General features: G+C 44.2%; 1 protein-coding gene and 1 long non-coding RNA gene across 2 annotated transcripts; both read left to right on the top strand.

Moving 5' to 3' along the window:
* Positions 1–19,177: 19,177 nt before the first annotated feature.
* Positions 19,178–25,391, top strand: LOC308507450. The gene is made up of 4 exons (XR_013994880.1): positions 19,178–19,332; positions 20,104–20,236; positions 20,683–20,771; positions 23,054–25,391. It is a non-coding gene; the product is annotated as an uncharacterized lncRNA (long non-coding RNA).
* Positions 25,392–65,489: 40,098 nt separating this feature from the next.
* Positions 65,490–104,967, top strand: ARL8B (ARF like GTPase 8B). The gene is made up of 7 exons (XM_081072307.1): positions 65,490–65,808; positions 93,693–93,773; positions 95,625–95,698; positions 96,088–96,181; positions 98,590–98,657; positions 98,936–99,006; positions 102,741–104,967. Exons 1-7 carry the CDS (start codon positions 65,686–65,688, stop codon positions 102,788–102,790), a joined length of 561 nt encoding a protein of 186 aa, XP_080928433.1. The 5' UTR covers positions 65,490–65,685; the 3' UTR covers positions 102,791–104,967.
* Positions 104,968–111,343: the final 6,376 nt, after the last annotated feature.

Raw genomic sequence — 111,343 nt, 5'->3', positions numbered from 1 at the left:
ATCCAGTGCCCAATGAGGTAAAATTCCCAATGTCTGCCATCCAATCAAGAATTCCCCGCGATGCATCTGGGAGTTGGATCACAGGGCTTTGCCTGTTTTATTCTCTGCTGTATCCCCAGGTCTTAGAAGAGTGCCTGACACATCGTAGGCACTCAGTAACCATTTGTTGAATAACAAACGCATGACAGGGACGTCAGACGTCAGGGAGGATAATGCAAAGTGCTATACTGGGCAGGGGTCTGTTCCAGAGCCCTAGGAACGCCCACATTCCTCAGAGCAGCCCACTCACGGGAGATGAGACCCTCTACGCAGTGACCGCCTCTAGGGGAGGGAGCCCTGTCATCACGCGGGGAGGAAAAGGAAAGCTTTTACTCAGTGATAACCATCTCTGTGAACTGCTCCTCCCCACAGCACCCCCTCCCTTCAAGCCCCGGCCTGTTTACTGGAAGACACGACCCTTTTCTACATCCTGAGCGCTGAGAGATTTCATCACTGGCTCAAGGCAAGAAAGAGACGGCTGGTGTCAAGGCCCAGTGATAACTCATGTCAGATCTGGGGTGGTTGGGGGTGAGGGGGCTCTCTAGATGTCACGCATAGCTTGAATGACTCTCCTTCTTCATTTGTTAGTTCTTCCATTCCCCACAGAGTGATCTGGGTCATGCCTTGTGCGTGGGGAGGTCCTGAGACAAACATGAAAACAAGGATGATTAAAATATAAAATTCACCATTTCCTGAATGATTGCTTCAAAAGGCAGTGTGCTGGAGTGGCCAGGATCTCGGGGTTCCTACCCTCCTCTCTGCTTCCTACCTGCAGTGTAACTCCGGACAAGTTTCCTGACCTCTCTGAGCTTCCACTTCCTCGTCTCTAAAATGAGGTTTTTGTAATTAAATGAGGTAACACATTTAAAGCACTTGGAAGAGTACTGATTATTTCTTTACCTGCTGTTAAACACCTTCCAACCTTTCGCTGAAGGGCGGGTGGTACTGTGGTTACGAGCTCTGAGTTGGAACTTGGGTACCCGTTAATCACTGTGTGTCCTTGAGCAGGTAACTTGCCTTCTCTGAACTTCCATTCCCTCGTCTGGCAAGTGACGCCACGTAAACTTCACGAGGTGGGGAAATCTGTTTTGTTCACTTTTATCTCCCCAGGGCCTTAAACACTGCCTGGATCATTAAACATTTCTTGAATATATAATAATCTGGACCATTTACATAATTTGCCTGGCCCAGTGCAAAATGAAAATGGGTGGGGGGGGCTCGTTGAAAAATTGTTAAGTATTCCAGAATAGCAATGGCTGAGCATAAAACCAAGTATGGGGCCCTTCAAATCTCAGGGCCCTACATGAGGGCACAGGCCATATGTCCACAAAGCTGGCTCTGATAACAGTCCCCGTGCCCTATTGTCGGTTTGGGAACAAAGTGAGTTAATGCACATAAGGCAATTGGCACGTGCTTGGCCCAGGGCAAGCTCTCAGTGTCAGCTGATATCATTCCTATCATGTTTCATGTTCACCCACAACCTTGTGAGAGAAGAAGGTGTTACCCATTGCACAGGTGAGGGAAGTGAGGTTCTGAGAGTTGATTAAAGTGGTTACAGGATTTGAACCCAGGTCAGGTGATGCTGGCTCTACTGTGAGGGCATAGAAGGTGGGGGAAGGGAGAAGCCTCGGGGAGCTGGGAAGGCAGAGTCCGGGGTTTGCACGGCTGCTCTTTCCTGTAGGGCTGATTGTCTGATTGCCTCAGACAGGCTCCTGAGCTGGAAAGCAGAAGTGGCTCTACGTGTCTTATGGCACTCTGTGAGCAGAGGTGGCTGCAGCCAGCAGGGAGCCAGGGGAGTCACCCCTGCCCAAGCCCAGCTCAGAGTCAGGACAGACCTGGGTCAAAGGGGCAGAGTCTAGGCTGGCCATGGAGGCCTGGATTTACAGATGAAAATTCAGCCTGTGACCCTGACAGCCCCTGACAACCCCACCCCTTCTCTGTGGTCCAGAAAAGGCTGTGACCCAGGCTGACCTGCTTTCCCACCTTCCCTGCTCCCTTCAGTCTGTCCTTGGACCTCCTGGAACACAGGTTCATTTCCACCCCAGGCCCTTTGCCCTCACTGTTGGTTCTGCTGGGACCAGCCTTTCTCAGGCACCTTCTCACCCATCCAACCCTAGCTCAAATGTCACCTCTGAAAACAAGCCTTCCGTATCACCCTTTCTAGGACACCACCACACTCACACCGTACACCTCCTCGCCCTGCTTGCTTCCTATCCCAATCTGTGATTACCTCCCTTTTCAATTTGCTTATTTGCTCCCGGTGGGATCTCTTCACTATTACAGACACAGAGAAACTTGAGAGCCGATACCACACTCAGGGTCTGTCCCTGTCATCTACAACAATGGCCACATATGGCAGTGACTCGATAAATATTTGTTGAATCAGTGGACAAATACATAGCTGTATGACATCAGGAAAACAATTTATGCTCTTTGAGCCTCAGTTTCCCTGTCTGTAAAATGGGATTAATACCTATTTAAGATTAGTCTCAATGTGGATGTATGGATTAATGACAACTATTACTTATATTATTATCATTGCTACTATTACTAAACTTCATAGGTTAGGGTCCTTGAATTGAGGGTCTGAACCCTGGATCCTGAGATGTCCTCCAAGAGACACCATGGCAACTCAAGGCAGGGAGACAGTCCTGGGGCCAGAAGCAAACACAACACTCTGGGAAAGAAAGCTAGTCTGAAATTCAGAGGGTTCCTTCTTTCTGGATTTCTCTGTTTTCTCCTGACTATCCCATCCCACCCCATCCCACTCCACCCCTACTCGACCCCGCCCTTCCCGACCACACTCTAAGAATAAACCCCACACCCTGCATGCCTTGGGTGTCACAGTTTCCTGCTTCTATGGTCACGGTTGCTTGCGCCCTGAGGGATTTTCCAGCACAAGGCAATGCTGGTGGGACCAGCGGCAACGTGACCTAAGAAGAGCTGTGATGCATACCCAGAATCAGGAAAACCCCAGGCAGGCACCAACAGAGAGCTGGAGTGGGGCCCTCAGAGGGTACCTGGGACAGAGGTCCCTGGGAAGGGGAACAGGCCTTCTCTTGGACTTCACCCAGGGCCCAGGCCGGCAGTGGCTTGCTGTCGGCACAGGCCGTCCTGGTTATTGGCCAAGGGCCTCGAGACCGACCAGGCCCAGAACAAGAAATTCCACTTAGTGTCTGGAAAAGTCTATGGCCAGGTTAGATCCAAAGGGATTCCAGTTTAGGGACCCACCCATCCCCTGAGGAAGTCCTGTTTTCTCTGCCTTTTCTTCCTTCCCCTTCAAACAGTCACCGCAGGCTCTCTGGTGCCCTACCCTAACCCCTGGCAGCCTCCCTGACACCTTCACAGTCAGATACCTTCCCCAGGGAGCTGTTCCCCCTCCGGCTCTCTCTTCTAATCTCCACTCCTGATCTCTATCTCAAGGGACCTGGTCTCTAGTCCTTTTCTGGTTCTGACTTACCCAGTGACTTGGAGCTATTTCCAACCCTTCACTGGGCCTCGGTTTCCATCTGTAAAATGAGGCCTCCTTTCAGCGCTGACATTCTAGGATTCAAAGTTTAAAGAGGCATGCACAAAAATCCTTCCCATACAGTATGCACCCTCCACACTCATGTCCCTAGAACTTGACAGATTCACACATGGCAGGACCCAGCTGGCAAGGATGGGAAAGGTCCCTGCCTGCCATTCTAGCTATGTGACTGGGGCCCAGTCTCTGTGAAATGGACAGGGGATAAGGTGTTTGGAGAATAAAAGGGCAAAATATCTAATACGGTGCTTCATAACATTGAAGTGTACATTAAAAGGAAGCCATTATGAATTTAGAAGAAAAGAATGAGAAGACAGCAAATCTAAAGAAAAAGGAAAAACATCCAAAGAATAATGCATTGAGCAAACATTTGCAGCATCTCCTATATGCACTGAGCTTACAAACATGAATATGGACCTCAAGAACTCAGAATGCAAGGAGGCAGATTAACAAATGTTCTACGGTCTTCTGAGTTCTCTGTTCCCCAGAATCCCATGGCCATCATGTACAGTTGTATACGTAGTTCACTGCACAAAGATACTGGCTCAGAGTTAGTGGGGGTTGAAATTCAGGCCAGACTCCATTCCCTAAGCATGGATCTACGGGGCTGTGTCTCCCCAGAGGGGTGTCTTCTGCTAATTCTCATAAATGTGCCATATGGGCTAGCCCAAGCCCTGCAGAAGCTGCCTGTGCCCTGCTCTGCTCCACTCGGACCCCCAGCAACCAGAGTGTTCGTTTTAAGTTTAAGAGGATAGCATCACCCCACACACAGAGACACACACACACACACACCCCTACCTTGGCCTTCAAGCTCCTTTGTTTTCTGCCACCAGCTCCTTCTCTCCCAGCTCCATCCCCCTCGGACTCCTCACTCTGTACAGACCACACTGTAGTCCTTTATCCCCTTCAATAAGCCAGGCACCCCCTGGCCTTTGCACGTGCTACGTCTTTTGTCTGGAATAATCCCATTTCCCTGTTTGACCAGTGAATGCCTCAAATCTCCAGCTCTCAGTTTGGACACGATTCTCTCCAAGAAGACTTTTTGAATCGTTGGCAAACCCCTCGCAACAGATCGCAGTGTTGCTTATATGCCCTCACAGTTCCTTCTCTGAAGCACTTGTAAGAATCATAATTAAATGATTAACAGTATTAATACTTGATTTGTCTGCTAGGAAATTAGAAGCTCCTGGAGCATGGAGACCACATCTGTTATGTGCTGTATGTTATCTATGCCAACTTCCATCTATCTATCTATCTATCTATCTATCTATCTATCTATCTATCTATCTATCTATCTATCTGCTTGCTATGTGCTATTTATTGAGTCATTGCTCAATAAATAATTATTGAATAAATGAATGATGGTAACTCAGCATTAGGAAGGCCAGTCGAGAGGTGATTCTTTGTCTGAGGAAGGAGCACTGCAGACGGGCACGGCTGTACATGACGGGTCTGGAAGGACAATGACACGCTGGATGAAGGCAGAAGCTCTGTGGCCTGGGCCCCCGGGGCCACTCCTGGACACTTGGCCGGCACGTGCAAGTCAGAGGTCTCGTCTTCCCCATTTTCTGGGTGTCCCGGCACGTGGGCAGCCACTGTGCTTTTGCTGATAACACTTATGAGAGATTCTCCAAATGTCCTGACCAGGCGAACATGAACCACGTCCCTGTCCACATGCCATCTCCGAACCACAGTGCGGCTTCGGGAAGCCTAACCCGCAGTCTGCCCTTGGCCGACAGTCTGGGGGCAGATTGTTCTCTTGGATGCAAAGAGAGCCCTTGTGTCCAGGGAGAGCAGAACCAGGAGGCTAGAATGAATGCCTTCTCCAGGTGACCTTAAAGTGCTGTCAGCTGGGGGGCGGGTGACGCACTGCCAATCCACGACAGGGCCTTCCCGAGGCCAATTCGTTTCGCCTGAATCCGTGACTTTCTAAATATAAAATTTAGATTACGGTTTTAAATGATCATGGCCATTTTCAAACAAGTTCACAGTGAGAGAGAACAGTATAAAGAAACTCATACCCAACTTCAAGAACGATCAATTCATGTACAATTTTGCTTTATTTATATTCCCCCCCAAAAAAACAGGATTAGTTTAAATCAGATTCCAGACAATATATCGTGTTATCTGCAAATGCTTTGGCTGGTTACTCCCTTTTAAAACGCAAGTAATCCATGTTAATTCTAAGGGGGAAATGTTTTAAATTAAAGTAGACAGAAAATTACCCATATTCCGATCACCCAGTGTTGACTTGAATGGATTGACTCTGTCAAAAGGAGTCACTCCAGTTGGGTTTGGGTGTCCGCTTTGTCACCTGCAGTTGCTCGACCCTGAGCAAGTTGCCGCTCTGAGCCTCAGCTTCCATGGATATTAAAACGACTATAACAGTGTGTGTGCCTGGCCTAGGGCTGTGGGGAGGAAAGCAATGGTCACTGCTGGCTGGTGCCTGGCCCACAGTAGCTGCTCAGTACAGGCAGGAACCATGACAACCAATGGAGTGCCCTGCCTGGTCTAAGCCTCCGACCCAATGACGTGCTTAGCCTCAGAGCTCTGCGGAAAGCCCAGCTGCTTCACCCACAGAACCGGTGCAGAATTGCTCAGGAAGGGAGGCGGCCAGTGTGGGAGGGAACACTTCTGCTTGCTTATGGAGGTTTGGAATCTCAGATCCCTGGGCTGCTTTAAATTGCTTCCAGAGGCTGACCTCAGCACTGGGTTATTGGCTAATCCACAGCATTTGATCAGGGTGACTTTTGCCTTAGAATTCCACACAGTTTGCTCTGGAGGGAAGGGAAGAAGAGGGACTAAAAGGAAGATGTAGCCTAAACACTTCCACTTTACAGATGGGAAAACTGAGGTCCAGTTGGGGAAACCACTGGGATCCCAGAGCCAGCTAATGACAGAGCTAGGACCAGAGGCCAGATTCCAGCCTCAGTTTCCTGTAAAATGGGTAGGCTGAAAGCATGAGCAATGCCAACTCTCGTGAGAGGCTGAAGGTTCACCCGGCAGAAGGCCAACCTTAGTGCTGGTCAACAAGCCGCAGAGAGGTTTATTCGATTAGGATGAAGGCAGTGTCTAAGAATGAGGGCCACGTGGTTTCTCCCTAAGGACTTTTGAAAACGAATCTTGCAGGGACCCCTCTCCATAGCGACAGGAGGTCACAGCTGAGGTATCTGGCCAGATGCAGACAACTTCCCTCTCTGTTCTTGTGAATGCTGATAAAGGGCTTCCTTCCTCATTCTCAGGACCAGCTTTCCACCCCTCGCCACCTCAGTCACCAGTCCCCCTCATGTCACACTATCCTCCCACCGCCTCCACCCTCTGCCGCCCTGGACTTGACCTTCCCCTAGACTGTCTTTGACAGGATTCAGGGGCCACTCGACTCTCCTCAGCTCAGCTGGCTCCTTCTCTTCTTTCTGACACGGATGGGTTTGAGTTTCACTTCTCCACCAGGCAAAAGGTGGGGGCAGGGGTGGCGATGCGTCCTTCCTTCTGGCAGCTGTGGTGGGCCCTGGGGCCGAGGTGTCTTGTTCTGGTTCTGCCACGAGCTACGCCTCTCCACCTGGCCAGCTCTGGTTTCCTCTTTTGCACCCTGGGGAGAATTATGTCTGCCTCACAGGGTTGGCTAACACGAACTGAGGATCTTCTACGTGCTGGGTCAGCACGAGATGGATCTCTTTCAAACCTCACCACCCCTCCATTTTACACAGAGGAAAACAAGCTCAGGGAGAGGAGGGGGCTTGCCCACGATTACACAGGGAGTGAGGGCTGGAGGCAAGATTCACGCCCAGGTGTTGGCACTCTTTGCCACGTCACCACACTGCCTTCCTAAAAAGTGACATCTGTACGACACACCTGGACCTTCCAGCGACAGAGGCTGCAGACTTTCCGAATCGGAAAATGTCTGCTCCACTCACATCCCCGCCATGTTTGAGTGACAGCCACAGACTGGGTGCCCCCCACCCCGCTATCTCATTTCCCTACGGAGTTGGGGCAAGGCATCTAGTCTACCCTTTTGCTGGCGCTATCCCATTGTACTGAGGAAGGAAGCAGGAGGTCAGAGGAGTTAAGGGACTAGGGCAGGTCACACCGCTCGTCAGGGGCAAGAGGGAGATTTGAATCCATGCTGATACATTCACTCAGTTATTAAGCCCCGACTGTATACCAGCCTGCATGCCAAGTGCTGGGTGTGTATGTACAGTGGGGTCCACAGTCCGGCTCCTGCCCTCTCAGGGCTTACGATGGCAGGGGGGTGGGTAATAAACTGTTGGGTGACAGGCCTTTGCAATGACTGATCCCACTCTGCAGGGCTGTTTGTGTTTCCCTTGCACTGCTGACACTGACATCACAAATGCTCAGCAGCCAGGTCACCTTTCATGGCCAGAACGGATGGAGCCACCAAGCAGCAGGGCTCTGGAGCTGGACCCTATGGCCACAGTTCAGTGGGAATGTATTCCAGGCCCCTGCTGCCTCACTGTGTTACATCGGTAACACCCAGCAGCTGCCACACCCATGGGTGACAGGCCCCCCTGGGAGGGGGGCGGTGCTGGGTGGGGCCCTGACTCACCACCACCAGCAGAGCTTTGTCTGAACACTTCCCCTCTGGCCTTGGGAACACCCATTTGGAAACCAAGGTGAAAAGAGGGCGGAGCCCAGCAGTCTGGGATTTGCGCGTGGGGACCTACCTTTCTGTGGTCTCTCTACTTGTCTCCTCCACCTTCCTCAGTGAGTGTGCTTTCACGTGGGCAGAGCCAAACAGGTAGCTGCCCTAGCCTGAAGCTGCAATCTCACCTCAAACGCTTAAAACTCTGTTACCCGCTTTCCTCCTTTCCCCTCTCTGCTCTCTCACCCACTCCTCCTCAGCCACCATACTCCTGTTTATTTCCCCTTCTCCTCTCTCTTTCCCCCTCTGGCCTGCCTTCCCTTCATTCTTTGGTGGGGTGGAGGAGAACCATTTCCCCTACCTATCACCTTTCTCCTTGTTTATCTGTTAAGGAGCAGTGGCCTTTGTCCTGGGCTACAGGATAACATTCCAAGGCTATCTTCTCCTTTCAAAACACATTTGTTTCACGTGCTTGGATCATATACATTGGAGGGTTTGCTTTTGTGGAAAATGTATTCTAGCTACTTTCCTCTCGCCAAACAGAAAGAGGCTCCATTAGTCCCACTTACCTGTCAGTCTCTGCAGGCCTGTCTGCTCAAAGCCCTCCACTGCCCAGCCAGTCATCCCCAGTAGGACAGTGGCACGGGCTGGGAGTGTGCAGGGAGTGTCCATCCCCTGGATCCAGAATCACCCAGCTGCAGGCTTCGTGCCTCTGTCCACAGGTGTGCCCAGCACAGTGTGTAGGAAGCACAGCGCCCAGCTCGTCCGAGTTCTGCAGGCCCAGACCCACCACGAGTTACTGCAAACATACTCGTCCACCACAGAAGTGTTTGTGTCGTCATGGTTGGTAAGAGCGCGCACAACAAGGAGAGAGAGAAGGAGGGAGAAGAAGAGAAGAAAAAGGAGGAGGAGGAGGAGAAAAAGGGAGAGCAGAGAGACGGTAAGAGAGAGCATGAGAAGTGCAGAGGCAGAAACAGAGAACACTCGAGAAGGAGCACGGTGAGAGACACAGGCGGGGGAGACAGACAGCAACGCGAGTGAGAAAAAGACAAGGAGGAGAGAGAGGCAGAGCAAAGGAGACATGAGGGTCCTCCACAGAAAGGGCAGCGCCACAGAATGGGCAGACTCAGGCAGAAAAGTGAAAACAACAGGAAAAAAATAGAGAGCCAGAGGGTCTCAGTTGGGAAGGATCTTAAAGCGAGTTCTTGGTTTCCCAAAACATGGTTTCTAGACCCAGACTGCCTTGGTTCCCACTCCCTACCTGTGCAGTTGGGACAGGTTACTGACATGTCATGCCTCAGCTTTCTCATCTGCAAAATGAAGACCATAGTCCCACTTCGTAGGGTTCTTGGGAGGACAGCATCAGTTAATACATCAAGCAAATGCTCAAAAAACGCCAGTGCAGTTATTATCACTTATTGAGCACTTCTGCGGCAGGAAGTGTGTGACCTGGGATGGAAAGATGCCCAAGACCCTGCCCTATAAGTAGGGGAGTGTGTGCCCCTGTTTTCCTGGGTCGTCCTGATGATTTGTCTTTATAAACTGCATTCTCCTTTCATTCTCAAAAGTGTCCCTATTTAGATGCTAGGCTTATATCGTCTCCTTATTTCTGGGGCAGAGGGTGTGAGTAAATGGGGTTGGGTTGGGCCTGCAGCAAGCTGCCTGCCTGAAAGTGACACTCCTGCAGGTGCCTGTGGTGATAGTGGTTTGTGTTAGCAGTTCCTGATTTTCCAAGAAAAGCTGGAAACCCAGGTTTTTGCATGAAATCATCCTATTGTTTCAATAGACTTTAGTTTTTAGTGAATCACGCTATTTCCAAAGTTCAGCATCCCATTAAAATGTTTCCCAATAGCCCTGTAGTCCAGCTAAAGCATACCTGTGGTTTGGCCCAGCAGGTGGTCTGTTTCCAACCTCTTGACCAGAGGAAGTGACAATCTACTGAGGGAGCAAGACAAGTAAACAGGCAGTTACCACACAAGTGATAAGGGTGGTAACAGAGGTTAGTCCCGGGTGAGTCAGAACCCAGAGGCGCAGCTACCTCTGCTGGCAGGTGGGAATCAGGGAAGGCTTCCTGGAAGAGGGCGACAACTGAGCTGGTTCCTGAGAGATGAGTGGGAATGGGTCCCAGAAATGTTAATAATGATGGCAGGACTTTTTTCCTGGTTGCTTTCCAGGTGTTGGGCACGGTTGTTAACAACTCTACAAGCATCATCTCATTTAAGCAGCACAGTAACCCTATAAATCAGGTAGCACTGTTATTCTTATTTTTCAGAAGCACGGAGAAGATAAGTAACTTGCCCAAGGGCACACAGTCAGCACGTGTCATGAAACCCACCACACATGTTCTTCAGCCCTGCTCTAGAAAACTCCACAGAAGAGCAGAATGGCATGTCCAGAGACTGCAAGGCCATGGAGAACAGGCACACTAACAAACCCGAAGGCAGGCCATTGCAGGGGAAGCTTGGGCGGTCCTCATGACACAGGGCAAGGAACTGGCTTGCAGGTCAGGAGGCAGAAAGGTGGCAGGAATACAACTGGGCCCTGCTAAGGAGCTTGGGCTTTTTCTTGAAGACTCAAGGGAAACACTGAAAGATTTAAAGATCTGCACAACTCAAACTCCTCTCTTTCCCCCACCCCCATTTTATAGAAGGGAAATTGAGGCCCAGAGCACTTCCCTCACTTACCCAAGGTCACACAGCCCAGCTCTGGGGCAAACACAAACTCCCATCAACACAGGGCCCCACCCCAGGCTGTGAAGGGTGGGAAAGGGAGAAGACCCAGAACCGTGGCTTTTAAGACTTCATACTGAAGATTAAAGAGTTATCTGAACAAGAGAAATTAATCTGCCCAATTCCTTTGCTTTGCACGCCCTGGGTGGACCCAAGTTGTTCTTTTGGCCTCACCCTCCCCACCCACCAGCCTCTTGCGAAGGGAGAGAGCTGAGAGATGACTCTTCCTTAGAAACCCTGGGTCTGGGTTTCCAGGGCCCAGCAACTGAGGAAAGGCAGCCCCTCAGATGGGTTGGAGCCAGCCCTTTGAAGCCACCACTGGGTGGTAAATGAAGGCAGTGGAAACCAAAGCAGTCTGGTCTGTGGAAGGCCTGCTGGGGCGGGGCGGGCTGGCTGCAGAGGTCTGAGGAGCCCTTCAGAGACAGTTCCCACCTCTGCTGCTGATGGATTGATTAGCGTGCAGCTGTGAGGACAATGCAGCCAAGATGTTTGGAGTCTGTCTTGTCCTAGCCTGTTGGCAGGGTGGAGTGGTCTCACCGCATTATTCTGCGGGGCCGTGGCAGGTGGCCTGTGCTAATTTGCATGGATGAATTCAAACCACCTTGGTGTTGGCTCAGCTGGTTAGAGATACTCAATGTAACTACGGAACGCTGCGCCTGCCTCGTATCAGGCACTGTTCTAGGAGCCACAGGCAGGTGACGTCCCTGGTCTCCTGGGACTCAGATTCTAGTAGGGGGACATGACAACAGACAAGTAATAAAATTGCTGCAGAGACAGTTGGTGTGATTCTAGACCAGCATTTTGCAACCTTGACACTCTTGGCATTTGGGGCTGGATGATTCCCGGCTGTGAGGGGCCGTCCTGTGCCCTGTAAGGTGTTTAGCAGCATGCCTGGCCTGTACCCACTAGACACCAGCAGCAATCCCCTTAGATACGACATCCAAAAACGTCTCCAGACATTGCCAAATATCCCCTGGGGAGCAATATCTCCTGTGCTTGTTTGATGTCATATTGCTCCAGTCCAGAGCTAGTTGATGAAAACATAATACAGGTCACATGCATAATTTTAAATTTTCTAGTACTCGCATAAAAAAAATGTAAAAAGAGGAGCGGCCAGATGGCTCAGTTGTTTAGAGCTCAAGCGAACAACAGAGTTGCCACTTCGATTCCCACATGGGCCAGTGAGCTGCACCCTCCACAACTAGACTGAGGACAACGAGCTGCAGCTGAGCTGCTGGAGGGGCGGCCGATGGCTCAGTGGGTTAGAGCACGAGCTCTCAACAACAAGGTTGCCGGTTCAATCCCCGCGTGGGGTGGTGGGCTGCGCCCCCTGCAACCGAGATTGAAAACAGCTATTGGACTTGGAGCTGAGCTGCGCCCTCCACCGCTAGATTGAAGGACAATGACTTGGAGCTGAGGGGCCCTGGAAAAACATACTGTTCCCCAATACAACTTTTTTTTAAAATGTAAAAAGATACAGACGAAATAAATTTTAAAATATATTTTATTTTACCCAGTATATCTAAAGTATTTTCATTTCTGTATGTAATTAATACAAAAGGTTATTAAAGAGATGTTTTACTTCATTTCATTCTTACTAGGTCTTCAAAATCTGGCGAGAATTTTATACCCACAGCACATGTCAACTCGGGCAGCGCAATGCGATGCCTCCCACCACTGCAGCCTGAGTGGTAATTTCCCCGGGCTCTGTTCCCAAGTCATCAGGACAGTCTGAAACTGGAACCTCTGTTCAAAGTGTGGTCCCAGTGGATAGCAACGCTGTCGCCTAGGAAAGGTCAGAAATGCGGGTTCAGCCCCTCCCAGACCTGCTGACTCGTTAAAGCTTGAGAAGCCCTGGACCAGGAAGTCACAGAGCCCAGGTGCCACGCAGCATCTCCAGTGGGGGTGGGGGTGACTGAGTCCATGAAATGAAATTCTAGTTCAGTTAGCAGACGTTGTATCTTCCTGCTAACTAACTCGTGAGTCCCAGCTTCCTGACAATGGAATAAGGATTATTAACGCTCTTTCTTGGGGTTGGAGTAGAACTTACTAAGTGCAAGCTTTACCGTGCCCTGTCTCCTCCTTGCCCAGACTCCCCTGGACTTACGGAGCCTCCCCCCAAGGTTGGGGAGGGGTGAGTGGGAAGCAGTGTCTGCTAGGTAGGGGACAAGTGGCCTGAGGGGCTTGGGTCCGTGGTGAGGCCCTCACTCCAAACCAGGAGGTGGGTGTGTACACGACACACACTCATGAGCTGTCGTGGGGAAGTGTGTGTGGTGGGGGCTACAGGGTGGAGGTGGGGGGGCAAAGCCCTCTTGGCTCTGTTACCTGTGTGGACTTCTGTCCCCAAGGCCAGAACATTATAAAATGGTTATTCAGGAGCTACGGGTTCCCTGTTTTCCTGCCCTCACCCCTGTCCTTCCTCAGGAGGGCCACCTTCTATGTCTCACTCTGTATCTGCCCAGGGCCCAGCCCCTTCCCCTGTCCCCTACCACCAGCCCAGAAAACACGTAAAGCACCTCAGCTCCTCTTCATTTCTAGTTACAACACGTCCAAATTAAAGATGCTTATCTCACAATCTGAAGGCAGTCTTCACCTGGGGCTCACTTCCTTTCCCTTTCATCAGGCCTGTGGGCCTGCTCCCCGGGCAGGCGGGAAGAGGTCAGGAGAGGGCTGAAGCCAAAACTGAAGCCACAGCTATCCCACCAGGCAGAGTGGAGTTCAGAGTAAACCACTGAGTACAACCTGCATGCAGACATCAGCAGGCTGGGGTGAAGGGAATCCCATTCTCCTTGGTTTCCCCTTCCCACCGAACAGCAAGAGGGCTGCATTGGGTCGGTCTCTCTAGGGTGACAGTCATATCTACATGACCATATCTATGAGGGTGAATAAAGCCGCAGTGGAGATTTGGAAATATCACCCTGTACCAGGTGAAGACTTTAAAAAGAGGCCAAAAAGGGAAAAAGGGGGAAAAGCACAGGAGGAAGAGAGGAAGGGAGGGATGGAGGGAGGAAAAGCCAGGGCCGCATAAGTGACCAAAAACTAAAAAAAGGAAAAGAAAAAAACTGAGAAAGAAGTAAGGCAAGAAAAGAGTGGAAGAACAGATGAAGAGAATTAGATTTATTGCATGCTTAGTATGTCATGGCCATTTCACTGTTATTTCTCCTTTTCCTTTTTGTCTTCGGCCACATAAAGGTAAAGGTATGTTTATGTAAAGATAAAGGTATGTTTTCTCCTTTATCTCATACCCATTTTGCAGGCAAGGAAAGTGAGGCCCAGAGAGGCCACTTTGAGTCAGAGGACCCTGGGCTGGAGTGCCCCTTGCTAGCTTTGATGATCTTAGGTCACTTAACCCCTCAGCTGCCCCATCTGTCCGATGGGTAATTTATAGATAACTTTTCAGAGCCGTCAAGTAATGGACGTAATACACACAGAATCCAGCACTTGTCTCCAAACCCGATTAGTTATTAGCATGATTACTTTTAAGTGAGTTGCTAGAGGCCATAGTGCTCTACAAGAGTGAGAGTTTCGAGTCAGGTCTGCTGAGTCTGGGCACACACATTTCACCACGCCAGGCTGACTCACTGGCGAGCCAGGCAAGTGGCACCTAAACTCTAAACCCTCTCTCCCGCAGGCATGCATTTACACACAGGGAGTGCACACTTATTGTTTTTGCCTGCCCTTTTATTCTGGAAACAGCATTTATCTCTTTCTCAGTCTGTGAGATATTTTTGTTGAGAAAGAAGAGTTCTTTCAACCCTATGATTTCACTGATATGTGGTGTATAAACCAAAAACAACAAAAGAACAAGACAAACAAATGAGAAAGAAAAACTCAGACATGGACAATAATTTAGTGGTTACCAGAGGGTAAGGGGGTGGGGGGTGGGTGATGAGGGTAAGGGGGATCAAATATATGGTGATGGAAGGAGAACTGACTCTGGGTGGTGAACACAATGGGATTTATAGATGATGTAATACAGAATTGTACACCTGAAATCTATGTAAATTTACTAACAATTGTCACCCCAATAAATTTAATTAAAAATATATATATTTATATATTATGTATATATAAATATATATAAAATATAAATATAAATTTAAATATATATAAATATATAAAAAATATATAAATATAAATATATATATATAAATATTCAGAAAAAAAAAAGAAGAGTTCCTTCAAGTGAGGTCCTCTGGGGTGACAGTCATATTTATGAGGGTGAGTACCATAAAAAATGAATAAAGTCCCCATTGTAATTCAAAGATATCAGCTATGGGCAGAGTTGAGAAATACAGAACAACAGGTTCCTAACACTGTCATCTGGGCATCTGGATACGGCTGTACCTGAAGCCGTCCCCTGGAGTTTTTTTCCCCTCTCTAGCCGATTTGAATTCAGTTTCTGTCCCTTGCAAGAGTACTTGACTGACTAATACAAGGCTTCTCTGCTTCTAAGGCTCATGTACCTTAAACCAGACCAGATTGACTCAACTGTGTAGAGACTAAACAGGAAAAAGGCAAAACAAATAAATCAAAAACTTTCTCTTTCTTGCTTTCTTTCACCTTATAAATACGGTACCTCGGTTAATGGTTGCTGGATGAGTGTACAAACATGTTCAAGAAAGTCCCTTCTGATTACCACTTATTAATAACCTGCTTACCTACATAAACATCCTGATTCTTTGTGTCAATACCAGCCTTGTCCACACGACAACTGTATCAGTTCCATGAAAATACATCAAGCTCCAATTCTGGTGTCTCTTTGAGAAAACCAGAGTTGGCGAAACCTAATTAGGAATATGTTATTCTATTCATAGTTGAGAATTGTTCTTGCCGTTCAACTCCTCCAAGGTAAGAATCATTCAGCAAATATTGACTGTCTCCTTCTGTGTGCCACTCTCCTAAGTTGTCTTACTCAGGATAATCAAGATAAGTCAAATCATTCCATTTCTTAGATATTTAACATTCCAACAAAAGAAGAAAGCTCCCTCCTCACCCTTCCTGAGGCTGTATGTCTTCCCTCTCCTGCTCATAGAACATGGCCTGGAAGTTCAGGGTCTCGACCTCAGAACGGGCTGTGGTTACCAGAAGCTTCATGAACCCATCTGCTGGGATGTTGAGTCACTGAGTCATAAAGTTGAATGTCTCCCACTGAACATCACACCAGAGCAGCTAGACTTCCAGCTAAGCTGGCTGGTGACCTGGTCACCCCTGACGGGAGAAGATGGGAGATGTGGGCGGTGGAGAGCCTGCTCCACGCAGACGGTCACCCCATGGTGACCTTACCTGCCAAACCAGTGACTCAGCCCCGATTCTCCCCACTCCTAGTCAGATCTTGCTCATGTGGAATACCTGAGGGGAATACCAGTCTCCTGTATTTAGCGAAAACACATGATTGTGAGCTATTTTTAAAAGTGTGACGTTTCCTTACTTTCAAATGGAGGCAGTGACCCTGCAAAGCCAAAAATGGGTCTTACGTTGAGAACTCCTCTCTAATAGAAAAAGTTAAATAAAAATGGAGAGGGCTAAGGCGGTTTCCTCTTTTTAAAAAATATTTTTCATCATAGTAAAATATACACAAAATTTATTTGAACCATCTTTAAATGTACAATTCAATGGCATTGAGCACATTCACAGTGTTGTGCAACCAGCACCGCCATCCATTTCTAGAAGTTGTTCACCATCCCAAACAGAAACTCTGTACCGATTAAACAATAACTCCCTCTCCCCTCTCTCCCAAGCCCCTGGTAATCTCTATTCTACTTTCAATTGCTATAAATTCATCTGTCCGAGGGACCACATATAAGTAGAATCAGACAAATTTTGTCTTTTTTGTGGCTGGCTTATCGCACTTAACAATGTCTTCAAGATTCCTTTATGTTGTAGTATGTGTCAAAATTTCATTCCGTTTTAAGGTTGAATAATATTCCATTGTGTGTATATGACATATTTTATTTATCCATTCACCTGTTGATAGATATTTAGGTTGTTTCTACTTTTGGCTATTGTGGGTGGTTAAAGACCTTTGTTTTTTTTTAGTAATTAAAAAGTCCTCTCTTCTTGGAGTTCACTTGTACATTGAGACTAAGATGACCAGTTTTTACAACCTCCCACAAGTGTTGTGAAGATGGCATTAGATCTTCGTAGAGAAGTGCTTTCAAAACTCTAAAATGTCCTGTAAAAATGTTCTCACCTTATTTATACTATTAGCTTAGCAACTTTTTCCCCAGGGAGATAAAAGAAACCCTAACCCTAGCCTGCTTCCAAATTATAATGCAGTTTAGATGGAAATGGTCCAAATAGGTGAGGTTTTCTGGGGGTGTTTGTATACAACTCCCTGTCTCCATTCTCTCCAAAGCAGAGTGCAGTTGTATGGAATGCCTACTATGACCAGGAAAGGCTTCTGTTGATGACTAATTATTCATCTGTTAGCTGTGGGGCATGGGCAACTACTTCGCCTCTTTGTGCCTCGGTTTCCTTATCTGCAAAGTGGGGACCAAAGTTAGAGAACCAACCTCATGGCATTGTTGTGAGCACGAAATGTGGTCATGATCCTAGGAGGTTTAGCACAGCACCTGGCATATGGCGGGCATTCGATCAATGTTAGCTGCGTTTATATTATTTATGCACTTCTTATTCCTTCTTTAGGAGTATTTTTGCCCTGACCTTCTCAATTGTTAACACATAATTAAAGATTAAATGGTCTCAGAGTAGTAAAAAGGCATCGATGTCAGAGACCAAGGGTCTCTGCCATTTTAACTGATGTGTTAAGCAGTTGCTTGGTAATGGTTAAGAACTCCAGTTTAGGAGTCAGATCTGATTTAACTTCGTGGCTGGTTTCAGATTAGCTAGATATTGAGTTCCCTTCTCTGTATAATAGGATAAGATCAACCTCCTAAACTTATAGTGAAGACTAAATGGGTTCATGTCTGCCCGATCTTGTAACTACCGTGTTTCCCTGAAAATAAGGCCATCAGCTTTAATGCATCTTTTGGAGCAAAAATGAATATAAGCCCTGGTTATATTATATTATATTATATTATATTATATTATATTATATTATATTATATTATATTATAGACCGGGTGTTATAGTAAAATAAGACCAGTCTTATATTAATTTTTGCTCCAAAGACACCTTAGAGCTGATGGTTGGACTAGGTCTTCCTTTGGGGGACACGCGGAAGGTGTTTAGCTCCGAGGGCTCTACTGTTACTCGCATCTCCTCTCTCCTGGCACAGTCCAGGTGCTCAATATAAGCCGGCCCAAGTGACTTAAACCAAACATTGCTCCACTAAAAGTGATGAAGCCCGCGAATCTTCTGAAGAGAATCATAAGTAAGTGCTCCATGGAAAGAAAGATAAGGGAAAAAAAATCTTAGCGGATTACACAGTCGGTTCTGACAGGCACCTGCTGTCTGTGGGCTTCCATATTTTTCAGGGTTGTTTCTGAGACCCTGGGGCCAGAGTGCTGAGACCTTGATACTCCGGTACCATAAGGCAGGTGGCCCGGCAGGGCGCCCCCAGGGGCGGATCGTGGACCCGCAGCCCGTTTCCTTGGGCCGCCGCCCTCGAGCCATTGGTTTCCTGAGTGGGCCGAGCTCCTCGTCACTGTGGGGGCGGGCTGGCCTCACCCAGGCTGCCAGGATGCTATCGTCCCCATGACAACAGAGGTGAACCAGAAGGTGTCATCCTCGGACACCGAGAGCCCCCGGCCCCGCCGGGCCCGGCGGTGGGATTCTCCTGGGAAGGCGGTGACGCTCCGCGCAGCGGGCGGGCGCCCCGGGGAGGCCAGGCGCAGGGCTCCGTGCTGTCGCCTTCCCGCCACCCGCCCGGCTTTCCCGGGAGGAGTCCTCCGCTCCTGGGGAGGTCCTCCCCGAAAGGCCGAGCGGGAAAAGGATGTTTTTACCCACACCCATTTTTTCCTCTACTTTTCCCAGACTTCGCAGGAGAGTCCGCTCGTTCCAACCAGACCACGTTAGGGTCAACGCGAAGGCCCGCGGGCTCCCAGTCGCTCCCCGGGCCGGCCTAGGTTGCCCGAGATACCTGGTGGCGGCCGGTGCCAAGGAAACCGCCCGGATCACGAGGGCACCGGGTGTCTGGTGGGGTGGCGGCGAGGGCCTCGGGGTGGAAGTGGTCCAGCCAGCGCCGGTCGCCATCGCCCTCTGCTGGGCAAGTGACAGAGTGGCTCCGACGTTCCGGCGGGCACCTCCCGGGGACTGGGGGGGGGGGGAGAGGGGGGCGGGGAGGGAGAGGGGGGCGGGGCTGGAATATGAGGGATCACCCTCCTGAGAAAGCACACCAGGCAACCGGCTCCGACAGGACAAGGGACCTGTCCGTAGTCCCGCAGCTGCCCCAGGACCACGTGGCGAGCGGAAGTTGCGTTGCGCAGTCTCCACGCTGTTGAGCGAGGTCTCCCCACCGCGGGTTCCTGCAGCAGGTTCGCATTCCACGCGCTCCCTGTGAGAACTTTGTCCATCACTGCGTCACACCACCACCAGTCCTGACTGGGATCGGGACCCTGGCCCTTTCAGGACGGACGCAAAGTCACAACGGTTTGCCTAACAATGCTCCATTTGTCACTACTTGTCTCTCCCGCGTGCAGTGGACGTTTCCGAAGACGCAGCACGTGTGGTGCTGCAGACCTGAGAGCCCACCTGTCTTCCGTTAACGCAGGCATTTAAAGAGATTTGCAAAAATGTAAAACAATGCCGCTCTTCCTGTGAATTAGTTTTGTTTTAGAAAATACGACCCCTTTCATAAAATGTGTTAATTTGTGTTGTTTATTATTTTAAAGTGAATTAACAATATTTTTAAAGTTCATTAGTTTTATTTCTAAGATGGCAAATACTGATAGCTATAACCCACATAAACAAGCTCGTCAGGGTCCTCAACAATCCTTAAGAATGTAAATGGTCCTGAAACCAAAAAACCGTGAGAACAGCTGCTGTACGTAAAGCAGCCGCTGCCTAGTCACTGTCGTATCACGCTCTTTTATTTACCTCACAGTCCTTTTCACTAAAGAAATTACCTTGTTTTATTTATATATGAGTCAACTGGGAATCTTGTTAAAATGCAAATTTGGGTTCAGTAGACCTGGGGTGGGGCTGAGAGTCTGCATTTAACAAGATCACACGTGCTACTCATGCTGCCTGGTCCAGGGGCCACACCTTGAGAACCGCTGCTCTAGGCTTTGCTCTGGCCCTTTCAGGTGGTGCTTGCCCGGGACCCCTCGGGTGAAAACAAACCAGATGGTGTTCAGTGTCAGCAGAGAGAGAGAAAGTCTTCACGGTGAGAACCAGCTCCTCCCTGCTTGGGGCTAAGGACCCCTGGAAAAAATTGAGGTCAGTCATTTGCATATCGGGAGAGGTAAAAAACAAACAGGTGTTGCTGGAGCTGCCTTTGAAAATATGCATTGAGCTTCAAACAGTAAAAAGCGATTGAATTAGTGATCATTAACTCAGATATGCTAGGGACTACGTTGCTGAAAGGTACTCATAATATAGAATTATGCTTCTTCGGCTGCAGTTCTGCCATCAGCAAGAATCATCCTCAAATCTCAAAGCACAGGGTAGAGAGTTGAACAATGGGAATTTTAGTTGTCTTGAAAAAAACTTCTCTTAGAAAGGGGGGAGGATTCTAAATATGCCATATAACATTTTTGCATTGGGGTGGAAAATATATTTAAAACCAAATTGCATGTAACTGCTTCTGCTGTCTAATTTGGGGCAGTAGTATAATTCACATCAGTGGAAAAATGAATCTCTGTACTGGGTCTTTCCACTTACAGAAGGGAAGAAAGAAGACTGACGTAAAACCTCTGCCAGTTGGGTATACCACCGAGAAGGGGTTACAAACTCAAAAGCTTCCAGAGGCCAGGTGAGTCACAGCAACCCAGAGCCTGAGGGGTTCTGGTGAATATTAGCAGCCCAGCCTCCTGAAGGGGCAGCCATTGTTCCACTCCAGCTGGTCACTGCCCTGTGTGTGATTGAGGACCCCTTGTTGTTGAATCTTCCCATTTTTTCTGAGAGAAGCATGAAACCAGGGTATTATGTGAAATGTATCTGGTTTTCTAAAATGTCAGAAATAAAATTAAACAATTAAACAGATTTTTGTGCTGGGCCAACCAGCACTGAGATAAACAAGGTAGGACCCAGGTTATGGGGGGCTTTCTTTGGCTGAGCTCAAAGCTAGACAGTGCGTGAGCAAAGGGAAAGGAGGGCGATGGTAAAATGCTTTGCCCCATCAAAGGAGATTTCCGTTTTCTTGTGGGGAAAGAGCAGCCCAGAGAGAGGTGAAACTGAGGAACAGAAAATGTGAGGGAGAGAAAGGGGAGTAACTGTGGGAGGGGGACAGGGGTGAGAGGAAGGGAGGGCTCTCCCCCTGTTAGGTCAGGGAGTTTGTGGAGGGGTTCAGGCAGGCACTCAAGGAAAGGAGGCTATGTCGTACCTGCTGTTGGAACTGAGCACACAGAAGCTATCAGCCGCCTGAGGGGAGGTGCAATTGAGATAAAATGGTGGGAACAGGACTCGCCTTTTGGCTCAGAGAACAGAGTCCCAGGAACCGCCAGAAAAACCTGGACTTGCCTGGGGAGGCAGGCAGGGGCCTTCAGTCACTTTGTTGTCTAAGGAGCAGGCAAGACCCCAATAGATCCCCTCCATCTGGTGCTGACCCTTTGCAGGATCTCCTCCTGGTACCACTGTTCCCTGTATCTGCCATTTGAGTGAAGTCATTTAGCTTCTCTGGTCCTCAGCTTGCCTTTAAAACGGGTAATAATAACATCTGTGTCACCTCCCTGCAAGGTTCCTACAAGGGGTGAGTGAGGTACTATGAGGAATGCTTTGTGAAAGAAGAGAACCAGATACGTGGGAGGTCTCGGTGACAGCTGATATTCAGTTGGTCTGAGGACGATGCTATTTACCTGATTAAAACGGCCTGACAATGACGGAATAGCACTGTCCCCATCATACAGAGAAGAAAACTTGGCAGGCAGTTGGTAAAACGATGTCTGAACGACTCTTAAGTATTCTATTCTCAACTGCTATGTGCCTTCTTATTTTAGTAATCATTCTTAACATCATGCTGGCTGCATATTGGAGAATATTGATCTTGTGTGCTTTTTTTTCATAATATGTTAGTTTTAGTGAGTAGTATTTATTAAGATTTTTAAATAGTGTTTCGGTCATTCATTGAAACACAGGTCTAGTGAAAACCTACTGTGTGCCAGGCTTGGTGTTACGTATTAAGAATCCTCCATGAACAAGAGACAAGAGGTCTCTCGCCTTCATGGAACTTACAAGGCAACAGTAGAGAAAAAGTATTAAACCATTACAGTACCACATGCCAAAGGGAAGGTTTAGTCTGAGGGAGGAAGGGACATTCTTAGTCTAAAGAGTCCAGGGGAGTGAACTGAGGAGAGATAGTGCACCGTGAGTTCTCGGCAGTGAGAATAAAGAGCAAGCGAGACCACCAGGAGAGAGAGGGCATTCAGCAATGAAGCAAGAGAAAGTGGTGCTCTGGCCCAGCAGGAAGGTTAAGGGGCCAGTGGTGAGAAAGGCTGGTGGGGAGGGGTCAGGGAGCAGGTCACACAGGGCCTTGTGAGTCATGTTAAGTCATGTACAAACAGGGCTCATATATCCATATCCATATCCATGCACATATGTATACAGGTTTTAATTTTTTTAAAGAAAAAAACAGAATCTTGCCGAATATTGTTCTTTAAGCTTTATTGGGCGTAATTGACATACAATACATTATGTGCATTTAAAGTTTACAGTCTGAAAGAAAAGAGTTTACAGTCTGATAAGTTTTGACATTCTTACATACCTGGGAAACCACCGAGAGGATGAATGCCATCACCCTTCAAGGTTACTCATGCTGTAAAAGCCCCACCCCCACCCCTCCCCACCACTGGCGGCCACTGAGCTGCTTTCTGTTACTATCGATCAGTTTGCATTTTCTAGAATTTTGTCAACTGAATGTATCATGTCGATGAAATCATACAGCGTGTACACTTTTATCTAGTTTCTTTCACGGCATAATTATTGTGAGATTCTTCCTTGTTGCATGTAACAATGGTTCCTTTCCATTGCTGAGTCATATCCTGTACTGTTTGGAAATCTGCTTTTTTTTTTTTTCTTTCACTTAATATATCAAAATAGCTGGGCTTGAGGTCAGATTGCCGGAGTTCAACTATCAGTCATGCTGCTTACAAGTGGATGACCTCGGGCAAGAAGCTTCACCATGATAGCAGTTTCCCCAGACCTCAACAGTCACATCTGCTAAAATGGGATGGTAGCAATGTCTGCTTGGGAGGCATGCTGCAGTGTGGACGAGATGTGTGTGTGCCTGTACTTAGAATTGCTCAATGAAAGTCATCAGGTACAGTATTGCTATTATTACTGTCACAGTTCCTACATGGCACATTGTAAAAAAACATAGAACACCTATGTGACACTGAAGCTGGGAACAGAGACCAAGTTGCCTGTCTGGTGACACATCAGGTTCCAAGGTGGACAAAGCAGTTTCCTCTGTCTCGCTGCTCCTCAGATTCTCTTCCTCGATCGAGCACAGTGGCAGCCAGAAGTGGGGTTCGGGCTGGGAAAGAGCTGAAAGAATCTCTATGGGCAGGAGGAAAGGGAAGCTGGGTTAACTGCAAGCGATTTGGTCCCACTTCCATCTCATCCTTCCAACCCCAGAGACCCACGCCTTCCTCGATTGCTCGCTCAAATAACAGATTAAATCATTTCTCACTCGCAATGACTGTGTGCTGTTTAACAAGAAGTTCCTCCGAGGCTTACCTTGTGTCTGCCTTGTGTCCTGACCACTGTGATATAAATTCTGCAACATATTATCTGCTTTGATGCTATCCTCCCTGTGCTCCATTTCATCCTCTTCCAGAGCAAGGAGAGCCACGTCTTCTGATAGAAATACACCTAAAAGCTCCAGCATTGGAGTCAGCTGAGCTCTGGGTTCAAATCCCCACCCATCCCACATGAGCTGTTGAACTTCAGCCAGTTCTGTTAACTCGTCTGGGCCTCATCTTTTAAATGGGGATAAAAATCATCCCTAAATTCATGGTGTGTTGTGAGGACTGAAAGACAAAGGCCAAGAGGCAGACCAGAGGTGTGCATAGCCCTGAGCGCAGTACCTGGCAGCAGGAAAAGGCCACACACAGGAAGTAACAGGGTCCCCATAAGCCTCTGTGTGTGTGTTGTAAGTAAACACTGTCGGTAAGTCTCCTGCTTTTTCTCCCTCCTTAAGTCACACCTGGTGCAGAAGTCTGCCTCTCTTAGGCATCTCGCCAGCTGGACATGAGGCCCCATAAGGAACTGTCAGAAGGAACTGAGGGCAAGCCAGGAACAAAGTGAGGCATGGAAATGGTCTTCAGGAAAGGCCTATTTAATTAGCTCTGTTCCACCCCAGAGGACTCGGGCCGTGGGTAGTGTTACCAGGAGGCAGATGAGGAACTACTACCAGCAGAGACGTCTGCAGACGGAAGCGGACGCCTCGGGGTTTGTCAGCCACCCCTTGTGGGCGTGTGCAACTGAGGTTCAATGAGCCCATGTCCAAGACGCAGGTCCAGGTGATTGTGACATAGGGAGCTGGACAAGCTGATTAACTTTCGGATGGATGCAGGGCAGGTGGAGACGCAGGAGGCCGTGGGCCAGGCTGAGGGTCTCCCACACGCTTGCGGCTGCAACAGTATTTCCTCTCTTATGTTTTATATGGTTGAGTTCCTGAAGATTTGCAAAAAAGATTTTGCTACTTAAAACCAAAGTGGTTTTTTGTTGTTGTTTTGTTTAAGTCACTGTCCTGGATGACCTTTTGAGCCTCTGAACTCTGAGGCTCTAAGTTGGTGACTCAGAATCACCTGTGACCCTGACACGTACAGTTTGTCCGAACTCTTTTGGTTCCAAGTGTCAAACCTCCACTCAGCTTGGCTAAAGCAAGACAGGCAGTTGGTCGCGTGAGAACGTTGCCCGGCTGTTGAGGTAATTCACAGAATTGAAAAACAGCTGTGCCACCCATGGCCCCAGGTCTCGGTGCTGCTCCCAAGCTCCCTCTGTCCCTGTGCCCCTCAGCTCTGTGTTGTCTCTCATTTCACCCACCTGCTGGCCTCTGGAGAACATAGAAGACAGCAGCCTCCACTGTGGCAAAGAGACGACTTCTGGCTCCCACCATCTGCATATGGACCCAGGCCAGGCTTACAATCGGCCTCCTTTGAATACATAACCCACCCCTTCACCAGGGGCAGCACCATGATTGTCAGGCTTGGGTTACACACTCCCTGTCCCAGAATACAGAAGGCTCGCAGGGGAAACGAAAAGCAAAGAGCAGTGGCTGCTTCCAGCCTGGGAGTCCTTAAGAAAATGTGTACAGAAAACGTCAGCAAAAACCTTTGACCATCCCCCCCACCCAGGAGTTCCAATGAAAAGACTTCCTATTGAGCATTGATTTGAGGTCAAACACATTACATGCGTTGTTCTTTTTAAATTGACATAACAATGATCGGAGGTGGACCTTTTTTTAAAATCATTTTGCACATGAGAAACCAAGGCGCAAAGATGTTAAATTAATTTCACCGAGACTCACAGCTAGAGATAAGAGAGCTGGGACTGGCACAGGCCCTCTGAGTGGGCCTGCCTGCGCTTTGAGATGTCCTTCCCTCTGACGATGCGGGAGATAGGGAAGGGGGTAAAGGGGTTTGGACACAAATGGAACAGGTTCCTCAAACACAGATGGTGCGACCACGCACATGCCCTGAGGCTGGTGAAAAGAGCACTGGACAGGGAGACAGAAACCTGAGTTGGAGGCCTAGCTCTGCCTCTGCCCCTGATTAGAGGTCCATTAGAAGAGTCAAAAACAAAAAACAAAAAACCCTCATAGACACAGACAAGTTTAGTGGTTACCAGAAGGGAAGGGAGGTGCAGGGACAACAAAGAAGGTAAAGGGGGTCAAATATATGGTGATGGAAGGAAACTAGACTTTGGGTGGTGAGCACATAATAGAGTGTACAGGTGTTATACTACAAAGTGGCACACCTGAAATTTAAATAGTGTCAGTCACCACTATTAGCCCAATACATTTAATTTTTTAAAATGCAGCTCCGGCTGTGTCATTCCGCTGCTCACAATGTTTCTGCATCCTCAGGAGCACCTCCTGATCTCTCACCACGGGCAGGAGTTCCAGCACGTCTGTCTCTCTCTGTAGCTGCTGTGTACCTCTGTTCCCCCCAAGACACTGATAGTCTGACAGGTTTCAGGCTTTTTTTGCAAATGCTGCCCCCTGTGTTTGTAGTAGCTGTTCTCTTTCTCCATTTGGAGACAGCACCTACTTTTCCTTCCCGTTGCGGCTTTGATGCATCACCTCTTGCGTGAAGTCCTCCCTGATTGCCTATGATAAAACCCTCCATCACGCTTATTCCTCCTTCAGAGCACCTCTCAGTGAAAAGGAATGATCCTATGTTGACTGTAAGCTCCTGAGGGGGCAGGGGCCCCTGCTGCCAAATCCACAAACCTAGCGTGATGCTAGGGAGAGCCCAGTAAGTGTTTATCAAAAGGTTCAGTGAAAGCCTGCGCACCCACTCGGGGCCCCCTCCTCCCAGTCGGAGATGTCAGATTGTGTAGGTGTCAAATTCTGTGACTTCCAGAGCACCTGGGTAAAGAGAGAGTTGTGTCAGTGGGTGGAATTTAGTTACATCTCAGAGGGTTTTGCATTTTATTTGAAGCCTGTGAAAGAAAAGGCTAGCTGGGGCCATCTGGTCTGGTAGCAGGTGGAGTCAAAAATGAAGAGGAGAAGTTCACTGGAAAAGCAGCCCTGCCTGTGAAAACACTCTCCCTCCCCAAAGAAGGCTGTCACTCGGTTCCTTTCTTCGGCTCTGACATATGCTTCCATCCCTCGCTCCTAAGTGTGGTTGGTATTCAGAGTCTGCTGCCACTGCTGCCACGTGAGGGGAGCTGTTGTGAGAACTGCCAATGGCTTCTCTGAGGGAAATTAGAGCAGGAAGAATCCAGTGTTGCCTGCAGGCCTGGGCCCTTGTGTGCCATGTCACTGGCTCAGTCTGGACCCTGCGGGCTGAGAGCAAGGCAGTGGCTCCAGCTGTGTTGCAGAGACAGGCTCCTTGGAGGCTTTGCTGTCACAAAGAACCTAGGTCTGCAGTGCGTGAGTGCTTGCCTGGACTCACCTGTACATCAGACTCTGGCGTGAGCTGTGCTCGCGTTCCTCCCTGTGCCCTGCACTAGCCCTGCACCCCTGGGCACACTGCTGAACCTCTTTGGGCTCTGCCACTTAGAGACAGTTTCAGGCCGCAGCTAATCCTGGTCACATTAGAGAGTTGGCTTTGATGTTCTACACATAGCATCTCTTTTTTTGCTAGAAGATGCTGTGATCCTGGGCATCGCAATGCCAAAACCAATTCTGCCTGAATTGCAAAGTAACTCTCATTTGCACAGGCCCTTATGTTCCCATACGATATGGACCTCGGTGAGTAACTTCACAGGCTGAGTTCTTAAGAAGCAAAGAGCATTGTTTATGGGTCACTCGCTGTGCCAAACACTGTCCTAACCCTAATAAGCATTTGGCTTTCGTGGCAATTCTGAGATGTAGTGTCGTGTGCAAGATAGCGAGCCTCCAATGATGTCCATATCCTGCTCCCTGGAACCGGGGAATGTGTTAAGTTATGTGGCAGACAGGAACTAAGGTTGCAATGGAAGTATGGTCACTAATCAGCTGACCTTGAGCTGCGAGATGATTCTGACTTATCCCACTATGATCACAAGGGTCCTTATACGTGGGTGTGAGACAGGAGTTTGGAGTGACGCAATTGCTGGATTTAAAGGTGGAAAGGAGCCGTGAACCAAGGAATGCACGTGGCCTCTAGAAGCAAGAAATGATTCTCCGCTAGAGCCCCCAGAAGGAACACAGCGCTGTAGACACCTTAATTTTATCCCAGTGAGACTAATTTTGAATTTCTGACCTCTAAAACCAGAAGGTAATAAGTGTGTGTGTGTGTGTGTTGGGGGGCGCTTACTGAGGTAGAATTGGCATATAACAGTGTGCGTTTCAGGTGTTCAATATGACTCCTATGTGTGCACTCTGCAAAATGATCAACATAATAAGTCCAGTTACTGTCATCACCATATAAAGTTACCAAATTTCATTTTCGTGTGTGATGAGAATATTTAAGATTTACTCTCTTGGGAGCTTTCAAATATGCAATGCGGTATTGTAACAGCCACCACGCTGTACATTCCACCTCCAGGACTGGAAGTTTGTACCTCTTGATGCCCTTCCCCAATTTTGCCCAACCCTCAACCCCCCTCCCCTCTGGCAACCACCTTTCTGTTCTCTGTGAGTTTTATGTTGTTTTTTAGATTCCACATATAAGTGAAACCATGTGGTATTTGTCTTTCTCTGTCTGACTTATTTCATTTAGCATAATGCCCTCAAGGCCCATCCATGTTGTTGCAAGTGACAAGATTTCATTCTTTTTATGGCTGAGTAATATTCCATTGTATGTATCTTTTCTAGACCACATCTTTTTTATTGATGGACGCTTAGGTTGTTTCCATATCTTGGCTATTGTAAATAATGTTTCAATGAACAGAAATGTGCATATATCTTTTGTGTTACTCCACTAAATTTGTGGTAATTTGTTGCAACAGCAATAGGAAACTAATGTAGGTAGGCATTACAAACCAAATTTACTGAGGAGGACACAGCCATAGAAAATTTCAGTGACTTGCCCAAGCTATCGTTTATTTTATTTATTTTTTTGAATTTTATGTTTTAAAAGATTTTTATGAAAAATATAGCTAACCTACAATATTATATTAGTTTCAGGGGTATAACACAGTTATTCAGCATTTACATCCTTAAAGAGGTGCTCACCATCGAAAGTCTAGCAACCATCTGACACTCTGCTATGCTATCACAATATTATTGACTATATTCTCCATGCTGTACATTACATCCCATGACTTATTTGTTTTATCCCTGGAAATTTAGCCCTCTTAGCCCCCTTCATCTTCCCTTCTTTTAAAAATTTTTAATTACAGTTTACATTAAATATTATTTTATATTACAGATGTACAGCATAGTGGTTAGACATTTACATAATTTAAGACTTGAACCGCCCCCCCCCGACTAGTCTAGTCCCCACCTGGCACTATACATAGTTATTACCATATCATTGACTATATTCCCTATGCTTTACATCCCCATGACCATTTTGTAACTACCAATTTGCACTTCTTCATCCCTTCATGTTTTCACCCTGCCCGCCCATTCCCCTCCCATCTATCACCCCAACAAATCTAGTACCCATCTGACACCTACATATTTATTACAATATTATTGACTATCTTCCTTATGCTATACCCTACATCCCCATGACTACTTTGTAACAACCAATCCGTACTTCTTAATTTCTTCTCCTTTTTTCACCCACACCTCCAACCCCCTTCCCATCTGGCAACCATAAAAATGTCCTCTGTATCTATGAGTCTGTTTCTGTTTTGTTTGTTCATTCATTTTGTTCTTTAGATTCCACATAAAAGGGAAATCTCATTGCATCTGTCTTTCTTTGATATATTCCACTCAGCACAATACCCTCCAGGTCCATCCACGCCTCTGAAGATGGCAAGAACCCATTCCCTTCCCTGGCCGAGCACTATTCCACTGTACATATGTACCACCTCCTCTTTATCCATTCATCCATCGACAGACACCCAGGCTGCCTCCACATCTTGGCCATTGTAAACAAGGCTGCAGTGAACGTGTGGACGCACAGGTCCCCTCAAAGTAGCGTTTTGGGTTTCTTCGGATAAATACCCTGAAGTGGGATTACTGGGTCCTTTTTTGTCTCTTGTTACAGCCTTTGTTTTAAAGTCCATTTTGTCTGGTATAAGTATTGCTACCCCACCTTTTTTGGTTTTTGTTTTGTTTCCATTTTCATGAAATATTTTTTTCTATCCCCTTACTTTCCATCTGTGTGTGTCTTTCAATCTGAAGTGAGTCTCTTGTAGGCAGAATATGTAAGGGTCTTGTTTTCTTATCCATTCAGCCTTTTTATGTCTTTTGATTGTGGTATTTAGTCCATTTAGATTGAAAGTAATTGTTGATACATATGTAGCTATTGCCATTTTATTATTCATAATTTGATCTTTCTCCCCATCTTAAAGAAGTACTTCTAACATTCCTTGTAATATTGGCTTGGTGGTGATGAACTCCTTTAACTTTTTCTTGTCCTGGAAGCTCTTTATCTGTCCTTCGATTTCAAATGATAGCCTTGCTGGGTAGAGTACCCTTGGTTGTAGGTCCTTGTTTTTCATCACATTGAATATTTTGTGCCAATCCCTCCTGGTCTGCAAAATTTCTGTTGCAAAATCAGCTGACAGTCTTATGGGAGCTGCCTTACAAGTCTAGTTGTAACTACTCCCTTACAAGTTACTAGTTGCCTTTTTCTTGCTGCTTTTAAGATTCTTTCTTTATCTTTAACCTTTGCCATTTTAATTATAATGTGTCTCGGTGTGGGACTCTGAGTTCATCTTGTTTGAGACTCTCTGCACTTCCTGGACTTGTATGTCTATTTCCTTTACTGGGTTAGGAAAGTTTTCAGTCATTGTTTCATCAAATAGGTTCTCAATCCTTTTCTTTGTCTCTTCTCTTTCTGTAACCCCTATGATGTGAATGTTGTTACACTTGATGTTGTCCCAGAGGCCTCTTAAACTTTCCTCATGTTTTTGGATTCTTTTTTTCTTTTTGCTGTTCTGATTGGGTGTTTTCTACTACCTTGTCTTCCAAGTTGCTGATTCAATCCTCTGCTTCCTCTAGTCTGCTGGTGATTCCTACTAGGGCATTCTTCATTTCAGTTATTGTATTCTCCACTTCTGACTGGTTCTTTTTTTATGGTTTTGATGTCCTTTTTCATGCTTGCTATCTCTCTGTTGAAGTTCTCACTCAGTTCCTTGAGCATTCTTATAACCAGTGTTTTAAACTCTGTCTCTGGTAGGTCGCTTACGTCCATTTTGTTTAGTTCTTTTTCTGAAGTTTTCTCCTGTTCTTTCATTGGGGATGTATTTCTTTGTTTCCCCATTTTGGCTGCCTCTCTGTGTTTGTTTCTATGTATTAGGTAGATCTGCTATGTCTCCTAGTATTGGCCGTGTGGCTTTATGTAGATCTCCCTTTCTGTCACCTGAATCTTTTCTTTCCTTCTCTCCATATTCCAAGCTCCCTTAGTACCTTCACTCTCATTACTCTCTTCCTTCCACCCAGGGTCTGGCCTCTTTTTTCATTTAATCTCTAGTGTGGCTTCTCTGTCTAGTTCTATTGACTGATGGGACCTGGATCTTAAAGGCAACGTGGGGAAGAGATAGGAATTCTGTACAGTAGGCTGGCCTTAGAGTGAATTATCTAGAAAGGAATCTGACTTTTCACACCACAAAGATAAATCTTCTCTGGAAAATCTCTTATACCTCCCATCTCCTTCTCCGCTAAAGTTTCTATTCTATTAGTTGAATGTATCAGTTCAGATGTGTATCAGTGAGGAAAGGCTAGGCTGTGCTGCAGTAACAAACAGCCCCTACAGCTCATTGGTTTGACACAACCAAGTTTATTTCTCACTCACGCCATGTGTGTGATGTTAGCTGCAGGAGCCTGTTAGTCCCTGGGGAACCCAAGTTGATGGAGGCTCCATCCGTGTTTCCTTGATGGTTCAGGCAGGGAAAGAGTGTGTGGAAAACGGCACTGGCACAAACTAGCTTTTGCCTGTAAGTGACACACAGCAGTTCTACTTACATTTCACTGGCTGAAGCAAGCCAAATACTTGTACCTTATGTCCAAGAAGGTAGGGAAGTACAACCCTATCATATACCCAGAAAAAGAAAAAGCAAATAATTGCAAACAGCCCTGATCACCACCATGGGGGTACTTTTGGCTGTGTATCGCAAAACATCTGACTAGACATGGCCAAAACAATGAGGAAATTTATTATCGTGCATAACAAGGGGCCTAAATATCAGAGTTGCAGGCTTGGTTCATTCATTGGCTGAGTGTCAGCATCCAACACCCAGGTTCCTTCCGTTTTCTGCCCTGCCAGCTTTGGTTTGCTGCCCTAACCTCACAGGATGGCTCTCTCCTTGGTCTGAAGATGGTTGCCTTCCCTGGGGAACAGCATACAGATGACAACACTCAGAGATAGAAAAGGAAATCTGTCTGTCTCATATCCCATTTTTAAAACAATGAAAACCTTCCCAGAGGCTCCCCCGCCCCGCCCCCCCCCCAGCAGATTTCTCCCATCTCATTGGCCAGAACTGTATCATGTCCTCTTGTGCAACTGCCTACTTGGCAGGAGGATTGGGACTGCCAGGACTGGCTTAAATGAAACAAGATTTATTCCCTAGGATTGCCTACGGGCCAGTTCTTCTGCCCCCAAAATAAAGGACATGGTCACTTAGAGTGAACCAAGCTGGGGTTCTGTTTCTAAGATAGAAGGGGTATGGAATCACAGTTGGGTAGAAAACTAACCGTGTCTGCCGACCCCGGCTCCAGGAAGGGAGAGGTCAGTGTGGGGAGATGAGAGAGGAAACCCTTTTGCCTTAGACATCTGATCTTATTGAACCTTCTCATTGAGCTTATAAGGTAGGTTTTCTAGTCCTGTTTCACAGATAAGAAATGTGGCATTAGACACACAGAGGTCTGCCTGACTCCAAAATCATGCTTCTTACACTTGGCCTGGTTATTTAGCCATCAAGTACAATTACAGAGTAGAATGCCAGAATTCATTTTTTTAAAGATTTTATTGGGGAGAGGGAACAGGACTTTATTGGGGAACAGTGTGTACTCCCAGGACTTTTTTCCAAGTCAAGTTGTTGTCCTTTCAATATTAGTTGTGGAGGGTGCCATTCAGCTTCAAGTTGTTGTCCTTTCTGTCTTAGTTGTGGAGGGCGCAGCTCAGCTCCCGGTCCAGTTGCTGTTGCTAGTTGCAGGGGGCACAGCCCACCACCCCTTGCAGGAGTCAATCAGCAACCTTGTGGTTGAGAGGACGTGCTCCAACCAACTGAGCCATCCAGGAGCTCAGCGGCAGCTCAGCTCAAGGTGCCCTGTTCAATCTTCAGTTGCAAGGGGCATTGCCCACCATCCCTTGTGGGACTCGAGAAATTGAACTGGCAACCTTGTAGCTGAGAGCCCACTGGCCCATGTGGGAATCGAACTGGCAACCTTCGGAGTTAGGAGCATGGAGCTCCAACCGCCTGAGCCGCCGGGCCGGCCCCAGAATTCATTTTTTAACAAGGCCTTTGGGAAAAGCAGAGGAGGAAGAGGTAAATCCCGGCTTTCGGTTCATCAGCCGAAAGGATTTCCGTGATCACACTGGCTCATCGCTGAATTCCCTTATTGACGTCAACCCGAGATCCCTTTTTAACTAGGGGCAGTGCCTGCTTTGGGCAAGGCAAAAAGAGCAGGTGTGTTCATCAGCAACTTTATCCATGACTAAATTTACCGAGGAAAGGAATGTGGCCCAGTTGTCTTTGAGGCACCTCTCCATGGTTCCAGGACAGAGGCAAAAATCTATTGTGACTCTCCACCCACCAACTTTTTGATTAGCCTCGTCTCGATATAAGAAAAATTGGCATTGATTTAAAATTCAGCCATTCCCCCAGCCTTTGCTGATAGACATGTAGATTATGTCCTAAGAACCCAAATCTAAGAATCTAGTTGGTGGGGGAGAGAGATGGGGCAAGCAGCTCTTTGGGGGGTCGGGGGGAGAGCTGTGAAATGCCACGTGACATGACCTCCACGTTGGACCCGCAGCCCTCCCTGAGTGGCTTGCTATCAGACTCCAGGCTGGGCACTCGACTTCAGACCTCTGGCCACATCATAAAGAAGCCTGGTCCTGACCACACCTGACAGGTGGCACGACCCTTTTTGGCAGCCTGCTAAGGGCCAGACACTCAGTGAAGCACTTGCTTATGTCATCACACATATTCTTACTCCAGCCCTCAGAGGTGGGTGAGTAAACAGCTCAAGGAAGCTAAATGACCTGTCCGAAGTGGGATGTTATCTCAGGTCTGGTTGCAAAGTTAATGCTCCTAACTGCTATACCCTATTTCCTCTGTCCACCTAAAGATCTTGATTTCATTTTAAAATCCGATGAAAAGTCTACAAGGTGGATGTGGACATGGCTCTCCCATATCGGTTCAGAGAAGCTACATAAACTTTGCCCCACGTCACACAGCTAGTAAGTGGTGGAACCAGAATTTGAACCCAGGTCTAAATGGCCCCACAACAGAGCTCCCTCCATCCATGAACTGCCTCCCGCTCTACATGAACTGCTGATCCTAGCATGCCCCCTTCTCAACTGACCTCTCACCCGGGCAACAGCTTCTTGATAATAAGGAATTGCCACATTTAAAAAAAAATCACACACAAAGGATTATGTTTGACATGACAAGCCCATTTTGAGATATGTCCGTGTATAATTTCCCCCCTCTTTGAAACAGCTCCAGGTATTCTAAAGGAGTCTTCTGCTGTTAAAAATGCACCATCCATTCTCCCGAGGTCCCTTCAGGTCAGCATATTTAAAACAAGAAGACTTGAACTTGTCACTTGGCTCTCACTTTGTGTGAATCATGACAGGGCTCTACGTGGGGGCACAGCCTAGTTCTAGGAAGCCGTAATAGAAGCTGGGTTTGTCACCTTCACGGGTGCATCTCAAATCTACTGGGTGCTCGTTTGGGGCCTATATTATGGTGCAACCTTGACCCGGGGGGAACTGAGCACTTCGGCTACAGGCCACCTCAGCTGACAGACGCCTGAGTCATACACGCTTTGTGACCAGACCCCAGGCAGAGGGCAAAGAGCAGAGAAGACTCTTCTGAGGGATAGTCTTTCCCCGCTTCGAGATACTACTAAATCAGGGATAATAAAATAACGGCGATGGTGATAGCTAACATTCATTGAACATTTTGCTCTGGTGAGTCTCACTGGTGTTGCTATTGTTACTCCATTCCTTAATTACTACAACTTGCCAGGCCTCAGTTTTCCTTATCTGTAAAATGAAGTCCATAATAGCATCTGCTCCATAGAGCTGTCAGGAGGATTAAACAGAGTCGTGTGTGTAAACCGTTTAATAGCTTAGTTGTCGCTCAGAGTGATGGCTTTGTGATTGGAGGTGATTAACTATTAGACAGGAAATCCTGCGAAACAGCCATTTCCATGCTTTCAAGAAGAGCTGGACTTCTGGGGCCAACTGTTCTCTGCCTGTACCCCGTAAGCATCTAATGGGATCTGCACTTCCCACTAGGGAGGATGCAGAAGGAAAAACACAGAATGAAATGATCTCTACAAACGAAGTGTGATTTCTTGCCCAAGAACCAGAAAATGGTGCTGGGTGTCTTGCTTGGCAGACTTTAGCTTGGCGGGGGTTTGCGAGGTGGCGATAGGATGGTGGAGGACGCAGGAGGGAGGGAGGGATCTATTTTCCAGTTTAAATTTCTGTCTGGGATTTGGTACCGAACACCTCTCACCAGTAGAATCGAAGGGATTGCACACCTGACATGGCTGGATAGCAGGGAGGATGGGGAAATCAATCAAAGAAGTTGCTCCTACAACCCCTGGGCTGGAGAGGAGAGGAGGACAGAAATGTTTGCTGGGAGGCAGTACTTGGAATAGGGTGAGAAATAGCTGCAAAATGCATATTCAACCAGGAATGCCCATGGCCTGGTTTCCTTAAGAGTTGAATTTGTCTATGGATCTGATTCTCTTTTAGGACAAACACAGTCACACCACTCTGTGCATAGGGCCCCTTTCCCTTCTCATCCATTTCCTTTCCACTGCCATCTACTGAAGTCTGGCCCTGCTCCTGACACTAGGCCACACACCAGACCTAATGTCTGCCCCTGGGAGTGTCCAGCCTAGTGGGAGAGAGAAACACGAATGGACAATCATCGTAATTGCAGTAGATGCTAAGAAGGCAAGGCTGGAGCCGATGAGGGTAAAAGAGAGCACCATATTTGGCCAGGGTTCAGGGACAGTCTCTCTGAGGAAGTGATATTTGAACCGAGGCCTGAAGGGTGAGCAGAAATTAGCCAGGCAGAGTGGCTGGTGGGGACGTGGGTGGTGGGAATGTGGCTGGGGAAGCTTCAGGTTTTTGAGAAACAAGGAAATGGCCAGTGTGGCTGGAGCTCAGAACGCAAAGGGGAAAGTGACATGACGTGGAGCTGGTGAGGGGAAGGAGCCAGGGCTGGCCTACTTTTCTCTCACTTTGCACACTCCTAATGTTTAGCTGTGGTGTGTCCGGTTCCTAGAGGGGACAGAGCTGGCCTGTCCTACGTGTCGTGCGGCCACAGGTCTGCGGGCCAGCGGGGCATTCCTCTGGGTCCAGCTGAGGCCTCCTCCCTGTGCATTGTAGTGCCCGTGGCTGTCTGGCCCCTCAGCTCTCTTTTCTCCATGGTGGGGCTGCACGGCCTTTCCTGGGCGCTCAGCAGCCCCCAAGCACCGAGACCAGTGCTGTCCACCCTCAGAGACTTCAGGCATCTTCACTCAGTTACTCAGGTGATCTGTTAGTTCTTCTTATGACCGGTGCTGCCTGGGATCTTGTGTCCCAGTAAAGAAACCAAGTCGCCACTTCCAACGCAGCTCCATTATCTGGTTCCTTCTCTCATTATCATTCATAATAGTGAGAATGGCAAATTTCCACAGCCCTTCCTAGTCAGTTCATTCAACTAGGGTTGAGTTGTGACTGATTGGGTCAAGTATACCAGATTCCAAAGGGGAGAAGATAGGGTCCTGCTCCTGAGCAGCTTACAGGCCCCCCACACACCATGCTAAGCACTTTACCTGCCATCCCATCTCCTCCCCAGAACAACCCAAGCGGTGGGGACTATCATTAGTGCCCATTTTATAGATGAGTAGACTGAGTCACAGAGAAGTTAAGCAACTGGCCCAAGGCCACACTTCTCCGCACTTGGCAAGTGTGGGATTTGAACCTGTCTGATCCCAAAGCCCAAGTTCTTAACTAGTACCCTCCATTCCCTTCACTCCTCCCGCCCCCTCTCTTTCTCTTTCTGAATTTCTGGAGCTCGCCTTTGACGTCTATGACCAGGGCCTTATCCTGTGGGTGGACTGCTCTTTCTACACCCCATGCTCTGCTGTGGCTACAGCTCACCTTCCTGTTCTTACATTCCCTGTCATCTGGTGGCCTAGTTTCCCCCTGTCACAGCACTGTGTGATCTTTGGAGCTGGAGTTTCACCTACTGCCTGAGGTCCAGCCTGTCTGTCACTCAAAGGGGCAGGCTTTGTCTTTTCTAGAACTATCACCATTTCTTCTCAGTCTACTCCACTTGCCTGCCGCTGACCCTTGGATTCCCAGCGGGGTGACAGGGTGCAGAGTAGGCGCTGCGGTGACACAAAGAGTGACTGAAAAACCTGAAGTTCTCCTAAGAGTTGTGACTTTAAGGAAGTGTTTGTCCAAGGGGGTGGTACCACCCTTAGGGGATGTTTCCTTGTGATGGTGCTTTTGATTCTCACAAGGATTGCAGGGTGCGAGGGTAGAGACCGGGAAATCTTGTGTCTTGTTGTTTTGGGGGCCAGTGTGAGACAGGCTTGCAGGGCAAAGAGTTATCTTGTGTCCCCTCAAGATTTGAAATGTCCCACCAGACATTTACACAAACTCAGTTTATTTTTTATTACTGAGCATAGATCCTAAATGTTTTTTAAGTATAAATACAAACACCAGCATGGTTTTGATAGCCACCAAGCTTCCCAGAAATGCCACTACTGTGATGAATGGAAGGAAAACTCTAGCAATTGACCAAGAGTTGTTCTCCATTTTGGAAAATGACATTGTTAATAGCAGGATCACACATGGGATCTTAGCGCCACACAATTGCGTCCGTGTTTACTGAGCTCCTTCATTCATGAAGGTTTTATGTATGCCTCTTTAGCCTTTATTGGAAATAGCAAACGTAAAGCAAAAAGGGCCACTATGTTCAGCAGAATATTGTCTCACTCCTCTGAAGTCCAGGTGCAGTCATGAAAAGTAGGGGCAGACCTTTGACTACTCACTGTCTTCTTGAATCATCTGAGAGCTTTCATATTGAAACACATATTGTACTATAAACTATATCTTTTATTTCTTGCAAATATGGCATTTAGAGCAATATATTGGTTTTTAGAAATTATTTGTCAGTAGATTGCACTATCTATGAATTTCAATTCAGCATAGGAAAGGTAATGTTACAAACATATTTTTTTAAAAAGGGATTGTGCTGGAACTAAGAACTACAGTTTTAAGGAAACAAGAGACTCTTTTTTTTCATGCCAGAATTTATACACCAAATAAATAATAATCCTATCTAAGCCTCCTTGATGACCAAGGAGTTATTTTGTTGGCCATTTTTGCTCCAAAGACTTTTGATTTTCTTCTCATGGAACTATCCTCAGAGGCAACAGAGAATTTTATTTGTTCTCCTCCCGAGAATTTTCTAGAGTTCTGCTCATTGAGGGGAAAATTTGATTTTTGAAAAGAACCAACAGTTTTTCAGAGCCAATCGCCACGACTCAGGTGGCTGATCAAGCTGGATGAGGATATCCTTGGTGACAGATTGTGAGACAGGTGACAGGATTGTTTCGTCCATCTTTGCATCTCTTCCCCCACACAGTACGTAGCACACAGTAGACGCTCGGTGTTGAGCCAGATTGGATCAAATGTGCGGCATGAGCTTGGAGTAAGATTACTGAATCAATGTGTGTGTGTGTCAGACTGCATTTGAGTAATATAGAAGCAGGCTCTATAGCAGAAAATGAAGCCTCCTCCTTGGGTATCAGTGAAAACATCTAAAAGCTGGTACAGTGGGGGTACATACACTCCAACAGGAGTAGACGCTGTGGTGACCAGCGGGAAGCCCGCGTTGGTGCGTTCCAGTTGAAAATTGGCACCGCTCCTCCCTGTCCATCCAGCTGCCAGAGGGAACTGTTGGGAGCAATGGCGGGTTTTGAAAGTTCTCTCCTTACAGGAAACACCGTTAACAACTTCGTGAGCATCCTTCCAGACTTCAAACGTGTCCACCGAAGGTGTGCGCAGCCCATTTAGAACCACTGTGTGATCAAGTGTTTTGAGTAGTTTGGCTCAGAAGGGAATTTCAAAGCAAGAATGCCAAAGGTGTTTTTGAAGATGGGAAAACAAGAGGACAATTTTAATGGAAAGTGTGCTTTCTGATGTATGAGTTCTCATGAATGCATTTCTCCTCCTCTTTCGAAAGGCACTGGAACTTTGGAGTTGGTAGATTTGAGTTCAAATTTCAGTGGGGAACAAGAGCTTATATTCCAGGGCAGGAGACCAACACTACACAGGTGAGCAAATAAGGAAACAACGTCAACATCATTTACAATTGGGGTAAATGTTTCGAAGGATAGAAATAGTGCAATGGTTTAGACTGCAGGGATGTCAAAACTGCAGCCCGTGGGCCAACTGTGGTCCACAATCCATTGTTAATTGGCCCGTAGTAAATTCCAAAAATATATTTAGTTTACTTAAATAAACCAGGAAAGGCAATACGTACTTCACCTCGAATGAGTGGCCCGGCTGTTTGTGTATTTTACCACATATGGCCCTTGGTAAAAAAACATTGAAAAAAGTTTGGACACCCCTGATATAGAGACTAGAAGAAGAAGGTCACTTTCGGTAGCATCATCGGGGAAGGCCTCTCTGAGGAGGTGACCCCTGAATCGAGACCACATACCGTGCAAAGGTCCTGTGGTAGGAGAGGGTTTTGTGTGCTTGAGGAACTACAGGAGACACAAAAGATAGTGACCAACCAAGAGAGTCCTGGGAGGTGAGATCAGAGCAGCAGGCAGGGACCAGACCTTGTAGGATCCTGTAGGCCTACAAGGACTCCATGGTAAGGAGTTTGAATTTTATTGTAAAGGGAGTGACTTGTTCTGATTTGGTTTTAAATGGCCATCTAGACAATGAGTGAGAGAAAGACAAGGGTCAAAGCATGGAGACCAGTGAGGAGCCATTGTCGTTGTCCAGGCAAGAAAGGAGGACCGCTTGGAAGAGAGTGGTGCTGTGGAGAGGGGAAGAAGTAAGTGTATTCAAGATCTCTTTCTGAGATAGATCCAACAGGATTTGCTGATGAAGTGACGCAGGTGTGAGTGTGTGTGTGTGTGTGTGTGTGTGTGTGTGTGTGTAAGAAAGGGACCAGTAAAGGACCAATGCCTAGCATTTGGACCTGGGTAACTGTGCAGATGGTGGTACTACGTATAGAAACAGGGAAGATAGGTGAAGAACAAGTTAGGAAAGCAAAGGGGTCAGGAAAACGAGGATTTGTTTTATGGTCAAATCCATTTTGAAATGCGTCTTTGACACCCAAGTGAGATACCAAGTAGGTAGCTAGATAAATACATTTAGAGTTTCAGGGACACGTCTGTCTGGAGATATAAATTTCAGAGTAATCCACGTATATTTAAAGCCTAAGGAGTTGACATTGAAAGGTTCCTGTGTTTTCCAGTTTTTAAACATCATTATTGCAAAGTCTGTGAGTGATAATAAAAAGACCTTTGAGAGGGAGAGGGGAAGGAGAGAGAGAGAAAATGACAGAGAGCCCAATTCCAATTTTATCTCTAGGCTCCATCTTCCAACAAAACAAGCTCTAGCTTTTGCAAATACTTGAGAGGGGGCGCTTCTGTGAGACCTGGGACACACACACCACCTGCTGGTCATTTCGTAGCATTTTCCAACACACCCTTCTGGGCAGCAAGAAGTTTTTAGTTCAAGAGTGTGAACTGCCATGGGAATACCAAATAAATCAGGGTCAAGCTAGCTGCCCCACTAACTAACAGTCTCTCACTGAGAAGATCGCAAGCGCCATGGATGTGGTGGGATAGTGGGGACCCTGGGTTTGGAGCAGAGAGCGCGGACTTGAAGCTGGCCTTGGCTTAAGCAAATGGCAAGTTTCTACCTCTGGACTCTAGAGCAGTGTGTCCAATGAACCTTTCTGTGGTGACAGAAATGTCCTATATCGTCCCTGTTCAGTGTGTGAGCCACTGGCCACATGTGGTTGTCAAACCCTTGAAATGTGGCTGGTGTCACTGAGCAACGGACGTTTTACATTTCAATGACTTCAAATTTAAGTTTAAATAACCACGCATGGCTAGTGATTGCCATACTGGACAAGGTAGTTCAAAAGACTCAGTTTCCTCCTCTGTACAATGGGGGTGACAACACCTACCTATGCGTTTTGTGCAAGCTAAATGAGATAATTTGGGAAAACATCTAGGATGGTGCATGGCTCATGACAGGCACTTATGATGTGGGTTTGGATATACACCCCCATAGAATCAGTAGAACCTTGCACCCACAAGCCTCCACCCATCACTAAATTCATCTCTACATTTTTCTTTAATCTCCTGCCGTGAATTCAAAAGGAAAAACCTGGGATATTCATTAGCACGACAGGTCTGCCGCTCTTAAAAACCTTCTGTTGGAAATGAATCAATCAGTGTGGTGTTTGATATTCTCCCCATCATTTCTGAGACAGGAGTCTGCATCAGCTTATGGTGAGAAAGTCATTCCAGTCAATGAATAATCAAAGGCAAAGCCAAGCAGATATGCTCTTGGCCCGCATCCTGTGAAGCCACCCACCAGGCACATTGAAGAAATCTGTTGCGGCTTAGCATATTTTCCAAAGGAATTGGTTGTAGTTTTCTCAGACTCTTGGATTGGCTAACCTTCTCTTGGGCCTGTTCCAAGTGAATGAAACAGGGAATGAAGGAAGTTCTGATTTTGGCCTAAGTTTCAGGGAGAGGACCGTGGCATGAGCCTTGACACTGCTGGGAGCAGGACAGATGTTTGCTCACGCCTCTCTGTCCTGAGTGCTGCCAACATCGGGGCTTCTGTTGTTTTCCCACGGGGTTCCCTTCTTCTCGGAGAGGGCTACTGGTGACTAAGGAAAACACCACAAAATACCATGTAATTAAACTAATCATGGATCTGTCGATGGAGGAGGTTAATATTTTAAACCATGGGGTTACGATGCTGTGAAGATAAACAGGAGGCATTCTCTTGAAATGGTTCACTGTGTCGGCTTAGAGACAGGACATCTGGGTTTAAGCTCTAGCTTCTCCAGTTGCCCGCTGTGTGGCCTTGAGCTAGTACTTAAGATCTCTGAGCCTCTGTCTTCTTGTCCGTAAAGACAGCATGACGCTGCCGCCTCAGCAGATGGTTGTGAGGAGAAAGGAGTGTGGTCTTGTAAAGCTCCAGGCCTCGTATGACGTAGGGACTCAAAAACCGTGGGCTAGTGTTATGTCACCCTTCTGTAGTGTGAAAAACCCATGACGTAGTGTTGTTGTGTCCCCCACTGTGTGGGTTACTGGGTGTTACCCCCAACAAAGCCCACCTTTTCCCCCTGCCCTTGCCTGACAAGGAGAGGACCAGGGATGGGAAATAGAGGCAGAGAGATTTTTGTCTCACTATGAAGTTTATGTTCAATAGTGTCATCCAGAGCTGAAATGGGCCGCTCAGGTGGAGAGACGGTCACTTATGCACTAACTCGGCCTCATTTTCTTCAAGCTCAGCGGTTTCGGGAGTGCTGAAAACCAGAGTCCTAGCTAAGCACACCATTATTACTCTGAAGGGCTCCTTCTCATTCTTTTCCTTCCCCCCACCCCCTTTCTTCTTCCTTCCTTCATTTCCTCTTTCTTCCTTCCTTTGTTTCAGCATCAATATTTTATTTTGGTGTAAAGACAAGAATCTGGAAAATACATTGTATTTGAAATTGTCTTGGCTCTCCCTCACTTTGTGGAAACCCATCCCCCACCGTCCGCTAATCTGTTCAAATTCAAGCACTTAAAATCATGGCAGCAAAACAAAAGCCCCCCAAAAAGGAAAGTGGCCTGGGCCCGTAGTGTCAGCCGGTGGGGACCCCCGAGGTGCTGAACAGGAGTTTCTGCTTGTGTGTTCTTCTTTTCTTTCCTCCTTTCTCTTCAGAGAGGCCTGAAGTCGCTGCTTACAGGAACACTGTATGAGTTTCCACTCCTCCCATCGCTGCCCACAGTGGTGGCAGGAATTAGGCTGTTTTATCTTTCTTTGAAGCAGTTCTGGGCTAAACATCTGCTTTTGCTTTTGCCACCATCAGCCTCTGGCCAAAGGAAGGAAAGGGAAAATCTTCTTTTAGACTCCTGACACCAAATAAGGACCGCTTTCACAAACGGTAGGTGACAGAGGGGTCATCAGAAGGTCGACCTGGGGCCCTGGATTTCTGCTGAAGACACAGGGAGAGAGCCCCATGGCCTAAAGCATAACTGGAGGCGCAGGTATAGGGATGGCAGCCAGGGGACCACTGATTCCCTTGGGGAGAGTGGACCTCTGGCTACTTGCCCTGCCCTTGCCCGCTTCCATCTCACTCGTCCTTTCAGCAGCGTTCCTCCCATACCTCCTGGTGCTACCGCTTCCTCTCCTCAAAGTCACCTGAAAGCATCTCTGGGGTTTCTTTAGGGACCATAGGAGAGGACCCCGTTTCCTGCAACCCAGTCAGAGAGGACCCCTGTGCTGACAGGTTTTGCCTCACTCAATCCCACACAACCCCACCTGGTGTCTTGTAAACAGCTCCCATCTCCTCCCCACCAAAGGGCCCTGGGCATTGCTAAGGTGTGCTGGTACCCAGAGACTCTGATGCATTTTCTCTCTGGGCTCCTGGTACCCGGTTTACTAGGACCTGTTTCCAATCCACCACCCCACCCAGTTTTCTATGGTTCTGGTATCTAGTTAGGGAAGCCACCTGTATCCCTGTTCCTCTGACCCTCTGGAAAGTGACTAATTACAACCAAAACCTGCACATCGATCTCTAATATTACCACCAGCACAGGTTGAATGACCTGTTGTAGGATGCTGCCGATAAGAACAGAAGCCTCCAGGTCTTGAATATTATTAGTGCTTTCCGTGGACGGGCTCCTTTACTTCTCTGAACAGCAAGCAGTGTGACATGAATACTATTATTATGCCCACTTTACACATGAGGAAACCAAGGCCCAGGGAAGTTCATCAGCTTGCCCAAAAGCACACAGCTAGTTTAGTTTTGGAATGAACTTCAAATCCTAGTCTGCCTGACACCAATGTCCATGACTTTACCCTTAGACAGACTGCTTCTGGTTACTCCTACTAATCTTTCTAAGAGAAACTGTAAAGAGAATTAAAATATTAGATGGAGCTGAGAAGATGGAAATTGGCCTCTGTATTAACTAGGGAAGTGTTAGCTGCTATAATGATTTAACCCCTAATTTCAGTGGCTTAATACAGTAAAAATGTGTTTGTTACTCATATAACAATCTAATGAATGTGTTCCTGGTGGCTTTCCTCCATGATTCAGGTGATTCAGGGACCCAGGCTTGTCTCATCTCATGGCTCTGCCTTCCCCTTGGAGACCTCTGCATCCAGGAGCAAGGAGACAGAGAAGAAATGGCACACCCTCTCCTTAACTGCCCTGGCCCAGAAGTGACGCACACAACTTCTGCTCACTTTCTACTGGCTAGTACTCGTCGTGTAGCCTGGCACAAATGAAGGGGTGTTAGGAAATATAGTACTTCCCTAGCAGCCACTTCTCAGCTTCAACTCTGCACCATGGGACGGGGCATAAAATGTTGGGTAAAAAGTTAGCTACTTCTGCCCCGCCTTGACGATCTTTCATCTCACAGAAGTTCCTTCTATCCCCAAATTCCCTCTTTGTCGTAGGTGCTATGATTTCACAATTCAGTTTGTCTGGAATGCATGGGGATTTGATGAAGCCTTGACAGTCCTTTTAGTATGGTAATACTCTTGTGAGAAATGACCAAGACAGACCGTGTCTGTGGCCAGTGCACTCTGTGGCCCGATGTTTTCAGCATCTGAGGAGTGAGTGTCTGGATCTTTCCATGGTTCAGTCAGGGGGCTCCACTGCAGCATTCCAACAGGAGGGGCAGACGGACTGCAGAGGCAGCAGACGCGCTTGGGCTCTGTGGCTCATTGGAGACAGAGGCACTCTAAGACATGGTTTTTATATAATGTTTAGAAATAAGCATCTGAGAAGTGTGGAAACATGCCGTCCTGATTTACTTAGCTCTATCGCTAAGCACTGGCATTATCACCATCTGCCGAATGTGGAAGTTGTTTGAAAATGAGTCACCTGGCACCAAAAGCCGTTTCTGCGCGGAACCTTCCAACACACACACAAAACCCTTCCCTTAGTATCAGCGAAAAGTTTCCACTGCTTATGAATTCTAAGAAGGCTAAGAGAGCTTGAGTTCCCCCAAGCGGCATTTGGTGATTTATCCTCCAGCACACAGATGTCAAATGCCCTCAACCTTGCTGGAGCTCTTGCTCTTCAAGGGTACTGAATTATGTCACATGTACAAATGCAATGTTCTGTCTCAACTCATGTGAGTGCTGGCTGAATTAGACTGCTTCGACTCTCTTTCCCATCTGACAGTATTTCTGTGATTGTTGGCACCTTAACGAATGAGAAATGCTACAGGTTGAAACATAATAAAAGCATCTCTTATACATCCAAAAACATGCTAAACTTCTCCCCAGTGAAGGACTCAAAGTCCCTTTACCCATTTTAGGGTGATGTTCATTTTTTGTCTAACTGAGTCATACTGTCCCTGTGATATCCTGTAATGTAAATAACTGAAATATTCTGTAACTTAAATACTAAAATATATCCTGTGACTTAAATACTGAAAAAATACTTAAAGCTGAAATATAAAATAATAGAATTACTATTGTTACATCTTATGTTATGTATTAACGATGGTAGGGAAGAGGGGAAGAAAATTATTGATTTGTACATGAGTAAGTACGAGTATATTCGTGTTAAAATAAGGAAGACACTCCTATTACAGTCCTGGTTTCTGCAGCTGCACGGCTGCATGGTCATAGCTGACGTTTAGAATTGCCTTCTTCCACTCTGCCGTCCATATTCCACTTCCCCTTAGCAAGCACACGGTAGCGGCTCCTTGCCAGAGTCCAAACCTTCATTCCTAACCCACTTACCGCGTAACCCACAAAGCCGTCAGTTTTATGCGGGGTCTGGAACAGGCTGCAGACCAAATAGTGTTTGAAGTGTCTGCAGCAGAGAGCTGCTGTGTGAAGCCACTGGTGGGACCCTTCTCGGTGAATCACAGCGTGGAACCTTAGGATTTATGGGCGAAGCGGCATCATCCTATGCAGGTAAACCTTCCTTTTAAGAGGCCATGGGGTTGGCTGCTGGGCCTCTGTGGAGACGGGACACTTGCCCCTGCCCGGTCCACTGAGTTACTACGCGGCCTGAGCTGACCGTAAGAACCGGGTGTGTGCTGGCCAACACCAGAGCACGTGTCAACCTTTGAGAGTCCAGCCAATTTCATCACAAGGACTTTCCGTAAAAGTTACTAGGAGACCTGAGTCATTTATGCTCCAGCCAGCTGGGTGACTGGAGCATACACCTTCCTCGTCTGTAAAGTAAGGACCCTGTTCTCACTGAAGAAGGATCCAGCAAACCCGGTGGAGGGCAGGAGCCAAGCAACTGTGTGTACAGAGCAGTAGGTTTCTCGGTAGGAATTTCTGCCCAAAGATGCCATGGCCAGTTTGTTTAGCCTGTTTATGCCAATTGCTCTCTTGCCCGACTTCTTATCATTCTTAATATTTTAACGTGCGTGTGTTGGGCATGTGAGGGGAATATCTGTGAGGAGAGCATCTGTATTATTGCCAAAAGTTGTCGTAAATATATATAGTACATACACTCTAACTATAAATATAAAAACATGGAAAACCCCTTTTCATTGCAGATACTTGCTAATGTAACACCTGGAACCAGGTTTCCATGGAAGTCAGGTTGGGAGACTGTGTTATGATATACTCTCCCAGTGAGAAGCAGTTGTGAAAATTGGTGAGTCCAATGTCTGGATTTATGCATGAGAATTTTTATAGAAAAAAAAGTGTTTAAATTAAAACTCTAACTCTAGTTTTAACTTCACTTTAAGTTAAAAGGAGCCAAAGATGAAATTCCTTGTGTGTATTGCGACTCAAATCAGTTAAGTGTCTCACACCGGTGAGCGCTCGGTTAGACGCTTGCAGGACCTAGCCGTATTTCCCTAAAGTTATTTTTAAATGCCTATTGTCTACTTTAAATGATGAGCACATTAGCTCCTGCCCCGCTAACCCAGCCTCCATCTTCCAGTGTGATAAATGAAGCATCTGATAGATGGCTGGGGCCTGGGCGCTGGGGGTGGGGGCTGAGTGCCGGAGTGGAGGGGCTCTGATGGGATGAGTGAGAAGTCCTTGGCTGTCAGCCTGACCAGCCACCTCCCTAGTGCCCTCGCCACCTCCTCACCCGGGATGCAGAAGCAGTGAAGAGACTGAGCTTAAACCTGAAATGACTGAGAAAAGCTGGACTTGAGGTTTTATTTTCTGCCATGCCACAGAACAAGAGTGCAACAGAGATTACATGAAACTGTGAACCCATAAAGAAAGGTCCCCTTGAGGCTTGCGGGCTCCTGTGTCTGTGAGAATTTATACTCCCCATCTTGTATGAGTGTTTGGGAATAACTGTAATGTGAGCTGAGACTCGCTGAACTCAGGTGCCAGACCCTAAGCGAAGCGAGTTTCTCACGTGAGGGCGTTCATCTAATGCTCACTAGGGTCCCGGCAGGCAAACACCGTGACTCACATTTTGCAGAGCAGCAGAACTAGTGGCTTCACGGAAGTGAACTCACAGAATCGAAGTCACTGCACTGGGGCTAAGTTCAGGACGCTGGACAATGAGGAGCTGGTTTCAGATCCAAGACCCCCTGCGGTGGAAGTCAGCAGCCCTAACCTCTGAGCCCTCCTGTCCCCAAACCCATCGCTTTTAACACATCTTGCCTTCGGTTGTAGTTTCAGGATACCCTACTTTTCCAACTAGATAATAACATTCTTATGGGCACGACTGAGTCTGATTTATCTTTTAAATTTTTCACTGAGGTATAACTTACTACCACAAACACAAATTGCCAGGTGTATGTCCGTGTGATCACCCAAATCAAGATATTTAGAACATTCCAGCACCAAAGAATTTTCTGAGCTCCATCGCAGTCCAAATGGTGACAAAGGTAACCACTCTTCTTATTTCTGCCACCATCAATTATGTTTGCTCGTTCTTGAATATCATCTAAATGAGATCATACAACTATATTAGTGTTTTATTACCTTATGTAACTTCACACAGTCATTTGTGTTTACTTGCTAAGAAATGCTGACTGAATGTTTAAGGAATGCATGAAGCGCCCTTACTCCTGGTGGCACACAAAAATTTTCATAAAGATAAGCCTAGATAAACCTGTGCCTATATAACATATTGTTAATATGTAATATATATTGTATATGCCTGTGGATGTGTGGATGTATGCATACATGAAAAGCTGTGCAGTAGTTCATCTCCAAAACAGCACCCGGAACGCTGTTTTTGGAGTCTGTTCAATGGCCTCCCCCACTACCGGTGAGGCCCTCGGAAGCACAGTTGGTATTCACCTAGCACATATTTCATGTTCAGTGAATGTTTGTAGAACGAATGAATAAACCATTCACTGTTTCCAGGTACTTATCGTCTATTCTTATGTACTGTTTTAAGTGTTGCTTTTGCCCTTTTAAAATTGGGTTACTAGGGCCAGCCCGGTGGCGCAGGTGGTTGGAGCTCCATGCTCCTAACTCCAAAGGCTGCCGGTTTGATTCCCACATGGGCCAGTGGGCTCTCAACAACCAAAAAAAAAAAAAATTGGATTACTAGTCTTCTATTACTGAATTGTAGGAATTCTTTGCAAACCCTCCATAGAAGTCCTTTGTCTGGCAGATGTTTTGCAAACGTAACTCCCAGTCTATAGCCTGCTTATACCTTTTTCTTAATTGCGTCTTTGATGAGCAGAAGTTTTTAATTTTAAAGCAGTCCAACTTATCAAATTTTTTTTTGTGATTTTGCTTTCTGTGACCTAAGAAACTTCTGCTTTCTAAACTTTTCTAAAAGGTTTACACTTTTACCTTTCATTTACCAAAGGTAATGCTAAAGGTATATGATGAATATTCTTTTAATTTAGTTGTAACTTTCAAAAATAAATGTTTTATGGTTACTTTCAATTCATGGCAAGTAATCCTTGTTTTCTACTTAGGGAAGCAGTGTACAGTTTCTTTTTCAAATAAACTTATTAAAGCTAAAGACAGTGAGAATGAAAGTCTTAATATCGAAATGGAAATTGACAAAAATCATGGATCTGATACTTGTATGAATGAAACTTGGTAAATGTTGAATATTGGGGAAAACAAGAAGCTTTAGCTTTTGACGATTTTGTCATCTGTCATCGTTTTGACGACAACAATCAATTTTTTTAAATTGATAGTTGAAAGTAACTCCTCTGTTAACCTTCTTCTTAAAGCTTTGGCATGGTCCTTTTTTTACTGAATTCTTTAGTCGTATGTAGTCCAAGTCCCAGAGCAGAAAGAGGGAGACACATCGCACAGGCCACGACAGTGCCAGCAAGAATGACAGCGGCCCCCCAGCAGCGATGGAGCTTACTCCATACTCCTTAGGGACCCAGAGGATTTTGAAATGGTGCACAGAAGTGTCCAGTACAACAGATGAACCCCAAAAAATGCCTTTTCAACTCCTAATCATGGTGGAACTGAGTGCCTCCCACACGACCCTGCCATTTGGCCATTTGAATCCTGAGTGAGGGAAAACTTTCTCCTTCCTACCTTCCTTTCTTCCTTTTTTTCTTCTTTCTTTCCTTCCTTCCTTCCTTCCTTCCTTCCTTCCTTCCTTCCTTCCTTCCTTCCTTCCTTCCTTCTTTCCTTCTTTCCTTTTCTTTCCTGACTCAATATAAACAGAAGTTATAATGACTATTGTCTCGCCTCAGGGGAGATTCTTCCACGTCATTGCCCGTGGGGTGCATTCACACTGAAGATCAGAGAACACAGACTACCAAGAAAAAGATGCTGGAGGAAGCCAATCGTTACTGTTTACAAATATCCAAGCAGCATAACCCAAAGCCGAAATGCGTTTAGATTTCCTAGTGCTTTTTAATTAAATGGGGGGAAAAGCCCAAGATTTGGCATGACTTGTGTCCTTGCCTGGATGATGGGGCATGGGCTGTACAGAATTTGAATATTGGTCCTGTCCATGAGAAAATCACTGCTACTATTCAAAAATATTTAAAACTGGTAAAAACAGTCTGTCGCTTGTAAATTTGGGCATCAAGCCAGACAGTCAGAGGGCAGTTTTCTTGGATTGTCTTGGTCCCTGAAGGAGCTCTTTTATCAAATCGTGCTCTCATGTGATGCTCGTGGCTTGCATTGAAGGAAACCATATGAAACAGCTGAACATAATTCACTGTTACATTTTCTTTAGAGATGCTGTTGCATTTTCTTTAGAGATGCTGTTGGAGGTAGCTCCATTACGTCAGCCACCCTCCCCTTGTGTGTGTGTGTGTGTGTGTGTGTGTGTGTGTGTGTGTGTGTGTGGTCAGATAAAATCTATTTTAACCTTATATTCAATGGGCAAAATCAGTTTTGAAAATAATTGTGTTTTCTGTTTTGCTTTGGCTATCTGGAAGTTTACTGCTAACTTTGCTGCCTACCTTCAATTATGGCACAAGAATAGTGTGTATTTCATGGAATACTATTCGGCGTTAAGGAAAGATGATGTAGGAGCATTTGTGACAACATGGATGGATCTTGAGAGTATAATGCTAAGTGAAATAAGTCAGACAGAAATAGCAGAGAACCCTATGATTTCACTGATATGTGGTATATAAACCAAAAACAACAAAGGAACAAGACAAACAAATGAGAAAGAAAAACTCATAGACACAGACAATAATTTAGTGGTTACCAGAGGGTAAGGGGGGTGGGGGTGGGAGATGAGGGTAAGGGGGATCAAATATATGGTGATGGAAGGAGAACTGACTCTGGGTGGTGAACACACAATGGGATTTATAGATGATGTAATACAGAATTGTACACCTGAAATCTATGTAAATTTACTAACAATTGTCACCCCAATAAATTTAATTTTAAAAAAAGAATAGTGTGTATTTCTGTGTACTGACACTTTATTAGCTTATCTTGTTGTTGGGCCTTTACTTTCCCTACTCTAGTAGATTTTTAAGCAAGGAAGAAATCTAGTGGAATAGTATGCATTAAAAAAAAAAAAACAGCCTCCAGTCTGTTTTAGAGTTAGGTTAGGTATAATTTTAAAGATAAAAATAGCATTTCAATATTCTGAAATCCATATGAATAACATAAGTCATTCCAAGTGATGGAATTTTTTAAATTTAAAATCACTGGAAAATCTAAAGACTATTGACATTTACATCTCACAGTATTTTCTCTGAAGTCTCTCAAACTCTTTTTTTAAATCTTGGAGCCGTTAAACAGCATTCCTGATACCCTTCCCAGTTCAAAACAACTAGTAAATAAGACACAGGAGACAGACAAAGGGCGATGGAAATGTGATCTCTATTCCCGGTGAAGGTGACTGCAGATTGTGACTTGGGAACACTCCACTGGAACCGCCAGGTCCTCCCACCCAGGGTGTGGTGTGGACGAATTCCAGGTCTTCCACTGTCCAGGGAAGAGCAGGTCCAAATTCTGCCCCCTTTAGGATGGTGGGTCGAGAAGAGGACAGATTCTGCTCACTCCTTCTGCCAAAGCCACCAATCAGAGAAGTCACTCCTTCCCTGGAACTGGGAAGGAGGGGGACAGAGAGGCCAGAGCGTCACCCTGGTGGGGTGTTTCTTAACGGCTGCCAGTGGTATGCTGGGCACAACCGTTCTTGGTCAAACTGTCCCACACACCGTAAGATCTTAGCATCCTCGACTTGTGGGTCAGTTATTCAACAGCCCAAATAATGCCCCTGTATTTCCAAATGCACCCCCTTACCCACAGGATTAAGAACCTTGCTTTAGAGGAAGTTCCTTCACGGAAACAGGAAGCTGATGGGGGAAGGGGAGTAGAAAGTGGCAGAGATGGAAGTCTCTTGCTAACGTTAATGCTTTGGTTATTATTAACTTTCTATCAGCAGTGCATTCTTAAACTATTTCCTTAGAATGATACTGATGCAAGTGGTCCTCATCCTGATCCTCCCTGCAATCCCCGTCAAGGAACGTGGGGAGCAGCTTTATTAGGCAGCCAGCCAGCCTTCAGACTTGCTTCAAAGGCTCCTTACCCTCAGATGGGGACTTTTGTTGTGTGGTCACAGGGACCGTCACATGGGAACATTGGTGGTTTGAATCCTGACGAAGTTTAGAAAAGCTAAAGCGAAGGAAAAGGGCCGACTCAGGAGATATCAAGGGGAAGCCTGGGGGGCAGAGGGGTGAGGGGGCATTTTGCTGCTCCCATCAACCACTGCAAACAAAACATAAAGGTAATAGCCTTCCCCATCACGTTCCCAATTGTAGCACTCCAGAAGAGACTGAAAAGTTAACATTTCCAACTTCCACTCTGAATCCATCACTCACTCCTAGAGATTTTTAAAAATGATTTTTAAGTTCTACAAGTAGTTGACATTTATTTCAAATAGCACAAATTCTTATAATGGTGATCTTTATGACCTAAAATAATGTCATTAAACCTCAGTTTATTTTTTAAATTTCGACTGCTATCTGTTGACACTCCTCTGTGTAAGGGAGTGGAAATTAGTACATTAAATTTCTATCCAGTTCTCATCTCCAGCCCCCTTTAATTATTTTTATTGATTTTTTACTGGCAGGATTATAATTCCTTTCGTAGTCATCTAAAGACTGAGTCTAAAAGCTTAAACTTAAGAAAACTATTATAATACTACAATTATGTAATTACTGTTTACCACAGAGCCAGTTAGTTTGACTGGATCCAATAAGAAGGAAGTGTAACTTTGTGCCCTTAAACTTCAACCACTTGAGAAGAAGACGTCTTGAGCATTTTTCAAGTTTCTCTTCCTTCATTGCGTTCTGGCTTTCTTCTCTTCTTCTGGGTCATACTTAGACACCACTGCTTCTTTTTTTATCTGACCCTATCTTCTTTCTTGAATTTCTTTTTCATCTCACTAGACTGTCTCCCTTTTCACTTATTTTATTGTTCTGTACTTTGGTTTATTTTTTTGCACGGTAGCCAAAAAGATGTCTTATAAGCATGTGAGTGCTTTAATCTCTCCAGCAGGTCACTGTGCCATAGGTAAGCTGCAAATGATGCCATTCCTGTTTTTCTGGCTGAACTTCACCCCTTGATTTCCATCAGAGATCATACGTTGGAATGTAAGTGTGTTAGAATGACTTCATTAGAGGGATAATCTAAAACTTACACTTGCTGATTTAAAAATCTTAGACCATTCACAACTCGGGTCCCTCCAGTGGTAAGGCATTTCTTGCAACAAAGCCTACCCTTCCATCCTGTGCTTGGCTGAGAATTCCTGCGCTGAGGCTCTTGCTCACCGAGCTTCATTTCTCAGCCTCAGCTTATAACCCTGAAGAATCCTGAGAATCGTCTTGGAGTGTCCAACTCAGCTCTTCCATCTCTCCCCTTTTTACACCCAGTCACTGAAGCTGGTGAATTTTAGCTCTTGGTTTCTTCTTTTTTCTTTTAACAGTTCTTTATGGAAGTATAATTGACATATAGGGAAATGCACAAATCGCAAACATACAGCTTGATGACTTTTTATGCATGCACCACTGAGATCAAGATATACTGAACTATGTGGGTTTTTCTAAAAAAGGGAGGGTCTGAAAAAAAAAAAGATGTACTATGTTTCTGTCACTCTGGAAAGCTCCCTCTTGCTCCTCCGCCGGCCATTACCCTCCCTCCCTCCCAGCTAACCACTATTCTGACTTCTATCACCATTATTTATTTTGGCCTCTTCTAGAAGTTCATTTAAATGGATCAAGAACTATGTATTCTTTTTTTTTGTCTGGCTTCTTTAGCTCAACGTGTTTTCAAGATTTGTTCATGTTTTTTCGTGGGTATCAGTAGTTTGTTCTTTTCTACAGTTGAGTTCCATTTCATGACCATACCAAATTTGGCATCCCATTCCTCTATGAATGGGTGTTTGGATTCTTCCTAGATTTTGACTATTATGAATCAGGCTGCTATGAGCATTTGTGAGTCTCATTGTGTATGTCTGCTTTCATTTCTCTTGTGTACATGCCTAGGAGTGCCATTTGCTAGGTTGTAGAGTAAGTACATGTTGCGCTTTATGAAAAGGTGCCGTAGAGTTTTTCCACAGTGGTTGTTGCCTTTTCTGCTCACACCAGCAACATACAAGCATTCCAGGGGCTCCACATCTTCACCAACACTTGATAGTTCTAGTCTTTTTAATTTCAGTCATTTTGGTGTATGCATAGTAGTAGCTCATTGTAGTTGAGTATTTCTTTTAGAATTTTATTTTTAAATTGAGAGTACATTCATCCCAGCATGTATGAATACATCTGAGTGTTGCCTGATTCATGGTGGCTGTGTACAGAAACCTAGGATCAAAATTTTTTCATTCATAATTACATCACTGACTTCTAGAATCCATGTTTGCTGACAAGGCGTCCAGTGACCGTGTGGTTCTTTGTTTTTCAAGTAACCTGAAAGAGATATGAAGAGATATAAATATCTCTTGCAGAATTTTTCCTTTTCATGTTATCCTTAGAATTCTGAAAGTTTAACAGTGTGTTTCTACTCATGAGCCTCTTTTTACTCATCCTTTTGAGCACTCAGGGGCCTTTTAGACTTCCAAAGGGTCACACGTTTCTTCATCTTGAGAACATTTTCTTCTATTTGGGGAGATTATTTCCTCCTCGCTCTTGTCTCTGTTATCTGTTTCTGACAGTCCTAGTACAGAAGTTGGAACCCCATGGACTTATCTTCCATGTGTTTTAACTTTTCTTTTTAATAGCTTCCCTCATTATCAATACCAACCACCAGTGGTACTTTGGTTACGATTGATGAACCTGCATTGATTCATCATAATCACCCAGTCCTTAGTTCACCTGAGGGTTCGTGCTTGGACACATGTAGACTGACACATATCCATCCTTATACTGTCACACAGAGTATTTTCACGGCCCTAAAAATCCTCTCTTCTCTGCCTATTCATCCTTCCTTCTCCCCCAACCCCTGGAAACCACTGACTTTTTTTCTGTCTCCACAGTTTTGTCTTTTCCAGAATGTACTAGAGTTGGAATCATACAACATATAGCCTTTTCAGATTGCCTTCTTTCACTTAGTAATACACATTTACATTTCCTCTGTGTCTTTTCGTGGCTTGATATTTCATTTCTTTTTCACACTGAATAATATTTCAGTGTCTAGATGAACCACCGTTTGCTTATCCATTCACCTCCTGAAGGACATCTTTGTCGCTTCTAAGTTTGGGTAACTATGAATAAAGCCACTATAAATATCTGTGCAAGTTTTTGCGTGGACGTTAGGTTTTCAACTTCTTTGGGTAAATACCAAGTTTAACTTTTAAAAACAGTTGTTCTTTTTTTCTCTGTATTCTTTGCTTTTCGTCTACATCATGAGGGATTTATTCAAGATTATCTTCTAGCTTGTAGTGTCAGTCCTCACCTCCCTCTGTTCTATTATTCAGTCTATTCATTATTCTATTCATTATTGAATGAATAGAATTTGTTCTATTCATTATTGAATTTATTATTGAATTTTGGCTATTTTGGTCATATTCTTTATTCTGCTTATTCCTTTTTTACAGCAGCTTATATTAGTGAATGGATGTAAAATAATCTCAAAGGAATTGGATGATCCTAATTCGTTTTTATTTAAAAAAATTTAAATCTGTGTCCCCTGAATTTTTCTTTCTTTCTTCTTGGGTCAGTTGTTGTGTTTGTTCACCTTGATCCTTCTCCTCACTGTTTTCGGTTTTCCTTAATTATCTGGTCCAGCTGGTCTAAATGCAATTTGTGGCAGTTTGTGTTTTCCAGAGATGGCCCCACGAATATGTCCCACCTCACACACGCTCCTTATAATGTGATGCTGACACTGGTCCATCAAGAGGCAGAGTCCGTGTTCCCTCCCCTTGAATTGGGGAGGGTCTGTCTGCTGTGGAAGTGATGCTATACGACTTCGGAGCTTAGTCATAAAGACAATACAGTTTCTGCCGGCTGTCTCTCGGGACGTGTCCATTTGGAGCCCCAAGCTGCCCTGTAAGAAGCCCAGCTGCCCTGAAGCCACCACACTGGAGAGGCCATCTGGAGAAACCACATAGAGATGGAGCTGCCTGAGGATCCAGCCCTGCTTTTGAATTGCTCCAGTGCTGACAGCAATAGACATAAGTGGTCCCCACTGAATTCTGCCTAAATTGTAAGCAATGTGAATATTGTCATTGTTTTACATTTTTAATCATTTGTAGCACAGCAATAGATAACCAGAAGATCTCTCTTACCCCCAATCACGGCCTCCAAACAGCCCTTCCCTGTGGGCTCCCACTCCCAGGCTTCTCCCGGCCCCTTTGGGAAGGGCTGCTCTTTATTCCACTGCTTTCCCTCCACTCTTTTCTCCACTCAAGTTCCATTTCCCTTCCACCTTGTAGAATTTACCCCAATTTTTTACTCTGCTCCTGGTTCTCTTATTTTGTTTTCCTTTACAGTTATGGTTTCAGTATTAAAAAAATATCTTTTTATTGTCTTTTTCATAGGCCTTTGGAGCTGCCTGTGCTCAGTTGATGGGAAGCCTCATAAAACTAAAACACATACACAGACACACACACACACCCAGACCCACACACGTATGTTTTCAAAATGGAACAAAAAATCTGAGTGGAAGAAGAGGAATGAAATAATTTCACGAAGAGGATTTTTTGATCAATCACACACCATGAATTTTGAGGCCCTGGGCCGAGAATTAGAAAGGACATGAACATTCAACATAAAAGAAAGCAAGGTTCAAGTACGAAAAGCCTCCTTTAATTTATTTTGTTTTGGTAAGGACACTTAACACAAGGTCAATCCTCTTAGCAAATTTTAAGTGAACAATCATGGTTGTCGACCATGATTGCACATGGTCGACAGCACAATGTTGTCCAGCAGATTCATCTTACTTACCTGGAACTTTATGCCTGTCGAGTACTAACTACCCATTTCCTCTCCTTCTAGGCCCTGGTAACCACCACTCCACTCTTGGATTTTATGAATTGAACTGTTTTAGATATCTCATAGAAGTGGAATCATGCAGTAATTGTCTTTCTGTGACTGGCTTATTTCCCTTAGCAAAATGTCCTCAAGGTCCATCCATGTAGTCACAAATGGAAGAATTTCCTTTTTAAAGGCTAAATGGTATTCCATGGTGTGTATATACCACACACCCCCTAGTCAGGGGAGAAGTCAAGAGGTCTCCATGAAGCCTCAAGGGTCTACTTCGTTTTTCGCTCCCATGAAGGGCTTTTTCTAAGAGTTGTTTGTGTAACTGGAAAAAAATCAACTCACATCTCGGGCCATATCCCGTTGGATCAGAGATGGTGTCAAAACTGTCTGAACACGAGCAACTCCACCCTGGGAAGCTGCTGGGGCCATGAAACTGTTCAGAAGAGGCATTCCACTTTGCATGCTGAAGAGCTGAGCCAATCACCCTCTTTTGTGGGGACGATATATTCTAAATGAACAAACATAAAGGTGGGTCCCCGACTCAGGCTGTCTCCTGAACATCCACCAAGGAAGCACCAGGAGGCAGGGAGAGTGGACTGCCGGGGAGAAGTTCCGTGCGGCCTCTAATTCCTTGCATCCTTGCAATAATCGCCAATGTGGACAGCGATCTCTGGGCATGTTCCCTGTGGATGACTTAGGAAACAGACTAACAGAGCGAAATATAACAGCCAACGTTATAGTTTACAACTTCTCTGTTCAACACTGGAGCAGTGGTGAGGGCAGCACAGCTGTCACTGCTTTGCAAAACAAAGGGATTTACAAATGGAGCAGAAGTCCTTGCCATCTGACACCTGCATTGGATTCACCTGCTGAGAAGATACCTTTTTTAAAATGCAAATATCTGTTCCGCATGGGAACGGTTTCCTCAGGTGACCCTCGCCTCACGCACACGGAAATTTGAGAACGCTATCATGCAGGTAGCTTTCTTCAAAAAGGACGTGTATATGTGTAGGGCAGATGCCCAATCTGTGTGTCACAGGTGTTGGGGGAGCTGTGTTAGAAGAGGTGGGTCAATGCCATTGCCCAGAAAGGAGGGTGAGATCAGCCTTTTACATCCCAAATCTTAAAGGACACTCTGGAAAGGAGAGGGAGGCAACTGCTATCATTGCTACTAAACCAGGGATCATGAAGCAATTCATACTGCTTAACTAAGCACAAGGAATTTTTAATTTTATTAAGTTACCAGGATGCGATAGAAGGGATGTTGTGTTACTGAAAACAGATGATCAGAAACTGTGGTTTTCCTGGCCCCTTGAGAATTCTGACCACTAGAATGGACACTCCAAGAAGGTTTTCTTTTGTTGTTGTTTTGTTCACTGATATTGTTTTCAATGTCTAGGACAGTGCCTGGCACATAGTAGGTACTCAGTAAATGTTTGTTGACTAAAACCGCAATTTCAAACGATTCCCAGATTGTTGCTTTGCTTCAGCAGAGGCAAGAAGAAATTAACAGGGATATCAAATCTGTTTCCTACATGGAAGCATCCAGAATCCCTACCCTTTGCAATGGTGGGAACCTCCACTGGAATTTACAAATCAGTGGTTTCAATTTGCAACCTCTGCTCCTGAGGCCAACTTCAAGTTACTGTTTTATGAAGGAGCAATACCCTGAAGAATGGACAAAAAATAAGTGTGTCCACCTTATTCCAGGTTGCTCACTGAGCTCTGCTACAGAGGCCCTCATTAAAGACTCACGAGGTGATAGGCTGGGGGAGACCTCGCCTGATCTCGAGGGGCCAGAGGGATTTGCAGCTGAGGGGAAAGCCTTCAGGTTCGATGTCCCATTGTCAGGTTTCTTCCTGGGATTTCCCTTGTTTTGCATTTTTCTGTTTGCTTCTCTGAGCCTCATCTGACCTTAAAAATTCATTCTCATCTGTCCATTTCTTCCTTGTCTTTCTGAGCAACAGCCAAACCCTCAAAGCCCAACACCCAGAAAGAACGGGCAGGCTGTTTAAACTCAGTAGATTTTAGTTGCATTAGGACAATCACATTAAATTAAAACAAACAACAAAAAAGCACACCTCCTTTCCTGGTGGTTCACTTGCACATTAACTAGTAACGCTAATAGTGACATTAATGGTGTCATTTCTTGAGCGCCTACTAGGTACCAGCCAAGTACTTTACATACATAGCTTAACTTTCACGTTGATAATAACGGACATGAGGTTTAGAGAGACTGTCTTGCTCAGGGGAACAAGGCCAAATCATAAATCCTACCTGATATAAAGGCACCTACGATATTTTCAGGGAAATAAGGCAAATTTCACAGCAGTATGTTGTATTTAATCTCACTAACAGAAAATATACATAAACGTATGCATGTGCACTCACATAATACATGTTTGTAAACGTCTGAGAAAATTATGCAGAAAGTTGTGCAAACTCAGGCAAGTTACCTGCCCTCTCTGAGCCTTGGTTTTTACATCTGTAAAGCAAGAGGAGTAAAGTCTCCATCACAGAGAAAAGATCTGAGGATTAAACGAAATCGTCTGTATAAAGCATTTAGCACGATGTCTGATAGAAAAGTAAGTCCTGATCCATTTCTTGCTATTATCATTATTGCTAAAGAAAACTCACCAAACTGTCAACAATGATTGCCTCTTGGGAGTGCAACTGGGGGGGTCAGGAAGGAGATGGTGACTTGTAGTTTCTACGTTATACACATCTGAGTTGGTTGAAGTATTTATACCAGATGCTATAGTTATACATTTTGTATACACTGGTCTATTAAAAATCCTCTCCCACATTTATTTCCCCAAATGTGTTTCTCTTCTCCTACAAGCAACCGATGCAATAATAATGAACTCTGTTTTGAAGAAAACACCTGGGAGTCCTGTCGAGGCGCGTCTGTCCCGGGGCTCAGTCGGGCCGAAGCAGACCCCGGTGCTCGGGGCAGTTTCCTCGGACGTGGCTCGGCCTTTCCCAGCCCCCGCCGGCCTCCAGCCCCCCTAGGCGACGCCGGCATCCTTCGCGAGCCGGGCAGAAACGCACCTCCAGCGCGCTGTCCCGCGCCCGCCTCGCTATTCCGCCCACCGAGAGGCACCAGGACAGCGGCCGGGCTGTGACTCGGCTCGTTGGGACCCGTTCACAGACCCCCCCCCCCAGGTCAGACGCAGGGACGCGCGTGGAGGGACAATCCCTGCCTCCCGAGGGCCCGGCCTGGCCGGGAACAACAGGACCAAACTATGGTTACAGTGAAACCCGTTTGCTCTACTTTGGGCCGAAGCGCCACCGTCATGGATGTCCCGTGTCAACGTGAGGGTCACGCGGGACCTGCAAGAGGGGGCCTTTGAGATGCTGACCCTTCACTCCCACTGAGGACAGCAACCCCGAGGGGAAATCGAAGGCAACCACGGCGTTGGCAGAGGCGCTTCACCGGTGGGGTCCCCCCCACCCGGGAGGGGGGGTGTGAGGCGCCTCCTTCCCATCTTACGCCCCAGGAAAGAGGCTCTGAAGGGACCCCTTGGAGAGGCGGGGGGCACAGTGGACGCCTGCCCGAGAGGCCTAAACGTGTGGCGCAGGGGCGGCTGGCGTGGGGGCTGAGGCGCCAAAGGACCTCCCACTCTGAAGCACTCTGGTCCCCACGGGGAGGGGGAGCAGCATGGTGACCGTTTCCAGGGGACCGGTAGTGGCTCAGCTGCGGGAGAGAACTGGGGTCCGCTGTCTTCCCCGGGGGGCCTCCTGGTGGGCTGAGGAGACCTGGGCAAACAAAGAAACAAAAACCTCACCAGGTCAGTGTTGGTCACACTTCTCCTCCCAGAGGGGCCACTCCGGGGCTCCCGCCTGTTGGCACCCATTGCGCCCAGAGTGAGTTTACAGGACGGGGCAGTGGGAAACAGAATAAACGTTTTCAAATCCAGTTGTTTTCAACTGAGGGCAATTTGGCCCCCCAGGACCTTCTGGCAATGTCTGGGGACACTCTGGGCTGTCACAACTGGGGGCAGACTGGCATCTAGTGGGTCAGGAATGTTGCTGAAGATACAGAGAACTGCTGCCCACACACAGCACAAGTATGTGGTCCCAAAGGCCAATAGAGCAGAGCTGAGAAAGCCTGGCCTTGACATTGCAGCCACAGGATGTGTCTAAGCGCTGCTCAGTGCCCGAGAGGACAGCCCAGAGGCATGTGATGGCACTGTGAGCCCTCAGACGGAGGGGCTTGTGTCATCATTTTCTGGGGAGCGTGCCTGTCACAGGAACTCAGAATTGGGAATTTCCACAGGAGGTATTATCAGAAATAAGAGAAGTGCCGTTTAATGAGCACTGTCTGTGGGCAGAATGCTGGGCTAAGAGACTGATTATATTGTCCCATTTGACTCTCCTGAAACCCTGAGAGGTAGATGTCAACCCAATTTTAGGCTCCGAGAGGCGACGTAATGTGCCGAAAGTCAGAAGTGAGAGAATTGGTGTGCAAACCTACGCCCTCTGGACTCCAAAATGCCTGCTTTTGCCATCAAACCATGCGCTGACTGGTCCTCAAATCCCCCGAAAGCTGTGATGACCTGGGTGAAGCAGAGACACACTTATAAAAACCTGATGCTTCCGTCCCGTACTCTGTGTTCCTTTCTTTGGCTATCATCCCTTTTGCTTTGTTACGTTTTCTTTCCTTTCCCTAGCTTTCTTTGTTCCTATCATAGGTAGACTTTTTTGTTGTTGTGTTCATTTCTCAAATCGATTTTAGACAGGATTCTTGCAGAGTACTTGACAGAAACTGAGATCCAGCTGGCTGAAGGAGAGCGATTTGTTGTCTCAGAGAATTGAAACACTCAGAATAACAGCGTCAGGTCTGGCTGAATCAGGGGGCTCCCACAAACAGACAAAACCCTTTAGACACTTTTCTCCTCTGTCAAATGGTCATGCGGATGTTTCTGAGTTACACTGATGACTCTTAGGTTGTGTGTGTGTGTGTGTCTCAGTCATTCGATGTTTCTTTGTTTCTTTTAAATATATAAAATCATGGACTATTGAAGGTGAAAAAGTTATCTTGGGGATGAATAGTCAGAACGCAGGGAATTTTTAGGGCCTGCTGTATGGCCTATTCTGTATGATACAGTAAGGGTAGATACATGACATAATGCACTTGTCCAAACCCATGGCATGTACAACGCAGGAATAAACAGTAACGTAAACTATAGCCTTTAGTTAATAATAACGTAGCAATGTTGGTTCATGAATTGGAACAAATGGAACAAAGATCATTGGAGATATCTGCTTACTTTTCTGTAAAACTTAAACTCCCCTAAAAAAAAAAAAGGGCTGTTGAAAAAGAATGATTTCCTTTCCCATGCTGGAATCCACTCCTGAACATTTTAGTCAAGCTGTTATGAAATCATAAGGTTTCAGAGATAAGAGGTTCTTAACACCAAGGTTGCGGGTTTGATTCCCCCAGAGATAAGAGGTTCTTAAATTTTATCTTATCCAAACCCTTTACTTTATAGATAGGGAAACCAAAGCCAAAGAGAGGGGAAGTGACTTGCCCAAGATCACACAGCTATTTCATTTTTAAAGCCAGGATATGAACTTTTTATTCAAGATAAGGCTTTTCCTTCCAGGCAGTGCTCTTGGCACTCCCACACACTGCACTGAATATTTGTTTTCTACCTTCCAAAGAATGTTTAGTTTCTTAAATTTTTCTTAAAAATCCTTAATTTTTTTAAAAAATGGGATTGACTACCTCTGTTTTAGAATAAAGAGGCATGTTCCTTCTAAAGAGAACTCCCTAACTAGCCTTGCTTCTCTTTTCCTGAGGCCAACACTCCTTCCAAAAGACAGAGCTGACATTCTGCCCCTTGCAGATGTGGGCGGGTTATCTATATGACCTGGAGTGACATCCATGGCTAATGAAAAATTCCAGCCCCGTGACTGACTTGGCCAAAATGCAGAAGTGTCTCGTGGGTAAGGCCCAGGTGCTGGCATTTTAAGATGCTAGGAGGCTGATAATCAGGCCAGTGGGAACTTACAGAATGTGTCACACCCATTTTATTCTTTGTCCAAAAATGAAGCTAGCAAAACAAATGCCTAAGAGGTGAGATTTCAGGATCCCCATACAGACCGACTCATTTACTCAAAATAAGTTTATTGCCAAGTATAAATGGCCCCTGTCCTTAAGGAGATTACACTTAAAATCAGGTTCCTAATTGGGATATTTCCTTCTCTGGGCCTCAGTTTTCTGATAGCTAACTGAGAATGGTCTTCCAGGATGGGTCCAGCTCTGAAGCCATGGAATTTTATCTGTTTTGCACAGCCGTCATACAGCAAAATTAGTAGTAAAATAATAAGAAAATGAGGAGTTTTGAGTATTTATTGACTTTATTTTTAATAAAACATCTTTACAAGTTAAGTAAAGAAGGAAGCTAGAATAATTCCTACAACATATTCCTATTTTTGTATATATGCAAAAATTCCCCACTCCATATATGTGCATGTGTTTATTTGATCAAAAAAGAGTAAACTATTAAAACGGGTTACTTCAGAGATGAATATTGGGGGTGCCAAGAGATGGACGACCTTTTTCTTATCACACCTCTGTCCTGTTTGAATTTCTACAACCATCATATTGCGTGCTTTTATGATAAAAAAATAAATTTTAAATTTTTTAACTTGGGAAACTGGAATCTGGGGGTGAGAAGTCACTTTCCATTAACTAATGATTTTAGAGGTGAAGGCAATTACAGTGAGTGTAAAGGTTGAGGAATATTCATTTCTCACTTCGCACTTAGCTCATTTATTTGTTTACTCATAAATGGTCGAAGTGCTTTCAAAGTCCAGGTCCCAGATTCCATCATCCTCTAAAGCGATACAATAGTCTCCTCACCTATCACTGTCTCTGCTCATTCCCTCTGTGTAAGTTTGCTAGAGCTGCCGTAACAAAGGACCACAAGTGGGTGGTTTAAAACCACAGACATTTATCATCTAAGGTTCTGGAGGCTAGAAGTCCAAGACCAAGGTGTCGGCAAGATTGATTTTTTTGAGACTGTGAGAGTCTGTTCTATGCCTCGTCCCAGCTCCTGGTGGTTTGCTGGCCGTTCCCTGCTGTTCCCTAGCTGGCACCTGCAATACCTCCATCTCTGCCTCTGATGCCACATGGCCTTCTCCCCTCGTGTCTGGGTCTCTTCTCCTCTCATAAGGACACCACTCAACTTGGACTAAGGACCCACCCTACTCCAGTATGACCGTAACTGATAGCAATTGCCCACTTTCCAAACAAGATCCTGGGGTTAGGACTCCATCTCTTTTGGGGAAACACAGTTCAAACCTCAAAGCCTCCTAGCCTATTGCATGGAGCTGCCAGAGCGAACTTTTAAAAATATAAATTGGTTCACTCCCCTGGCTTCCTGTCACAGCATGAATAAAATCAATCTAGGGCCACCAGGCCCTCCTTGATTCGGTGCCTGCCTCTTTCTCCGTCCACATCCTGTCCCCGCCGTGGGTATTAATCTGAGCCAGCCACACTGACTGTACTTCTGTTTCTAGAGTGTCCCGTGCTCCTTCCCCCTCAGGGTCTTTGCTGTTCCTTCAGTCTGGAAGGTGCTTCCACCAGATGTGCACCTGACACTCTTTGTCACTTCTTCCCAAACCAGGACCACTCCCTGCCAGAGGCCTACTCTGCCCCGCACTAGAGCAGAGGCCACTGCTGTGTCCTATTGTTTGGTTCTCTTTATAAAGTTCAGTACTACCATATATATATAGGTATATATTACATGTCTCCTCACTAGAATGTAAGCTCCATGAGGGCAGAGACTTTTTTTTTTAAATCTGAAAACCTTGCAGATGTTTAACTTTTCAATTAAATGAAACTTTTGAACAGGCAACTCATTTACATGGTTGCGAGTCAAAAGGATATAAAAAGCTATCTAGAGGAGTCTCATTCCCATTCCTGCCTCCAGCTATACAGGTTCCTCGACCTCCATAGGCAAACATTTTTATTAGTCTTCCAGTGCACGCATTTGCATATATTTACATATCTATTCTTATGTTCCCAACTTACACCAAAAATATCATTATACACATAGTCTGCACTTTCCATATATGTTTCTTGAAAGTATTTCCCGGACTTCATTACAAATCGGTTTACAGATGAGAGACCATCCTCGTTGACACACTATATTCGATTGAATCAGCTCCCTGTGGCTTTCCATCCCTGGCTATGTAGGGCAGGGAGCTTTATGCTGAACGCCGCCCCCTGCCCCGCCCCCGTCTCGAACTCCTTCTGCACAGCGTAGGCCGTCAATAAACAACTGTAGAAAGAACGAATGATGAGTTCACTGACACCTTTAGGAGCGCAGGAGGGCGTGGGAGACAAAGGCACCCGAGGCCGGCCCGCGGTGCGCGGTGCGCGGTGCGCGGTGCGCGGGGCCGCGCGGAGGCCCCACCAGGGGGCGCTGCAGGCGGCGGGCGCGCCTGGCCCGGGCCGGCCTCGCCGCTCCTGCCGTGGGCGCCGCCGGCGGCGCGCGCACGGGCGTGGGGGGAGGGCGAGTCATATGACCCGCTCGGCTTCCTGGCTCCGGCCGCCGCCGCCCGCCCGCGTCCGCCAGTGTCGCGCCGGGGCCCCGAGCAGCCGTTGGGGGTCCGGGCCGAGGCCCGCTCGTGAGGAAGCCGCCGCCGCCGCCGCCGCGCGCCGCCCGGCCCCGCCGCCATCATGCTGGCGCTCATCTCCCGCCTGCTGGACTGGTTCCGCTCGCTCTTCTGGAAGGAGGAGATGGAGCTGACGCTCGTGGGGCTGCAGTACTCGGGCAAGACCACCTTCGTCAATGTCATCGCGGTGAGGACCGCCCGCGGCCCCGGCGCTTTGGGCCGAGCGGCGGGCGGGGCCGGGGGGCTGCGCGGGCCTCGCGACGGCAGGGTTCGGAGTTTCCCGCGTGGCGGGGGCCGAGGCGTGGCGCCGGCCGGGGGCTCACGAGGGCGCCCTGGGGCTCGGCGCGCGGGGGCGGCGCTGGGGGCGGGGGCGGGACTCGGCGGGACCCCCTGCCCGGCCCGGCGGGTCGCTGTCGTCCGAGGCGGGGGACGGCCGCGCGTTCGTGGGGGGCTCCGGGCGGGGCGGGGCGCGCGCGGGCGGGGTGGCGGGGCCGTGGCTGGTGGGTCCGCGGGTCTGTGCCAGGCAGGGGAGCAGAGCGCGCACCGCGGTGCCGTCCGTGTCCACTGGGAGCCGGGAGCGCGCGGGGCCGGGCCGCGTGGGGCGGTCCCCACCCTCCCCCGGAGCCGCCCGCCCGCCCGCCCGCCGGTCCGACCGGTCTGCCCACCGCCCGGGCCCAGCGCCGCCCCGTGTGCGAGCACGTGCGTGGCTGTGCCTGAGTCCTCGCACTGGTGGGGCAACACGCGTGATAAGACTCGCGGGGCAGGACGTGCAGCAGAAACGTAAATGTGAAGAGTGTGGCACGTGCGTGTAAGGGAAGCGTGTCTACTTGTTTGGCTCTGTTCGTAGGACGGTTTTATTGGGCTCGACGTGACTTCCTTTCCACAGGTACAGTGGAGTGGGATGTGCATCTGATGCTAAAATTAAGGAAAAGGTTTGGACTAAGTGTCCATATCAGAGTTTTTACGTGATACGGAAAAGATGGGCCCGAGTGCAGACGAGCTCAGTGAACTCTACTCCTCGGAAATAAGGATTGGAGTCTCCGTGTAAGGCCTGTCCTTTCCGCGGACGGCGTTACTTTGTAGCGTAGCAGGCGCTTGGCTACACTCAGCTGTGTTCGCTGCGGAGAATCGGTTACGCCTGGGAAACGCGGCGGGGGGTCCCCGAGGAACTCGGAGCGGCGGGCCCTGCCGCGGAGCAGCCGCGTGTCCTCTCGGCCTTCCTCTCTTGCTTGTCAAGTGGAGATAATAGCGTGTTTCTTACGGGCTTGCTCTGAGGAGTACAGGAAACGACAGGTGTGACGCGACTGGTGGCGCGGCGCCCGCCCGCGAGGGGCTGGGTGGCTGGTCGCTGTTGCTGTTGCCGTGGGTGTAACTCCTTCAGTGCAGCGCTGGTCTGAGAAACACTGCGGAGGGGATTCGCCGGGTCGTTTCTTCTGTAAATCTCTGTACGCGTCCACATGTGGCCTCCTGAACTGGACCTGTGGGTCGCAGCAAGCAACACGCCGCACACCCCCTTTTTTCTCATTTGCATTAGATTACTTTTAACAACAAAACCTCTGGAAAGCCATTGAATTTAAAGTGAAACAGGGGTTACACTGTTATTTTAACGTGAGACTTTTTTCTTTTTTTTTTTTTTAATTTTAATGACGGTGAGTAGCTACCTTTAAGAAAAAAATCTGGACTGTAGTTGCCTATTTGTTGACTAGGATGCTGGAAAAAAGAGACCAGTAAATTTCATACTTTTTAAAATTCAGAGTCGAACCTAATCTGTGATTCTCATAGACTATATTGAGGATGAGGAAAAGGTTAGTAATTAAAGGTTAGTAATTAAAGGTGATTTTTTACAGATTTTTAGATAGAAACGGTGTGTCCAAAACAGTAAAGTTAGCATTATCTTTTTAAAAAATCAATAGTGCAACTCTTTGTATTTTGTATAAAATGTTTGTTTTATAGATTAAATACAGTTGTGTTGAGCACTATGTGTCACTTTTATTAAAACTCAGCAAGTAACTTCCCAGGTATGAAAGTTTCAGGTGAAGCCAATTTTCTTTTGGGAAAAATCAACTCTTGTAAACATCAAATTGTGACTCTATCTTCTGCTTTAAAAGTTAAAAAAATAATAACATGTTATTTAATTTACTCAAATGGTTTGTGAAGCTGACATGTAACATTTGGTCCTTTCTGCAATTAAGCAGTTTACTTAAAGAGAGTTTCAGTTCTAAAATTCATGTTCTTATGGTTTTAAAACTGAAATGATGCTTCGTGTGGAAGCATGATACTTTATGTAGAAGCAGTATATAGATACAAATATAGATACAGTGTTCTTTTTGTTTTTGGACACTAAAAAAGAAACACCTCTAGTCTTTAACATTCTGATTCCTGTTAGGGAATGAAATTAGTGCCTGTTGCCATATTCTGGCAGTTAATTGCGTAATAAATCATGTGCCCTATATGTGTAATGTATGTTTGAGCAATGTTTATTTTTAACTCAGACTCTTAGATGGGTTATAGGATAGTTACTAAGAAATGTTTACTAGGATCTACCAAAATGTCAGAGGATACATTTTATAAACATTGTGTATTTTTGAAATGGGTAGTGGTATAAAAACTTGTCCACGTTTTTTGTGAAGTGATGATACCACAAAGATTAATCCAGTAATAAGTTTCTTACTCCTGAGAATTGGAAAAATAAGATATTTGGGGAGATTGTAGAAATCTGAACCTAGAGTTATTATTATTATTAACTTTTATTGGGGAACAGTGTGTTTTTCCAGGACCCATCAGCTCCAAGTCAAATCGTTGTTTTGTTTTTTCAATCTAGTTGTGGAGGGCACGGCCCACTGGCCTATGTGGGAATCTAACCCGCAACCTGGGTGTTATGAGCACTGTGCTCTAACCAACTGAGCCAACCCACCACCCTAGTATTATTTTTTAAGAATTTGTAGAAACCTTAATTTTGCCATCATTTTATAGATGTAGCTAGGATATCCAGAAGGGTTCAATGAAATTCCTAAGGCCACAAAGCTACACATTTTCAACTTTCCCAGTCTGCCTCTATAGATCCAGTGGAGGTTAGAACCATACAGCTGTGCATTAGGAGATTTTAATCCTTTAAAATCTTTTTTTTTTTTTTTTTGAAAAGTGGGGGTTTTTTTGTTTGTTTTTTTAAAGATTTTATTGGGGAAGGGGGAACAGGACTTTATTGGGGAACAGTGTGTACTTCCAGGAATTTTTTCCAAGTCAAGTTGTTGTCCTTTCAGTCTTAGTTGTGGAGGGCGCAGCTCAGCTCCAGGTCCAATTGCCGTTTTCTAGTTGCGGGGGGCACAGCCCACCATCCCTTGTGGGAATGGAACTGGCAACCTTGTGGTTGAGAGGACGCGCTCCAACCAATGGAGCCATCCGGGAGCTCAGCGGCAGCTCAGCTTAAGATGCTGCCGTGTTCAATCTTAGTTGCAGGGGGCGGATCCCACCATCCCTAGTGGGACTCGAGGAATTGAACTGGCAACCTTGTGGTTGAGAGCTCACTGGCCCATGTGGGAATCGAACTGGCAGCCTTCGGAGTTAGGAGCATGGAGCTCTAACCGCCTGAGCCACCGGGTTGGCCTCTAAAAATCTTTTTATATATAAATATGTTCTCTCCTCTTAAGACTGTGGATAGCATTTTAAATCCAAGCATTTTAAGCAGGTGAGAAACATTTGAGGAAAGAAAAATTTATATATATATATATATATATATATATATACATACACATATATATATATACACACACACACATATATATACAAAAAATGTATACACATTTTAAGAAAGGAAAAAAACTATTAAAATTGCAATAATCAATATATACTGATAACAAGAGATGAATACGTGTCATGTGTATACATTTTTTTGGCACCCACCACCACCCGGTATATATAATTTGAGGATAGAAATTAGAGGAAGGGCTGATAATCTACAAAGAATAGAAGTCATACAATATTACAATGTTATGTTGAGACATTTAAAGAACTGGCTAATGGGCATTGTTGGGTTATGGAACTACACTTAATATTGTTAAAAAGAAACATAGTTCTGTGTTTGATCAGAGTACTTATTTATTTGGGGGAGGAAATGGCAAAAACAGTTTTGAAAGAAAATTTGCTGTGACCTAAGTCTAAAGTTTAACAGACCTGGAACTTGACTGTAGGCGCGTCTTCCAGTGAGGAATTCTTCAAATACGGACGAGCTGTGGAACATGAGTCATCCTGCCTGAGGCCATCTCTTCAAAGCCCCTCCTCCCCAATCCCATCCCGCTCCCATGTTTTTCCCATGCAGACCTAGAATCTCAAAAGCCCAATGTTCTAGTTAAGAAGCTGTTAGAGTGCAGTAATGCATTTTAAATAACTGACCCAGGATATTTCACAACCTAAAGCACTTTTTTAAGTTTCTCAGAGATAAAGTGGATGGTCACTGAACACAGATACAAAAGGCGTTTTGCACCTATAAAAAAATAGTTAAATGTTATTTTTAGAAGATTTTCTTTTCTGATTACTAAAATAATACAGTCATTAGTAGAAATTTTAAAAGAATAGTATAAAGTAGAAGAAGCTCCTTATCTCCACCATTCAAGGTTAACTACTGTCAGCGTCTCAAAAGTTATTCCTTTCTTTAAATGTATATATACAAACACCTTTTTAAAAAGTTTTCAGATGGATGATACTATTTATTATATTTGCATCGTGATTTGTTTTCTTTTAGTTATGGTGTGCATTTTTCTACATCTAAAACCATTTTTTCTCATTTCTTAAGGCACTGTTTATTTTTTTCCAGTTTTATTGAGAAATAATTGATATACAGCACTGTATAAGTTGAAGGCGTGCAGCATGATGGTTTGATTCATATACGTTGTGAAATGATGACCACAATAGGTTCAAATAACACCCATCTTCTCATATAGATACAATAAAAAGAAAAAAAAAATTCTCCTTAGAGAATGCAAACTCTTAGGATTTACTCTCAACAACTTTACTAGTATTTATTTATCTTAAAAGTGCAAGTTTAGGGGGATCAAATATATGGTGATGGAAGGAGAACTGACTCTGGGTGGTGAACACACAATGGGATTTATAGATGATGTAATACAGAATTGTACACCTGAAATTTATGTAAATTTTCTAACAATTGTCACCCCAATAAATTTAATAAAAAAAAAAAGTGCAAGTTTTTACCTTTTGGCCACTTTCCTCCAGTTCCCCTCCCACACCCTCTGCCTCTGGTAACCACAAGTCTGATCTCTTTTTCTGAGTTTGGGGGTTTTTGTTTGTTTTGTTTTGTTTTTGAGATTCCACTTGTGAGATCATAACAGGATTTGTCTTTCTCCGTCTAATGTATTTCACTTAGCACAGTGCCTTCGACGCCGTCACGCATGGATTTGTAGCTGAGTAAATATTCCCTTGTGTGTATATACCACAGCTTCTTTATTCACTCATCCATCACTGGACACTTAGGCTGTTTCCGTGTCTTGACTGTGTCTATTCAGGTCTTTTACCAGTTTTTTTAATTGTCGTATTTGCTATTGGGTGTTTTGCTATTGAGTTGTATGCATTCTTTTTATATTTTGGATATTAACCTCTTATCAGATAAATGGTTTGCAAATTTTTTTATTATTATTCCATAGGTTATCTTTTCACTTTGTTGATAGTTTCTTTGGCTATGCAGAAGCTTTTTAGTTTGATCTAGTTACACTTGTTCATTTTTTATTTTGTTGCTTGTGTTTTAGGTATATCCAAAAAGTTATCAAGACCCACGTCAAGGAGCTTTATTTATTTCTACATTTTCTTATAGTAGTTTCATGGTTTCAGGTCTTACATTTAACTCTTTAATCCATATTAAGTTACTTTTTGTGAATGGTATAAGGTATGGGTCCAATTTCATTCTTTTACATGTGAATAGCCAGTTTTTTTCAGTATCATTTATCGAAGAGGCTGTCTTTTCTCTGTTGAGTGTTCTTGGCTCCCTTGTCAAATATTAGTTGACCATGTATGCTTGGGTTTAGTTCTGGTCTCTTGATTCTGTTTCATTGGTCTATTTGTCTGTTTTTATGTCAGTCTCATACTGTTTTGATGCCTATAGCTTTACAGTATAGCTTCAAATCAGGAAGTGTGATGCTTCCTCCTTTGTTCTTTCTCAGAATTTCTTTGGTTATTTGGGTCTTTTGTGGTTCTGTATAAATTTAGGAGTGTAAAACCATTTTAATGCCTTCTTAAGTTACTCTGTTCTGGCATATCTTGTGTATGTGTCACAATATATTTGATCATTTCCTCATTATTGGACATTGAGTGGTGTCCAGGGTTTGCTGTTCGGCATCAGTTTGAGCTGTGTTTATGAGGATGGGTTCCAGAGTTGGTATCACTGGGTCAAAGGATGTGAATGTGTTTCATATCAGATGGCCAGATTACGCCCAAAAAGTATGCGTTCCCACTAAGAACGTCTTCTGAACAGATTTCATATACGAAGTTGGACTTCCTTTACGTATTTCATTCTTTGGTATTTTTAGGGCAAAACATACTTGGTGTTGTTGATAAGGTAAAAGTACAGCAGCAGTATTTTTAAACTGTCCTATTAGATAGTTGCTCTTTGTTTAATGTTTTAATTAATGCTGTATTTATGTTTCAGCAACTGCTAAGACTGCGACTATAATTCCTTTTCCAGTTTTTTTTTAATTGAACTTTGCAGGCAAGCCATATAAAAACAACTCATTTCTAATTCTAATTCATTTTAAACTCATTGGTGGATTGCTTTAGGAGTTTATATTCCAAAACTCTGGCATATTTCCATGTGATCCTTACCATGTGGGGTGCTTTTTTAGGCACAAGGCGGAGGGCTTGTCAAAAAATATTTTTTTCTAAACCAGAGTCTAAGAAAGTCTGCCAAATAGACTTTTTGAGGATATAGTATATGAATTTTTAAAAAGTTTATAATTTGCTATCATTTATAATTATAAAAGTTAATTTGTGTCCTTTGAACTCATATATGAGAAAAACTAAGGAAAAAATACCTATTTGCTGAATAGGTCAAAATGAAATAATTTAAGGCATTTAGTTTTTCTAAGATGTGACAAACCAAAATTGAAATATCTGATGGAGTGACTTGAGTTAATTTTTTCCTTCAAAGTCAAAACTGCAGTCCTTACATTCTATTGTGCTACTTTTTTTAAGGTTACACTTTTCTTAAATTAGATAATGGATCTTGTATTTGGATCTAATTTCATAGTTTGCCCAGTTTTATACACTAGAATAACATTTATTTCATTTCCTGAAAGGAACTTTTTATTTTATTTTAAAAGTCTACAGCTTTAGGGTTCATTTAAAAATCATCTCTAAGAATTCTGTTGGTTTTTTTTTTAATTCTATTACTGACAAAATAATTTTAGATTTCAGGTATCCAAATAGTGACATTTCTGTGTTGAAATTGATGCCTTTCCTCCTAAACTGGATTAGAAAAGTAATCATTTGTTTAAAAAAAAATGATGATGATGATTGACAAAATGATACTAAAAATGTCTTTTGTGCCTATTGACTTGATAATTCCTTGAGCATTACTATAAGTATTACTATGAGAATATATTTTGAGCCTACATTGTTGTCATGTGAATGTGGTGTAAGGTTCAGTTTATTTGAAGTATTTTGAAATCAAGTGGCTACGTGAGTTAGAATGGCATAGAAGTTTAGAGCTGAGAGCCAGACTATTTAAGTTCAAATCCTGACTCCACCACTTGTGTTATTTTTGTCAAGTTATTTAACCCCTCAATGTCTGTTTCTTTATCTGTAAAATGGGAATAATAGTTCTTTCTACCTCAGAGTTGTTACGAGTTAATACTTGTAAAACACTTTGCATTGTTCACGACGAGGCATCTCAGAAGTGCTTCGTGGAGGTAGCTGCTGGCTCGCTGTAATGTGGTCTCCCTGAAGGCAGGGATTTCTGTCTGCTTTGCTCGCAGATACGTTCCGGGTGCCTGAGACAGTGCCCGGCATGGGCTAGGTGCTCAGTGTCCAATGGACAAATATTAAGAAACCATCTCCTAGGACTCCCTATTCATATTCCAGAATGCAAAATGTAGCATAATGTCAGAATGAGAGTTCTGGAGTTCAGCTGATTTGGTTGAATATTGATTTGGCCATACAGCATTTGTGTTAGTGTCTGTTTTTCATTTTTTCCTCCTGTATAAAATGGAGATGTTCATACAGCTGACTGGTAGAGTAGTTGCAAGAATTAAATAATGAATGTATGCAAAGTTTAGCATGCAACTATAGAAAGCATTCAATAAATGGTGTATTAGGAGGAAGAGTTGGTGAAATTATTTGCTTTTATATTCAATTATTTTATTTCTCTTGGTTATACTTTTTCTAAAAGATTCTTTTTTTATTAGTTTCAGGTATACAAAACCACATAATGATTAGACATTTACACCCCTCACAAAGTGACAACCCCCCAAGTCTGCTCCCCTCTGACACCGTACGTAGCTGTCACAGTACCATTGACTGTATTCCCTGTGCTGTACATCCCGGGACCATATATGTAATTATAGTTGACATTCAATGTTATTTTATATTAGTTCCAGGTTCTTGATTATACTTTTAAGTATTAAGTATTAGTAGCTTTTGTTAAGGATGCAAGCCTTTTTCTTAATTCTTAGAAAATTTTTGAATGTGATAATTATCATATTGAATGTAATTGAAGGTAGAGGTGGGCTGGTGGGAAAAAAATGATTTAAACTCCAGGAAAGGCTAATAATTTTCAACGGATCTATTCGTATATTTCTTCCTTTTAGAAAATGAAATTAGATATGATATACTTCTCCTTGGTTGGTATATAATTACAGTATTTGTTGTGGAAACAGTTCTGAACAGAGTTGGAAACACAAGTTGTTGTTTTACGTGTTCCACCATTGACTAATTGCCAGACTATGGACAAGTCATTTAACTTCTTTGTTTTTCAGTTTTGATGTTTGTGAAGGTTGTGAGAACCTTGCTGGTTGAGAGTGAGTGCTTTTTTGTACCTGGAATTAGAACTCTTCAGCATAGATGAGAGATAAAGAAAAATAGAAAAATATAAGGACTCCAGTATAATATGCCAGTTATAAAATCCCAGCCTCTTGCCAGAAGAAAAACTGAGGTGATTTGCAGCTTTGAGGTAGGGTGGAAAAGTAGACTGACCCCAACAGGAAGAAAACCTGCCCTTGGCAGTGGTACCTGCCCTCTAGAATTTAGGTGGCCTGTAGAGTGTATTATAATTGTAAGTTTGGATAAGAGCATAATATTGTTGTTCATTTGCACGTGTTTGTTGTAATGTTTTAATGTACGTTTTAACGTGTAGACTTAAGATTACAGTGGGTTTAATGACTGTGTTTACAGTTGCAAATGTACAAGCCCCACCCAATAGGCAATCAATCTGCTGTAACTGTGTTAGTGCTTGTCTCCTAGAGGGAAGTGGGCTTCACAGACTGCATGCACGCGTGCTGGGCCAGAAGGAGCTGTTGGTGAAAGAGTTTCCTCCCAGGGTGGCTTAAGGTTTGATTTGGACGCTGCTCATCAGGCCTCTTTTCTTTTTTCCTTGAAAGCTCGTTTTGTCTGGAGAATGATTTAATGCCGATACAGAGATGTCATCATTTCTAAATAGTTCTTATCAGAGAAGCTAGGAAGTAGAATAAACCCCCTTTTCTCCCTCCAAAATCTAGCTGTTAAACTCCACTAACTTCTGGTTTCCTTATTTTGATCTTACTCATTCAATGCCTGAATTAAACAACCCATTTATTTCTTAAAAAGAATACACAGAATCCATATTTGTTGTTTAATAGAAAGTGAAAATATACAAACAGGAAAAAAAATCATCTTTAATACCATTAAGATTTAATCACTATTAATATTAAACTGTATGTCCTTCCAGTTTTTCCTCTATTCTTTTATATATGTGAATACTTTCATTGAGATATAATTGAAATATAACATTATATTAGTTTCCGGCGTACGACGTATGGTTCAGTATTTGTAGACGTTGCTAAATGATCACTTCAGTAAGTCTAGTTAACATCCTTCAGCACACAGTTAATTTTTTTCCTCGTTATGAGAACTTTTAAGATCTCAACAACTTTTGGAAATGCGATACAGTATTATTAACTATATTCACCATGCTGTACAGTACATCCCATAACTTATTTTGTAACTAGAAGTTTGTACTTTCTGACCCCTTCACCCCTTTTACCCACCCCTCACTTCTGGCACCCACCAATGGATTTCCTCTGTCTACAAGTTAGGGGTTTTTTGTTTCTTAGGGTTTTTTTTTAGATTCCACGTGTCAATCACTTTTGACCAAGAACTGCTAGACAAACAAAAGCTTTATTTAGAGGCCTTTTAAGGACTTGCAAATCCAGGAGACACAGATTTGGGTAGAAACTCCAGCTGTGTTCTGAAGAAGAAAGAAAGGGACAGAGTTTATAAAGACAGAAAAAGGGGGGTTTCCAAAGGGGTTACACAAGTAGCTTTGAAAGGGTTGTGATTGGTGCTGGCAAACAGATTTATAGTATGCCATACATCATTAATTGTGTCTATCGCTGGGTGGGAAACTTATTTTTAATAGAGAGCTCAGTGGTGCAGACCCCGTTCCAGGAGCGGTATCAGGATATAGCCATTTCAAAGGCTGACCAGCTCAGTTTCACATGGAGGCGTGTGTTAGCTCCGCTTCCTGGGGGCCTCCCTGCTCCTGTCAGGATGCTCTCTTGGTAACATCAGCCCCATTTTGCTGGTTTCTTCACACGCGCGTAAGTGAGAGCACAGAATATTTGTCTTTTTCTGTCTGACTGACGTCACTTAGCATACTGCCTAATATGGACTTTCTGGGTAACAGTGAGGATCGTGCCGTACGTACTGAGTGATCCCGTGCAGTCCACTGGATTTATCTGCTCTGGCGGCCACCAGGCAGCTCACCTGTCAGCAGAAGGTGGAACTCTTGATCTCTTCTTCCCTCAATCCTCTTTTCTAAAAATACTAGTCAAGCGGATGTTACAGGCTTTTAGTAACCCTTGTATGTATATTGTGGTGACAGGCATTATTTTTCCCTGTTGAGTGATCGAAATGTTCCCTAAAATACTCATTTTTGTGATTTTCTTCAGAGTTCCAGATGCTGGGCCAAACAGTTTGACCAGTTTTAACCTTTAAATTTTCCTATCCTAGCTATACTACGTGTCTTCCCAAGTCAAGATTCATCATATCACCTCCATCATGATTTTTACTGCGCTTACCACAATCAGAAATTACCTCGTTTATTGTCTTTGCCTTTTTATGAGTGTAAGTTCTATAGGGGCAAGGCTTTGTCTTTTTTCTTTTTTGTTTTAAATGCTGTATCCCAATAGAAAGAACAGTGCTTAGCACATAATAAGCTCTCGAATGAATAAATGAATGAGTGAATGAATGAATATAACAAAAATATATATCAATTCTCTGTATGCTTAAACTGTGCAAGGTGTTGTGATAGGAGATGATTCATAAATATACCAGTTATTTCCGGTAGAGTATGTCGCTCATAGGAGCCATGTATAGGATAAAAATATTAAGTGCCTTAATATCGGCACAAAATGCTATAGGACTGTCCTATCCCTACTTCACCCCACTAAGCCATGAGGGGAGTTTTAGAAATGAAGTTTTCTGACTTTTGGTGGGACCATGGTGGGAGTGACCTTTGAGCTGAGCTTTTAGAGCAGAGTGGTTTACTTCCATTCAATGAGTATTCCAAGCAGTTTCCTAGGCAGCATAGATATAATGAAGAACAAAACAGACATGGTTCCTTCCCTTATGTAGCTTCCAGTATCGTGAAGGAAAGAAAAGAGGTTCAAGAAGGAACAGTAGGAGAAGCAAAGACACAGTTGAGGGCAAGAAGTTTTGTTGGATTGAGTATAACCAACATATCCGATTATTTTGGCCCCCTTGTGAAGCAGATATTCGTTGGCTAATATAAAGTAAAGGAAGGTTAAGTGACACAGTTTTTAATACAGGTCTGAAATCCAACTCTCACCCTGAATGTTCTCTTTCATAAAAAAAAAGTATGATGAATCCATGTTTACAGACAAATCCTTTAGAATCTTGCTTTGCCGTTTGATAAGTACAGCTCTCCCAAGTGCTGTGCCTAAGGTTAGTTTGGAAATTGGACATGACCTTGTGTGGTATCCATATGTATTTTTAGCTTTCTTTGGCTCTTTGTTGCCAAGTGCTATAAGTCTACTTTAGTGGTGGTTTTAATACTTCCCGATGGTATCAGAAGTTATATGTAGGAACATATAAATTTTAGTGGATTTTTTGTTTTTTTGGGTTTTGGTTTCAGGCATTAGAGAAGGTTTTAATTTTCCCAGTGAAGATGAGCTAGGCGGTTGTGAAGAGAAGGCTGGAGGACGCAGGCCTTTGAGATGCACGTTAGAGTGTGGTAATGATGGAGAGTGAGGCACCCAAGATACCAGGGCATTTGCCATCGTCTCCAGTATGTGTTCCATCTCCTGCTGCTCCTTTTCCCAGACGGCTGTGTCTTACCCAGGGTGTAGGTGCCACACCTGGGCGGTCTCGTCCCAGCTGTTCTCCTAGGCAGCGTATTGCCCCTTGCTCTCTTTACACAGTATTTGGCTTACAGATTGTATTTATTTGTGCCAACTATTTGTCTATGAGTTCTACTTCTAGATTGCAGAGTTCGTCCCTATTATTATTTATGCTCCTCAGTGTAGCTCTGGACCTGGTTCAGGAGGTGCTCCGTGGTTTTTGACTGGGCGTGTTTCCCTGAAAATAAGACCTAGCTAGACCATCAGCTCTAATGCATCTTTTGGAGCAAACATTAATAGAAAACCCAGTCTTATTTTACTATAATATAAGACCTGGTATAATATAATATATCATAATTGTAATATAATATATAACATACTATATACTGGGTCTTATATTAATTTTTGCTCCAAAAGACACAGTAGAGCTGATGGTCCGGCCAGGTCTTATTTTCGGGGAAACACGGTAGAAAGCAGTGTAGGGTGATAGTTAAGTGTGTTGGGCCAGACAGGCCTAAAGTGGAATTCTAGATCTGCCAGAGCTCTGTGACCCCTCAGCACTTCAGTTGGTCTCCTTGTTGGGGATGTGGCAGTGAGAACAGCTGCCCCGTGGCTCACGGTGTGAGGTAGGGTAGCGGGCACACTGCCTGGCATACAGTGACCGCCCCACCATTGGGAATTACCATTGTAGGTCATGATATTTGGGAGTTAGGGCGCCAGCATGTGCTCCAGTTAAATGGAACCCTCCTCACCCCTCAAGTGAGGGCCGAGTAGGGATTTGATTTCAGAGGGGGAGGGAAGGTTCCTGAGTTTCAGGAGGGAGGTGTGTTGGGCACTAGGGACCAGTTTCTGATTCTTGATGAAGGTTTTCTGTCGCTGTGGAAAAGAAACTGAAGTAATAGACTGTCCTTTGCCATACTCCACTATAGATGTGTGCTAGGATGTTTAGGGCAACCTGCTGAAAATGTGCTGCTTTCCTTGGTGTGTCTTCCCGGAGGTAGATTTGTCTGTAGGTGCCGGTGTGGGCTTGGAGGGAGAGATTGTACTTGCTCTCGGCTGGTATTGTACTGCGTATGCCAGTGGGGTACTAGCCTCCTGTTTTCGCAGCCTCTCAGTTGACCATTAAGTAGGTCTTTTGTCATTGCTGTGGAGCCGCCTAATGGCCTAACATTAGCTTCAAGCTTCTGTGGAGATAACGACCCTGCTTACCTATCACCAAATAACCTTCACATGCCTGAAGCATTATTGTGCTTGAATACAAAGTCACGTTAGAGTTTCAAAGTTCACACTTGGGTTCAGATCCCAGTTTGGCAACTAGTTAGCTGTGTGACGTTGGGACCTTGACCTCAAGCTTCCTTTTCTGTAAAATAGGCCAGTAGAGTGAATGGTGTCGTGTACTGTCATGGTGATTGTTGTTACTAATGGTGTAAGTGAGCGAACGACATGTATCCCAGCTGGTAACGATGAGGTATTCTTGATGCAGGAATCACATATTACTGGAAAATGTTCTTGTCACTCCACACTCTCCCTGGACTCGTAATCCTCTGCCGGGCTCGCCACCCGGGCGGTAATAGTTGGGGTTGTAGACAGCTAGTGAATCAATAATGGTGCTAGCTTCTAGACGGCGCTGCCGTTTGGAACCTGAGCAGTGTACAGTGACTCAGTGTTTTATGACTGTCTATCATTTAAGAGCTGAGTTTCTGCGTGAAGCAACTGACGAGGCTAATGGAGTGTTTCGTGTTTCTTCAGGGACACCCAGAGCAAGCGAGCCCTAAAGTGAACAATAGCCATTGAAAGAGAATATATTCAGACCATGGCATTTTCTGCAGCCACACTACTCTACTGGGAGGCAAACCGATAAGCGTGGAAGCAGAGATGGCGCTACATGAATCAATAGCTAAAAGATCTATATACTTTAGTTTTAAATGTTTTTAGGGAATTAGTAACTTTAATATTTTAAAAAGTAACCAGTGTTACTAAACATTTCACAATGGGGGCAAAACAAAGCAATCCACCGTGATATTAGGGGAGGAGATAAAGTTGCAAATGAGACAGAAAAAATGTTACAAGTCTGCGATAAAGGGCTAATAAATTAAAACCTAGGTTTTACATAGCCTTACGAAAGGTGCCACATTTGCTTCCTCCAGAGTTTGACATCAAAATTGTGTTTATAAACATTTTCTTGCCTCCACAACTTCTTTCAAGGATTCTTACACTCATCTCTAAAAGATAAGGGAAGGAGGATTGCCTGATTTATGGCACTTCTGTGGACCGGGGTTTTAGTAGCTTCATTAATTTACAGATAGAAAAGAGAACTGATAAGTCACCATATGCTGTCGTGTGACGTGAGGTGCTGTAATCTGTGGTTACATTTAGAGGACTTTTCACTTCTACCATTTAAGAGTTCCGAGTAGCAGTAAGAGTCGTGGGTTTGATTCTAAACTAGGAGACAGTTCCTGGGTAACTTCTCAGTAATGTCTCTGACGTTTTCATTGCAGATCTAAATAGCCACGAATGGATGGTACAGTCTCAGTGACCAGTGACGTTCATTTCCCTGGAAGTGGAATGAGGCGGACTCAAAACATTGTCTAAGATGGTTTTTACCAGTTATATTTGTTCACAGCCCAGAAAAACTCTTCTATAACTTCCCTTAAAGAATTGGAGCTAAACAGGAAGCAAAAGTAGTCACTGGATGATATTGGACCTGGGAATTCTGAATGAGTCAGTTGAATTCCTATAGGGAGTCCTGTCTCAAAGAACTGCGGGCGGTGTGCGACGCCGAGCTCACAGGGCTCCCGTCGGCCTTCCTAGTCATACTCTTTCAGAGGTAGCAGTGGGCATGGCGTCGTCCTCCTTCGATTGGCTGCTGTTCTTTGCTTTGGGGACCATGCCTGGCAGTTTTTAAAGTCATGTTCTCCTGTTGGTGCATCAGGAACTAAGCCTCGTGGCTAAATTCCAACACAGATTATTCTTGTCTTTTGTTCTGCATTGGGTGAATGTTGGAGCAGGTTTCCAGAGTGCTTAAAACTGAATCAGGGGTACAACCAGAAGGGAAAAGACAGCCTGAGGGAGGCAGCTGTTATGTGTGGAGCTGTGATTTGTTATATGCTGACCATTTTAGGCCAGAATAAGTGGTTCCTGTGGTGCCAGGAAACACTAATGGGTTACCTCCAGTACCCTCCTGATGAGAAGGTTGCTTTGCCCTAACTCCCCTACCCTCCACCCACTGGCATTTGTTTGAACAAAACTGACAATCTAGACCATTTAGCAAATGACAGATGTCCCTTTGTCAAGGACTATTGTTCCCAAGTCACAAAAAGAATCTATTAGTTCATAAGGGTAGTACTTTGCTGTAGATTGGCTTAAATTTTCTAGCCAGTGATCCATCTCTTTTACTTCCTGTTACTGTCTAACTTCGATCATTATAGTACTCCTTTTAGGATAGTGTATCAACCTCTTGGACATTGTAAACTTTTTTTGGTATCGGTAGTGCTGGGCTCATAAAATGAGTTGAGAAATGTTCCTGTCTCTTCTGTTTTGGGGAAGAAATTATGTAGAATTGGTATTATTTCTATTTAAATGTTTATCAGAATTAATCAGTGAAACTATCTTGACCTGGAGATTTTTTTTTAAGATGACTTAAAATTACTAATTCCATTTCTTGTTTTTCCAGTCCTTTTTTTAATTGAGGTTTAATTGACAGGTAACATTATCTTAGTTTCAGCTGTACAACATAAAGATTCGATATTTGTATATGTTATAAAATCACCATATAAGTCTAGTTAACATCTGTCACCACATGTAGTTACAATTTTTTTTTCTTCTGATGAGAACTTTTAAGATCTACTCTTGGCAATTTTCAAGTATGCAATACAGTATTGTTAACTGTAGTCCCTCTGCTGTACCTTAGATCCCCGTGACTTAGAATAACTGAAAGGTGGTGCCTTTTCACCCCTTCACCTACTTCTCCATCCCTTTCCTCTGGCAACTGTCAATCTGTTCTTTGTATCTATGAGTTTAGTGTTTTGTTTTTAAATAGATTCTTCCTATAAATGACATCATTTGGTATTTGTCTTTCTCGGTCTGACTTACCTCACTTAGCATAATGCCCTCAAGGTCCATCCATGTTGTCCCAAATGGCCAGATGTCATTCTTTTCTGTGGCTGAATGGTATTCCATCGTGTGTGTGTACTCCTCACTACTTACCCGTCAGGCTGTTTCCCTGTCTTGGCTGTTGTGAATGATGCTGCAGTGAACGTAGGCATGCATGTGTATTTTTGATTCATGTTTTTGTTTTCTTTGGATAAATACCCAGAAGTAGAATTGCTGGGTCATATGGTAGTTCTGTTTGTAACTTCTTGAGGAGCCTCTGTACTGTTTCCCGTATGGCCACCAATTTACGTTCCCACCAACAGTGCATGAGGGCTGTCTTCTCTCTGGGTACCGGCCTGTCCACAGATGCTCACAGCTTCCGGGTTTGGATTTGTCTGGGGGCCATGGCAGAAGAAAGGGAGAAAAGACGGGGGTTTCTTCCCCTGTCTCTGTCCTGTTACCTACCCCCTGGTACATACATTCTCTCTCCCCCCACCCCCCGCAGTTGGGCTGAGAGATCAGGAGGATAGGGAAACAAACAAACTAGGAAATAGCCCCAAATGACTTGTGATTTGAGTTCTGATTTCCTTTTCTAATCTACCTGCTACCACTTATTTTCAGGGTCCTCAGGTAGCTGCTGCACATGCGTTCTGTCTGAGGTTTTCAGTTACTCCCAGTGGAAGGGGCAGGGTGGGTGTGCTCTCCTGATCTTAACCAGAGCCTTGTGTGATGATGGTGGTGGCACATATGGAAGGCTTTTCCTGTGCCTGAACCTACCACTGCTCAAAATGCCACATGGTTTAATTCCTTTAATTTTTAAACAACTCTGAGGTAGAGACTGCTATTACATCCATTTTACATTTGGGGAAAATGAGGCATTGCAAACTTAAGGAACATGCGAGAAGGACATACAGCTGGGCAAGTGGTAAGGCCAGAGTCATGACCTAGTGTGACTGTCTCCAGTCTCAGGCATTCGCCAGACTGACCGCTGCCTCTGTGTTACTGTGTTTGAACATCCATCACCTGAGACAATGAATGAGCCGTCTTATGGCAACTCCACAGCTGCTGGGTTTCGATAAACGAGATGCAGATGACTTAATCAGCTGTGTGATTTTACTTGTTTTGGATGGGCCGTATTAATTACACTCAAATTTTTCTTTTATTGTCTTTCTGATTCTGGCTTACTTTAGTAGACCTTGATAAAGACTAGGCTTTCTTTAAAGAGCATGAAACTCATTTTACTGTTTGTAGGTTAAAAATCTCTTACGTATGCTTCGGTCTTTCCGTAAGGGATTTTTTTCTTAAGACTAAAGGACTTCTATTACACACATAACATATTGATTTGTAGCTTTTGGGTGGTTTTAGGAATCCCCCTTTTTAAGTTCAGTAATAGAAACGTATTTAAGGATTTGGAAGAATGCTTTTTATGATTTTTTTTTTTTTGCAAGCTATATATGCACCTAGGGAAGGGCATACAGTGAAAAATAAGTCTCTCATTCTAGTTCCCTAAATACCCAGTTCTTCACAGAAAGAGGGAAAGAGACTTACATTAACAAAATCACTTTTTTATGAAAAAGTATTTATGTTCAAAAGAAAAGTAAAAAAATTAGTTGAAATGTTTAGAGACCAACCAATAGGTAGTATTACGGCCTGAAATTTGACTTGTACGCTGATTTCCCCCTCAGAACCAGCTGCGGCCTACGACCTATGTGCGATCAGTAGTCTTTTTATTGTAAACATCCAGGTGTTGATTAAAGAGTTATGGCAGGCAGACCCTTGGTGTTCATGGGAAATACATCCACTGAGTGACTCGACAAGTTAGCAAATGCTGTATTTGCTAGAGCTTTCCACCACTGATTTTTTGGGGGGTGGGGGGAACAGGAGGTCCATTTTTACATCTCTTACGGCCTCATCAGAATATCCGAGTGAAAATGCTACACTGTCATGTGGTCGCCAGCACATCGTTCCGTTCCGCAGACAAGCAGGACGACTTCTTCTTCAGCAGTTTGGATATGATTGATTTAGTAAAACCATTAATAGAGTGGCGTTGATGAGAGGTATAGTGAGCATAGGAAATAGTCATTAGAGGCGGCTTGAAATGAGTTGTTTTAGGAATGGAGGTTAGCGGGAGTGAGTTTTCAGGCTCCTAATTGAAATGGTGGGTTTGAGAACATGGGAATCCTCAAGAGTTGGCTTTGTCAAGGAGATTGCTGCAAAGTTACTGTTGGTGGTAGCAGGCAGTAAGAGTTAATTAGTTACAAATGAGTTCAATCTGAATGACAATCAGGCATTTAATTAGTAGTTAGAGAGTTCCCTGTGCCATTATGCCTTATAAAAAGTTCTAATCTAGACAATTTTCATTTGTTCTATTCAGTTTTCATAGCCTAAAGTCAAAGAAAACACAGTGAGTCTCACGCAGTTTTAATGTTGCCATCCAAAAAGAACTATTTTAAAATCCACATTGCTACTGCTTAGGGCGTTGTATGTCCTGGCAGCATAAATAAAACCTACCAACAATTAGTATGAAAAATATACTGTCTACCCCCGACCCCCAAGGCAAACCTGATTGCTTGCCAAATTACTGTAAATTTAACAACATCCAAAAAGGACAAAACAACAACCCTCGCAGTTTGAACACTAAAACCTGGAGACCTGTCTTCCTGGACCCTTAGCGATCAGGAGTGGTCCTTAGCCTGGAAGTCGGTCAGAAGCACCCTGGGGGCAGAGCGGCAATGCCGGAGAGCTGTGTGGAGACGTCCTGCGGGTGGGAGTGGGTCTTTGGGCCTCATAGATGAAAGGAATACAGTATGTATTAAAGGCCAGCTGTTTGAGAGCGAAACGCCTATGTACAGTAACTTTTGAGACTCAGGAAGGAAGAAAAGCAGAGGGAAAGGAGTATTCAACACTCAGGTGATGCAGGAGGTGAAGTAACTATAGGCACTTAGGAGAAGCAGCTTTAAGGAGAGAGGAGACAGAATCTGAAATTTGAAATTTTTGCATACTTCTTAATTCTGTATGGTTAGTACTGAAGAGAATCCCTTCCTCCCAAAACACACACACACAAACACACTGGAATTTTGAGAGATGTTATTCTTTGGTTAATAAGGTTTAACTGCCCAAATGAATCTTTTTAACATTTGCTTTTAAACTGATGTTCTGTGGGAAGGAATTAGTGTCTGTAGTTGGAAGTAAGTCCAGATTTGCACGTAAAACTGAGAACAAGTCATTTTCTTTTGGGAAATCATGTAAGGGAAGATTGTCCGAAGTATTCAAAAATTGGGAGAAAATGAACATTATCTGATCCTTGAAATGCTACTGTAGTGAGCAAGTGGATCTTTTGTAGCCCCTTAAAAAGAGATGTAGGGCAGATATCCCCAGGTGTGACGCATATCCCCAGATATGACGGCTATCCCCAGGTGTGACGGCTATCCCCAGGTGTGACGGCTATCCCCAGGTGTGACGGCTATCCCCAGGTGTGACGGCTATCCCCAGGTGTGACGGATATCCCCAGGTGTGACGGATATCCCCAGGTGTGACGGATATCCCCAGGTGTGACGTGACGGATATCCCCAGATGTGACGCATATCCCCAGATGTGACGGATATCCCCAGATGTGACGGCTATCCCCAGGTGTGACGGCTATCCCCAGACGTGACGGCTATCCCCAGACGTGACGGCTATCCCCAGACGTGACGGCTATCCCCAGACGTGACGGCTATCCCCAGACGTGACGGATATCCCCAGACGTGACGGATATCCCCAGATGTGATGCATATCTTCTCGGGTGACTACTGTATCAAGTGCTTAGAGTGAAAAGAGGAAAATATGTTGAAGTGGTGTTGTTTTTCCAAAAACTAAGGGGAGCTTGGACTTGGGAGAACATGTCATTCATTTTCCAGCATATAAATAGATGTTAAAACATTGGAGTCGATTTTATAATGTCAATTTTAAAGTCCAGAGGCTTGTCCCTAATACCAAAACTATAAAACACAGATTTTTCTATCAGAAGACATTTGAAAGTTAGTATTCTTTTAGAATATTAAGGGACAAGGTTAGCAATGACTTGTTGTTGGACTAGTTGTCAGAATTCCTTATGTTGCGTGTATTCGTGAATTTCACTGTACTCATGCAGGTAATAGGTGGTGGTGGCACGGCTGATTTATCTCCTAATTCTAGATGTCCTTGATACAGTGAGATGGGCTAAGTGATGTGTGATTATCCCCATTAAAAATTATTCTTAAATGTTTTCTATTTGGAAATTATTTCAGATTTACAGAAAAGTTGCAGGATTAAAAGCATTGCAAAGAACAGCCATTTCCTGTTTATGGAGATCAAATTATTGTTGTTTTTACCTCATTTGCTATATCATTTGTTACCCTGTTTGTCATTTTACCTAAGATGTGTGTAGCATGGCCCTTTATTCCCAAATACTTACGTGTGTATTTTCTAAGATTAAGGATATTTTTCTGCCTGACCAGTTTAGTGACCAACTTTATTACATTAAAAATGATAGTACATCACAGATTTTATCTACTCCTATGTTCAGTTGACCCAATAATGTCATCTATAGCGTTTTTTCCTTCCGGTACAAGACGCAGTTTAGGGTGAGGTACACCATTCAGTTGTCATGTCTCTTTAGCCCCCTCCAGTCTAAAGCATTTTTATAGCCTTTCTTTGTCTTTTATGCCATTGACATTTTTAAAAAATCCCTCCCCCTTTTTCAAAGACTCTGTCTGGTGTTTCCTCATGGTTAAATGCAGTTTGTGCGTTCTCAGCTGACGTGCTGATAGCAGATGTTGCCCTCGGGTGCCACTTCTCCATCTGACCCTCTCTCTCGGTCAGGTTCCTTGTGACTTAGGAGATATTCTCCCAGTTCCCTCTTCCTCTAGATGAGGTACCTTAATGCCAAAGGCAGAGTAATTTGCATGTGGTCAGTACGCGGCATAAGTGGCATAAATGATCGTAAGTTCCTGGCTTCACGGTAGTCTTTTTCTGACTGTCTTATTTTGCTTCAAATCAGTTTTTCCCAACCAAGAAATTCCAGGCCTGCTGCCTGTGACTTTGGTTTATAGGGTGAACATTGATGACTACTGTTCCATCCAGCATCACAGAGTCTCAGAGAGTCCACTCGTAACCACGAATTTGTGTTACTAAGTGAAGGGCAGTTTGTTTTATATGCTATTTAAGGAGACAGGCATGAAAGCATATTTTTATTTCTATCTACAAATCTTAAAAATAATGTGACTTTGGGCAAGTGACTTCACCTATCTATGCCTCAGTTTTCTCATCTGAAAAATAAGGATAATGCCACTTATTTTACAGGGTTGTTATAAGGATTAAATAAATTAATATTAATACCAAGTGCTTAAAACAGTGGGTGATATTATTTAAGTGTTTGTTAAATTTGTTGAAATAAATAGAATGACGGTCGGCCAGATGGCTCAGTTGGTTAGAGTGCGAGTTGCCGGTTCGATTCCCACATGGGTCAGTGAGCTGCGCCCTCCACAACTAGATTAAAGACGAGCTGTCACTGAGCTTCCAGAGGGACGGCCCAGTGGCTCAGTCTGTTAGAGCATGAGCTCTCAACAGCAAGGTTGCCGGTTCAAGATTGAAAACGGTGACTGGACTTGCGCCCTCCACAACTAGATTGAAGAACAATGACTTGGAGCTGATGGGCCCTGGAGAAACACACTGTTCCCCAATAATCCCCTAATAAAAAGTAATAATGACATACGACTCTTTAAATAAATAAATAAATAAATAAATAAATAGAATGACACACAATTAAGTAGTATTTTTCAGCATCTGTTTAAGTTGCAAATTTCAATTTAGTGGCATTTCAACGGTATAGAAATAAATTCTCAGTAATCTAGAGCACAGCTGCCATCTGAGTGGTTTGTTCATTCAACAGAAGCTTTGAAAAGTGACTATTAAGAGTTGACACTTTCGGGCCGGCCCGGTGGCTCAGGTGGTTAGAGCTCCGTGCTCCTAACTCCGAAGGCTGCGGGTTTGATTCCCACATGGGCCAGTGGGCTCTCAACCACAAGGTTGCCAGTTCAATTCCTCGAGTCCCGCAAGGGATGGTGGGCTCCGCCCCCTGCAACTAAGATTGAACATGGCACCTCGAGCTGAGCTGCCGCTGAGCTCCCGGATGGCTCAGTTGGTTGGAGCGCGTCCTCTCAACCACAAGGTTGCTGATTGACTCCTGCAAGGGATGGTGGGCTGTGCCCCCTGCAACTAGCAACGGCAACTGGACCTGGAGCTGAGCTGCGCCCTCCACAACTAAGATTGAAACTTGACTTGGAAAAAAGTCCTGGAAGTACACACACTGTTCCCCTATAAAGTCCTGTTCCCCTTCCCCAATAAAATCTTTAAAAAAATAAGAGTTGACACTTCCTAGAAAGTGTCTATTAATAAAAGAAGTAGAAAATGCTTCTAAGACTATAAAGTAGTTGTACCACAAAATCCATGCATCTAGTTTAACAAATATTTATTGAACGTTTTGTTGTACCCATTCCTTTTAGGGTTAAAAAAACAAGGACTGATTACCTAATTTTCAGCCATTGCAGGTTGGCGGTAGCAGCTGAATTAGGGGAAGTGAGAAGTAATGATGAAGAAAATGATAGGTGGACATCTAAAACAAGTTCATGGGCACCCCAGTGTACTGCAGACCCCGCATCATTTTATTGTTGGGTGGTGCTGTAACTGGTGTGCATAATCATAAAATATCATTGCCGGAAGGGCCTTCGAGGGTTACCTAATTTAGTTTTCTTGTTTTACAATTGATAAAATAGCTCTGAAACACCAAGAACACAAAAAATCATATTCCACGGATTATGTCTGAGCAGTTAGGCAAGTATGTATTGCATTTACAAAGCTTTCTATGCAAGCTGGTTTAAAAGTTTGGGTACCTAAAAAGTTTAGCTAAACACCTGAAACTAATAATAAAAAATAATGATAAATATGACATAATGAAAAAACGTTTAGCTACCATTTCTGGCTGCTTCATTATGTAAAGTGCTTATTTCCTACCGATAACAAATAAAAGAGGCGTTGTTTCACGGTAGACCTCTCCACAGAGATCAAAGCCTGTGCATACAGTTACAGTGGAAATCTTTAGGAAAAATAGGATCCATCACTATTGAGGTATGTAACCGTGGGAATTTAGTTCCTATTTTATAAAATGATATTTGCCTCTCCTTATATCATGCTAGTTTTCTTTTTTTTAAATTGTGGTTAAGTACACAAAACAAAATTTCCCTCCCATCTTAACTATTTTTAAGTGTGTGGGTCAGAAGTGTTAGGTACGATCACATTACTTTCTAACCGGCTGTAAGACGTTATCTTCCCAAACTGGCGTTCTAGACCCACTAAGCAGTAACTCCCTGCCTTCCCCCCAGCCTTTGGCAGCCATCATTCCACCTTCTGTTTTTATGAATTTAACTACTCTAATTTCCTTATACGTAGAATCATAGAATTTGTACGCCTGTGTCTGGCTTGTTCCACTTAGTATCTGTCCTCAGGGGTCATCTATGTTGTTACATGAATGGGTTTCTACATTATAGGAGTAGACCACGTTGTGTTTATCTGTTCAGCTGCCCGTGGACACTCGGGCTGCCTGCTGTGACCATGGGTGTACAAATATCTCTTCACCCCTGCTTGCAATTCTTTTGGGTAGATACCCTGAAGCGGAGTTGCTGGATCATTCGGTGATACTACCTGTGACTTTTGGAGGAACTGCCGTACTGTTCTCCACAGCAGCGGCCCCAGTTCACATTCTCACCAGCGGTGGGCCAGGGCCAGTTTCTCCACGCCCTCGTTAATGCTCGTTAATGCTTATTATTTAGGTTCTAGGTTGGTTTTTCTTTTGTTTTTTCGGGGAGAGTGGGTGTTTGTTTTTGATAGCAGCCATCGTAATGCGCATGCGGTCTCTGGATTTGATTTGCATTTCCCTGGTGATTTGTGATATTGAGCATCTTTTCCCGTGTTTATTAGCCATTTCTGTGTTTCCTTTAGAAAATATCTATGCAAGTCCTTTGCCTATTTTTTTCCATTTCTTTTTACCAGTAGAAAAGCTTTAGGTTCACAGCATAATTGAGGAGGAGGTAGAGCGATCTCCCATATGCCCTCAGCCCTGCAGGTGCACTGCTGCACTTAGGACGCGGCCTGTCACCGGGAGGCCGCAGTTCACATCAGGGTCACTCTTGGCGGTGTACAGTCTGTGGGTTTGGACAGATTATCATGACCCGGATCCCTCATTGTGGTATCATGTACAGTGTGGTGCTGCCGAAGAGTCCTCTGCTCTGCCTGTTCGTCCCTCCCCGTCCCGTCAGTCCCCAGCAGCCTCTGATCTGTTTACTGTTTCTACAGTTTGGCCTTTTTCAGAATGTCATGTTGTCGGAATCACACACTATGTAGTCTTCCCAGATTGGGTCTTTCATTTAGATAATGCATTTAAGTTTCCTTTGTGTCTTTTTGTGGCTCGGCACTCATTTCTTTTTAGTGCTGAATAATATTCCATTGTCTGGATGGACCACAGTCTGTGTACCCATCGTCTACTGAAAGGCATCTCGGCTGCTTCCACGTCTGGGCAACTGGGAATGAAGCTGCTGTAAACACCCATGTGCAGGGTTTTGTGTGGACATCAGTTTTCACCTCCTTTGGGTAAATACCAAGGAGCACGATTGCTAGATCCCATGGTAAGAATGTTTGGTTTTGTAAGAAATTACCAAACTGCCTTCCAAAGTGGTGCCACCATTCTGCATTCCCCAGGATAGTGAGTGAGAGTTCCAGGGGCTCCACGTCCTCACAGCATGCGGTGGTGTCGGTGTACCAGATCTGGGCCCGTCTAATAGGTGTGTGATGGTATCTCATTGTTTTAATTTGCATTCCCCTGATGACATGATATGGAACGTCTTTTTATGTGCTTATTTGCCATCTGTGTGTCTTCTTTGGTAAGGTCAGGGTTAAGGTCTTTGGCTCAGTTTTTAATTGGGTTGTTTGTTTTCATATTGTTGAATTTTAAGAGTTCTTTGTATATCTTGGGTAACAGCCTTTTATCAGATGTGTTGTGTTTTTTTAACTATAACATGAATGGATTTTGATTCTTTTTTTGTGTGTTTAATTTTTTTGTTATATTGGGGAACAGTGTCTTTTTCCAGGGCCCCTCAGCTCCAAGTCCAGTCGCCATTTTCAATCTTAGTTGCAGGCAGCGCAGCCCACCATCCCATGTGGGAATCAAACCAGCAACTATATTGTTCAGAGCTTGTGCTCTAACCAACTGAGCCATACGGCTGCCCCAATTGGATGTGTCTTTTGCAGATATTTTCTCCTACTGTGTGGCTTCTCTTCTAATTCTCTTGACATTGTCTTTTGCAGAGCAGAAGTTTTTAATTTTAATGAAGTCCCACTTATTATTTCTTTCAAAGAACATGCCTTTGCGCATTTTTTTAATCAGGTTAATTTTTTGTTGTATCATGACTAGTATTTATATATGTAGTTTTGATATGAGTAGATTTTCACATAGAAATTATGTGAAAGTTATGAGAATTATAATGTCTAATATAAATGAAAGTACTGATTATGGTTGTGTTAACTTTTTTTTTTTTAATCAGCCCAAACTCCACTGAACAGATGGGAAAACAGAGGTAGAACTTTTGGAGTTATGTAGAGGAAATTAATTTGTAAAATTAGAATTAATTATGCTCAGGACTTGCTCAGAATTAATTATGCTCAGAGAGTTTTGGAATGCATGTGTGGCTAGCATAAGGTCACAGCAAACCATCAGCCAGTGTGAGGGCCTTAAAAATAGTCCTATTTATATATAATCAGTCCCTTGTTGAGATATATCACAACCCTCGGCTGTTAACCTGAAAAAGTAAGGGGTCAACTCAGAAATTAATGTTTGGTAAATAAAATATATAAATATGGCAATATATAAAATCAGTATTAACTGCAACTCATTATATATACTTCGTAATTGCAGTCAAAATAAGGAATATGACAAGAACTATGGGAGACCTGTTAATGAAAATTGTTACTGAAGGACATAAAAGATGTGAGTGTTTGAGTGGACACACCATGTGTCTGGCTGGAGAGACTTGATAGTGGTTGGATAGCCTTTCTGAAGTTCATTTGGAATGTGAGAGATGAACCAAGACAATTTCAAAAACATTCCAAAGTCTTGATCTACTACATGGAATAATACATAGTTTACGCTGTACTAATTCATGTGGTCCTAATTTAGGAATAAACAGACTAATGGAAAAGAATTGAGTGTGCAGATATAAAACTATCTACATGGAATTTGGCATGTCACTTCAAATGAGTTGGGAAATTGGGTTTTTAAGTGAGGAGTGAGATAATTATTGGTTATCCATTTGAAAAAATGAAACATTTTTACTCTTACCAAATTTGAGGTGGATGAGCATTTTAAATTTGAAAAAGTCAAATGCTATTAGATAATATTTAATTTTAGTCTTACGACAGTGAGGTCATGAACCAAAAGAACAGAAGTGATTACATAAAAGGAAGATCTATATGACAGAATATTTTATAAGCTTTGTTAAAAGACAAACTCAGAAGAGCTGTTAAGCAGTGGATTTTAAGATATTGTCAAAATAATTCAAATGCTAAAAATGGAAAACTTTGAAGTTATACTTCTGATTTTCTTCTATTTTGTGAAAATGTGTGTGTGAGGGAATTAATAAATTTTCTTTTTTTTACCCTCCCCTTCTCCCGCCTTCCCCCCGCCCCCCCTCACTCCTGTTCGAGCCGTTGGTTCTCAGTCTAGTTGTGAAGGACACAGCTCCCTGGCCCGTGCTGGTGTTATGAGCCTTGCGCTCCCCTAGCTGAGGCAGTTGGTCGCCGGTCGGCAGCTCACGGGCTCACGCTTCATATTGGCCACTGACCGCTGATGGCAGCATACAGTAGCCCATGGCAGCTCACACCAACCTCCAGTTGCTCATGGCAGCCCAGGTCCAAGGAGAGCCATTTTTCACAATCTTAGCTGTAGAGGGCACAGCTCACTGGCCCACATTGGCATTGAACTGGCGACCCTGGCATTAGGAGCACAGCGCTCCAACCACCTGAGCCACCAGGCAGCCCCAAATAAATTTTCATATGTAGTTTTAATGTACAATATTTCTTTTTTCAAACTTAAGGAAATATGTAATAAATTATGTTAAATTCAAAAATATCTTTCTTTAATGGGAGAATATGTCCCTATATGTACAAAACAATGTACCTCTTCAAGAAATAAGGGCATAAAGAATGTTTTCTTAAAGCAGATTGGTACCACCACTAAAAAGGGAGTTATTTACTAAGATGGGTAGAGAAGCAGTGTTGATGCTAGATGTCTGTGCAGTTTTATTTGTCTAGATGATACTGATCATTCTAACTTCAAATGTTTTCTTCTGTTCAGTCAGGTCAATTCAGTGAAGATATGATACCCACGGTGGGCTTCAACATGAGGAAAGTAACCAAAGGTAACGTCACAATAAAGGTACGTCATCTTGCCTAGTGCGTTTAAATTGTTAGTGTGTACAGCTCGGAATTTTTCTGCTTGCTTGTTTGTTTTTTACATGAGTATTTGTAATTCTTAACTAATGAATGGGCCTGTTCCAAAAGAGTGTAAATCAGCTTTGTTTTTTGCTTTCTCTAATTATAAGAGTTGAATGGTAAGTGCCCATAGAAAATTTAGCATATGGGTTGGCAGAGGTAATATTTGGGATTTGATTTTTCCTAGGAATAAAAGATGTTCCCCATCTTTCAGAGTATTTGGAATGTGGTATTTTATGAACAATATTTTATATTGAGAAATAATAACTTATTATTTATAATATTGGTAATTTATTTAGTATTATATTTGTGGCAGCAAATACGGTAACTCAGTTTTCCCTTTCTTTACTACTAAGCCCTAAAATTAAAACTATAAAATGGGGAAAAGTTAACTTGTTTAACATAGTTTTGTCTTTAGAAAGAGTTTGAACGATGGACTGTTGGACCATTTACTAGGGGCCATATTTTATGGGTTTGTGTTATTGTTTTTGATTCAGTAGTTCATGAGAGTTACTTCTCCACTGAACAGAGGGGTAGTTACTTCTATATGTAGCCTGGGCTCTTACGGCCATTTCACCCAGTTGCCGTGGCTCACAGAAGCTGTTTACTAAATTCTTTCTGTAGCCCATCTAAGGAAGCCCCTGACTTTTCAGGTATTAATGTACATCTTTTTATGCGTGTTACCCGTGTCTGTAGCTGAATCGGAGACCTCTTGAAGATAAATACCATGATTGTAGACCCTTATATAGCCCGTCGTCCAGAATAGTACCCTACGCAGTAGGCATACTAATGAAATATTTGTGGGTAGCGGCTTTCATATGGATAAAATGATTTTGTACAAGAAAAACACCTGGGTAAGAGTGGTGGTGGTGGTATTTACAGAATAATTAAAAATGATTAGGCATTAATGTATGCCCAATCAGACAATTAAACTTTAATAGATTCTAAACAAACTTGTTTTCTGCCTTGGCATTCAGATCTGGAAGAGGCATTATTCTGGAGATTCTGAAAGTGTTATCTTAAAGATATATACAGTAGTTCCCCCCCTTCTTTATGGTTTTAGTTACCTGCGGTCAACCACGGTCTGAAAATATTAAATGGAAAATGCCAGAGATAAACAATTCATAAACTTCAAATTGTGCACTGAGTAGTGTGATGAAGTCTTGTGCCATCCCTACTCTGTCCCACGGGACTCATCCCTTTGTCCAGCGTACCCACCCTGTATATGCTCCCCACCTTTAGTCGCTTAGTAGCCATGTCAGTTATCAGGTCAACTGTCATGATATCGCAGGGCTTGTGTTCAAGTAACCCTTATTTTCTTATAATTGTTCTATTGTGTTATCAGTTATCGTTGTTAATCTCTTACTGTGCCTAATTTATAAGTTACACTTTATCATAGGTGTGTATGAATAGGAAAAAACATAGTATATGCAGGACTCAGTACTATTCTTGGTTTCAGGCACCCACTAGGGGTGTTGGAATATATTCCTGACAGATATGGGGGGACTGCTGTATTTTCAATATTGGAAATTTATTGGTAAACAGGCAAAGAAAGTATTGTACAAAAACTAAATCTTTGCTCAAGCAGAATTTATTATATTTAGTATAAATATATTAAATATGAACTTTAAGTTTAGAAGGAGCCCTGGAACTTCCAGATTAAGAGGTTGTTTGAGCTCAAGTTTTTGAGGAGCCGTCGGCTCTAACATTGTGAAAATGAGCATGTCTACCTGATCTTTGTCCTTCGATGAGTGACTCAAATGTCTGTGCTGATAGCTGTCTGTCCTGCTTGCAGATCTGGGACATCGGAGGGCAGCCCCGGTTCCGGAGCATGTGGGAGCGGTACTGCAGGGGCGTCAACGCCATCGTGTAAGCACTGTGAGGCCCGGCTGCAGGGAGGGGTCAGCGGGCTTGCTGCTTCTCAAGTCTCATTTCTGATTTCAGCAGAAACAGTCTTTCTCGGGCTGATTGGGATAATCCATTATACGAGACTTTAAAAAACTTAATCACAGAATGAGAGTTTTATTTGTTTTTTGTTTATGCAGCTCTGAGCTGAGGGGTATAAGTGTGTCACCATCATGTCTTAGTTCCTGAGAGCTGGCTGTGTAAAGTTTGGGGTGCGGAATTTTTCTTTAGAACTTGATTCTGATGAACAATTTCAGTAGTATAAATCTTAAGAAAATTAAAAATTGGTAATATTAACTGTGATCATCAAAGAATATGAAGAAGGCATATTGAGATCATTTTATTTTTTATAGTTACATGATAGATGCTGCAGATCGTGAAAAGATAGAAGCTTCCCGAAATGAACTTCATAATCTTCTAGATAAACCCCAGTTACAAGGAATTCCAGTAAGTATGGATGATGTATTATTTTACATTACATAGAACTGTGTGTTTATTATATCTGTAATATATCTATGATATTATTAAAATCATGTTACACAGTTCTGTTAGTGATGTTTGGTGTCAGTAAAATGCCGCCTGTTTTAAAGTCTGGAGGGCTTACATTTACTGAGCACCTACCATCCTGGGCCCGGTGCTGTTTCTCCATCTCTTAACCAGCTGTTTATTAAGCTGCAGCGGGAGCAGCGCACAGTGCTGAGGGCAGTGATGAGCAAGGGCCGAGAGACAGACGCCTCCCGGTCACGAAGCTCAGGGTTTAGTGGCGGGGTGGATGCCCTGAAATCACCTCAATTATACAGCTCTGATAAGTGCCACCCAAGAGAGGTACCTGGGGCTGTGAGACTTGTAGATAGGAGATTTGATCAAGTGTGAGGGAAGGAAAGATTCCCCAAGAAGTGATGCTGGAGCTGAGATGTGAGGGATGCGATGCTCGGAGGAAGAGAATTCCAGACAAAGGCCATTGGTATGGTAGGAGTCAGCAGGGCACTGAGAGGCGGCCGGGCTGTCCAGCGCATGTGTGGGGTGGAGTGTGGCCAGCGTGTGGCAGCTGGAACGCTGGAGCAGGCTGGGCTGGGGAGGAAGCCACGCAGTATTTGAAATGATCAAGTTTATTATCGTATCATTCTGGTTTCAGTTTAAGAGTGGATCGAAGTGGCGAGAGGGGCTGGAAGCAGGACAGCCTTAGGAAGCTGTTGAAGCTGTCCCAGCAGGCTGCTGTATCAGGGCTTAGGCTGAGAAGGAAACGGGCTGGAGCAAGCGATAGTTAGGAACGCAGGCCCTCAGACGTGGTCATGCGTTAGAAGGAAGACACAACAGAATCCCTCGTTTCGGGCGTATATAGTTCGATGGAAGGTGCTGCCATCTGTTGAGCTAAGGAATGCTGGAAAAGGCCAAGGCTCTAGCCTCATGACAAGTTCATGGGTGTCAGGTACTTGAAGATGATTCTCTTAGTTACTTCTCACAACGTGCCGAGGTTGGTAATGTTATCCCTTCTTGATAACAGTTTGGATCCATGTCTGTCTGATTGGGAAGCCTGTTTTCGTTCTTCTCCATTAAAAACTCGTTCTATAAACCATGAGTAAAAACCAGTCTCAGTGACTGCAGGCTTCGTCGTTGCAGGCAGTAGGAAACTGGTGCCCCTTCCCTGTCAGAACGGCTTCTCTGTCCATGTCTGCCCACATCACTGGCTCTGCCGTCAGAGTTTGGACTGACCATAGATTATGTGCCCATGCTCTAGCGGAAAGGAAAACCAGGAAAGAAATCATCTACAGGAACAAGTCACTTTATTGGGAAGCAGATTCATGAGGTGGGAGATTTCCTAAGTTGCCAGGCAACCCCATAACCAATAGCTGATCACAAATGACCATGATATATTATGAGAAACTGAGGCAGGTCCCGCTGGAGAACCTGGAAGAACTGAAATAAGGGTAAGAGTTGGGGAAGAGAAGGCAGGCTGAGCAGACAGACTGAGGTTTGGCTCTTGGCCCGCCAACTCTCTGGGGTCTAATGTCCCCCTGGCTCTCTCTGCGTCTCGTCCTCGTCTTTGTCCTTTGAGTGAATAAGAGTCTAGGGCCTATGAATGGAAGTGGTTAGTGTCCAGACTCGGGGGTGGGCCAGGGGGGGTGGCTAAGTGAAAGGAATAGGTATGACAGGGTAGACGCGGTGTGTTCTTTGTTGGCATGGGTCAAAGGTACAATTCTTAGAAAACACTGACTTAGAATGTGGATGTTATCAAACACGTTGTATGTACTCACAGTCTCTGCTTTCTGTGAGGCAGAAAGGATTTATCTGGGAAAAATAAGAGTGGTAGTGAGGAAGCCCATCTCTGCTTTGGTCTTTCAAAGCACGTGTAGCAATCAGATAACAACATTTATTCCCAGAGTTGATGGCTACTGTATTCTTCTGCTCCCCAGACTTCTCCATTGTCTGAGCGTATTCATACATGAAATCCTATAGGAGAATTTTAAAAGCTTATTTACACGTTCACATGGTTATAACAGCTTACAGAGAGAAAATGGTTAGAAATTGTTCCCCTACCCTAGACTGTTAAGATCATATTCATATCTTTTGGTAAAGATTTATTAAGAAATAGCAGAATGCACACTGTAGACTTAGAATATTTTAATAGAACTTGGCAGCCAAATAGTGAATTAAGGGCCTCTACATGTAGAAGTAAAAACGAATGCTAATTTGAATGACTAAATGAGTGAGATAGGCCACCATTTCCACACAGATGCTTTAATATTACGGCATGTGGTCACATTCTCACTGTAATGTCTGCAGATAGGAATATGACACGCTCCTGTGACATTGCCTTATGGTAATTTTACACTTACTACCTTTTCTCTTTAAAGGTGCTAGTCCTTGGAAACAAGAGAGATCTTCCTAATGCCTTGGATGAGAAACAGCTCATTGAAAAAATGTATGTCTTCAGAGTGGATGATGACTTTTTTTTAATTGGTTCTAAATTATAGTGTTTTGCCCACTGTTTTGTTTAGCATCATTGCATTATTCAGTGATGATCACAGCCATGATTTTAAGTAGGTAAACTTGACCTACCAGAGAAGTGAATCCCTAAATGTTTAGTAGTAAAATAATTTCTTCAGTTTAGTAATTAAAAAACAAGTAAAATTGAGCAGAGTGATAAGTATGACAGCTGTTTTAAGCACAGACTTATTCTCTTAATTCTGCTTCTTCTAGGAATCTGTCTGCTATTCAGGATAGAGAAATTTGCTGCTATTCAATTTCTTGCAAAGAAAAGGATAATATAGGTAAGAAGTAGCCGGAGTTTTTGAAAGAAACGGGTATGGTTGGAAGGGGTGTCTAATGACTCGTATTGTTTGTTATCTCCTTTGCTGTTTGACTGGCTTCCTTTATAGAGTACTATTGCTTTTGCCGCAGGAAAAAGAGTAGACATTATACCTTTTGACAACAAATAAAACATCCTGAGTCTGTTCTGTGCTATTTAAAGAAGTAGATGCGATAAAGACATGAAGTGAAGTATATGAGATACCAATTTATTGTATTAATTTTTGCAGAGCTAGTATCCAGCTGTGCTTTATAACAAAGTGACATTGTGAAATAAGACTTCACACAAATTGGTCCATAGGCACTATAATTTTTCTTTTGTTGAACCGGCACGTTACTGCTCTATGTTAGCACTCTATTGGAGGTATAAGCCCCAAATACCCTTTATCTACTTAATGCCTCTATTGATTCCCTAGCACTGCCTTAGCAAAGTCCCACAAACTGGGTGGCTTTAAACAGCAGAAATTTATTCTTTCAAGTTCAGGAGGCTAGAGGCCCGAGGTCAGGGTGTCGGCAGAGCCGTGCTCTCTCTGCAGGCTCTAGCAGAGACCCTTCCTGGCCTTTCCCAGTGGTGGAAACTGCTGGCAGTGCTCGTCATTCCTGGGCTTGGAGCCACGTCACTCCGGTTTCTGCTCCAGCCTCACGTGGGGCCTCCTCTGTGTGTCTTTGTCTGTGTGTCTTCTCTTCCTATAAGGACGCATGTCATTGGATTAGGACCCACCATAATCCAGTTTGACCTCATTTTAACTAAGCATATCTGCAAAACAAAGACCCTATTTCCAAATAAATTCTGCGGTTCCAGGTGAATGTGAACTTTTAGGGGACACTGTTCAATCCAGCGTCCTTCAGGAATAGTGTGTATGACTGAACTGTAGTCTCTTAAGCTAAAGTTAGGTGAGGGATTATTTCAGAAACAGAAGTGTCTTTGTTTGCAATAAATAGTGTCAGAATAGTGTATTTAAAACGGTATTTTTAGAGTTTTCCTTTAGCCTTCCTTCATTCAGTGTTTGCTGGTTCTCATCATGCTTAACTTCTTCTCAAGTCAGTTCCCCTCCGTAGCTCAGCTCTTTCCCCACCGGCATGTTCTGATGAGCTCAGTGTTCATTGTTTTCTGGCTAAATTGGGGCTTCTTTTAGAGACCACCCAAAGCAGTGTGAGCTCAGACTGTGCTGATGGACACTCATCTTCTCTGTTAAATGGATAGAAGTGACTGGTTACATGGGAGCAGTCAGTTAATTTGAGAACAGACTATTCAAGCATTTACTGTGACTGTTTAGTTTTTAAAAATATTTCCTATGTTGAGGGCAACTCCTGTCAAGTTGTAAGTTGTGCCTTCAAGAGAACATGTACTTACATTCCCATGGTTCTCAGTGAGGGGTTTTATTCCAGGACACTGTTGGCAGGGTCTGGAGACAGCTCTGGTTGTCATAGTGAGGAGGGTAATTCTGGCAGCCAGGGGTAGGGACCAGGAATATTCTAAACATCCTGCATACCCCCCAGCAAGTAATTGTGGGGGGGGGGGAGGTTGAGAAACCCTGTTCTGTACTAACCAGGATTTTTATTTAGTACATTGTGCTATGGTGTAAATCCATTACTCCCTTACATTTTCTCTCCTATTTCCTAAAATGGAGGGTGGAGGGGTTGAAGGGAGAAAATAAATCCTTTAGATAGGATTTCTTGGCTATTCAAGTCAGAACATCCTCTTTAATTTCAGCTTTTATAACAGATTTTAGTGTCAAATTTAGCTTACTAAATTTAACTTACTAAATTGCTCCAAAATGTATTTAGTGTACATGGCTTACACGTTATACTTCCAGCTTCCTGATGTGGTATCAGGAACACTTTAATTTCATTAGTAATGTGTCCTCAGACCCACACACAACAGATTCCTTCTGGAGAAGGATCTTGGCAAAGATGGCTCATATCTGTGGCCATTTTTGTCATAGAAAATGACTGTCTTTTTTTTTTTTTCTGCCTTTTCATCTAATCTTAAGAATCCATCTGTGTAGTGTCCACAAGATTTGCTTTTTTTAGTGAATTTCTGAAATATTTACACCTGATTATTTCAATTTTAGATTTACCTTTCTCCCCATTCAGTTCAAACAAGGGTGGCTTTGCTCTTACTACACACCCTGCTGTCCTCCTTGTGAAGCGCAAACAACCTGCTGGGGCAGACGCGAAATCATTGTTCCCACGTCTGCAGCCAGGGCGTGCAGGCTGTGCTGTGTGTGTGGCCTCTAGTTTCTCTGACAAATGTGGGCTGGAATTTGCACTCGACTTTCAGGCATGGAGAATGGAGGGCTGCTTCTGAGAGCTGCTCATGTGTGCTTTATGTGGCTCGCACATTTTAAAGAGCTCAAGGACAGGAATTCAGTGTTCTGACTTAGCCGACGTCTGGGTCTCGGTCTGCGTGCTTTTCGTAGCTAATCTCGGTTACTGCTGTCTCAGGTGCCACCTGTAGGGGGCATCTTGCCAGTCTCCATCTCTTCCTCAGATCCATGTAGCCAAAGCTACCTGTGGGTCATCTCCATGATGTATTATTTTCTGCCCCCAAACTCCATGTGCCCGCGGCTGAATTCGGAATCTGTTTTTTAAGGCTGTTCTTCCTTTTGCCACTGCCATCCAACAGCTCCGGAACACGCACTCTCACTCAGGCCAGAGTGTCTCTCCCGCCTCCTCCACGTTGTCAGTCAGCGGGCCTCTCAGTTCTGCACTGTAATCGTGCTTCCCATTTCACTTCCCTCCATCCCCACAGCACTCGGCTTGCTGCAGCCTTGCTCACTTTCCTAATCCCATGGAGACGGTCTCTCTGTCGGCTACCCCCCAGGCTGTCCTCCTCTCGCCGTGACTGATCTTACTAAAATAAATGAGTGTAATTTCCCTGCTTAGAATTCTCCACTCACTTCCTATTTCCTGGAGAATAAAATCCAAATCTCTTAGCACCTCAGAATGGCATACAAGATTATCTAGCTCCCTCTAGCCCTGTGGTTCTCAACTGAGGACAGTTTGGCTCCCCAGGGACATTCGGCAATGTCTGGAGATATTGTTGGTTGTCATAGGTTAGCGGGGAATGGTGATATGGCATCTAGTGGTAAAGGTCATGGATGTGGAAAAATATTCCACTATGCACTGGTAAGGGCCCCCCCTAGCACTTCCCAGCAAAGAATTAACCAGCCCCAAATGTCAAAAGAGTGAGGTTGAGAACCCCTGCTCTGGCCTAAGCATGAGTGGCACCCTTTCCCCATCCCTCTGCTTTGGCCGCTTCTTATCACTTCTGATCCGCCCAGCGCTCCATTTTGTTTCTTTTGCCTAGAATTCTGTGGGGTGGCCCCCCAACCCCAAATGATTGATTACTTGTATGTTTTCTGACTGTGATGCTGAAAACTCCTCAAGGGCAGAGAGCGGTTCTCCTGTTTCTTTGTATTCAATGCCCGATCTTATAGGCAGTCGGTAAAGTTTTGAACAAATCAAAGATGGCATAAGCTGTTCTTTCCACAGTTTCACTTGGAAATTAGAGACTCTTCAGTCTCGCGTAATTCCTCAGATTGTCCTCTTGAAGCTCAGGTAATGGGGACCAGCAGTATAGATACAGAAAAGCAGAAGCGGGCAGGCCCCGGCTGTGCTGTGATGTAGCTGCATTTTAAAGATTATCTCTGATGTTGAGTTCCCTAATGCCTTTTTTTCCCTCCATCTGTAGATATCACACTTCAGTGGCTTATTCAACATTCAAAATCTAGAAGAAGCTGAAAAGCATCTCCTGACGTCTTCCAGTCCTTCCTGGCTGTAATCCTAAAATTATTGCCCGTTCCTCTGAAGTACTTCCCAGAATACGGTCCTTCCTAAACCCAAGAAATTGCCTTTTTCAGAGTTTATTTCTCATGCGCACTGCTGAAGATGTGTATCCCTAATCCTTCATAAAGAATCAACTAGAGTTGTCACGATAAAGTCAGCACACACAGAAAGGCTTCTGACACACACTTGTCTTAAACAGTGTGTAGAGCTTTTTTAAAAAAACACTTTCAACCATCTTAAATCAAGAAGATTGCATATTTCTGTTCTGGTCTTTGTGGACCAGATTTTTATATTGGTTTTCAGTAAATGTCTGTCTATGGTATTTCATTCTAGAGTCCAGTAGCTTAATACTGATACTGGCTTGATACAGCATGAAGTTTCTAGTGCCACACACAGTATTTAGAAAACTTTTAGCCTGACTCACGTGGGCTATAAACATAGTGTTTACATAGCCCACAGATGCATGTGAAATGTATAATTACACCTTAGGAATTTTAAAAATGGTCTGCAAAGAAAGAACAGAGACACCGGATCAGTGTTGTTATGGGTTCTTTACACTGGTTAGATGTTACGTGATGAATTTTAAATACATTCTGCTTTCTGAGCATTCTTCATCACGAGACAGCAGTGGGGATGTGGGAGGAACTGAGGTGTGCTCTTTTATATCTGTCCAGGTCATTATTTCTATATTTTTTCTTTCTTTTTTGCTTGTTCAACACACTTTTTTAAGGGGTTGGGTACTGAAGATTTTTTCAAAAGCTTTCATGAATTTAGAGCATTCCAGCCAATACAATAAAACGTATAAAGGACGTCAGACTTTGTTCAAACACCTGTTTGTTCTTTCTATCTCCAGTCATTAAGTCAGTGCTGCTGCACGACTCTCCAACTCCTGACTTTTTATATCCAGTCCTAATGTTGACTTTCAGCACAACACGTACCTACAAACCGAAAAGTTCTTCCTCTCTTCCTGATGGAAGGCCTGGCACTCTTGCCTGGTGCCATGAGACATCTTGATTATTGTGACAACTCTAGACCTGCCTGCTTTATCTGATGTAATCACACGGAGTGGCTGCAGGTTGATTACCAATCACGCAGAGCTGAGGACCGGAGGCTGGTCACTGTCGGCCTCTATGACATGGAGATGTATAAACTGAAAATGAAGGCGTTTTGTAGTTTAGTGATCTCCATATCCATAAAGGGACATACTACTACTGGCTCACTTGTAAATTGTTCACATAGACCACTGTCGTAGATAAAACTCTGTCTGTGGTACGCCTGCCTGTGTGTTGCCTCACACTGTGTGTGATTTTGTTTCTCTTGTTAAGCAGCACTCATGTGGACCGTGCGTTTCCAAACATGGTGAGCCCTCAGAGTGCAGTCAACAGTAAGTTCTTCTCACGAATACCAGTTTTAATTTATAGACTGCCATAGCCTTAACAATATTCTGTACAAAATCCTGCAGTGTGCTGCCCAGGCACTACTTACTTTTCTCCAGTCACATTTTTATGGGTAGAATCTCGGCTTTTAGAATTCTGTTCTTACCCTTTGAAGCATGTTGCTTACTTCCTTGATGGGATGGCTAGGTCTGTAAGTGAAGGGACATTTAAACTTGCTACTGTAGTTCAGTGTCATCAGTGGTCGCTGGGAACTGTTAACAAAGAACGTGGCAATTTGTGCTTAAAACAGAGGACTCGGAACTAGAATGTGTGGCTGTGGGAACCGCATAGGCCATCCGTGACCTGTAGCTTTACCTGAACGTGTCTGTGTGTCTGGGTGTTGCTTTTGGCATCAGAAGACATCCAGACAGCACCACCATTTTCCTGTGCATTAACCTCTGCATGTGAACACTTACCAGTTACTGAACTTTGTAAATACATGGATTTTATTTCGGTGGATGCATTATTTGTCTGTTTACTGCTCTTCTCAGCTTTATTCAATAAACTTGCATTTTGAGGGTTGTATTGACAATTTTAACTTAAAATGTGCATCGTGATGGAAGGTGCTGACTTTTTTGGAAGGGGGTAGAAAGAAAGTTACCATGAGCAGTGTCGCTTGACCACAGAGAAAGAAATCAGCTCTCAAAGAATTGGGTCTGTGGGCTAGTTAAAATTGCAATAAACTTTTAAAATGTCCACACGGCTGATACTGCGACTTTTTTGAGGGTGGGTGGGGGAGATGCTACTGTAAACTGCCATGACACACCTACTTCCGGGCTTTTCAGAGTGGCAGCACTAGTTGGCGTGTTCTAATCCAGCTGTTCTACATATCATAAAACTCGACTAATACACTGCAATTGCAAGACACGCTTATTTCATTCACTTCCAAACTGGAAAGATTTAAAATATTAAACATGATGGTTTTCCCGCAAAGGCGCATTTTTAAAATAATGTGTTTGGCCTATTTTGCCAGTATGTTATCTTTTACACAATAAAAGTGAACATTTATCAAAGCTGTTGGAGAAATTATTTTATGTATTAAGTTGGTGTAAAAGTAATTGCGGTTTAAAAGATTAAAAGCAATTGGAAGAACCGCAGTTACTTTTGCACCAACCTAATATTTTTACTCAGAGAAGTTCAACTTGGCTTTTCCTCTGTATCCCTACTGACATTCTGTATGGCCCAACCCTCTTGGCCAATTGGATGTGTAATTTAGCCTCTGTAGGCCAAGTCCCTAGGATATTCAAGTTTCAATTGTTTTGTTGAATTGGTGGAGCCCTGTAGTGAAGTAATCAATTTGATCCTCTTCTCACCACCCTCCTATCCCAGCCATTTTTGAGGGAGTTGGGGCGGAGGAAATATAAAGTCAGCTTACTTTACCCTTGATTCTAAGTTTATATCTGCTTTCAAAAATTGAGACTTCTAAACTTAGTCCCTTCGATGGTGTCGAGTACATTGACTCGAGTGCTCATTGTTTTGACAGGAACTAATCGCTTTGCATCTGCTACCTGCACAGGACGCAGTTCCCTTGAAGTCCTGGGGATTTGGTAATTCCAACCTTCGGGACCTGGCACATTGACACTGGAGTGGAAGTTTAAATGCACTGTGGCCAGCACTGCAACTGTACGTCCAGTTGTGAGGTGACTTGAAACTTGCAGGGAAACCACCCTGTTTTAGTACTTGAAATATTTTTGTTTTGTTACAAACTTGAAAGGTTGTGTCCTCAAAAACATGGATGTCAGTGCAGAGACTCGAAAAGGAAGCTAGTAAAGCAAACACTAGCCTTGCCAACTTGCCTTACGTTTGCAGTTCTACAAATGGGTGGCCCACTGCAGGTGTTTCCTGTTGATTAGTAAATACCCTCCACACAATTTCTGTTTAAACTTCAGCTATTAATAAAAATGGGTACTTGTGTACAAAAGTAGACCAGTAACTCACGGGACGGACTGCCACGGGACGGTCTGCAATCGGAGCCACATTACTAGCCATCCATCTCTCCAGTTCATTGACACGCCCTCTCTCCAGTAAATCATTCTATTTTAAATCCCAAGGCAGCTGGTGACTTAGGCCATGCAGATTTCCCAGCAGGAATCTGGAGTTGGGGGACAATACCTCGTTTTTGTTTTGTTTTCTACTGGGGCCTGCAGGTGTCACATTCATAAAAGGAAGGGATGTGATAGGGAAAGAATCCTCAGTTTAAAATGTTCATATGTCTTGGTTGTCAAGAGTGGTGGATTAGCATCAAGAGAATGGTCATCTCAGAGCTGTTAACTGTGTGACTGGTGAATTGCTGAAGCCTCTCTGGCTGGGTAGTTTTCCCATCTGTAAAACGAATGGCAGAGGATTTCTTATAGAATTTCCCCCACTAACAGGTGGAGGTTCTAGCAGCCTAGAGATTTGAGTGGTGAACAGCAGAGTAGAGATATGAAAACAACCATTTGTCCTAGTAAATATGTTAGTGTTGCACGTTCCTTCCACTTGAAAATAATCCAAAACACAGAAATGTTTACATTTTATAACTTTACATTTTACCATAGTTAATGATTAGATCACACACATTTGCCAGAATGATACAGTAACATTTTGTTTGGAAATGCTATAAACACGGGCTTATATTTTGAAAGCCATTTAAAATTTTTAAAGCATTTCTCCCAAACTGCAGAAAAATGTTTATTCTGGTATACAATGTGGAAAAATATACTACCAATCTGGGGGTAAATGTATTAGAGCTAATGTTTATGTGCAGTATTGCTAGTTTCTGCTAGAATTTATTTGGAGCTTGGAGAAACCTCGAGCAGTTAGGAGATATTAATACTTCCTTTAAAAAGAATGAGGGGAAAGGGAAAACCAACAGAACCAGTGTTTTTCCCTTTAAATATGGGAAGTAGAACGTTAACGGATCGTTAATGGTTGTATTTCCTCCAACCAGCTCTTTATAACCTCCAGCTCTGGCCTCGCGTCGGTTTTGTAGTCTGTCACACGACACTGTCTTGTCCTACATTTTAAGAGAGCCTGTCACTTCTGTCTGCTGTTACCCAGTATATGAATTAGGTAACTCCTTTTTCTGTTTGTATCATTCTCTGCGGAGAAATTGCTATTATTTGTCCTACCACTAATTTATGAAAGCACTAGCTCTTCCTCACCCTTCAGAGAAGGGTTAAGAATTTATGTAAGTCCTACTTTTCTCTGGAAGCATCAGTAACCGAAGGGCAGGGGGTACAACATGGGTGGTGAGCATCAGTTCCTGATGGACAGTCGCTGTATTTGATTTAGTGGTTTAGTAGTTAGAAGAGATGGGAAAGGAAGCTCATCACTTTTTTTCTTAAGTTCCATTTATTTTTTGGATAAGTTGATTATTGATAGGCAAGTCACACGATTTAAAACTTGAAAATACATTTAAAAACTGAACTCTTGATCACATCCATAACTGAGTAATCACCATTCCCCCTCCACCCTGGCCTTGTGGGTAACCCTTTCCCGATTTCTTATCTTTCCAGTGGTGTGAGTGTGTGTGTGTGCGCGCGTGCGCACTTTGGTTTTTTTTTTTTAATTCCTTACATTGAAGGTCGCATACTGATTTGGACATGGCTTTTTTCCACATCGGTAGAGCAAGTTTCTCATTCCTTTCACAGCTGCTGTTTCCCACTTCATTGTGTGTGGTTGTCACTGTGAAGGTTCCACGGTTTATTTAACTGACCTCCTGTTGATAAGACATCTGGGTTGTTCATAATCTTTTGCTTTTATAAACAGTGCTGCAATGAACCATTGTGTACACCTGCAGCAATTCCCAGAAGCATGTCTAGGTCAAAGGGTAAATGCATTTGTACCTAAGCTAGGAATTGCCACATGGCCTTCAGGGGGGTGTACCAGTGTTTATTTCTACCAGTCTCTGTCCCTTGTGTCTTGCCAACAGTGTGTTGACAAACTTCTGGATTTCTGCCCATCAGATAGGTGGGAACAATAATACACTATTCCATTTTAAAGCAAATAGGAAAAATTAGCTTACCAAATTGAGGGGAAATATTACCTTAGTTCTGGAGTTGGATCTTCACCAAACTAATAATGGGAGTATAGGTAATCCCCGCCTTTTTTTAAAGTTTATTTCCCCTCACTTTTATAAAGCAAGTATATATTGCTTCAGAAAGAAGCAATAATCAGAATTTTAAAAAGTCATCGTTATTATTGGGCAGCCGGATGGCTCAGTTGTTTAGAGCGCAAGCTCTTAACAGCAAGGTTGCCGGTTCAATTCCCACCTGGGATGGTGGGCTGCACCCCCTGCAACTAAGATTGAAAATGGCGGCGACTTGGAGCTGAGGTGCGCCCTCCACAACTAGATTGAAGGACAATGACTTGGGGCTGATGGGTCCTGGAGAAACACACTGTTCCCCAATACTCCCCAATAAAAAATTAAAAAAAAAATTTTTTAATCATTATATCACTTGATTTTTTTTCTTTTTTACATTATTGCTTTGGCTAATAAATCATTTACATCTTCTTACAGTAGTAAAATCTCTCCTTTTTTTTTTAAGTTTAAAATTTTTATTTTAAGTGTGTTTTTCCAGGAGCCATCAGCTCCCTGTCAAGTAGTTGTTTCAATCTAGTTGTGGAGGGCGCAGCTCACACTGGCCCATACGGGTATGGAACTGGCCACCCTGGTGTTACGAGCATCACACTCTAACCAACTGAGCTAACAGGCCGCCCCTAAAATATCTCCTTTTAATAGACTGTTTTAACCCTGATACTTAACAGAGGAAGCCCTGGGACTGCACTTTGAAGTCACTAAAGAACCAGAGCTTTTTTCTGGCTTTGCAGTTTTAGGGACCTAATGCAGTGACTCATGCACTCACTCACAAGACTGGTTCTGAAAACTGGAATGTCCACCTACTTACAGTGGAGGATATCTTCAAAGGCCAGGTCACCTCCTTCAGCATCAAAATAAGAGGGAGAGTGAATGTGGATCACCTTGCGAGATATAACCCCACACCACAGAGATTTAGGACGATGATGTGTAGAAGCTGGAAAAGGTTGAGTTAAATAGAACTGGAATTAGATTTGAGGACTCGAAAGCTGTTTCAGCTGCCCTTGGACTGTGTGGCGTTTTAGCCCTTGCCTTATTTTATACTGTTTCCTTAGACACTTTTCCCCCCTAAAATAGTGCTTTGAAGATAGGCCAGACTTCGTTGAATTCCACAGACGTCAAGTGTATGTGTACCAGGTACTTTGGTAGATTCCGGTCTTTCCAAGTTCACAGAGTTGAAGAGTAGTACTAAGAGGCTCTGTACGTAGCGCCTTTGTAGATACACGGTATACACTAAGTAATTCTCACAGCTGGCACATGCCGGCACTGTTCTCGTCACCCTTATTTAGACATGAGAAAACAGGTCCAGAAAAGGAACTGCTCAACGTCAGAGGGCAGAGCTATGGGTTAGACACCTGGCACTCAGACTTCTGAATCTGGGTTCTCAGCTGTCATCTCTCTGGCACCCCCCCAGGAAAGCCCTTTTACCATAGTGCATTTCAGTTTTGTTTTTTGTCAGCCCGCTGATGCTCTTGTGAGATGACGTACAGAAAAACCTATCACAAACCAAACAGTTTCTTAAAGAGTTGATATTTAAGGCTGGGTTTTCTGATCAGATCCCAATCTTACCAGCCACATTTACCTTAAGGGGAGTCCTAGTGTGTTGTAAAGGGCTAGCCCAAGATACTCCATTTTCTTGTGGCTCAGTGTAATTCCAGCAGGAAACATGTTTCTGAACCTGGCCCTTAAATCCTAGGCTGTACCTTGCAGGGCACTCAAGTCAACCACTGTTGCCTGTGCTGTGGTTGGGAAGAGCAGAAGGACCAGACTGTCTGCTTTGGGGGCTAGCTCATTGTAGTAAACATCCCCAGAACCATAAAGTGTGGGAGACCTGGGCAGCGGCTTTCTGCCTCCAGCCAACTAGCTCTGAGAACTGGAGCTACCACCACCCTACCCCCACCCTGATTTCTTCCCTTATGGCTCTTGGAATAGACTACAAGGTTTTCTGTGAGGAGTAAACGACAACACATGTGAAAGTAATTTGAAAATCACAAGACGTATGCAACTGGCAGCTATTGTCAGTTTTGCCATGAAAAGCATCTTGCAGAATTTGGATGGTTTTCTCTGATTATGAGAAGAGATTTGTTTTTTATTAGAGTTTGTCCCTAATGTGAGGACTGGAGCTGTCATCGATGTGCTCTATAGTTGATGGTGGTACGAGATCAAATTTAAAACTTAAAATTTACAATAAAATAGGAAGGACACAACACACAACTTAATATTCCCATTCAGTTTGGAAGTTCCAGGAAGGCAGAGCTGAAAGTTCAGGATCAAGCAGAGGTTGGGCTTCCAGCAGGTGCTTAAGTGCCTTTCAGAGACAAAACCCTGGCTCAAGCTCACTTTATATTCTTTTTCTTAGTATGAGTACTGATATATATATGTATTTTTACTGTTTTTGGGGTGATATTGTTCAGTACAATTATATAGGTTTCGGGTGTACAGTTCTGTAATCCATCATCTATCTATATATCGCACTGTGTGCTCACCACCCAGAGTCAGTTCTCCTTCCATCACCATATATTTGACCCCCTTTATCCTCATCTACAACCCCCTCCTCCCTTACCCTCTGGTAACCACTAAACTGTTGTCTGTGTCTATGAGTTTTTGTTTCTTTGTCTTCTTTGCTTGTTGCTTTCAGTTTTATATCCCGCATATGAATGAAGTCATGGTTCTTGACTTTTTCTGTCTGACATTTTATTTGGCTTGATAATCTCAAGATTTATCCATATTGTCGCAAATGGCAATATTTCATCTTATGGCCGAGTAATATTCCATTGTATGTATGTACCACATCTTTATCCAGCTTCATATTTTTAAAGCTTGAGCAGACCTCTCTCTCAGGATTTGGGGGAGAAATAAGGCTCTGCCAACAAAAAGGGCCTGTGTGCCAGCTATCTTGTGTTGTCATTAACTGTTTCTTTGGGCTCCTGCTCAGGCCCCATTACAGCTCCTCTGTGTTACAGCAAGTCCCCTGACCCCGAGAGTGGGATGAGT

The sequence above is a fragment of the Rhinolophus hipposideros genome (assembly GCF_964194185.1).
Source record: "Rhinolophus hipposideros genome assembly, chromosome: 14".
NCBI lineage: Eukaryota > Metazoa > Chordata > Mammalia > Chiroptera > Rhinolophidae > Rhinolophus > Rhinolophus hipposideros.
The sequence above is the reverse complement of the archived record's forward strand: the minus strand, read 5'-3'. Positions and strand labels throughout refer to the sequence as shown.

Excerpts from the sequence above, each read along its gene's own strand:
- ARL8B (XM_081072307.1), top strand. The coding sequence starts at position 65,686 with ATGCTGGCGCTCATCTCCCGCCTGCTGGACTGGTTCCGCTCGCTCTTC. Across the intron at positions 98,658-98,935 it reads AAACAGCTCATTGAAAAAAT|GAATCTGTCTGCTATTCAGG; the intron begins GTATGTCTTCAG and ends TGCTTCTTCTAG. Across the intron at positions 99,007-102,740 it reads CAAAGAAAAGGATAATATAG|ATATCACACTTCAGTGGCTT; the intron begins GTAAGAAGTAGC and ends CTCCATCTGTAG.